General features: G+C 36.3%; 25 protein-coding genes across 30 annotated transcripts; 18 read left to right on the top strand and 7 right to left on the bottom strand.

The window, feature by feature from the left end:
• Positions 1-332: 332 nt before the first annotated feature.
• LOC18028668 (thioredoxin-like fold domain-containing protein MRL7, chloroplastic) lies at positions 333-2190 on the bottom strand. The gene is made up of 4 exons (XM_006412871.2): positions 1418-2190; positions 1096-1180; positions 858-969; positions 333-751 (listed from the first exon to the last, which is right to left on the bottom strand). Exons 1-4 carry the CDS (start codon positions 2110-2112, stop codon positions 648-650), a joined length of 996 nt encoding a protein of 331 aa, XP_006412934.1. The 5' UTR covers positions 2113-2190; the 3' UTR covers positions 333-647.
• Positions 2191-5828: 3638 nt separating this feature from the next.
• LOC18028669 (protein NPGR2) lies at positions 5829-9311 on the top strand. The gene is made up of 6 exons (XM_006412867.2): positions 5829-6058; positions 6558-6850; positions 6936-7206; positions 7283-8475; positions 8549-8702; positions 8783-9311. The coding sequence occupies exons 2-6, from the start codon at positions 6581-6583 to the stop codon at positions 9103-9105; spliced, it is 2211 nt and encodes a 736-aa protein (XP_006412930.1). The 5' UTR covers positions 5829-6058; positions 6558-6580; the 3' UTR covers positions 9106-9311.
• Positions 9312-9333: 22 nt separating this feature from the next.
• LOC18028710 (protein PHOSPHATE STARVATION RESPONSE 1) lies at positions 9334-12311 on the bottom strand. The gene is made up of 8 exons (XM_006412870.2): positions 12137-12311; positions 10977-11601; positions 10692-10890; positions 10513-10589; positions 10396-10438; positions 10238-10295; positions 10082-10151; positions 9334-9921 (listed from the first exon to the last, which is right to left on the bottom strand). Exons 2-8 carry the CDS (start codon positions 11541-11543, stop codon positions 9688-9690), a joined length of 1248 nt encoding a protein of 415 aa, XP_006412933.1. The 5' UTR covers positions 11544-11601; positions 12137-12311; the 3' UTR covers positions 9334-9687.
• A 666-nt stretch (positions 12312-12977) lies between these two features.
• Positions 12978-15489, bottom strand: LOC18028709 (ABC transporter B family member 23, mitochondrial). The gene is made up of 2 exons (XM_006412866.2): positions 13804-15489; positions 12978-13656 (listed from the first exon to the last, which is right to left on the bottom strand). The coding sequence occupies exons 1-2, from the start codon at positions 15403-15405 to the stop codon at positions 13180-13182; spliced, it is 2079 nt and encodes a 692-aa protein (XP_006412929.1). The 5' UTR covers positions 15406-15489; the 3' UTR covers positions 12978-13179.
• A 1334-nt stretch (positions 15490-16823) lies between these two features.
• On the top strand, positions 16824-18627 carry LOC18028708 (auxin-responsive protein IAA11). Its single transcript, XM_006412865.2, has 5 exons — positions 16824-17258; positions 17650-17918; positions 18013-18145; positions 18236-18297; positions 18392-18627. Exons 1-5 carry the CDS (start codon positions 16999-17001, stop codon positions 18406-18408), a joined length of 741 nt encoding a protein of 246 aa, XP_006412928.1. The 5' UTR covers positions 16824-16998; the 3' UTR covers positions 18409-18627.
• Positions 18628-18686: 59 nt separating this feature from the next.
• Positions 18687-22238, bottom strand: LOC18028707 (MDIS1-interacting receptor like kinase 1). Its single transcript, XM_006412864.2, has 2 exons — positions 19347-22238; positions 18687-19217 (listed from the first exon to the last, which is right to left on the bottom strand). Exons 1-2 carry the CDS (start codon positions 21976-21978, stop codon positions 18802-18804), a joined length of 3048 nt encoding a protein of 1015 aa, XP_006412927.2. The 5' UTR covers positions 21979-22238; the 3' UTR covers positions 18687-18801.
• Positions 22239-24906: 2668 nt separating this feature from the next.
• Positions 24907-26215, top strand: LOC18028706 (photosystem II reaction center PSB28 protein, chloroplastic). The gene is made up of 2 exons (XM_006412863.2): positions 24907-25113; positions 25632-26215. Exons 1-2 carry the CDS (start codon positions 25044-25046, stop codon positions 26111-26113), a joined length of 552 nt encoding a protein of 183 aa, XP_006412926.1. The 5' UTR covers positions 24907-25043; the 3' UTR covers positions 26114-26215.
• A 489-nt stretch (positions 26216-26704) lies between these two features.
• LOC18028705 (putative cysteine-rich receptor-like protein kinase 43) lies at positions 26705-29509 on the top strand. Its single transcript, XM_024149545.1, has 8 exons — positions 26705-27158; positions 27349-27664; positions 27745-27870; positions 27976-28106; positions 28196-28406; positions 28506-28752; positions 28848-28998; positions 29090-29509. The coding sequence occupies exons 1-8, from the start codon at positions 26736-26738 to the stop codon at positions 29315-29317; spliced, it is 1833 nt and encodes a 610-aa protein (XP_024005313.1). The 5' UTR covers positions 26705-26735; the 3' UTR covers positions 29318-29509.
• Positions 29510-30185: 676 nt separating this feature from the next.
• LOC18028704 lies at positions 30186-32114 on the top strand. Its single transcript, XM_006412861.2, has 3 exons — positions 30186-30641; positions 30931-31017; positions 31127-32114. The coding sequence occupies exons 1-3, from the start codon at positions 30363-30365 to the stop codon at positions 31919-31921; spliced, it is 1161 nt and encodes a 386-aa protein (XP_006412924.1). The 5' UTR covers positions 30186-30362; the 3' UTR covers positions 31922-32114.
• Positions 32115-33303: 1189 nt separating this feature from the next.
• Positions 33304-34824, top strand: LOC18028703 (ammonium transporter 1 member 4). Its single transcript, XM_006412860.2, has one exon. It carries the CDS (start codon positions 33304-33306, stop codon positions 34822-34824), a length of 1521 nt encoding a protein of 506 aa, XP_006412923.1.
• Positions 34825-38037: 3213 nt separating this feature from the next.
• LOC18028702 lies at positions 38038-38722 on the top strand. Its single transcript, XM_006412859.2, has 2 exons — positions 38038-38236; positions 38366-38722. Exons 1-2 carry the CDS (start codon positions 38151-38153, stop codon positions 38616-38618), a joined length of 339 nt encoding a protein of 112 aa, XP_006412922.1. The 5' UTR covers positions 38038-38150; the 3' UTR covers positions 38619-38722.
• A 1657-nt stretch (positions 38723-40379) lies between these two features.
• Positions 40380-43244, top strand: LOC18028701 (ketohexokinase). Of its 2 annotated transcripts, none has more exons than XM_006412858.2 (13): positions 40380-40520; positions 40620-40698; positions 40788-40877; positions 40973-41050; positions 41126-41200; positions 41314-41366; positions 41501-41651; positions 41831-41941; positions 42032-42158; positions 42261-42358; positions 42448-42586; positions 42690-42742; positions 43055-43244. In XM_006412858.2, exons 1-13 carry the CDS (start codon positions 40444-40446, stop codon positions 43136-43138), a joined length of 1215 nt encoding a protein of 404 aa, XP_006412921.1. In that variant the 5' UTR covers positions 40380-40443; the 3' UTR covers positions 43139-43244. The 2 variants fall into 2 exon arrangements, with proteins under 2 accessions (XP_006412921.1, XP_024004732.1); XM_024148964.1 differs by having other exon boundaries at positions 40395-40520; positions 40626-40698.
• Positions 43245-44996: 1752 nt separating this feature from the next.
• Positions 44997-55293, top strand: LOC18028700 (myosin-14). Of its 2 annotated transcripts, XM_006412857.2 has the most exons (39): positions 44997-45318; positions 45909-46034; positions 46122-46265; positions 46405-46550; positions 46648-46804; positions 46915-46973; positions 47088-47247; positions 47552-47701; positions 47787-47923; positions 48037-48183; positions 48298-48399; positions 48725-48782; positions 48875-48976; positions 49062-49099; positions 49188-49314; positions 49414-49584; positions 49664-49795; positions 49884-49993; positions 50074-50134; positions 50234-50411; positions 50513-50718; positions 50861-50980; positions 51282-51380; positions 51524-51736; positions 51883-52022; positions 52121-52220; positions 52292-52336; positions 52419-52502; positions 52595-52765; positions 52924-53076; positions 53164-53364; positions 53467-53595; positions 53686-53756; positions 53841-53940; positions 54039-54095; positions 54223-54279; positions 54385-54465; positions 54546-54628; positions 54735-55293. In XM_006412857.2, exons 1-39 carry the CDS (start codon positions 45316-45318, stop codon positions 54844-54846), a joined length of 4530 nt encoding a protein of 1509 aa, XP_006412920.1. In that variant the 5' UTR covers positions 44997-45315; the 3' UTR covers positions 54847-55293. The 2 variants fall into 2 exon arrangements, with proteins under 2 accessions (XP_006412920.1, XP_024005209.1); XM_024149441.1 differs by lacking the exon at positions 52292-52336.
• A 470-nt stretch (positions 55294-55763) lies between these two features.
• LOC18028699 (putative pentatricopeptide repeat-containing protein At1g28020) lies at positions 55764-56969 on the top strand. Its single transcript, XM_006412856.1, has 2 exons — positions 55764-56033; positions 56133-56969. Exons 1-2 carry the CDS (start codon positions 55764-55766, stop codon positions 56967-56969), a joined length of 1107 nt encoding a protein of 368 aa, XP_006412919.1.
• A 23613-nt stretch (positions 56970-80582) lies between these two features.
• LOC18028698 (probable indole-3-pyruvate monooxygenase YUCCA8) lies at positions 80583-82276 on the top strand. Its single transcript, XM_006412855.2, has 3 exons — positions 80583-81257; positions 81354-81725; positions 81860-82276. Exons 1-3 carry the CDS (start codon positions 80583-80585, stop codon positions 82094-82096), a joined length of 1284 nt encoding a protein of 427 aa, XP_006412918.1. The 3' UTR covers positions 82097-82276.
• Positions 82277-88035: 5759 nt separating this feature from the next.
• On the top strand, positions 88036-90042 carry LOC18028697 (glutaredoxin-C5, chloroplastic). The gene is made up of 5 exons (XM_006412854.2): positions 88036-88471; positions 88717-88790; positions 89275-89349; positions 89552-89578; positions 89735-90042. Exons 1-5 carry the CDS (start codon positions 88182-88184, stop codon positions 89809-89811), a joined length of 543 nt encoding a protein of 180 aa, XP_006412917.1. The 5' UTR covers positions 88036-88181; the 3' UTR covers positions 89812-90042.
• A 132-nt stretch (positions 90043-90174) lies between these two features.
• Positions 90175-91801, top strand: LOC18028696 (protein LOW PSII ACCUMULATION 1, chloroplastic). Of its 2 annotated transcripts, none has more exons than XR_002896758.1 (4): positions 90175-90489; positions 90730-91308; positions 91379-91446; positions 91550-91783. XR_002896758.1 is itself a non-coding variant. In XM_006412853.2 (4 exons), exons 1-4 carry the CDS (start codon positions 90254-90256, stop codon positions 91686-91688), a joined length of 1005 nt encoding a protein of 334 aa, XP_006412916.1. In that variant the 5' UTR covers positions 90175-90253; the 3' UTR covers positions 91689-91801. The 2 variants fall into 2 exon arrangements, 1 of the variants encoding a protein (XP_006412916.1); XM_006412853.2 differs by having other exon boundaries at positions 91396-91446; positions 91550-91801.
• Positions 91802-91933: 132 nt separating this feature from the next.
• LOC18028695 (photosystem I reaction center subunit IV A, chloroplastic) lies at positions 91934-93205 on the bottom strand. Its single transcript, XM_024148644.1, has 3 exons — positions 92837-93205; positions 92303-92368; positions 91934-92200 (listed from the first exon to the last, which is right to left on the bottom strand). The coding sequence occupies exons 1-3, from the start codon at positions 93092-93094 to the stop codon at positions 92093-92095; spliced, it is 432 nt and encodes a 143-aa protein (XP_024004412.1). The 5' UTR covers positions 93095-93205; the 3' UTR covers positions 91934-92092.
• Positions 93206-97133: 3928 nt separating this feature from the next.
• Positions 97134-101835, top strand: LOC18028694. The gene is made up of 7 exons (XM_006412850.2): positions 97134-97435; positions 97883-97977; positions 98439-98585; positions 98762-98841; positions 98941-100644; positions 100746-100899; positions 100986-101835. The coding sequence occupies exons 3-7, from the start codon at positions 98447-98449 to the stop codon at positions 101648-101650; spliced, it is 2742 nt and encodes a 913-aa protein (XP_006412913.1). The 5' UTR covers positions 97134-97435; positions 97883-97977; positions 98439-98446; the 3' UTR covers positions 101651-101835.
• On the bottom strand, positions 101800-103643 carry LOC18028693 (tetraspanin-20). The gene is made up of 6 exons (XM_006412849.2): positions 103174-103643; positions 102816-102915; positions 102647-102727; positions 102467-102571; positions 102174-102362; positions 101800-102079 (listed from the first exon to the last, which is right to left on the bottom strand). Exons 1-6 carry the CDS (start codon positions 103491-103493, stop codon positions 102038-102040), a joined length of 837 nt encoding a protein of 278 aa, XP_006412912.1. The 5' UTR covers positions 103494-103643; the 3' UTR covers positions 101800-102037.
• Positions 103644-105150: 1507 nt separating this feature from the next.
• Positions 105151-105570, top strand: LOC18028692. The gene has a single exon (XM_006412848.1). It carries the CDS (start codon positions 105151-105153, stop codon positions 105568-105570), a length of 420 nt encoding a protein of 139 aa, XP_006412911.1.
• Positions 105571-106163: 593 nt separating this feature from the next.
• Positions 106164-108384, top strand: LOC18028691 (GDSL esterase/lipase At4g28780). The gene is made up of 5 exons (XM_006412847.2): positions 106164-106456; positions 106547-106674; positions 107117-107356; positions 107448-107703; positions 107947-108384. Exons 1-5 carry the CDS (start codon positions 106210-106212, stop codon positions 108177-108179), a joined length of 1104 nt encoding a protein of 367 aa, XP_006412910.1. The 5' UTR covers positions 106164-106209; the 3' UTR covers positions 108180-108384.
• A 2253-nt stretch (positions 108385-110637) lies between these two features.
• On the top strand, positions 110638-113203 carry LOC18028690 (transcription factor bHLH119). Its single transcript, XM_006412846.2, has 8 exons — positions 110638-110864; positions 110966-111755; positions 111916-111990; positions 112108-112173; positions 112257-112322; positions 112559-112858; positions 112951-113029; positions 113116-113203. Coding segments are annotated over exons 1-8 (1383 nt in total). The 5' UTR covers positions 110638-110862; the 3' UTR covers positions 113121-113203.
• A 59-nt stretch (positions 113204-113262) lies between these two features.
• Positions 113263-115100, bottom strand: LOC18028689 (zinc finger HIT domain-containing protein 3). Of its 2 annotated transcripts, none has more exons than XM_024149841.1 (8): positions 114910-115100; positions 114776-114807; positions 114443-114484; positions 114176-114268; positions 113953-114045; positions 113730-113818; positions 113570-113620; positions 113263-113471 (listed from the first exon to the last, which is right to left on the bottom strand). In XM_024149841.1, the coding sequence occupies exons 1-8, from the start codon at positions 114990-114992 to the stop codon at positions 113433-113435; spliced, it is 522 nt and encodes a 173-aa protein (XP_024005609.1). In that variant the 5' UTR covers positions 114993-115100; the 3' UTR covers positions 113263-113432. The 2 variants fall into 2 exon arrangements, with proteins under 2 accessions (XP_024005609.1, XP_024005610.1); XM_024149842.1 differs by having other exon boundaries at positions 114176-114265.
• Positions 115009-116942, top strand: LOC18028688 (methyltransferase-like protein 5). Of its 2 annotated transcripts, XM_024149840.1 has the most exons (10): positions 115009-115127; positions 115219-115303; positions 115401-115457; positions 115783-115880; positions 115968-116037; positions 116125-116173; positions 116261-116349; positions 116424-116471; positions 116569-116628; positions 116733-116942. In XM_024149840.1, the coding sequence occupies exons 2-10, from the start codon at positions 115244-115246 to the stop codon at positions 116823-116825; spliced, it is 624 nt and encodes a 207-aa protein (XP_024005608.1). In that variant the 5' UTR covers positions 115009-115127; positions 115219-115243; the 3' UTR covers positions 116826-116942. The 2 variants fall into 2 exon arrangements, with proteins under 2 accessions (XP_024005608.1, XP_006412906.1); XM_006412843.2 differs by lacking the exon at positions 115009-115127 and having other exon boundaries at positions 115162-115303.
• Positions 116943-121139: the final 4197 nt, after the last annotated feature.

Genomic DNA, 121139 nt, shown 5'->3' with positions numbered 1-121139 from the left:
AAAAACCCTAAAGCCCTTTTTGAATCCCTGCTATTCTCCTTATCAAAGATCCTTTTGTCTTTATCCTAATGAAAAAATTAAAATATTGAACGCCGGTAATTAACTAATTATGAACACAATAACAATGGCATTAACGAATCCTATTGGGATAGTAAGGTTTAGATATGAGTAAATATTGGAATAGATAACTTCAAAGAATACGATCAACTTATGTGTATAAAAATTACATTGTACAATTCATCGTTTGTTAACAAGACAGCATACCCACAAACACTTGTTTCCGATTTACAAATAATTTCTTCCGTTTTGTCGTCTAGACGAAGTGGTAAGCGTTCATGAGAATTATCATCTTGAATATATAAAAAAAAATATGTCCACGGCTTTTGATGATTTAAGCACTCTATAAACAGAGATACCAAATTGGTAATACAATTCAACAAAACATGTTACTTCTATTCCAAAATCCATACTTCATCACCAGCTATTTCCATAAGCCCTCTTCCCTCTCGATTTCAAAACAACAAACATAACTCCTATTTGACCTCTTTTTTTTTTACTTCTTCTTCTTCTGAGCATAACAAATGTTACATCTCAACATCCTTTCCTACACACTGACCTTTGAGTTAACTACTCGTTCCCATTGCAAACTAACAATACGGGGTTACATTAGCCTTGTCGATCCACGAAGGTCTCTTTGCTTTATAGTAGAAATGCGCAATCATTTGAACCAATTCATCCGCCGTGCGATAATCTGCATCAAGTTCAACACTGTCAGATAGATGATGATTCATCGTTCAAATATATATTGCAAAATTATAAAACAAACAGCATTAATTTAGAGCATCGAATCATATCACCTTTCTCCCTGTATAAAATCCGGTTTCCCCGTAGAAAGAGAATCTGTGGGCATTCCTTAGCTTTAAGAGCATATGCCAAATCTGTCTCGATGTTCAGATCAATCTTAACCGCCTGACTCATCAAAAAAATGGTAAACTTTGTTAGCAACGAGACCAGAGTTCTTTGGACACAGAAAGTACCGTAACGTGCAAGTCATAGAGATAAAAATGCAAACTAAACAATGGGTTTCTGGCTAACCCGTGGAGGTAATCGATCTTTCGCATCCCAATAAACTTTGATTGCTTTCTCAAGCTCCTTCAATGTCTTCCAGTTATCACTAGCCCTGTAAACGCCAAGCAATTCTAATTGATCATTCCAACGCTACTAGATTTTGTGGTCACTCTACTGAGACTTTGAACAAACAACCAAAGTTCAGCTATGGGGACATGTTTTTGGTCTCCATAGAAGTTTGATGATCATGGACTCTGATTCTAAAGGCTAATTCCTCTGTTTGGATAGTTTTCTCATATGCACACAAGGTGTTTGTGAAAACTCGTCAGTGAAAAAACAGAGCTTTTACCTTTTGTATCGCTCGAAGACGAGGACGACGAGGGGGCTAGGATGAAAGGCAAAGCTTTCCCACTCCAAACAATTGATCTCTTTGACCCAATTGTCATCAATCTCTCCTTCCCAGTCGATCTCAGCACCGTCTTCTCCGACCACGTTTTTGATCGGATGTGTGTCGAAGTACTCGGAAGCTTTGATTCCCCACCCAACATCTGTATCTACTGGCCAATCTGGGTCTTCCTCTTCCACCACCATCTCTTCTTCTTCTTCAATTTCGTCTTCGTCGTCGTTTTCCCCGGCTCTGTCCTTGATGAAATTCGCCTTCTCCTTGTTCTCGAAAACCTCCGGATTCTGCTCCCGTATGGTGGAGAAAGTGCGCTCGAGGGAGCTTCTCACGAAATCCTCCACAGCTTCGGCTTCGCTCCTCCGCCCGCGCTTCGATTTCCGCCGGATCTTCGTTGGAAACTCGGCTTCGCCACTTCGCGTGGCTTCCTTCTTTTGGTTTTTGGGTTTTTCATCGGATTCAGGGTCGGGTACGGCACCAGACGAAACAGCAGCAAGGCATACCGGAGGTTTCAAGCTCCGGGAGGATATATTCGCCGGAAAAACCGATAGTGAAATGCGACACACATCGGAGGAGCTCGAATTTAAGCTGATGAGAGGCATCGAATATCTTGGCGCAACGCAAGCTACAGCTGGGAAACTCATTTCTCTCTGTTTTGGCAACAAAAATTTCAAACGAAAATTCGCAGGAGAAAATCTCGTGATTTGTGGGTTGTTGATCTACAAGGAGCACGAGACGACGCTCATGAAATGACGTCGTTTCGACTCTGTAATGTAGTGGATAATATGTAATTGTCCCAAATCTAAACCGAAGTAATACAAACCGGGATAATAAACTGTATACCGGAAACATTTTTAAAAAATGGCAACATACAATAAGACGTTTTTTGATCGTGTTAGATTTTCAATTTTATGAACAATAAGTATTTCTATAATTCATATGTCAATCACAAAATTATACAACTTAATTAAGGAAATAAGACCCGAAAATTAATGTAAAGTTTGCATTATATGCGTGACCGATCAAGGCTCAAACATGTAAACTTAACAATAACAGACATTTAGTGTCCGCATTCGAAAATGTATACTTAACAATAACATTATACACCAGTGTCTATATATATGTATATATATTAATTTGTGTGCAAGAAGAAACAGAGACGATTATTCTAAGAATAATCCGGTGACGATACGAAGGCGATATGGAGAAGATTGTTTTTGGAGTTGTTGTCTTGTGCTCGCTGGTTTTTGTCGTGGCTGTTCTTAAACTATCAGGTTACCTTTGGAAAAAATGGCGTAATTACCATAAGAGTGATGGATTAAAATGAGGTTCGTCGATTATCTTCTTTCCTTTTCATTTCTTGTTTCGAACAACTTCAAAGAGGATTACTAACTTTTGGTATCATGACAGTTTTGATGACGTAGTGACCGGTTAGTTAGTGAACGAGGGAGAGGTGCAACTGCTCAGAACCGTATAAACTAAAAGAACAGCTTCTTTTCTACAAATTTTAGTGTTCTTAACTAAAACATTGTTTGTTTAAGAGAAATAAAAAATGCTTGTTGTTTTTGAATATTTTGTTTCTTAACCCAAATCTCTTAAAATTGTTGTACGTCTTATATATAAAAGCCTGGCATGTTATTATTACAAATTCACGATATTAAAGATTGAATAGAAATATGAGCTTCTGGAAGTTAATTTTTTTTCTATTTCACGAAATCGCAAATTAAGGTAGCTTCCTTTTAAAAATATTTACTCAATCAGTCAATCTCTATCCTTATAATATCTTTATATATTAGCACCTAATATAATACGAATGATGTCATGTAAAAAAAAATATAATACGAATGATGTCACCATCAAGAAGAACATTTCCTGGCTTCAAGCCTCTGTGAATGATTCTTGGGGGTTATGGCCCATGTGAAGGTACTCAAGCCCTGCAGCTATACTTATAGCAATCTTGTGCCTTGCTGGCCACATTAGCTCTTTGGTTCCAGCGGACACGTCTGTCATAAACAAGGAAGCGGCATTCAGGTCTCGGCACGTGTGCTAACAAATGTAGAAGATTCCGGTAACGGATTTGGCCGACTGTGTTGATCTCTGATCTGATTTGCCTCATTTTCTTGTTCAGAAACTTGGAATCTTCGTCTGCAAGTTCAGTGGCGTCTTTAGCTGGTTGGATAACTTTCTTAACGGCGATGATCTTCTCATCGCTTCCGGGTAGTTCCGCTTTAAAAACCTCTCCACAACCTTCTCTTCCAATGATTTCCAGAGAAGCTAGTGCTTCCTTGTTCTCCAAGAACGCTAAATCTTTAGCTCTCTTGATCAATGGGCTGAATATGTAAGGACTTGATGGTTTATCTGATCCTCTTATTGCTCGAAGGTATATATATAGATATGTACAATCCTTGTGTCTTATCTCATTTCGGTTATATTTTATTTATGTTTTTCTTATATTTTGTTTGTATTTTGCTTAATTATATTTTTAATTATATTTTTCTTGTATTTTGCTTAATATTATTCTAATATCAAGAGATGTTAAGTAATGATTACGAGCAACACTAACACGAGAGAGTATATTGTTCCAATGTGTAACATACGGGACCAATAGCTATTGATGTGTAACATACGGGACCAATAGCTATTGTAAGACGAAGACTGTTGTTAGACCTTTAAGAAAAAAAAACAACACCAATACGAGAGAAATAAGTTGACTCCACAACAGCAAACTTTAATCGAAATCACTTTATAGAGAGCTATATAAAGCCACTAACTCGATGTCAGAATATTCAAGACCAGTGATCTGAGACATCGTTTTTGCATCGATATGCAATCTCACACCAACACATCCTAAATCAAGAAGCCAAGAAGAAAATTTGGACATCATTTGCTCATCCTATTTCAACACATCCTAAAAGGAAAAAGTGTGACTTACTATAATCTGGACATCATTTGCTCAGATTTCTTAAGACCAGACCCAATTTTTGAAATGTTTGTTCTCATCTCGGTTACCTACATTTGAAGCAAGAATCCTTGTGAACATTAATTAGCATATTAAAAGTATATCAAAGAAAGCCAGTGATGGAGGTAATCGCACAAACAAGAATCGTGTACTTTAAAAGAAAGTAAAAGAGCTGGCTAAACCTAGCTATATTGTGTTTCGTAACAAAATCCCCAGCAAGAAATCTACTGTACATACGAAGAAAAAGTTCGGGGCCAAAGAGATTAGACAATTTCTGAAACGTGCTTCTAGTCCTTATATGTATCATTATCCTAATCTGAAGTCTAGGAAAGTGAGAAATAAAATAGAATAATATAATTCCTTACACCACTTTTAATCTGCTCTGCCACCTTCATCTGCACTTCCACCTTCGGACTCAACTAACTGCCTAAGCAAATACACATAAGTCAAAAGCCACAAGGATATAAAATATCCAATAAGCAAGGAATGTTTCGAACAATACAAAGAAAGTGAGGAAGTTTCAGGCATCAATACAAGAAAGTGAGAAATAGTAGGATGGTTTCTTACATCACTTATAATCTGCTCTTCCACCTTCCGACTCAAGGCCTTTAACTGCGTTAGCATATATACTAAGTTACAAGCCACAAGGAATTACAATATCCAATTTTCTCCGGAAGATTTACGATATAGATATCCACTTATCCAAGGCTCGAGTTAAAGCTATTAGACGGTTTTGGTCTTACTCGTTGGCAAGTTTTAGGTATTTAACAATATGTAGGATTTATATAAATCCATGCACGCCTTATGAAAAAAAAAACCTTAAAGCCCTTTTTGAATCCTTGATATGCATGATTCTCCTTATAAAAACTCTTCACACATTACCTTCTTCAAATGACAAAAACGTACAAGATTCAAAATACATTTCAAAATTCGAACAAAAACTCTAATTATAATACGAGTACTGATGTGTGATTTTTTTTTTCCTTGTTGCCATTTCAAATTTTCTGTGCTCCAATGCTCCATCATTTATTCGTATTTAATATTTTGGTGACCACTAATAAATAGGTAAAAAAATGTTGAAATAGTTAATGAAAACCAAATACGTGGGACCCGTAGAAGACATTTTCAACACGCGGAAATTAGAAAAAATTAAAGATAGAAAAAAATGAAAAAGGGATAAAAATAAAAAGGTAATAAATGTCTTTGAGTTTCTGATTTTAACTAACACCTCTCTCATCTCGTGTTCCAAGCTTCGAAAATTCCATCTGCTGTTTTTATTCGCCTGCACTATTCTTCTTCACGCCGTCTCAATTTCACAATTATTATTATTATTTTTTAAATATAAATTTTTTAGTTTTTGGGTATTACTGAAGAAACACCAAACAAAGAGGCAAAAACTCACTCACATCAATGCAGAAAGCGACAAAGGAAAAGGCGGAGAGAAAGTAAAAGGGTAGAAAAAGAAGAAGAAGAAGAAGAAAGATCAGATTTTTTTTTTTTTTAATTTCGTGGATTGTTTGCTTTGCTTGATTGCTTCGAATCGGAATAAGTCTGAAGAATTTCGAGGCGACCATGGCTGACGGCTTCTTTATTTTCTCAGATTCCTCTTCTTCTTTCCCGGAAAATCAAAGGTGTGTTCTTTTTTCTTATCTCTCTCTCTTTCTCCTCATTTGTTTCTTGATCGTCCTTATTGATTCAAGTGGATATGCGGTTCGATCTAATTTAGGGTTTTTACTGTCAATGTTTATCCCAATTTCGTTCTAAAATTCCGAGCTTTTTGATACTGAACTGAGTTAGAACCCCTTAAAGTCCTCGATTTTCTCGTAAGATTCGCTTTTTCTTTTTCTAGGGGGTGAGTTTTAGTTTAATGCTGAAATTGTGACTGTCTTTCATCGAAAATCGTTCTTTACATTGTTCAAGGATTTTATTTTTTAGGAATTGGATCATTAACATTTCGAAATTCTCAAGATTTTGATCATAAAGTTGTGATTTTGTCAATGGCAGTAAATACTGATTCATCTCGCATTAACGTGAATGATTATTTCCTGTTTCTGTGTTACGTTTTATCTCGAGATCTCCTTGAAGATTCTAATATGTGTTCTAACTTATGGTTTTGGTGCAACTTTGAAGATCATCAAACCTTTTGAGAAGCTATGAAGAAAAGCGAGATTAGGCCCGGGAAGTTGCATTTACCTAGATTAAGACAAAGTTTACGGAAGATCAGAATGAAGTGTTTGTGTTCTGGTGAACAAATGAGACTGAGGGAGGAAGAAGACAAGCAATCCGAGAATGGAGTAGGCAGAGACTACAATGTAAGCTCAGCTTTATCAGCTGCGGAGAGCGAGAATGCCAAGAAACTAGATAATGGGAACATCGAGGAAGCCGAGTTGTCTCTGCGTGAGACAAGTTCACTAAACTACGAGGTTCGATCTCTCGATTCCTCCATTATCTTTTTGCTCAAATGAAGAAAAAGCCAGAGTCATTGTGTTGTTGTTGTTGTTGTTTCAGGAGGCGAGAGCACTCTTGGGAAGAATTGAGTATCAGAAAGGAAACATAGAGGCGGCATTGCGAGTCTTTGAAGGGATAGATATCAATGGGATCACGATAAAGATGAAAACCGCTCTAACCACTAGAGAAGAGAAAAAACATAGAAGACGGTCTAAAGTCGGACTTGGTGCTGCTCCTCCTCCTCCTCCAATGTCTAAACATGCTATTAGTCTCCTTTTCGAAGCCATTTTTCTCAAAGCGAAATCTCTCCAGCGTCTTGGAAGGTTCCAAGGTAGTAACAGCCTCTTCTTTTCTTTTCATCTCGTACTTCTTTTCTTGTTCTTGGCTAAACAGAATTCTTCTTGCAGAAGCTGCGCAGTCTTGCAGAGTTATTCTCGACATTGTCGAGGCTTCTTTGTCGGAAAACGTGAATGGTGATATCAAGTTGCAGGAGACGCTAATGAAAGCAGTCGAGCTGCTTCCTCAGCTGTGGAAACTCGCTGATTCGCCGCGTGAAGCTATCTTGTCGTATAGACGAGCGCTTCTCAATCACTGGCAACTCGATCCTGAAACCACGGCGAGAATACAGAAAGAGTACGCCGTATTTCTTCTCTACTCCGGGGAAGAAGCAGTGCCGCCAAACCTTCGTTCTCAGACGGAAGGCTCTTTCATTCCGAGGAGCAACGTGGAGGAGGCTATTCTTCTTCTGATGTTACTTCTCAGGAAAGTTAACGACAAGAGAATCTCGTGGGACGCGTCAATCTTGGACCATCTCTCGTTCGCTCTCACAATCGCAGGCGATCTTACCGCTCTTGCTAAGCAACTCGAAGAGCTTAGCCCCGAGATATTGGACCAGAGGGAGCTTTATCATACGTTGTCTCTGTGTTACCATGGTGCAGGGGAAGGTCTTGTCGCGCTCGGTTTACTTAGGAAGCTGTTTTCAGAACGGGAGGATCCAAACCGGACTTCCGGTTTGCTGATGGCTTCCAAGATATGTGGTGAGAGAACTGGTCTCGCTGAGGAAGGCTTAGATTACGCTCGGAGAGCGATTGGAAACTTGGGGAAGGAATGCGTTCAGCTAGACGGTGCGTCGCGTTTCGTTTTAGGCGTTACGCTCACGGAAAGCTCGAGAACAGCGGCTACAGAGACCGAGAGGTTAGCTAGGCAATCTGAGGGGATTCAGGTTCTTGAATCTGCGGATATGACTGACCCGAGAGTCCTGCACCGTCTTGCGTTAGAGAATGCAGAGCAGAGGAAGCTGGATTCGGCTTTGGCTTACGCTAAACGAGCTTTGAAACTTGGAGCTGAGTCGGATCTTGAAGTGTGGTTGCTTCTGGCTCGGGTTTTATCTGCGCAGAAGCGGTTTGCAGACGCGGAGACGATCGTGGACGCAGCACTTAACGAGACAGGGAAATGGGAACAGGGGAAGCTGTTGCGTTTGAAGGCAAAGCTTCGTTTGGCTAAAGGAGAAGTTAAGGATGCAATTCAGACTTACACGCAGCTTCTCGCGCTCCTTCAGGTTCAGAGCAAAAGCTTCAGTTCTGCAAAGAAGATGCCAAAGGTAACTTTTTTCGTATGTTCTGACTTTCCAATTGAGAAGAGTTAAAACCCTGAAACAGACTTGTTCATTACAGGGATGTGTAGAGGGACTGAGGAGTCTGGAGATTGGGACGTGGCATGATCTGGCTCATATCTACATAAACCTCTCGCAATGGCGTGACGCAGAGACATGTCTCTCGAGATCAAGACTCATCGCGCCTTACTCTCCTGATCGATACCACACTGAAGGTATTGCCCTTCTTCTTCTTCTTCTTTGTCTTCTTCCAAGTTAGATTTTGTCATGATAGCTTGTATATACTACTTGGTAGGTGTACTGAACAAGAGACAAGGCTTATTAGAAGAAGCCGTGGAGGCGTTTACAACCGCTCTAGACATCGATCCAATGCACGTCCCGAGCCTAATATCGATGGCTGAGATTCTACTTGAGCTCGGGAACCGATCAAGCATAGCAGTTGTGAGAAGCTTTCTCATGGAGGCTCTTAGGCTTGATAGGCTGAACCAGTCGGCTTGGTTCAATCTTGGGAAGATGTATAAAGCTGAAGGATCCGTCTCGTCGATGCATGAAGCCGTTGAGTGTTTTCAAGCCGCCGTTACACTGGAGGAAACAATGCCCGTGGAGCCATTCAGATGATTTTTCCCTCGAATCATTTTTTCTTTTTTTGTTTTGTTTTGGTCATGATTTTGATATATTCTTTTGTGTTTGATTTCGATAGATGAATATAAGATACAGTATAAAGATGTATGTGTGGTACCTCATTTGATGTGAAGTTTATAAACATTTGTAATACACAGTTACAGAAAAATTAAAATAGGTTTTGGTCAAGTAATTTTGTACGCAAGATAAAAAGATTCACAAGAGTTTTATGGGGAAAATAACTCTGGGTTTAATATTCTAAAAATATTAAAACATAGAATCTGGAGTCAACTAATGATGAGTTAAAGCATTTAGATTACATTCGAATGATGAAGATTCTCCCAAACTAAACTCTTTATTTTTTGTTGTTGTTGGTTTCTTCCTTGGGGATCTGTTGTTTTGTCTACACAGCATAGTTGAGAGAGTCTTCCATCAGAAAAATAGTTAAACAGTAGAGAGCGAGAAATCCTGAAGAACCTCAAGATAAGAGAGCTGCCTTTCTCTCTCTCTCTCTCACTGTTAAACTCTGGAACACCGAAATGATCCACCAAAACACTATTTCTTAGCAGAGAGATTCTTTCAATTATCGGTTTTGGGGCGTTTTGGCTGCGGAGATTCTGTCTCTTGGCCTTTCCTGGTTTTCTCTAGTGCGGGCTCCTCTGAATCAGCGGTTTTCTTGTCTACTTGTTCGGATTCGGGTGGAGAATCTGATGTGGAGGCTGTCCCTTTGCCGAGACCCGAGTTTTGTTTCTCGAACATCATTTGCAAGTACTTGCCTTGTTCTTCTATCCGGAGTTGCAGGTTTCTTTGTATCTGCAGGGACAAGGAAAGAAAAACATTTTCATCCAAACTCATAATCTTTAGAGTCACATTTCACCTTTTCACCATTTGCAGCTTCATGAATACAAAGCTCACTCACAGGCATAAAAAGCAAAGCTATAGGCAACGACATTATGCATAATATAAGATATACCTCGAGCTGCTCATGGAGTTGCTTCTGTACTTCCATCTGAAGTCGCAGAGCTTCGGTGATACCTATCCCACTGTAGTATAAATATGATCAGCAAATATTTGATAAGGCGAGTATCCGTTAAGACTTGTGATGTTACTAGACAAAAGAAAACCTTACCCTTTCAAGTCAAGAGATGTTATATGTTCGAGCGGTGTCAACTTCTTCTCTGGCGAACCTGTACACTCAAAAGAAATTGATTTCAAAACTGAATTGTATGGAATTTTCAGGAAAAAGTCATCAAGGAAATAAAGATACGAAAAGACTTCTGTATTTACCACATTCTGATGGTTCTGGCCTATATCTAGCCGTCCTATATTTCTGCAGATACCATCTTCTATTAGAAAACATAGAATGAAACAAATGGAGGGAGGAAAAGATTGAATAACAAGAACCTGCAAATGGCTTTTGACATGATATATAGTCAAGCCTTCAACTTTCATAATCTTGAGCACACCTTTTGGAGTAGCTCCTGCGTAAGATAAGAACAATATGAGTTAACCAAAAGAAAGAGTTATCATCTTTTCTATATGCCATCCAAAGTTTCTGGAAAAAGAAGAGGAACAATGCTCACTTTCACTGCCACCAAGACTATTGACAGCCTCAACAAAAGCCTCATGCAGCTCTGGCGTCCAACGCATACGTGCCTTGCCCGCTCCGTTATTACTGTTTGAAGATGTTGTGCTGACAGGTCTCAGTTCCACTGACACAGACGGAGAAGGTTGCTGCTGAACAACCTGGAGTTGCGGCTGAATTTGCAGAGATTTTTGGTCCTGAAACAGGTGTTCAATTTCGTTCTTTTTACAAAAACATGAGAATAGGGAATGAAAAGGGGAAAAAGTATAGACTTGGAAACAACCTTTGAATCTGAATTGGAGCTAGTGTCAAGCAAGATATCATTCCAGTTAGCAGATATCAAAGGATCTTCATCGGTGATCAAATGGTCAGCCCATTCTTGCCAATCATTTCGTTTATGAATGTCATCAAAAGCCGCACCAATGCCACCATCCTCAATCTGACTGTTGTTTTGAATGGCCTGATGGTTTACAGGGAAATCAAGAAACCCTCCAGGCAGTGAATCATGGCACCAAGAACCATCGTTGCTCGGTGCCTGAGAGACGAGATGCGGTGCATTAGTAGTGCTGTTTCCTGCATAGTGTTTCTCATGAGACACCATAGATGAGTAATGAAGATTGGTTGAGAAACCAGATGATGATGAAGAACATATATGTCCAACTGCTCCACCGTTGCTGGAGGAAAGCAGATGGTAGGTTTGTCCTTGTGGCCTCGACATTAACTGAGTGTTCTCTGATCTCACGAAAACATCTTCTGTTGCTGAAGGAATTGGTGTGGATGGTATTGAAGAAGTGCGAGCTAAATTACTGAGCTCCCTGGAGCCTGATCTCTGAACCGGACGAGCCTCCATTGTTGGTTCTTGAAGATTCTAGTGGGTGCACCCCAAGTCGAATCATCAAATCTCGCATCTGATAAAAGGGAAAAAACCAAAAAAAAAAGATTTATACGTGAGAAATTGCAAAAGAAGATGTTAAATAGTAAACACCAAACTCAAATACAAGTACATAGAAGCACACAACAACAGCATCAGTTCAAGGTGTTAAAGAAGTTTGTAAGCATAGGATTTATCGCTGTTTGATGTAATAATTTCGCAAATTTATTCATTTGGTTTCCAAACGAAATGTAGCGAGAAAATTTGAAAAAAAATCAGCAGAGAAGGAATCAATATGAGAAGACGAAGAAGCTGCTACTGTAACATAGAAAAATCTATTATAATTATAATAATAATAACACAAGCATCGAGAATCATCGACAAAGCAAAACACATTATCCAACCAAACATCAAATTCGCTGGAAAATAAAGACAAACACTAATCGAATCCGAATCGACCAACCATGGACGGTTTTCTATAGAAAGCAAAGATATCTGCAATTATGCTCGAACGATACGAATTCTCTTACCTGTAGATTAAAACGAAACGCGAAAGAATAGATAATTCTCACCTATCAATTCATGGAAGAAAGTCCGGACCTAGGAGACGACGAATCGAATCTTAGGTAATTAATTAATAAATGAAAAATTCCCCGCTTGAGGAAAATCGGAGAATCGGCTCGTTGTATGTTGTCCTCAAGAGAAAGTTGACGGTGATTTCTTCGCTCTTTGTAAATTTCGTCGTCCCAAAGGAGGTGGTGGTGGCTGTCTTAACAAGGGGATCAGCCGTCGTTTCTTCACACGCGGTGTAACAGCGCGTGAGATTACTCGCTTTGCAGGGACTTACATGAAATCCAACGTGGATGCTGTTTATTGGATAATTGAAATCATTAATTAGGCTTTGGTCTTTTTTCGGTTTTTTTTTTTTTCTGGTTTCTCTGATGTTTTTGTGGTCTTTCACTCCATTTTAAGGCTTACAAGGCCCTTTACTTTGATTTTGTTTGCTCATTATCATCATAATAAAATAGAAGGTTATAAATACTTAGGCCCAAAGTAGTTTCTATTGATATTTCAGCAAAAGAAAAGATATTTCCTTTGGGTATCCAATAAGAATAGAGATGTTCAAGATGTTATCATGAGTTAGGCTTTTTTATGTTCTTAATTAATCTCAATCCATTTCAAGACATGACTTTTATGTTTGAGCTCAATCCTTTTTTCCTATAGCATACACTATTTGGATTGGAATCCAGATATTACGCATCAATAGCAGTGTCACAATCTATTAGAATACAAATTTTAGTCAGTTAAACATAAAAAAAAATAGTAAAAATTTGATGGATTTGGAATAACTAGTGGGACTAAAAAAAAAAAATACAACTCAGAAACATTTTTAATCCAAACAATCTGAAACTGAAAATATTCAGATATTTTTGTTTCATACAAAAGAATTAAATTACAAACAAAGAAAAATGATATTCCCTATCACAAGGTTACATATATAATTTTATTTTTTGGTCAACAAGGCTACACAAAAAATTATATATGCAAATAACAATTTCCAAAATTAGTGTAGAAGACAGCCAAACAAACAAAAAAATTATAAGGCTCTTAAGATTTAACCTTCTAATTTACTGTTTTGTTGTATCCACAATTTGGCGTACCTCCCTGATTTCCTCAACAACACTTCGTGCGTCCCTTTTTCCACCACTTTCCCTTTCTCCATAACTATTATCTCATCGCATTGCATAGCAGTGGTCAGCCTGTGTGCAATGAAAACGCAAGTCCTGTCACTCGCTAGCGACCTGAGCGTTTTCATGATCTCTGCCTCGGTCTTACTGTCGAGCGCACTCGTTGCTTCGTCACACAACAGAATCGCAGGCGATTTCAGAAACGCACGAGCAAGTGCAACTCTTTGTTTCTCTCCACCGCTCAGCATCAACCCTCTTTCTCCAACCGGCGTCGAATATTTTTCCGGGAAATTCATGATCGTATCGTGTATCGATGCACGCCGAGCTGCATCGTACACTTCTTCCTCTGTTGCTGAAAGTTTTCCATAGTGAATGTTGTGAAATATTGTGTCATTGAAGAGCACCTGCCAATACCAGCTTATAAAACTTAGACAATAGCCATTTTTAGTTATAACCAAGAAGCATTTCATTTTCTTAAACGGTTCTCAAAACCGGTTTAGACAAATGACAAGAAAGGTTAACAGAAAACTTAGAGTGAAATGCTAACTTACAGTGTCTTGAGGGACAACTCCAATGGAGTTTCGAAGACTATCTAGTCTCACTTCTTTTATATCTTGACCATCAATCCTAACATTTCCGGAATCTGTGTCAAAGAATCTGAATATCATTCTAAGAATCGTTGATTTTCCACTTCCGCTACTACCAACAATCGCCACACTTTTCCCTGCCGGTACATCAAACGAAATCCCATCTAAAATCTTTCTCTCCGGCAAGTAACCAAAGTGTACATTCTCAAACCGAATGCTTCCGCCTTTCAGAACAAGAAGAGGAAGCTTTGCGTCTGTGTCTCTATCTCCGATGTCGGATTTCTCTTCAAGCAATTGGAACATTGACTTCAAGTCCACAAGGCTCTGCACAGTTTCTCGGTAAACACCACCGAGAAAGTAAAGAGGAAGAGACAATTGGAAGAGAAGACCATTCACCATAACCAAATCACCAACTGTCATCTGACCATTCATAATCCCTTGAGAACACAACACCATCGATGTTGACAAAGCGGTACTAAATATAACACTCTGTCCAAAATCAAGAAAGGCAAGGCTTTTCTGAGTCCTCAAAGCAGCATCTTCGTATGTTTCGAGTAGCTCATCGTATTTTCGAGCTTCGTGGTCTTCGTTGTTGAAATACTTAACAGTCTCGTAGTTTATGAGAGAGTCAATGGATCTTGCGCTAGCGTCGTTATCAGCTTTGTTCATAGCTTTTCTAAACCTGGTTCTCCACTGCGTCACAACCAATGTGAAAGCTATGTATGATCCAACAGAGACACAAGTAATCAATCCAAAAGCAGCTCCGTAATTGTACGCTAATATACCTGAGACCATAGATATCTCCAAGATTGTGGGAACTACATTGAAAACCATAGCTGAGAGGATCGTGTTTATCGCGCGGCTTCCACGATCGATGATTCTGTTCAAAGCTCCTGTTTCTCGATTTAGATGGTAACGAAGGTCGAGATCGTGTAAATGCGAGAGCACTTTTATTGAGACGGATCGTATCGTGCGGAGAGCTACTTTGGAGAAGACAGCAGTACGAAGCTCGTTAAACGCAGAAGATCCAGATCGAGCGATTCCGTATCCAATGAGAACAGAGGAAGGAGTAGCGAAAGCAGCAAGGAGATAAGGGTTTGTAGCAGCGATTGAAGAAGAAGATGATGATGACGAGAGTGAATCGATAGCTAATTTGAAGAGGAAAGGAACTTGAACATTCAAGAACTTAGCTCCCACGAGACAAGCTAATGCGGTGATGACTCTGAGACGGAGTTCTGGGTCGTCTCTCATCCATAGATAGCTGGAGATCGTGCGGAGGATCTTCTGCGACGACGTCGTGTTGGTTTTGTTTTGAGATTTAGAGGTGGTTTGGTCTGGATTTGGAGTTGACGTTGAAGTGGAGAAGAACAAGACGCGCGTGTTGACTCTGGAACCAATCGGAGACGGGGATGGATCTGAGAGGAAGGCATTGATACTGATCGATGTTCGAACTGAGTTACGTTTGATGAAATTGGAGAAACTGTGATGATGACGATGGTGATGATCAGAGCGAAGTCGGTAACAAAGTGAAGCGCGACAGAGGAGAAGCCGAGATCCCCTCGACATCGCTTCTTGTCCGAACGAATCACATACAATTTTTTCCGGCTTTATTTTTTTTTTGTTTTTTTTTTGGTCTCTCCGAAGTGTTGCTCGATCTCTTGCTGATTCCAGTTCCGTACCAGACTAGCTGAAGAAGAAGAAGATATCAACTCGGGAATAACCGGTTCCGGTTTAATTGCGGTTTTGATAATGAAATCTAGCTCGGTGACAACCGGATCTGGTTAACTCCTTCGATTGCCACGTTTCATCGAATCGGATACTTATTTTACGGTGGTGCACACCGTAGCGAATCGCATTCAGAATTGTGGGTCCTACATGGACAACGAACACTTATCAAAATTTCAACCCTCGCTTTGCATTAATTTAATTTGAACGGTTTATTTGGAAAGTAAAGAAGCAGCGGTCGGTTATGTCTTCCCTCCAGACGACAGGGTTTTTATCCGGACACCACTAAAAATGGACAACTAAACTCTCTTTAATTAAAATTCAATTTTAATTACGTGACTAAGATTAGATTGCCACTTGATTAAAATAATAAATTTTCTATTAATGATGATATCTTGCTTTAAACCGGAACTAATCCTCACCGTTCGATTTGGAAAGAATGGACCAAAGGACGTGGGCACGAGTTCCCCCTCTGTTCACGTAGGTCCCACGTAGCTCTGTAGTATCCTTTTTTATAGCCGTCCGATTGAATCCCATGAAGCTGACATGTGAGCCCCCACTTTTCTTATTTTTATTTTAGTTTTCGAGTTTGAGAATATGTTCACAAAAATATTTCAACTATTATTAATTGTGTTTTCTTCAGATTTTTTTAATCCCACGGATATACAACCGTTTTGATATCATTTTATGTTTTACATCTGCCCGATCTATATCCGATTTTGGAGTCAATACCAACTAAAAACATCTGAACGTTTAACATCATTATTTAATTTTTGTTGTAGCTTATAATATCAGTAATTGATATAATGTAATTGTGTTTTGTATTGCAATTATGAGAGTAATTATCAGTTATAGAACTGACTTACAGTAGTATTTTTCTATATAAATATTTAATGACAATGATTTATAGGTAAATGTGTCTTACATAATTGCAAAACTAAGCTATATATAAGAATAATTTTCCAAAATAAATAGTAGTAAAAATCATTCCATATATAATATTTTTTCCGGCTATCCTTTCATATTCTAAGCAATATCAATCGCTGCAGATACCATATGATTATTTTCTCATAGATGAATAAAAGAAAAGTAACTACAAATAAATATATTCACGGAATAAAAGTGAGAGATTTATCAAATTTTATTTTCTGCCAAACAAAAATTAATGTTTATTTTTTCTTTTGCATCAAAGTTGATATTTTTGGCGAGAAAGTTAGGGAAGTAAAAAGGGACAAATCCCACCCGTCGTGTCTTCTTGTTCATCCTTTGTTTCCCTTTTTCTCATTTCTTTCTTTCTCACTGTTTTTGGCTTACTTAAAGTCGCAAACTTTGCTTCAAATTCAACCCACCTCTCTTCTCCCTCCTCTGCAGATTCTCTTCCCTTAGAACCAAATCTCCCCCCCAAATTCTCAGTCTTCTGGGTTTCGGATTCAAATGGAAGGCGGTTCCGCGAGTGGCTCGGCTTCGACTTTGTCAAACGATGAAAATCTCGTTGTCTCTTGCGAGGATTCTTCTTCCCCGGCAGAGAATGAGCTCGAGCTCGGTCTTACGTTGAGCATCGGTCCAAAGGGTAATCGAGATTGCAGGGTTTCTTACGCTGATGATTCTTCATCTTCGTCATCTTCTTCCCTGAGCAGAGCTAGCGTAACTGCTGGGATCAAGAGAACAGCTGATTCCATGGCTGCAACTAGTGGGTGAGATTCTCCTCCATCGTAACCTTTTCCAATTCTAGAAAAGCCTTTACATTGATCATCGTTTATTTGGGGATTCTCTCCCAGTATCATGGTTATCATCAATAGAACCATAAAAAGGAAAAAAAAAATCAAGTTTTGATTTGGGGATTCTCTCCCAGTATCATGATTATCTGTTTTCCAGATAATCAGATAGAATGTTCTTTATTATCTGGAAATTAGGTAGATGATTTTGAATGTTATCTTTTTTATGGGAAAGTGGTTTTTCTTTTGGGATGAAGTGGTTGATTGATCCTGTAGAGTTATGCTCTTGCTATAATTTCACAGGCCCTCAAGTGTAGTTCTTTTGTGTGTTTACTCTATGTTGTGTTTTTGAAACCTTGCAAAATCGCAGGCAAGTTGTGGGATGGCCACCAATAAGGACTTACAGGATGAACAGTATGGCTAACCAAGCCAAGACATTGGCTATGGAAGATTCGAACACAGAGACTCGTCAAGAAGTAAACAAGAATATAACTGATGCGACAAAGATGAGAAATTCGATGTTTGTGAAGGTGACTATGGATGGCATTCCAATCGGAAGAAAAATCGATCTGAATGCTCATAAATGCTATGAATCGTTGTCCAGCACTCTGGAAGAAATGTTTTTGAAACCCAAAACAGGTGCGTTTTTCAAAACTTATGGAATGGTTTTTTCTTTTCATTTTCAAGGTTTTTCTTTGTCTGAGATTGGAATGATGATTCTTTTTGTAATCAGGTTCAAGCACACGAGAAACCGATGGTCACGTTGAAAAACAGCTCAAGATACTACCAGATGGGTCTTCTGGATTAGTACTTACATACGAAGACAAGGAAGGAGATTGGATGCTTGTCGGCGATGTTCCGTGGGGGTATGTCTATGCATATATGTAAATTCTTAAGCTTTCGATGCTGAGCCCGTCCAACTTTTGAATCCTGAACTGAGTTTTACTTGTGTCCAGGATGTTTATTGGTTCTGTGAAAAGGCTCCGGATAATGAAAACATCAGAAGCTACTGGTACAGGTACATTTACTGATTTGATCAAATCCTTATTTCTGTATCAAGATCTTTTCTTTTATGTCGTTGTGACCGTTTTTGTAAAATCCTTGTTTTACAGCTCAAATGTTCTTATGAAGCGAATAATAATCTACAAGAACCCTTTATATTTGAAGCAATAATAATACAGATCACAGATCAAAGGGAAGACAAAAACAGTGTAAGAAACCTTCTTCTTCTTCCTGCTTCTTCTCTTTACAGTTTTTGGCTCTGCCATTCTTTTAGTTAGTGGCATGTTCTCTTTGTAAATCACATTTGACAAGCTATAACAAAAGTTACAAAACTCTGTTTTGCACACAAATTGGTTCAGAGCAATGCACAAGTTAATTAAGATCTGTAAACAAAAAGGAAAGTTATTCTACATGGATAAATCAAATCAAAAGGATAAAAGATCTCTCTCTCTCTCTCTTCTACGTACAGAACACGAATCGAACAAATCAGTTTGGGGCCCTTTTTCTCTCTCATCTCGTCCTAAAGAAAGCCATTTACAGGTGAAGTACTAAAAACCGATGTCGGTTTCTCGGCCAAGCTACGGCTAGTATTTTCCTCATTACTATTGCTTTTCCTCCTCGGTTTAGCCTCACCAAGCATCGATATCACATCTCTCATTGAAGGTCTGTCTTTAGGGAGTTTCGTGGTGCAGAGAAGAGCAATCTGTAGAACTAAAAGCATCTCTTCTTGAACATATCTGCAGTTTCCGACGTTAGGATCTAATGCTTCTTCTAGTGATATGTTGTCTCTTATCTTGTTCCTCACCCACTCCACAATGTCTACGGATTCTCCAAACTCCGGCTCCAATGGTCTTCTTCCGGTTAAAAGCTCCAACAATACGACGCCGTAGCTGTATATATCTATCTTCTCGTCCACCTTCAATGTGTATCCGTACTCTGCAAATGATTAAACCAAATTGAAATTAAACTTGGTTAGATCAAACCGGATTGTAACCAAATTAAAGATTCGTACGTATTATTAAACCGGATCAATGCGAGATAACCGGTGCGGTATTGTAAGCTTACCGGGAGCTATGTAGCCGTAAGAACCGGCGACCATTGAAACGGTTTCTTTCTTTCTGGCCATCATCCTGGCGAGGCCGAAGTCGGCGATTCTGGCGTCAAGATTCGCGTCGAGCAAAATGTTATTCGATTTGATGTCTCTGTGGATCACCGGAGGATGACAATCATGGTGGAGGTAAGCGAGGCCGTGAGCGACACCAAGCGCGATGTTGTAACGCGAGACCCAATCGACGAGCAGCCTCCCGGCGGCGTTTTTCCCGTGAATCGCGTCGCCGAGGTTCCCGTTAAGCATGAATTCGTATACAATCATCATGTTTTTGTCGTTGTATAGGAACCCAAGGAGCCTCACGATGTTCCTGTGTCTCAATTTTCCCAGAAGGTTTACTTCGCCAACGAAATCTCCGGTGTTTCCATCCTCAATATCGGCGGCGGATCTCCAGAGCTTCTTCACGGCGAGAACAGTGTTCGATCGTGACATCTCCGCTTTGTACACGATTCCGGTGGCTCCCATTCCGATCATGTTCGATTCTTTGATGCAGGAAAGGATATCGGAGGCTGTGAACCCTAACCTATGAAACGCCATTAGTCTCCAAGGCCATTCACCTTTGCTCGCCGTCTCGTCGCTGCAGAATCCGTTGGAATACCATCTCTTGTACAGAGTTCTCGCAACGATGGCGAGAAACCCTAGGGCTAGAACCGATGCGATCCCAATCAACCATCCGGCGACGATTCGTTTCCCGTGGAAGCTCCTGTGCCCCGATGTTACCCCTTGGAACTTGCTACACGGCGGAAGAACGCCGCCGCAGAGACCGGAGTTCCCTCTCAGATCATCTGGATTTATGGTTCTGAGAAATCCGTTTATTGGGACTGGACCTGTGAGCTTGTTGTAAGAGACGTTGAGGAGTTCCAGTGCCGGAGACGTTCCGATGCTCTCTGGGAGTTCGCCGGTTAATGAATTGTTAGACAGATCGAGCACGGCCAATGCGGACATCGTCGTGATCTGCCTCGGGATTTCGCCGGTGAGGTGATTGTTTCTCAGGCTGAGGCTAACAAGCTTCTCGCATGAAGCAATGCTGGAGGGAATAGTGCCTGTGAGACTGTTTGAAGAGAGATCGAGATTCGATAGCGAAGGACAATCCTGGAATTGGTCCGGAACTTCGCCGGAGAGATCGTTCTCGGCGACCAAAAACGCCTGCAGATTATGAATCGAGAGGATCGTGGAAGGGAGTGACGAGCGAATCTGGTTTCTTGAGAAGTCAATGAAAGAAAGCGAAACCGAGTCGGAGAGATCTCCAGGAATCCCTCCGGTGAGACGATTACCAGCTAGTTCGAGCCTCTGAAGCTTCTCAAGCTTGCCGAAGCCGATGGGAATCGAACCGTTTAGCAGATTGTTCTGCATCCTGACGCGAACTAGCGACTGGCAAGTGGATATAGTCGCCGGAATCTGACCTGAGAAAGTGTTGTTGAACAAAATTAGCTTAGTTAGATTTCCCTTGCTGCACAGAGTAGAAGGAATCTCGCCGGAGAAGGAATTTGAAGAAACGTCAAGCCACTGTAACGGAGAGTTCTTCCCGAGATCGCTTGGCAACTCGCCGGAGAGCGTATTGTTCCAGAGCTCGAGGACTTGTAACTGCGCCAGATTGCTGATCATGGGAGGAACAGAGCCGGAGAGTCTGTTGCGCATCAGGTTCAGTAGCTCCAGGTTCTTTAGCTCCGCTATCTCCACTGGAATCTCGCCTGATAACGCGTTATCGGAGAGATCAAGAACCTTAAGCGTGGTGATGTTTCCGATCTCCGGCGGAATTTTTCCGGTGAAGTTGTTCTGGTAGACAAGAAGCGTCTCGAGTGACTTGAGCTTCCCGAGCTCAGAGGGAATCTGACCACTGAGCTTTCCGATGGCCAAATCAAGGTACTTGAGGCTGTTGATGTTCCCAAATTCCGGTGGAATCGGACCTGTGAATTCGTTGTACCCAAGAACGGCGCTTTCAAGTGAAGGGATCTCGCCGAGCACGCTTGGTAACTCGCCTGTCAGATTATTTCCGGATAATCCGAGAAATCTCAGCTTCTGCAGATTCTTGAATGAACTTGGAAGCGACCCTTGAAAGAAATTCCCTCGGAGATCAAGAACTTCTACAGAGACTAAGTTCCCGAGATCTTCAGTTAAATTTCCAGAGAGATTGTTTCCTGAAGCATTGAGATGAACGAGTCCAAGTGATTCATTGCCAAATAGAAAAAGATTGCCTGAGAATGAATTCTGGCTGATGTCTACGGATTTCAACGGAGGGAGTGACTTCGGAAGCATCGAGTCGAATCCGTTGCATGAGATGTTAAACGAGACAAGACTTCTTAGCTGTTTGATCGAATCAGAGATTTTGCCCGTGAGATTCATTCCCGACAGGTCCAGCTTCTCAACATTGCCGTGGGAGTTGCACCGAACACCGGTCCAGTTACAATGATCGCCGGCTTCTGAAAGCTTCCAATCTTTGAGAAAGTTGAGAGGATCGATAAGAGTTGATTTCACCGAGAGCAAAACAGAGAGCTCATTGCCATTGTCGATGGAAGCTGAAACAGAGGAGGTAGAACCAATGTAACAGTAACAGAGGAAGAGAACCACAATCTTCATCTTCATCTTCATCTTCTTCCTCTGTCTCAGCAACTTCCACTGAAGCTTGTCTTCTTAGTACATTACCATGAACAAGACTAGTGAACATGCAAGGAGGTGGAGGAGGAAGAAGAGTAGAATAAGAAGAAACTCGTTAAGTATATGCTTGCTCTGTGTATATATAACTATATCTAAATATATGTTATATATAGACACATTGATATATAATGAATCTTGGTTTTATATGGATCTAGGTATGTAAGAAAAAAAAAAACAAGATCTTGGAGTTATTTGACAAATTTCTTCAGACATTGAACATGTGAAGAGAGAATGTGTTTTTACAATTACAACTAATCCAAAAATGTGTTCGGTGTTTAAAAATAAAAACAAAGTCAACTATGATTTGCTGTATAGTAATTAGTAAGTTGTGAATGTGCCATAGCTAGATAGCTTAAGCTTAAGCTGGAAATTTATTTTATTTTTTGATAATATACATATATGCATAAAGAACTTAATATATATACAGACACTTGGTGTGTGCCATACTCCCCATAGATGGCTTATGCTTAACTTCATTCTAATTCAGCTTTTGTAGAATGTCTTTTATTTAACGCCTTTTTCTTTTTGGGTCTTTTAATGCTTACCTTCCAAGGAGAAAAGAAATCGAAAATGTTTGTAAGTATGGCATATATCCATTCTATCACATTACCTATATAGTCATATAGATATATGTAAATGTACATCAATACATATATTAAACACAGATTAATCCATATATAAATATTGTATACTGTATATATGTAGCCACCGAGGTGAACGTTCGAAGCATCAGAATGGGTGATATGCACATGTGATGAAGACGAATAGATGATCACATATAATCACATTACCTTTCTTTAATTTCAGATAGGTCCAAATAATTACATTAATAATTAATATCAGCAGTAATGAAGATGATCCCACGATCGATCTCACGTTTCTTCTTACCCCTTTTGAATTTGGTAAAGGTTCTTTCTACCTAGTGTAGTTGTTAAAAATAAATTTGAACCCACCTCATCGCCATTATGTGAAGGCGTACGTATTTCTTTTTTTTATTCAATCAAGAGTTACCATGATGCATAATATTATAATATATGCCACTGCAGAGAGAGTGCAGGCTTGTTACTGTTCCTTCGTTTGCATGATTGAGTAGATAAGAATCTTTCCATGTTACAGGTTATAATAAATAAAAAAAATATGGCAGCGTAAATATCTATATAATAATATAAGTAATAACCAGGTATAAAAAATCAAATTAAATAGAAGTTGGATTGATTATCAGTACTTAAACTTAAGCTACTGTGATTCATTTTTTCTTCGCCCCTTCTTTATAATCTTTGTTGAATATATATATAGACAAATGACTCTTTGAAATGTATATGACTACATTACAATTCACATGATGTAAATAAATATTGCCCCCAATGAAAATGCTAATTTCATCAACTTTCTAGGTAATGACTAAAAGTATGTATGGACACAGACACCCAAAGCCGATGCCAAATTGCCAATGCCTTTAGGTAAAGACAATAAAAAAGTAAAAATGAACACGGAATATAAAAAGTACTTCAAAAGATCGAGAAGAGAATTCTTTAAGAGTTCCCAAATAGATTGATTGTAGCATACGCTTTAACCAAAAAGAAAAAAAGTGTAGCATAGTCAAATTGTTTGTTATTAGTTTTACAATTTTGATATCAGCAACAAAAAGATGTTAAATAATCTGAATAACCGTAGTTCAACAGACCAATTAAAGAGGTTTAAAATATTAAACCAAAAACTCAAATATGTTAGAGACCAAACAAAAAAGTAAAATATATTTGCAGGGGGTCGGTCGAGGTACTTATAAATAAAGAACAAAAAAGGTCGAGGTAAAATAAAAAGCTACTCAATTTGATAAGGATAATATAAATTAGATAGATACAAAATTATTTTTGGGAAATGGCAGAGAAATGCACACGCATATTCATCAAATCAATTACTGTAATACTCCAAAATTACCCACTCCTCCTAGTGATTTCGTGTTTCCATCCTTCAAATGACAATAAACAGAAAGCGTTGCTTCTTTGTTTGTTTATCAGAAAATTGTTGCTTCACATGCACTCATGTGGGCCGGTCTTTTCTATGTTTTTTTTTTCTTTCTTATTATCTGAAATTTTAGAAAACATTCCGATCCGTAGTTAAATTCTTCATTTGATTATCCTTTCGTTGGATAGATAACTTAAATTCAACGATTATTCACTAACAGAGTATAAATTATAGGTTAGTATACTACATTTTTAGTTTTCAGTACTTACTCCCATATCAGACTTAGGTAGGAAAAACGAAAAAGGTCTACACAATAAACATTATAGCTAGTAATGAATTATCACCCAAAAATACAAATATTGGATGGTTATGGTTACATGAGATTCATAGATGATACAATATATAAATACCTACAATAGGTTTCACGGCTTAATGGGATGCATGTGGATCAGCACCTTAATCACTTACTTTAGTATTAATTTTGTATTATTAGAGAGAGAAACCCAATCCCACAAAGTACATAAAACTCTTTGCAAATGGTATTTTGTGGGGTTTTAAATGCTGAGGTTAAACAAATTTAAAATTAATCGCATAGCATATATAGTTATATACTAATTGATATAACAAGTATGCTTGCTGACGGTTTATCACATGGGCATGGGATTCGTTATGGCATCACAGACTTGAGTCCAGCTTTTCCTACCTACGATCTGCACGCATGTGCCACGTGTGTTTCATGTAGATCACTCTAGTCAATATGGGTGGACCTTCTGAGACAGCAAGAGACTCTCATAGTCGGAGACTCTCGAGTCATGGGTGGACCTTCTGAAATGGGTTCAATAATAAGTGGTATTTTCTGGCCCATATTTAAAAGCCCATTCTATTTGAGACGATGACGGTATCCAACGAAGGAACGGCTTTGGTGGTGACACGTCACGATCCTCCCGCCACCACACCAGAGCTTTTGCTTCATCTCCTTCCTCCTCTACTCTTCTGTGTCTCTAATCTCCTCTCGCACACAGTACAGCTCGAAAATGGCTTGTGTTCGTTCGATAGGGTCTTTAACTTCTGCCACTCATTCTACTCGAGATGTTTCACGCTCAGGTACTATTTTATCTATTTGCTCCTTTTCTCTCTTCCCGTTCGCGAAAACCCCTAAATTCTGGCATTTGAGACTTCAAATTCGTAGTGTGAATCTTCGTGTTGCATGTAGATTGATTATGGTTTTATAGGCCGGAATTTTCCTTAGAATGCTGATTCCGAAGCTGTAACGAGCAGTAATCTCTCGCTAAATCGATTTATGTGAAACGAATAAAATCTTGTTTCTTTACGAGCTCATGCTTTCTTTGATTCTGAAGCAAATCAAAAGTATTCATTTTTTTCTTCCTTGAGTATTTCTTCTTTCGTGGATGATGGGATTAGCAGAAAATGTGAAAATGTACCATTTTGAGTAGCAAAGGGTTTAGTAACTGGCTGTAATCTTGATAATTGGGGATTAGTGTTCATGTCTGGAAAGAGATTCAAATATAATGGAATGAAGACATCCGATTTTAACATAAATCGGTATCAATTAACTCGAAATGTGTGATTAAAAACCACAATTTGATCCCTTTTTTCCACAGGCATTGTCATATCTTCATGCTCTGTGCTTCCCATCAAGCAATCCTCATTCACTGGCTCTCCAATTTCCCTCACGCGGGTCCAACCATCATCCCAAACATCTCTAAAACCGCGAAAACTCATCCCAATCACGATGATGGTGAAGCCAACGCTCCAATTCATCCAAGGAACAGACGAGATGACGATCCCTGATGTCAAGCTGACTCGGTCTAGAGACGGAAGCAACGGAATGGCGCTCTTCTCTTTCGACCAGCCATCTGTTTTCGATTCGAGCGGTGAGGTCGGAGAGATAACGGGACTGTACATGATCGACGAGGAAGGTGTGATTCAGTCGACGGATGTGAACGCGAGATTCGTCAACGGGAAACCTGAAGGGATTGTGGCCAAGCACGTTATGCGGACTCCTAAAGAATGGGACAGGTTCATGAGGTTTATGGAGCGTTACTCTGACCAGAACGGCTTGCAGTTCGTTAAGAAGCAATGAGGTCGGACATTTTTTTCTATGAGCAAAAGAGTGTGTATGTTACCATTGATTCTCAACTCTTTTGGTTTATATAATCTTTTACTCTCATAGTTTTGGTCTTTACTCGAGTTTCAACTTACAATGCTGATACATATCATTAGAGTTCGTTTAATTACTTTTGGAATTTTTTTCATCAAATCTGATTTTAGTTTAGAGGAATCCATACTTTGACGAAGATATGAACAAAATCCCATTGTGAGATTGCTTGAACCGTGTTTGTGTCTGAATCATGGGTGTTCAATCCAATCAAACCAAAACCTTGTCAAGAAAACCCGAATTATACGCTTAACCGGAATAACAAAGACACAGAATTCGCTTTCATTTTGTTCATATCCGTGAAAAAGTAGGCTTAACATTGAGATTATTAAAAGTAGGCTTATTTAACATATTGTGTTAAGTAGTGAAATTGTATTAAAAATTGAACAGAAACCAAACTAAACCGGTTTACTATACTTTGAGTACCAAAGTGTTTAAACCGAGAACGGGATATCCACTTCTATATATAGGCAAGAGTCGTTGTTAGAGAGTTTTATTATGGAGAGAAGCAACAAAACATCGTTTCCTCTGATCATGAATCGTAGAAATGGCGTCGACGTTAATCTCTTCCTTGGCCGTTCTCTTGCCGTTAACGTTACTTACTCCGTCAATTTCCACGAAAGTCTCTCGAATCGACGTTCTCGGCTGGAGTTGCAACAACGGCACCGTCGCCGACGCCGAGGCTTACCGGAGATCTTACAATTTCAATCTCGACGAGATCAGAGACGATATGAGGAAGGTCAAGTTTGGGGTTCATGAGCACGGAGATCCTCCGCAGAAGATGTTCCTCTTGTCGCAGTGCGTTAGCGATCTCTCACCCGACGAATGCAATCTCTGTTGGTCACGCGCCACCGATCTCCTCTCTCAATGTTTTCCGTCCACCGGTGGTCGGTTTTTCCTCGACGGTTGTTTCGTTAGGGCTGATAATTACAGCTTCTATCGCGAGCCTATTGCTCATCAAGACTCCAAGGTTTTGTTCTTCTTCCTTCTTTTTCCTTTGAATTTTTTTCGTAAATTAGATGGCTAGGAGTTAAATTCAGCTCACATTTGGCTAATACAGAACCTCGACCTAGGATTTAGTGTGGATTTTGCTATAGAGATCCAATTTCGAGGAAAAACAATTAGATTAACCTAATGTGTCGACCATTTTGGGACTTTAGATATGTGCTAGTGACAAGGAGTCGTCTGCAGAATTTAAAGGATTAGTAAAGGAAGTGACCAAATCCATTGTTGAGACGGCTCCTTATAGTAAAGGTTTCTCGGTGGCTCAAAAGGGCGTCCACGGTTTAACGGTTTACGGATTGGGAATCTGCTGGAGAACGCTAGACGATGAGCTGTGCAAATTGTGCTTAGCAGATGGAGCTTTATCTGTCAATAGCTGCTCACCATCCAAAGAAGGCTTTGCCTTGAATGCAGGATGCTACTTGCGTTACTCTAACTATACCTTCTATCACGAACGTGGATTGCTTTCTATGAGTATGTCTTTGTGTCCTGAATCTTGTGGTTCTTTAAATTGTAATCATATAATAGCTTCTTCTTCTTTTTTTTCTTTGTAGGTTTAACGAAAGAACACATTGTGCATGTACTGGTTATTTCTATGGTGTGTGTCTTGGCTGTTGCAGCTGGATTTTGGTGTGGAAAATGCATCTTTTTGCGAGCTCTTCCGAAGAAGAAGCTTAAAGGTAAGATCCTTGTTTGGAACTAAGACTTCTGATATGTGGTCAGGCGCGGATATCTCATAGGAGCTAAGACTAAAAAATTTCACTTATTTGGACATCTAAGGATAGAGAAGGAGTCCAAGTCTATATGTAATAGCTCAAACTTGATGAGCTTTAAGTATTCAACTCTTCAAAGAGCAACCAACAACTTCAATGAGAGTTGCAAGCTTGGTGTTGGAGGATATGGTGAAGTCTTCAAGGTTCCTCTCTTCTCCCTATATCGATATCGTTCCCCACATTTGGCCACAATCTCGCTTGATTAAAAAAGCGTTTATTATCTTTTTGACAGGGAACTCTGTCTGACGGTAGGGAGATCGCTGTAAAACGGCTGCATATAACAGGAAAGAAGCCAAGGGAAGAGATCCATAATGAAATCGATGTAATTAGCAGATGCCAACATAAGAATTTGGTCCGGCTCTTAGGTTGCTGCTTCACTAACATGAATAGTTTCATTATCTATGAGTTTCTCGCGAATACAAGCCTCGATCACATCTTATTTAGTAAGACCGCTCCCCCGAATCTCTCATGTTTAACCAATGCTTATGTTCTTCCCTGTCTGCAAAATTTCTAAACTTTTTTTGCCTGACATGGAAGTGAAGACCCAGAGAAGAAGAAAGAGCTCGACTGGAAGAAGAGGCGGACAATAATCTTAGGAACAGCAGAAGGTTTGGAGTATCTTCACGAAACTTGCAGGATCATCCATAGAGACATCAAAGCAAGCAACATTCTGTTAGACTTAAAGTACAAACCCAAAATCTCAGATTTTGGATTAGCCAAGTTTTATCCAGAAGGTGGGAAAGACATCCCTTCTTCATCTCCTTCTCCTTCTTCCATTGCCGGCACGCTGTAAGTCCTTTCAAACACCGAGAGAAGTACAGGTCGTATTAGTAGTCTGATTTTAGGATTTGAAAATGGAATTCCATGGTTTTTTTTTTTGGCAGAGGATACATGGCTCCTGAGTACATTAGGAAGGGAAAACTAAGCAATAAACTCGACGCTTACAGCTTCGGAGTCCTTGTTTTAGAAATAACCAGTGGTTTTCGAAACAATAGCTTCCGATCTGATAACTCCCTTGAAACCTTAGTTACTCAAGTGAGTCATCCATCCTTGACGTCAATCTTTAACTCCTTAGTTCCACTGAGTTTCCTTCATTACCCATATCTCAAACGCTTTACTTGAACAGGTTTGGAAATGTTATACTTCAGACAAGATGGAGGAGATGATAGACAAAGATATGGAAGAAGAGACAGATAAGACAGAAGTGAAGAGAGTGATGCAGATCGGTTTGTTGTGCACACAAGAGTCTCCACAGCTTCGTCCAACGATGTCTAAGGTAATACAAATGGTTAATTCTAAAGACCTTGTATTGCCCACTCCTACTAAACCACCTTTCCTTGATGATTCCATGTAGAGATCTTATACTTGTATAAATCCTCACTCTCTTTCTTACCCTTAGTAACGCACTAACACATTACAAAAGAAAAACAACAAGTAGATCATTTTGTAGTAGCTATCATATTATATTATTTTCTTTTCTAACTTTTGTCCCAATATTAATCATTGTAGACAAATATGCCTATTTACGTAGATAATTTGAAACGCCGTTACTCATCTGTCGCTATTTGAGGGGAGAGCAAAGAGAGTAATGTTTACTGTTTTAAAAACTTCCTAAATTAACTTGCAAGTTAGTGTTTCTTTTTTAATGACAAATCACCAAAAAAAGCATTGGATCACTGACTGAACATATATATATATATATATATATATATATATATATATAGAATAGCGATATTTCTCTTCGAGGTTCATGATGGAAGAGAAATATATTCATTGAAAAACTAATTTAGTTCAGTTTCTGATTTATATACAGATGCTAAGGCATCAGAACAGTTGGATCCTATAAAAAGACTATAAGAAAAATCTGGTTAATCTAGCAATAATCTAAACGATTTAAAAATATAATCGAGTAAAAGGATTCACGTAAGACTTTACAAGTTTTATTCAATTTCAGAAAATATCATTCAGACCGTATGAATCATACGGATGCTATGAAAATATGTTCAGTTTTTTTTTTTTTTTTTTGGGACAACAAATATGTTCAGTTTAATAGAAACCGGTTTGGTTTTATTGGGATCGTATATAAGAATAGTTTATTGGATTTGGGCCTGGCCTAATTAAAAAACTATTTGACATTTTACCTCCTCAGACGCTTTTAAAAAATTTGCTTTCTTCTCCATATCCTAACCCTAATCCCTTTTTTTTCTTCATCTTTATCTGCTTTTTAATGATTCTCCGTGAAGCAAATTTTTCCGGGAAAATCTGAGATGGAAGGAAACGAATTTCCCTGATTAATTTATGTGTTCTCTCGCATGCAACAGCATTGTGATTTCTCTCTTCTGTTTTGAATTTCGACTGGATTTACCGTTTAATTGAACAAAAACCTTGTTCGAATTCCGATGACTTCGATGAATCATATAATTTGTCTTAGCTCAGACGAGGAGGATGATAAAATAGAAGACTACAGTGGTTGGTTAGAAGAAGTTCTGGAAAATTCCACTGAGAAACATAACAGCACAGCACATCGGAAATCAAATCCGTCGAATCCAGAGGAAGACGGCGACGACGATTGTGTGGTCTTAGATTGTGATCCTTACAAGACGACGGAGAAGAAGGAGACTAAATTAGACACTTGCGAAGCCGATGAGGAAATCCTTGTAGTAGGGGAAAAGGGTGAGGTAAAATTTCACACTTGATCTCTTTGACAATTCTTCCGAGTCATTACGAATCTACCCAATTCTGAAGTTGCATGCCCTAATTTTGAAATGATTCACCAAGTGTGATAGTGTCACGAGTAGATGAACTTTAACTTGGGAACTGGTTATAGGAATCTCTTCTCTTTCAGAGAGAAATCTGAGTCTTTCTATATAAAGTTTAGTTTATTCAGATTGAAGTTTCTTGAAAGTCTAAGTTTTGAAATCATCAAACTAGTTTCGCTCTGTTTCAAGGAAGTTATTTGTTTTATAGATAGCTTGTAGAGACTTCCCACATCCGCGACATGCCTGCGCTAAGTACCCATTCAAGTCCACATCACACGAGAAGTACTGTGACATGGTGAGAATCTTCAAGTTTTTTTCTTTTCTCTATTTGCTTACAAAGCTTAAAATTGATGATGCCTTTCTTGCTAATTTAACTGTTGGTTTTTGCTTCTTTCTCTCAACAGTGTCACTGTTATGTTTGTGATATCCGAGCTCCTTGTCCAAACTGGTGCATCGGTATCCCCAGCAATAGCATTGATCACTGTCATGCCAATGATAAAGAAGAGATATGGAAGAACTATCGTGCATGCCTCAGGACTGGAGTGATACCTCCTCGACTTGCTTCGACCATGGCCCAATTGCAACAGCTTTCACAGACTCAATCTATTCAATCACCCCAAAACTCTCTGTATTCCCCTGTAAACCAGTTTGGGATCCGGGCTTGCTCGGCATCTACTATGGTTGTGACTCGCCCAACCACATACATCAGACCCGGTTATGGAACCGAGCAATCAACAACCTTACCGCAATATCCCGGTTTACAACCTCGTGGTGCTCAGTTGTTCCAGAATCAGAGAGATGGTTACTCAAGTCCTCATGTAATCTCTTCCAATCGATTCACATGGGATCAAAGACCAAGTAGAGTCGCTAGTCTCCCGGAAATGGGTATACAGAACGTTCTTCAAGGCTCACGATATCCACGTTACGCTCCTCCTCACGCTGCTTTACAAGCCAATTCACCGCAGATGTTTAGTGGTTATATCTCAACTGTGCCAGAATCTCACAGCAAATCGTCCGGTAGAAAATCTAGCCGGACTAGGTATTATGCTAAGGTGCAGACAAGTGCAGTGCCGCCTGCGACTCGTAATCCTCCGGTGAACCAGCAGCAACAACAACAACAACAATCAGGAAGAAGTAACGCTAAAGTACTGTCGGAGATTGAAGATTGGCTCATGGACAATTCTACCCCGACCGGATAGAACTCTGGCTTAATTGTAGAATTAGTCTGTACAGAGTAGTATTAGCCAAAAGCTTTTGGTTTAGGAGGCTGAAACATTTCGATATCAGTCTATGTTTTTTTAACTGATTTTGAGCTTTTTTCTATTTCTAAGTTCAAATCCGTTTTTTTGTGGCCCAAATGGATGAAAAAAAAAAGTATTGTTCTGAATTGTATACTCGTAAATGATATAATATATAGTCTAATTTGACAGTTATTAGAAAGTGTGCAGTGACTTTAACTAACTTTTGTGATGGGCAGTTGATGTCCGGAGAGAAGAAGAGGGATAGAACGGCGAGAAGGAGAGAAAGAGAACCGGCGAGAGTTCCGGCCAGAGGAAGAGATAGAGACAAAGTTCCGGCGAGAGTGAAAGGGACAGAGAACCGGCGAGAGGGAGAGAGAGAGAGATCCGACGCGTCGAAGAGAGAGTTCAGGCGAGAAGGAGAGAGAGAGAAAGGATTAAATCATAATTACTCATAAGTTTCTACTCATAATTACTCATAGTCACTGGTCAGTATATTTTTGCAAATCTTGAGATAGTGTCATTGCATTTGACTATAACGACTCTAATATACTAAGTATCGTACAAGTTTAGTAACAAGAGCAGGAAAGATTCCGTTGTTTCTCTATTGTGTTAATTTGGTATGGTAATTTTTATTTTTGATTTTGGTTGTCAACTTCCCCATTAAAGAAACCAAAAAGTCACGGAACAGAGTAGGAGAAGAAGAAAAAAAACAGAGCTGCTGAATCAATAGCTCACATTTAATGCCATAAGAACTACAACTTTTGTAAAATAATTTTCTTTTTCTTGCATTCGTTTTATCAGACAAAATTAAACTACTATAGTTATATTTTATTCCACGTTTTTATGATTTATTTATAGTAAATAATCTTTGCTATATTTCTTTTCCATCCGTTCGAAGAAAGTAAATCAAAAGTAATTTCGGTCAAGATATTAGAAATAGAAAATATATACAGTCCACAGATTACAAAATGTATTTTTCGGAAACTTAAAAATAATTTAACTTTTGGAAACTAGGACGGTAGTTAAATGGGTAGTACGTATTTTGGTGAGAGCACTTGTGGGAAGAAAAGTCAAAAGTATCGATAATAGTGGGAAATTCCGTTACAGAATACTAAATTTGTAATAACACTGCAATTTTTGAAAAAAAATAATAATAAATTAAGATATAGAATCTGAAAGATTCAATATTCTCCTATAAGATTCAACATTTCTCTCAACAGAATCTCGTGAATCTCTCCACCTTCCCCTTCTATAAACGCCAGTCTCTGCTCTCTCTCTCTCTTTACCTTTCTTCATTTCAAAAATTTCCCAAGTCCTCTCTTCCTCGAGATTGCAGAGCAATGGCGTCGACTCTCTCTTGCTCTGCCTCTGATCTGGTTCCCTTACTATCAGGAGGAGCCAACGCCACCGCCGCAAAAGCCGCCGCGGAATTCATCTGCGGGAGATTCGACACGATCTCCGGGAAATTCACCGACGCAGCTTACGCGATCGACAACACCTACCTCCTCTTCTCCGCTTACCTCGTCTTCTCGATGCAGCTCGGTTTCGCGATGCTCTGCGCCGGATCCGTACGCGCCAAAAACACGATGAACATAATGCTAACAAATGTAATCGACGCCGCCGCCGGAGGTCTCTTCTATTACCTCTTCGGCTTCGCCTTCGCCTACGGATCGCCGTCCAATGGATTCATCGGAAAACATTTCTTCGGAATGAGCGATTTCCCTAAACCTTCCTTCGACTATCCTTACTTCCTCTATCAATGGACTTTCGCCATCGCCGCCGCCGGAATCACCAGCGGATCTATCGCCGAGAGGACTCAATTCGTCGCTTACTTGATCTATTCCTCTTTCCTCACCGGTCTCGTTTACCCAATCGTATCTCATTGGTTCTGGTCTTCCGATGGTTGGGCTTCTCCAGCTAGATCCGATAACCTTCTGTTTCAATCAGGTGTCATCGATTTCGCCGGATCCGGCGTCGTTCACATGGTCGGAGGTATAGCCGGTCTTTGGGGAGCGTTAATCGAAGGACCGAGAATCGGCCGGTTCGACCATGGAGGTAGACCGGTTACGCTCCGTGGTCACAGCGCAACGCTTGTCGTACTCGGTACGTTTCTCCTCTGGTTCGGTTGGTACGGGTTTAACCCCGGTTCGTTCGTCACTATTTTCAAATCGTACGGAGAATCACCGGGAAGCTCCTTTTACGGTCAATGGAGCGCCGTCGGAAGAACCGCCGTTACAACGACGTTGGCTGGTTGCACGGCGGCGTTAACGACTCTGTTTGGGAAAAGACTCATCGATGGGTATTGGAATGTAACCGATGTATGTAACGGTTTGCTCGGCGGGTTTGCGGCTATAACCAGCGGTTGCTCGGTGGTTGAACCGTGGGCAGCGGTTATCTGCGGGTTTGTAGCCGCGTGGGTTTTGATGGGATTTAACAAACTAGCTGATAAGGTTAGATTCGACGATCCTTTAGAAGCGGCTCAGCTTCACGGTGGATGTGGCGCGTGGGGGATTATTTTCACCGGATTGTTCGCTGATAAAACTTATGTATCGGAGATATACGGTGGAGATCCGAATAGACCGTACGGGCTGTTGATGGGAGGAGGAGGGAGGTTGCTTGCGGCGCACGTTGTACAGATTCTGGTGATTACTGGTTGGGTGAGTTTGACGATGGGGACGTTGTTTTTTGTGTTGCATAAGCTGAAACTGTTGAGGATACCGTCGGAGGATGAGATCGCCGGGATGGATCCGACGAGTCATGGTGGGTTGGCTTATAGGTATACGGAAGATGAGATCAAGAATGGGATTATGGTGAGGATGGGTGATGGTGAACATGATCAGGGACGAGTACGTGGTCTTTGAAGATTTATTTTGTTTTTGATTTTTTTTTCCTTGTTATTTTGATCTCTGTATATATTCTGTTATGTTTTGCTCTTTTGCATGGGAGTAAATGAATATATATGTTACTTCCTTATTTTATTTTTTTTTTCCTTAACTATAGTACTAAAATTCTTCTTTTCTCAATTCTCACCAATAAATTAGGGTAAAATGGTTAAGTGGTAAGCCCTCGAATATTTTGGGATTAACGCAAAAAATGACTTTTTGTTTCAAAAAATCATCTTCGATTGAAAAAGCCAGAAATATGAAAATACGCGGAAGAAGAAAATTATTAATGAAAAGCATGAGTTAATAATCTATGTTATACTAGAACTTCCAACTACCACCAACTAAAAGTTGTCAAGTTATTTCACATTTTAACTAAATTTATGGGCTACCACTAAAACAGCGGGCCTCTAAAACAACAATTGGGGCCCAGGTGGTTGCGCCCAGGACCGATTCTAGTTACACAATGGTACGGAGCTGGTTTGCCATGATGTTCATATATTCTTCTTGTTAATCATAATGTTTTTCTTTTATTATTATTTTAATTTTAAAATATAATGTTGTAGTTGGACTTGTGATAAACCGATACATTTCTTTAAAATATGTTTGGGTTTCAATATATTAATCATCATTTTAAAAATATTTAAATATGATATAACCAAAATAATATGTTGACATATAATTTGTATAGACTTGACTTGATTCGCGTGGTTCTAATCTTTCAAATTAAATGTCGCACCTCAATAAACTGGTTTTATTATAAATAAAAATTATGTATATTTAACACAACATCTTACACAAGTAGTATTTTAATATTAAAAAATAATTTAGACCTTTTTTTGTCAACTGATAATTTAGACCTTATTTTTTAACGTATTAAATACTAGATAGTATTGGACATTATTATTATTAAAATATAATAAGACACGTCCGGAATGAGACAGAAGTACAAAGGACAAGATTCATCATCCCATGCCAAAAAACTGACAATCAAAAAGCAAATTCAGAAACAAACACTCGCTCACACGGGAATTGGAAGAGAGAGATAAATGGCCAAAATATTAGTAATGTTATCAAATCAAATGTCGAAAGAGATCAGATAAGTAAATTACGTAAAGTTTTAAATTGCTACAAACTAGATCTGGACATAAATACTTATTACTTGTCTGGTACTCATTACTTATCCCATACTCGACTTAATAAAACAAGTACTTGTTGTTGTTAAGTTAAATAACAAATCAACAAATTTTATTACTTGCAAATACGAGTCAAGTATTAAGTTTTTATTTTTAATACTTGTCTTGTTACTTGTCTTATTAATTGATACTTGTTACTTATTAAAATAAATACTTGCTACTTGTTACTAAATACTTGTTACTTATTTAATTTTAATAACAAAATCTATAATAGATAATAAAATCTAAAAATTAAACCCAAAAACTATCAAAATTTTTTAAAAACTCTATTTGTTACAAATTATATGGTGGCCTTAAGATTCATAATCACATACACATAAGCTTTTGATATTAAAGTCCAAAAACCCAAATGTAATTTACCATTGTCGATATAGGATTTTTCTTAATATGCACTAAAGATTCAAATATCAAGTATTTCAAATTCAAGTATAAAATATTCAAAATTTTTACGAGTACTTGAAATAACAAATACTTGTTATAACCGGGTCAAATACAAATAATAAATCTAATTACTTGAATGAATCAAGTTAAGTAATAAGTACATGAAATTTAGCAAATACTTGTCCCGTGCTCAGCCCTACTACAAACCTCCTGCATCAATGACACATTTCATTAAAATCATCTGACTTTTGAGTATACTTATCTTTTACTCATGTGTTTTAGTTTTTATCCTTTTTATATTACGTACTAAAGATGTTTTTACCAAATAAAATGGTCCTCAAAACGTAATTTTAACAATATTGACAACTACATAATTTTATTTTCTTTTCTTACAGTTACTAAAACTCAAAGCAACCTTATACTATCATTATCGCAGATCCTTAAAAGAGTTTTTTGGGTATTTTTTCATTAAATTAAAAATAAAACAATTATTATGCCTGAAACCAGTTCTTATTTGGGATATTTTAGAATCGATTCTTATGTACAAGTGTCATATTTACATTGGCTAGCAAATTTTTCATCCCTTTCTCTTTCTTCCTTCTACCCCTTAACGATTTCTCTCTCTTTCTTTTTTCTTTTTTCATTTCCCAAATTTAAAAATAAAATATTAAATAAAAAACCCAGCGATAGTGACGCTCTTACATCCTAAATCTTCAGTGTTGTGAGAATCTTACATTCAACTATTGAAGTTTTTGTGTTTTCTTCGTATTTTAAGGTTTTTTGTTTGGTTTGTCCTTGAAACAGAAAGGATATAAGTTAGCTGTAATTTGTAGGGAAAAATTACACGAGGGGCCTGATCGCAAAGATATGGAAAGGAGACAAAAATCAAAAGTGGCTACAAAATAACTTAAGAGTATTTATGTCGGTATCTTCGAGAACCATTGATTCCCTTATCTAGTCAGATACTGCACTATCCACAACCAGTCATTTTTCGCCACGTGATGGTCAGATTCCTCAGTCAAACTTTGACCAGTGGAACCAAAATAACACATGCATGTCACTTAAAATATGATAAAATATACAAAGGTTTAATTTAGAGAAATACCCTAGGTTTAGATGCTCCTCTGTCGACAGCAAATTTTTTTTATATAGTTTTAATTCGTTTTATATCAGGAAACTAAAATACCATCTAAAACTATATATTGCAAGATTATCATACTGAATTATATATATACTAATAACAATAACAGCTAAATGATATAATTGATCAGTAGATCGTATCATTTTTATTGTGTATTTGATTTACATTGTAATTCTAGATTCATAGATGATATATGGCTACAAATTTAATTTGATCACAACAGAATAAGTGTATAACCACAAATAATTATTAAAATCTCTCGGTCATACAAAAGGAAAATTTAACACATGATAAAAGCAGATACTGTCTAAGTCTATCCTTTTATCCTCTGATATCATCGTCATCATCATCATTCATTATTGGGGTAATCTGTTTTTTTTTTTCGTTCTTTATTTTCTCTAGTTAGTAGAGATATTTTCCCTTTCTTACTGCACCCATCTCTTGACTGAATAAATACGTCAAAAGAAAGCCTTAACAACTACACACTCTCATACTTATCTCATCTTATGTTTTCTCATTTCTCTCCTCTCTATTTTGATATTTTGAAAATAAAAACACTAGATTGAAAGAGAAGGAGATAACAGTAAATGGCAGATCAAAATCCAAGAATCATCGTCGAGAAAAACCCGTCTCAAGCTCGTCTTGACGAACTAAACATCAAGTCATGGCCCAAGTAAGATCGATTCTCCTTTTAATTCTTGTTCTCTTTTATCCGGTTGTGTGAGATCGATTTGGCCAAAGTTGCTTATGAATCAAAATTGAAAATTTGTTTTATTTTTTTTGTTGTTCTTGTGGAATGAAGGTGGGGATGTTCACCAGGGAAATATCATTTGAAATATGAAGCAGAAGAGATATGTTACATTGTGAAGGGTAAAGTTAAGGTTTACCCTAAACAATCATCATCATCATCATCACCACTGGATGCAGAAGTAGAGTGGTGTGTAGAGTTTGGGGCAGGTGATATTGTCACTTTTCCAAAGGGACTCTCTTGTACTTGGGATGTTTCTCTCTCTGTTGACAAACACTATATATTTCTCCACCATTCTTCTTCTTAGGTTTTTTTTTCTTCTTCTTTTATATTCTTTATTTTTGATTTTCTATAATTCGTATAATGCTTTGTGTTGCTTTTGTCGTTTTTATCTAATAAGAAAATATCAATGCACTGCCAATGGCATAATTCAAACTTGGGTAAACCTCATATACACGGATAGTCCTGATATAAGTTTTAGGATATTGTCAAAAATTTATCATTCTATAAAACTAGGGCAAAGAAAAACTTAAGTTTGGAAGTTAAAATTATTTGTTTAAGCGTAATCATGTGTGTGATATTTTAAGTTGATTCAAGTGTTTGGAGTTTCTTGAAACGTAAACGTTGGATTCTCTTTAGTCAACAAGAGGTGATCTTCTTTATTTGTCCTTTTATGCCTCTACAATAATGATTTTTCATGTTAAGATCCGCTGACCAGTCAACGTTCCATACCTTTTTAGCTTTAGGCAAAGCATCTCATATTTTATCATATAAACTTTATTTTGACGGTACTCAATAGTTCTGCTACATTTTGTACTTGGTGAAACATACGTTTGAATTTGGTTAACGGAAAAGAAAGGAAAAATGTTTCACCTTATTTCTTTTCAGAATTTTGGTAGTTGTTTAATCAGCAAGATTCAGCATGGGAAAACAAAATTCGTAGAAAAGTTCTTGCTACATTTTGTACAGAAGTCAATGATAACCATCATTATGTCCATTTTATTTTAATATATTTGTCAATATTAATGTGTGATTACCATTAACTACGCAAGAATATTTAAAATCTTCAACAAAAAGAATAGTACTATTTAAAATCAAGATCACACATATCATATTTAGGTCAAATTTATTTGATTAATTATATTCTTTAATAAATGTGTTACCATTAAATTTGTTACCATAATTGGTTTAACATACTACCCACAAAAGAAACATATTTACGGACATCACCAAGGAAAGATGAATTAATGCGATCCTGTGAGATAGACTTTTGACTAAGAAATTGATTATCACCATAGAAAAAGAAAGAAACACTAATACCTTAACGAATAAACATGGATACGTAATCACACCGCCTAACTGTTTTTCTAATAGAAGGCAAAAAATAAAATAAATTCGATAAAATCGCTGGTGTTTAGGTAGTGGCGTTGGCTTGGTTTTTCTAAAAGAAGTTAAATTTTGCATTTTTAAACCGATTAACCTTGGAAAGATGATTTACAGTATGTTCCAAAATGATATTATTCATGGCCAAAATCATACTATTAATGGTTGGTTCCAAGCCAAAAACTTTTAAAACCTTGGTTATAATTAAAAAAAAAAACCTAAATAGTTGGTGTGGGCTAGAGATATTGACTCGGTTCCTCTGCCAAAAATATTAGAACTTTACACTTCTAAGTTCGATCCATTAGAGAGAATGATTTACATCCACAAAAGCGTATTACCAAATGCTGATTTCCGGACTTAGAAAAACAATGGGCCAAAAGTGTGGAATTTGAGAAAAACCTTCTAACTTTTTGTGTATGTGTGTGTAAAAAACTAAAAAATAGCTTTCAAATTAAATTTCAGAAAATAAAATATGCAGCCTAGCCAGACGATTGTTTTTGGGTTTGGCCCAATAGTAGAGACTACAATTGAATCCTGACTGTAGAGTCAACCTACTTACTTGAAAGGTTATGGACCTCTGGTACACACTTAATGGAATTGTAAACCGAATTTCAGCTGGTTCTCGGTTCAATCGATGAAACCGATATTAGCTTCTGACACTCTCTACACACAGAAATGGTGGCACACCTCACTCTTTCTCTCTCTCTCTCCTCTCTCAGTATAATAAATTACAAAGAAAGGCCGAAGAAATGCTCTGCTTCACTCACGTCGCACCTCTTCCTCTATTCTCCAGCATCTCTCTTCCTGCCTCCCTTCACTTCAAGAGGTCGCTTTCTCAGTTTTTTCCCGAGCATCAATTTCTTAACTTCTGCTCCTTACCGAATTTCTGATACCAGATTATATCCTCTCTTTCTGTATGGCTCAGTTTCAGGACTAGGATGTCTTCTTCTTCTTCCTCCATCGATTCAGCTCCTCCTCCTCATCCGCCGGATAATGGCATCGTTGTGAGTATTTGAGCCTCCTCCATTGTTTTGGAGTTTGACTTGAATCGCGCTTTATTAGGAGATTGCCGTGTTCGTGTGATTTTTGGCAGCTTGGTTGTGGTGGGATCGCTGTGGATTTCTTGGCGACGGTGGATTCTTATCCTCAACCCGACGACAAGATCCGAAGCACTAGCCTCAAGGTAGCCATTCCCCCATCCACCACATACGGTCTTCAATTTTGATTGTGATTTTGTGTTTTAGGTTCAAGGTTGATGATGTGTTTTGCAATTTTCAGGTGCAAGGAGGGGGAAATGCTGGAAACGCGTTGACCTGCGCAGCTCGTCTGGGCTTGACTTCGAGGCTGATTAGTAAGGTAATGATTCGTATGTTTGGCATGAACAAGATTCAACAATCGAGTATGTCATTAGTATTGATTAACTGTAATTAGGTAGCAAATGACTCCCAAGGAAAAGAAATATTAGAGGAGCTGGAATCTGATGGTGTTGATACTTCCTTTCTTGTGGTAATGTTGAACCACTTGATCATCCACAGTATTTAGGATCTTGTGATTTTTGTCTTTATTTTTCTTTTCTTGCGAATGATTGATGTTTTTCATCTAATCTGATCTCATTCCAGGTCTCTAAAGAGGGCAATACACCTTTTACCTACATCATTGTTGATAAACAAACGTGAGCGTTTTGCCCTGTTGTTGTTTGTGAATTTGCGGACATGTTTCAGATTGTAAAGAAGTGCTGTTTGACCTTTTTTTTTGGTTTATTGGTTTTCCATGTTGTTTGATTCCTTTTGTGTCATATCTGTCCAGGAAAACGCGTACTTGTATTCATACGCCTGGAGAGCCACCCATGGTACCGACTGACCTTTCTGAATCTAGCATGTTATCAGCTCTAGACAGAGCAAGCATCGCATACTTTGATGTAAGATTACACGAAACCGCATTGGTGATTGCAAAAGAGGTAAGCATGCATCTCTTTACCTTTCTAATGTGGTTTCTAGGCATAGCTGTGCTTCAACTCATGCCTTTATTTGTTTCTTGATTTTCTCCCAAGTACAACAAAACAAGGGTGAGCTGTATGTATGCCACACAACCTACATGTTTATTTCCTCCTGTGCTTGTTGCGTTTATCCAGAGCAGGCAGCTCGGAAGAAGATACCTATTTTGGTTGATGCAGAGAAGAAAAGAGAAGGATTAGACGATCTCTTGCAGCTCGCCGATTACGTTGTCTGCACAGCAAAGTTCCCTCAGGTAAGTTAGTTTTCGTTTCTAATCTTTTTCTTTTCAACATCTTTCCTCAGCTTTTGAGGCTGAAAATTCGGCGTCTCTCACGTCTCACAGGCATGGACAGAAGCGTCTTCAACTCCAGGTGCACTTGTTTCCATGTTGTTGAGATTGCCAAAACTGAAGTTTGTGATCGTGACCTTAGGTGAAGAAGGATGCGTAATGCTTCAAAGAGCTTCAAAAGGTAAAACACCCGAGAATTCATGTCATTCACTAAAGATCAAAACTATTTCCATCATCCTTTCACCGGGTTACCAACATCCTTAGTCTCTGTCTACTTCAACAGAAGATTCAGAATCCAAAGAGACAGACATCGAGAAATTGTTGGAGACACTAAAGCATAAAACAGGCTCAACCGCCACATTTCCAACATGCGTTTCATCGGTAACAAACGTCCAAAATAACTTACTTGTCACTCACTCACTCATATGAAGACACTAGACACTCCAACTTTTCCACATATTTTCTTGCAGGAGACAACAAAACTGAAGGCTAGCGGGATAGGAACGGTGAGCGGAAGATTGTTTCTCGGAACAGCAGAGCAAATTCCTCCAGAAGATCTCGTTGACACCACCGGTGCAGGGGACGCATTCATAGGAGCGGTTCTATATGGTAAAAGATTGTAAAGATTCTATATAAACTCCCTGAGAAATCAGATTCCAACATATTCTTAAACATTTATTGACTTATCTTTACTTGTTTCCTCGATCTGTAGCCATATGTGCCCGCATGCCCCCAGAGAAAATGTTACCGTTCGCTGCTCAAGTGGTAAGTCTCCCAAAACCAAAAACATATTCCACAGAAGCTCTGTTTGTTTTCACCAATGCATATGAACCGTCAACCATACACATGTTTTCGCCAATATAGATCATGTGAATCTTCCGGATAACCGAACTTCCTAATCCGAATACGAAACCCAACAACACGTGAATTTACTGGTTGTTGTCGTGTGAGACTCTTATAAATGGCCATTGTTTCTAGCTTCATTGAACCATCGTCATCAGTCCAACAAAAGGCTCTTTTCCATAACATTTCCAGACCAAAATTATTGTAATCTGTAACCATGTTATTGTATCGCAGGCTGCATGCAAATGCCGAGCTTTGGGAGCTCGAACCGGTCTTCCTCGCCGTACTGATCCGCGACTTGCACCCTTTCTGGTTTGACAAATCTAATGTCAACTCTACTCTTCTTCCGAGTCACTGACTTGATCGGCCACTTTCATATGTTAAAACTTTCTACGTATAAAATATATTAAGGCTTGGTGTCAAATACTAATATCAGATTTTATCCCAAAAAAAAAACTTATATCAGTTTAGTTTGACTTGAGATGATAAAAGAAAGACATATACTCCACTAGGAAGGAAGAAGTGGCGTTATTCTAAACTAGTAAATTGCTAACCAATGTGAACGTGTCAACCTTGTTGATCGCGTCCGTAAAGGCGTCTAATATATCGAACGGCTAAGATCGCACCGGAAGCTAATTGAGAAGATAATCTCAGCCATTGACTGCTCCAATTCCAAAGGGTGAATCGCTACGCTCACGTGCTATCATTTTCGTGCGTCCTTCACTGCTCTCTCCACTTGTCGATGTTAATTAAAACACACTAAAAGACAAGATCAAAATCTGATTTGTCGATTCCACGCGCCTCTCTGATTGGCTACTACCATGGACCCATTGCCGTGTCCTTAACAAGCTTAATGACGGCGTGATGATCGGCCGTGTGTGTGAACCGTAAAATAAGCAAATGTTTTACGTCAAAAAAGAACTAACACTAGTCTACCTGACCACCAAATTGCCACGTGGCGTTCCCTTAATGTGTTTCTTAAATTCATCCATCACCTGATTCTAGACCGTTCTCTTCTTCTTCATCACCCACAGTCAAAAAAATTTCCAAGTCTTGGAACTTGGAAGTGAAATCTTCCTTAATGGAATCAAGCCCATCCCTTAGTTTTTTTTTAACTCCAATTAGTGAAAACAAAGATTAGTATCAATTCCTTAAATTTCCTCCTTGGCATGTTGGCAAGTGACGACAACTCTACCAAGTACCAACTACAAATTCCCAATTCCCAAGACCGAGTCGATTTTGACAACAAGGCCGGAGAGATGAACTTAATAGTGAGAGATGAACTTAATAGTGAGAGCTTCAACAATTTTGTTAGAGTTAATTAGTTTTTCTTTGGCAAAAAATTTAGAAAGTAGAGTATTTAGATCTTTAATGAAAAAAATAAAAAGTATTTCAATGACAAAGATGTAAAGTAAGATTTCATTTTTGTGATTTTTCCCATATATATAGGATTATACTGTCCTATTAGGTAAGTTCAATTAAGATATTTCTAATAGAAATATGTTTCACTTATCTTTAAGTACCAATTTTTTTATAACTTCTTTATTTAAGGTTTTTCTGACTGTGCTTAAAATACTTTTTTCTAATCAATTACATGCATTATGTGAATTTGGATTTGGTGACACACTGACAACATTAACATAAACTAAAGTTATTTTGTTGTTATCAATTATATTTACAAAATATTTGTAATGATGATAAATCAGTAGAAAAAACTATAAAAGCGTATTTTATCTATTGGCAACAAGTTGTTTTTTTTTCCTCTAAATAAGATTACATTATTATTATTCTTTGGGCAAATTTCATTGTGATTTGATTTTTGGTCAACACAAGATCAAAGATTAGTAATTACATTGTCTTATATTAGCTTTTCCATTACAAAAACCAGAAAGCTAGTTGTTGACATATTATTTCTGTAGAATTAGAAAAAAGAATGGAAGAAGAGAGAGTGTGGACCAATAATTTATTAGCTTAAGTCATTAAGGGTAGGTACCTTAGGAATTGAATGGTAAATTAACGCTTACTTACCTTAATTACAGAGTAAAAGCTACGACGACTAATCACTATTGCTCACAGAAATTGGAAAAGAAAGATAGAAGAAAATCTATAGAAAATAAACAACTATGTATATATAGAGGGAAAAAACAACGAAAGCGTCTCTATAGAAAAAAAAAAAAAAAAACAGACCAGAAGAGGGGCTTAGGATTTCTCCTCGAGCAGATTTGAAATTTTTTAATTTTTCTTTGCTTGAAGAATTCCAAGCTTCTTATACTCCCATTTGATTCAATCGCATTTCTGGGAATTTTTGTTTATTGTTCTTAGAATTATTTCTGGGTTTTCAAGTTGCAGAGTTCGTCTGCTCCTTGCGTAAGTTACGTACAGACATTTACCGTCGTTTGAATTTGTGAACGATCATCTGTTATCGGCGGATTCTCATGCGTTTAGATCCAAAAGCAAGCAAAAATTGTTTCTGATCTGATAAATCTCCGGTGGAAATGGTATTTCACTTATTGTTTCTGTCATTTTCTGGGTTTATTTGCGTTCACATTCCAGAGAGGGTTTTAAGTTTCGGAGTATCCTATCTCTATTGCGATTGTGTTCTTCTTATAATTGAATTATTCTGCTTGTTTTGATAAGTAGCTATATTGTTGACTGATCCGTGGGTGGACTAAAATTTTGGAGATTTTTCTATGATCTGTTTCTTCGAATTGGATTTATTAGAACGCCTAAATTAGTTTCATGCACAGTTTGATCCTTGGGGGATGTAGAGTTCTAGCTAAAATCCGAAAAATCGGATGAGAAGACTTTTGATTGATTCACGATTGACTTGATGTCGCAAGACTGATTTACTAGAATGGTTGAGCTGGACCTCACGTTAGAGACTAGAGTATGTAATGCTCCTCGAGTTCTCTTTCAAAGAGTGATTTTTCCTGTCGTAACTTTAACCTTGAACAGTTTCTAGCCTCTTGCTGTAGTAGATATGGACCAAATGGTGTGTCACTAGTTTGGAGGGAATATGCTCAGAGTACATATTAGGAGTTCAAATACATTTGTGAAGATAGAGTTATCTGAAATGTTGGTTTTGCAGGCTTGTACTACTGTTAATGTGGGCTCTTTAGTTTGGATCGAAGATCCAGAGGAGGCATGGATAGACGGTGAAGTTATCGAGGTTAAAGGAAATGATATTAAGGTCCAGTGTACCTCAGGGAAGACGGTATGTTTAACCAATTTGAATCATTAATTTTATACAGGGATTAAGTTTATTTAAAGCGACTTTGCTTATCTTATTGGAAATTCTCAGGTGGCTGTTAAAGTTTCAAATGCCTACCCAAAAGATGTCGAAGCTCCTGCTTCTGGAGTGGATGATATGACAAGGCTAGCATATTTACATGAACCAGGAGTCCTCCAAAATATGAAATCAAGATTTGATATCAACGAAATATATGTGAGTATCTCATTGAATTTCATTACAAACGAGTTTTCTACATATACATTTAAAATTTACTTTGTTGGCTGAAGCTTCTTGAACGTCAATATTTCTTCCACTTTGTTAGGCATATGCGCTGATATATGTTTTCTTCCAGACTTACACAGGGAATATTCTAATTGCTGTAAACCCTTTTAGAAGACTACCACATCTATATAACAACCATATGATGCAACAATATAAAGGTGCAGCCTTTGGAGAACTGAGCCCCCACCCTTTTGCAGTTGCTGATGCAGCTTACAGGTGCCTGACATGTAACTTTGGAGTCTTTCTTTTTTCTCCTTTTGCCACTGGTTGTTTCCTGTTTGACGTTCCTTGGCTTGTTTTCCATTGGCGGCAGACAAATGATAAATCAGGGGATTAGTCAATCAATCTTGGTAAGTGGTGAAAGTGGAGCAGGGAAGACTGAGACTACTAAATTGCTCATGCAATATCTGGCAGACATGGGAGGTCGAGCTGTTTCTGAAGGAAGGACAGTCGAAAAGAAAGTTTTGGAGGTTATCCATGGCCTATCTTTTATATAGACCTTCTGGATATTTTCAGTCAGTTTTTGTTGATGTTGCAACGAAAATCATTCTTAAATATGTTTATGTTTCTTTTTATGTAGTCCAACCCTGTTCTAGAAGCATTTGGAAATGCAAAGACCGTTAGGAACAACAATTCAAGGTGAAAATAGTATAAACAAATACATATTGTGTGTGTACACACTTTTCCATTTCTTCTTGTGTAGGATATCCTTTCACCTACTGAATCATGTTCATGCTCATTATAATGTTGCAGTCGATTTGGTAAATTCGTGGAGATTCAGTTCGATCAAAGGGGCAGGATATCAGGAGCTGCTATCAGGACTTATTTGTTAGAGAGGTCGCGGGTTTGCCAGGTCTCAGATCCTGAGAGGAATTATCACTGTTTTTACATGCTCTGTGCTGCACCACCTGAGGTACATATGGCCCCTCTCTCCTTTTAAAATGCTTCCCAGAACTTCTGAGTGCTCTTCTTGCTGGAGTCGTGAGAACCTGATCTCGTATTTGAAATAGCTTTGTATTAGACTTTGCTCTTTACTGGTAACTATGTTAATATATTCAATAGTATATAAGTTTTTTTAACCTTAATTGCTTGTATATGTTTGGTTAACGTTTATTGAAAGTCAGTTGGAAGTATCATTTAAATGGCGGAGTCTTCCATTAAGGATGTGTCATCGAAATTCTTGCCTTCATGTTTTCTCCCTTTTATTTCTTAATAAGGACATAAAAAAATGGAAATTGGCGGATCCAAGAACATTTCATTACCTGAATCAATCTCAATGCATTGAGTTGGAGAGAATGGATGATTCGAAGGAGTATCATGAAACTAGAAAGGCAATGGATGTTGTTGGGATAAATTCAGAGGAGCAGGTAAGTTTTCTTTTTTTTGCTGTCATTTTTTAGTTGAAATTACGGTGTGACATATGAGTGTCTTTTGATACAAATCTGATGTCAGGAAGCAATATTTCGAGTTGTGGCTGCTATTCTTCATCTAGGCAACGTGGAATTTGGAAAAGGAAAAGAAGCAGACTCGTCAGCCCCAAAAGATGAGAAGTCCTACTACCATCTGAAGACTGCGGCTGAGCTTTTCATGTGAGTAACTAATTGATTATCTATGATTTTGAAAGTTGAAAAGCGCCCTTCCTGAAACTGGTTCATTTAATATGGAATAAAGAAGTCATACCTGACTCCATGGATTTCAACAGGTGCGATGAGCAGGCTCTCGAAGATTCTCTTTGTAAACGTGTGATTGTGACACGTGATGAAAACATTACGAAATGTCTGGATCCAGAATCTGCGGCCCTAAGCAGAGATGCATTGGCAAAAACTGTGTACTCAAGATTGTTTGATTGGTATGTCTACTATTAATACATTCAAATTTTTGGTAGTGCTTCTCTTTCTTTGCAGACATGCAAACTTAGTTTTAATTTTCTTAATTTTCTTAATTTTCTCTATTGCTCTTTCAGGATTGTGAACAAGATCAATGATTCAATTGGACAAGATCCTGATTCAAAATATTTGATTGGAGTGCTGGATATATATGGATTTGAGAGTTTCAAGACAAACAGGTGCTTAAGCGGTATGCCTTATGTTTAATAAGGGAAAGGAACCACTTTAGAGAAATACTATGGAACTTCACATGATAGTTCTGTTATTTAGTTTGTCTATGGATTTCTAGTTTTAGTAAGCAATGGAAAGGGTAGTAAATATATCTCAACTCCTAGAAGTTTTCGGATATCAAGTGAAAGGGACAACCAAAGCTTTTAATAATTACCTAACGAGGGACCTTTCCAACTTTTTAGCTGACATATATTTTAAAAGGAAGTTAAAATATCAAATGGATTTTGCTTGTGTTTTCCTTAAAAAATGCTTTGTATTGCATGCGCTCTGCAGTTTTGAGCAATTCTGCATCAACTTGACGAATGAGAAACTTCAGCAACATTTCAATCAGGTTTGTCTTAGGTTTGTTCTTCTTCAGATAGCTGCCAGTGTTCAGCCTGATTAATCCCTTATAATTATCCATGTTTTTTTTTTCTCGGGCAGCACGTCTTCAAAATGGAACAAGATGAATATAATAAAGAAGAAATTGATTGGAGCTACATTGAATTCGTAGATAATCAAGATATTTTGGACCTTATTGAAAAGGTTGCTAGTTTCTCTATGTTTGATCTGTACCTCTTACTGCGTATTATTTGTTAAACACTATTCGTAATTGTTTTTCATGTCTCAGAAACCTGGCGGTATCATTGCTCTCCTGGATGAGGCTTGGTATGGCTCTAAGAACTTGAATTAATATTGGTCAGCGTGTGTTTTCTCTTCCTTCCTTCATTTCAAAATTTCCTTCATGTATCTTCAGCATGTTCCCAAGATCAACACATGAAACATTTGCTCAAAAGATGTATCAAACGTTCAAAGATCACAAGCACTTTAGTAAGCCAAAATTAGCTCGTACTGACTTCACAATTTGCCACTATGCTGGTGATGTGAGTATAGATTTGGTTCAACGTTCTGAATATATAATGCAGTATTGTCCCTAAAAACTAGTTGTTCATACCCTAATTTGTACTCAATCATACTTTCAGGTCACTTATCAGACCGAACAGTTCCTGGAAAAGAACAAAGATTATGTTGTTGCCGAGCACCAGGCTCTGCTAAATGCTTCGAGGTGCACCTTTGTTGCACGTCTCTTCCCTCTTCTTGCAGAAGATGCTAACAAAAAGTCAAAGTTCTCTTCGATTGGTTCACGATTTAAGGTGCAGTAAATGAGGTAGTTTTACGCAAATTGTCTGCTTAGTCTCATGACTACTGAAGCTACTTTCTTACTCAATGCAGCAACAATTGGTGACATTGCTTGAAACGCTGAGTACTACTGAGCCTCACTATATTCGTTGCGTGAAGCCCAATAATCTTCTGAAGCCTTTGATCTTTGAGAACCAAAATGTTTTGCAACAGCTACGTTGTGGGGTGGGATTTCCATATTTTTGTTTTTCTAACAAATGTGCTTGTTATAGTTGCATGCAAGTTTTAAATTCTGAATAAACATATCTTTCAGGGTGTGATGGAGGCAATCAGGATTAGCTGTGCTGGATTTCCTACTAGAAAACAATTTGAAGAATTCCTAGACAGATTTAGTTTACTTGCTCCTGAAGTTTTGGATAAGAGGTTTCCCTCTCTTTAATTTAGTGTTTGGAAACTTACCTAGACGTTGAAAACATTTTAACTTTTGGTTGGCCTCTTTCTAGTTCTGATGATGTAGCTGCCTGTAAGAAACTTCTTGAGAAGGTTGAACTCCAAGGATACCAGGTACATTCTGAAGAGCCATGTTTTGAATACTTTGGAATCTGGCCGACCTTTGAAACTCTGATGAAAAGCACCTGATTGATCTTTTTTTTTTTTTTCCAGATTGGTAAGACGAAGGTTTTCCTTAGGGCTGGACAGATGGCTGACTTGGATGCTCGGAGGAATGAGGTCTTAGGCAGAGCAGCCAGCACCATCCAGAGGAAATTCCGCTCCTACTTGTCCCGCAAAACTTTTGTGATGCTCCGCAAGGTTGCAATAAACATGCAGGCTGTGTGCAGAGGTACTTTAAAGTTGAAAAGAATAATATTCGACCTTTAGTACTCAGGCAATTAGAAATGTTACTTATTATTCAGTCTCTGTTTTGGTTTCTGCAATTTATAGGTCAACTTTCTCGACATATCTTCGAGGGATTGCGCAGAGAAGCTGCTGTTTTGGAGATCCAGAGAGACATACGGATGCACCTTGCTAGGAAGTCTTACAATGGATTATATTTTGCATCTGTTTCCATTCAATCAGGAATACGTGGTATGGCTTCCCGTGACGAGTTACGGTTCCAAAGGCAGAACAAGGCGGCAATTATGATTCAGGTGTTGTACACGTTCCTGTTGAAAAATGGTGAAAGACAACATGTTTTTTTCTTTCTTGTTTGGTTAATCTACTAGATGTCTCAAGCTTTTCATCTTTCTCCCAAATTTCTTGTTTTGAATTTGTTCTCGTTTTATATAACAGAGCCATTGCCGCAAGTTCCTGGCCCAGTTGCATTACCAGAGGCTAAAGAAAGCAGCAATTACAACACAAAGTGCATGGAGAGCAAGGTTAGCCCGTAAAGAACTGCGGAAGCTTAAGACGGTGAGCTCTCTTTTCACTTCTGTGTGTATCCTCTTTTTTTGTATCAGTTCTCATTCTAAGCGTAGTATATGGCACTTGCAAACTTCAGATAATGGATTCAAATGAGCTAATATAGTGAGAATGTATGCGCTTAGGAAATGGATTAGGTGGGGTTTTATAATTGAGCTAGCTCTTTTGTTGCGATTGCTAGCAGCTTGAAATTACCCTTGCTAATTGAGGGTCTTCGAAATTTAGGCAGAACATGTTGGCCTTTCGCAAAATATGAGTAGTTGTACCAATGATGCCTTCATATTTCCTGCAGGCTGCAAAGGAAACGGGAGCCCTTCAAGCTGCCAAGAATAAGCTTGAGAAACAATTGGAAGAACTCACATGGAGACTGCAGCTAGAGAAACGAATGAGGGTAAGTTAATAGATAACACTTTATCTCTTTTGGTTTGCATCTTATCCTTCAAATATTTTCATTCCAAAAGCTTTTCCCTGGAATAACTAAATTCGGATATTTAACATATCCGTCATCTATGTTCTGTGGATTTGACGATTTAGATGGACATGGAAGAAAGTAAAACACAAGAAAATGCAAAACTGCGATTATCATTGGAGGAAATGCAACTTCAATTCAAGGAAACCAAAGCCTTGCTCTTACAGGAAAAGGAAGCTGCTAAAAAGACAGCAGAAATCGTTCCTGTGTTGCAGGAGGTTCCTGTAGTTGACACAGAGCTAGTGGAGAAGCTAACTAGTGAAAACGAAAAGCTCAAGGTAGGAAATCAGCTCTGTTCTTTTTTTTTCCTTTTTTTTTCCGTCTATCAAGGATATCAAAGCTGTGATATATTTGAAGGAGGGTTTCATATTTCCTTTACTTCTCATTTGGTTTCATATTTCCTTTATTTCTCATTTGGTTTCAGTCCCTGGTAAGTTCATTGGACCAGAAGATTGATGAAACAGAGAAAAAATTCGAGGAGACAAGCAAAATAAGTGAGGCGAGGCTGAAGCAGGCTTTAGAGGCAGAAACTACAATTGTTAATTTGAAAAAAGCTGTGCACGAGTACCCACTATACATCTCTGAGTCTCTTAATGAATTTACCAAAGATCCCATTGGCATTCAATATTAAGCACATTTTTTGTTCACATGTTCATTTGCAGACTTCAAGAAAAGATCTTGGATGTGGAATCTGAAAACCAAATATTGAGGCAGAAATCCCTCTTACACACATCAGGAAATCTCCCTCCGACTCCGGTTAAGGTATATCTCAGAAAAAATATACTTGGATTACTACGCAATCATGAATTAAAGTAATGCTCTCCTACTTGCAGAACTCACAAAATGGTTACTTTTCTAGTAAAGAAAGTCTGGTCAATGTAAGTCGTGTCTTGCTTTTCTATCCCTTTCCCCTGAACTATGTTCCATCTGTTTGTATGTCGTTAAATGACATCTGTGCAGGGATCTGAGACTGAAACACCAACAAGAGCCCAAGAACAAGAATCTGATGCAAAGAATCGGAGATTGCAAATAGAACGTCAACATGTATGTTGTTTAGTTTAATTACTACATTCTGTATTTCTGATCTGTCGGATGTGCCTTTTTTTATTAAAGAAAGATGTTTGTTCTTGCTATAGGAGAATGTTGATGCTCTTATCAACTGCGTAATAAAGAATATTGGATTCAACCAGGGGAAGCCTGTAGCGGCATTTACGATATACAAATGCCTTCTTCATTGGAAATCCTTTGAAGCGGAAAGGACCAATGTGTTTGATCGTCTTGTTCAAATGATTGGTTCTGCTATCAAGGTACTGAATTGCATGTCAAGTCTTTATAATTAAGACAATCTCACCAGATGGGATACTGTGCCCCTTTTTTGTCATTAATTTTCTGGAACAGGATAATCTGGTTTTGCTTATATATACATCTAATAATCACACTTGCTTGTGACGATCTTTACTATCAGGATGATGATGACAATGAGCATTTGGCATATTGGTTGTCAAATACTTCAACCTTGTTGTTCATGATCCAACAAAGTTTGAAACCTTCTGGAACCGGTGCCACTCCACAGCGAAAACCACCTGTTTCGACGTCCTTGTTTGGAAGAATGGCCATGGTATATATACCTTTCTTTGTATATGTTAATGAAGTTTTGTTCCAAAATCAATAAAATTTTCTAAAGCATTATCTTCTAATATACCAGGGTTTCCGTTCAGCCCCTTCCTCTGCCGAGACTTCTGCAGCAGCGGCAGCTGCAGCTGCTGCAGTGATTCGCCCGGTTGAGGCCAAGGATCCAGCTTTGCTTTTCAAACAACAGCTTACAGCTTACGTGGAAAAGATATTTGGAATGATTCGGGATAATCTGAAAAACGAGTTGCAACCTTTGCTTTCCCTTTGCATCCAGGTCGGCCAAGAAAAATGTTCATTATTCTCTTTTTACCTTTGACACTGTTTGTCTTCTTTTTCTATTTATGTGGTAAATGCTGATATGAACGGACCTCTTTAGGCACCGCGAACATCAACGGGACGTTCGCTACGATCTGCAAAGTCAATGGGCAAGGATTCTCCTTTAGACCACTGGAAGGGAATTAATGACGGCTTATACGCACTTCTAAACACACTCAAGGAGAACTTTGTATGGGAAATCCATGAAACCCTCTCTTCTCCAGTCACGTTTTGTTTCTCTTTAATGTCTAGAAATTCTTATATCTTTTTCCACTTTCAGGTTCCTCCGGTTCTTATCCAAAAGATATTTAGTCAGACATTCTCATTCATCAATGTCCAATTATTTAACAGGTGAAAGATTGGTTTATTGTCTATTATCAACTAGGCATGTCCATGTAAAGGCATTTTTCTAACAGGGTTCATTTTTGTCTGCAGCCTTCTTTTGCGACGAGAATGTTGTACATTTAGCAACGGAGAATATGTAAAATCTGGTTTAGCATTGTTAGAGGAATGGTGCGCCGAAACAAAAGAAGAAGTATTCCCCAGCGAATGCCCCTTTCTATTTTTGTGAGTGATAGATTGATTTATGCATAGCACAATTTAGCTCATCATACCTTTGCTCTTGAATCGCAGTATGCTGGCTTATCCTGGGATGAACTTAAGCATATCAGGCAAGCTGTTGGATTCTTGGTATGTTCTTATAAAATTTTCTGCCTATAAGAGATTTGTCTATTCTATTTTCCACATTTCTTATATCTCGTGATAAGAGGTTTGTGCAGTTCTCATGATTGTCCCTTTAATTGGCATTTACCAACAGGTCATCCATCAGAAGTACAGAATCTCGTACGATGACATCGCACATGATCTATGCCCTGTGAGTCCCTCCATCGGCCTGACCCTTTTGCTCGATAATAGACGGATATTGTTCAGATACATAAGAACTTGTTTATGAATTTGAATGTTGTGGTCAATTTTGCAGATCCTTAGTGTCCAGCAACTTTACAGAATATGTACACTGTACTGGGATGACAGCTACAACACAAGAAGTGTATCCCAAGATGTAAGCTTTTCTGCAGAAACACCTCCCTTTCTCTTTCTCTTTCTCTCGTTCTTCTGAGTCCTACTAATGTGTATGAACAGGTGATTTCAAGCATGAGAGTGCTTATGACAGAGGATTCCAACAACGCAGACAGCAGCGCCTTCTTGTTAGATGAAGATTCTAGGTAACAAAATAATCCTAAATCCAAACTCTTTATCTCTGGCTATGCAGAAGTTTAAATTTAGCTACTTAAAATCAAACGAGTACTTCATTTTTCTTCTCCTGCTCAGCATTCCCTTCACGACCGAGGATCTATCGAGTTCAATGCAAGATAAGGACTTTGCAGAAATGAAACCTGCCGAAGAGCTTGAAGAAAACCCAGCTTTCAGTTTCTTGCTTTGATGGTGAAGATACCAAAAGAAGCTGTAGGTGTTCTGTCCCTTCGAGAACACACCGGTGAAAGCAGAGGGAAGAAGAACAAATGTCGCCGGAGATTTCAAGATTCATTTTTCATTGGCTAGACATTGATTGATTCTCATTTCGTTGGTCCCAGGGGAGTTCCTTAAGGTCTATGCTCGGGCTGGGAGAAATAGAGAAGAGACATGGAACTCTTTGTTTTGTTCTTCTTGTGCAGTTTCTCCTTTGTTTCCCTTCTTTTTGGACCAACTTTAGTTTTAATTTTTTTACCAAACAAAAAAAACTTTTATTTTTAATTTTTGGTGGTTTTAATTAATCTGGTGAAATGCGCCAGTTGTTATAGAAAAGATATAACAGACACAACTCATGTTTTTGGTTTGTACAAAAGGAAAAAATGGGTAAAAGATTAGTTTTGGTATATATCGATGTTTTTTTATATATATACCCTATATCCATGCATTTTTCATTGTTTTTTTTTTCAGTGATATTACAGTTTCACAAACTTGAACGCTACCAGATTTGAATCTATTTGATAATTTTTACTTGTATAGAGATGATGATGAATATAAAATTAGATTAGTAGAATAAATTCCCATTTCAACCTTCTCACATTATCTTTCATTTCTTTTTTTTTTTCAATTTTGTTAAAGAAAAATGGTTATCTAATATATTGCTTTCAAATATAATAATTTTTAATGATTAATTATTCTTTTTACCAATTTGAGTCCACAACTTGCCCCGTAAGCAAAAACAAACAACAACAAAATCCTTGCTACACAAGCATAATATCTTCTTTATATGTACGGACGAATCATCGATTATAGAGAAAGAAAAAAAAAGTTAATCAACGTAAAAACACAACCAATCAACACCTTTACTCTCTCTGGAAAAAAAAAAATACGATGAGGCATACGATGAGACTTCTTGCCCAACAAGCAAGGCGGATTCCGGCTTCGAACATCGCTTCACGCGTTCGCCATTCCGGAACCCTAATATCTCCTCACCATAACAACCCTTTGCTGCTTCGTATCGCTACGGCTTTAGATCAGAAGACACCTGTCGTTCAAGTGCTTGATCAATGGCGAGAACAAGGCAATCAAGTTAAGCCTTCAGACCTCAGATGCATCATCAAGAAGCTCCAAGATTCCCAACTATTTCCCCATGCCCTCCAGGTTTCTAATCTAACACAATCCTCACTGATCAAAAACCCTTTCTTTATACATATATACACAGATCATATTATCTTTCTCTGTTTTCTTGCTGGTTTTTAGATATCAGAATGGATGAGTTCACATCAGGTTTACACTCTGTTCCCGGAAGATATCGCATCTCGGATTCAGTTGATAGAGATAGTTTTGGGTCTGAAAGAAGCAGAGAAGTTCTTCGAAAAAAGCATCCCTGAGACCATGAAGGACTACACTGTCTACACAACTCTATTAACCTTGTACACAAGATCCGAGACCACTCTGCAAAAAGCAGAGTCCGTGTTCGAGAAGATGAGAGAGCTCGGTTTCCTCTTGAAACCTGCCCCATACAACCTACTGCTATCTATCTACAGCCCAATGAGAAACCAAGAAAAGGTGAATCAGCTTCTAAACGAAATGGAAGAGAACAATGTCGAGCCAAATGATCTCACAGCAAACTACGCGCTCTTGGTATACGCAGCTGTATCAGACATCAAAGCGATGGAGAAGTTTCTAAGCAGCAACGAAGGAATCAAACTAGAGTGGAGAACGTGCATAGACATGGCAAAGGCTTACCTGAAATCTGGTTCAACGGAGAAGGCTTTAGCTATGCTGCATAGAACAGAGCTGTTGGTTGATTCAGTGTCAAGAAACCGGGCTTACGAGGCTCTCATGACCGTGTATGGTGATGTGGGAGAGAAAGAAGATGTGTATAGGATTTGGGAGCTTCACAAGAATGCTGGTCAGAGTAATGAAGGTTATAGAGCTGTGGTAAGCTCGCTCTTGACTATAGGAGACATGGAAGGTGCAGAAGTGATATATAGAGAGTGGGAGCTTGGAGGTCTTCCGTTTGATCCTCGTATACCTAATACTCTCATCTCTGGATATCATGAAAAGGGTATGGAGAGAAGACAAAGAAACTAATCAGCTTCTTGGATTCATAATCCATAATAGAGCTCTATAACAATTAGTTTAGCTTCTTTCAAGAAAGAAATAATTCATTTCTTTTATCCTTCATAGTAATCCTTTTTTTCACATCATATGTTGTCAAAGAATTGAGCCATGGAACCTTCAAAGAATGGAGAGTGCCTTCCATTTTTTTTTTCTTCAACACATACACAATTGTTTCAAACGTGGAGAAATTTGATCCGGACTTGGCTGAAAATACACACATTATGGATTCATAGCATATTTATTCCCAAGAAAGATCAAAACGTTTGCCAAGAGACATGGATATAGCAAGAGAGCTTCATAAACGAAGTTTAAAACGCCCAAAACGCTTTATTCTTGGAGTCAGAATATCAGAAACAATCAGCGACTCTGTTTTGTCATCCTCAGTGTATAGCCTTGGTGTTATGTGGTTTAACAAATACACTGAGTGAGTTTGCTGACTAAACTAATTTGGAGACTAATTAAGGGAAATTCATTCATGTAGGGCAGTAGGGCTGATTTAATTAAATAGTTAAGCTAACAAAATAAGGTTTGTGAACCGGATCTTCGCTTGGACAAAATAACATTACTGTAACGGTGCAGTAACTTATCTACCACGCAAAAAGCAATGGAACGAGACAAATCCCAGAGTTATCTCCCAGGGTTTCTCACCGCATCCCATTTATTTCGAGAGTAAACACCAAAGGAGAAAAACGAAGTCTCTTTCTTTTTTTTTGGATAAAATGTGAATATATTACCAAAAGGAACACGCGTTTAATTACAATGTTTTAATGCTTTAGACAAAACCAGCAGCTTTAGGCCCAAAAAAAAATAAAAGCCATAAAAACTAGAATGGGAACAATATTACAAGATGCAGATGATCAAGCGTGGGTGAACCATTGAGAGAAGCTTCTCGCAGCCTCGTTTTTATTATTGTTATTGTTTTTGTTATTGTGGGTGAAACCATTGAGAGAGAAGTCTCTTTCGTTTTTGTTATTGTGTTTGTACATCAAAACAACAACAACATTTTGTGAAAAAACAAAGGAATTGTAGCTAAAATAAGTTGAATTTATTATTTTTAAGCCAACTCGCTAAAATAATATGTAAATTTTTTTAACAAAATGACTTTTAAATATAGGAAAATGCTTACGGGTATTATTTGGAACATATAAAATTCTACACGGTATTTTAAATAACCAGTTTACGGGTATATATACTTCTTAAATCCTACTATAATGTACCCGCTTATCAAATTCTTTAAAAACAAATATTTAACCGCTTGAACGACTTGGACTTTGTGACTTTGTGTCTTCTAAACCATTCCTTCTTTGACTCTGGAACCGCACATAAAAAGAAAGAAAAAAAATCTAGTGATTTTATCTTTTAAAGAACTGCTTAGATTTGTTATAGTAATTAGTTATGTCCCATCCTAAATACAAGAAAATGTAAATAGAAAACAAATATAATGATATACAAAATATTTTTTGTTTAAAAAATATCGACTTACCTTATCATCATCACTACAGCAATTGTCATTCTTTGATTTCTTTCGTAATATGATGCTAATCCACCACGATACCAAACCTAACAAGACGATGATGAATGCGACGACACTCCATACGATAATTCCTGTGCTTTTGGAACTCATTTTGCTCTTCACAACTTACGACAACAGTTATTTTTTTTTTTCTTTTAAATTTTAAGTGTCTTCTTCTTTTCTCATACAATTACATGATTTATACGAAATTACAAAAAAAAATATTAATACTATAAAAGACCGCATGGAATCATCAAAAATCATATGAGTAAAGAAAGCTCTTGCATGCCTCTATTACAATGAATTAGAAGACGTGAAAGCATGGGATTCTTTTTGTTAAAAAAAAAGAAAGGAAAAATGTCTGGGCTTGATTTGGATCTATTCAAGTTTTTTTCCATATCATACAAATTCAGATTTTAATATTTTATAACCCTATATCAGGAACAAATTTTTACTGGCAACGAAATTTAAATATATTACTATTTTTTTGTAAAAAAAGTATATCATTGTTGATGATTTTTTAAAATGAATTGTATATATATATAAATATATATATGCATACATGTAATATGCCTCTAAGAACTTCTTTTGGTAGCGCTACATCTAGAAGTTTGACAAAAGGTTAAAATTTCATTATATATATATATATATATAGCTATAAAACTACATAGAGAAAGAAATGACCACTGTTTTGAATTCTTTAATTTAATCACTGTGTAGAGAAGAATGAATATAGTGATACCAAATTACAATTTCTTTTTTGCGCAAAGCAAATTACAATTTCAACGTTAGTCACCTTGATTAGTTAATTAATAAGATACATTAGTCTTAAATAGATACACATATATACGTACTTTCTTATGTGTAATAAAATTTGCATCCCGCAACTTGGAACTTGGAAGCTCAAAGTAGTCTCTCTTTTGAGAGGGGAAAAAAGAATTTGTATCCCAAAAAAAATTTACGTTACAGACTTACAGTTGTAATTAAATACTCCAATTTTGTCAGACGACAAAACCCCCACAATGAATAAAAGGATAACTAATTTATAACAAACAAATGAAGTTATTCAAAAGGAGTCCACTTGGATCTTACCAGGACCATATTGAGTTTTCTAACCACAGGGACCATATTAAAAGCCTTTGTAATATTTTGTTTTTTCTTTTCTCGCAATATGGTTATGGTATGTATGGTTAACACCATCTCCCTCGTGGTCGTGGTACATTTCAAGTTTACATTTTTGTTTTTTCGTCCTATATGGGTAATCAATGTTCATCGCTAAAATGGACCAATCTTCTCCCAATAAATATTAGTTGACTTTTAAAGTTGTGAGGATTTTTTAATGAGATCGTTAAAAATTCTGAAAGTATGTCGGTTTCTTTTAATAGAAAAGTGAAACAACTAACGAATGTATTAAGAGACTTATAAAATATTAGTTGACTTTAAGCGTCTGTTGTTTAGTTTATCATCTGACACTATGAATATGTAAAGTACATATTATTAAAACATGAATTAAAATTTTCTCAAAGTCAAAGCTACAACGTTCTGGGGGTTAAGAAATAAAATAAGTGGACTCTAAGAAAATACTACAATTATGAGTCGGGCTATTTCTATCATCGTCACTATAAGTTTTTGTTCCTTCTTCTTTTTTTGTTCCTTACTTTTCAGCGTTAAATCTTGTTTTTTTTGAAATTATATGCTAGTTTAAAAAATATGTTCCCAACATGGATCATGATCCACAAGTCATATACCCAAGTGCATTTTTAGTGATATCTTTTGCGAATGTTGTTTAGAAAATGATTTATTACAAATGATTAACATAATCTAGTATATATATAGTTATATATAATTTAGGAGTCCTCCCTAGTTGCTACAAATTTAAAGTAGATATCTTGTATTATGATAATGTAGAGCCGAATTCTTACCGAGAGTGTGGTCTTTCCTTCAGGCCAAAGTAGATAGAGAGATACTTAATTAGATCGAGATTAGCTTCATAATACTAGTGAGACGTCGGTGCGTTGAACTTGAAAGAGACCTTATCCATATTAAAAAAATCAGTCGACATAAGTAAGAGGACTTTCTAGTTGGCTGACAAGTAAGCATCTAGTTAGAGAAGAGAGATACATGGATAAAGGGAAAATAGGTGAATTTATTTTTTGTCTCCATTCATGCGTCACAAAGCAAACATGTTCTGACGCTACAAGAAAACAATCGTTTTCCAACGGTCCATTACGACGGTTATTAAATCGTCGCAAATTTACAACGATTTTGCGACGATCTTATGTCTAATTTAAAAACCGTCGTAAAACCATCGTATAAAAAAATCGTCGTAAACTCGACCTACAATTTACGACGAATTACGACGATTATACATCGATAACGAGAGATTTGCTAGTAAATGTAAAATCGTCGTAAATTCGTCGCAAAATTACGACGAATATACGACGACTACATTTCGATGTACATATTACGACGATTGTACGTCGAAAAAGGAGTTAGGTGAAAAACATTTAAAACATGTTTACTTAACAATTGTAGATGAAAAAATTTATCGCAAAATCGTCGTAAACTCGTCGTAATATTATTGTTGAATGTAAAACCGTCGTAAAAAGTCGTCGTAAAAGCGTTGTAAAGCCCGAAATTTTCCTATAAATAGATCTTCATTCCTTCATTCAATCACAACACATCATCATTCCAACATAAGAGTATCTTCATCTTGGAGACCCATTGTAGGTCTCTTAAATTTTAGTATAGTGTTGTAAATCCTTATATATTGGGTTGTCCATTGCTGAAAACTCGAATTAAGAGTTATATTACTTTGAATCAAAGAAGTAATAATATTATAAGGTTAATTTACTTCATTCACGTGGCTAGACGTGACACAAGAGACCACCTCCTTTATAGTCTAATCAATAAAAAGAGATAGTATTTTGAGTTTATTTTCAAGATATCTATATACGAGCTAAGAAGTTGGATGTATATGCGTAAAGATTCAGATGGGGCGTTGACAGAAGAGTTCAAGAACGGGTTAGAAATATTTATGTATCAAGCTACAAATATGGAGAGAACGAAAGATAGTGGGAAAATGTTTTGTCCTTGTTTGAAATGCAAGAATACGAGGTATACACTAACCAAAACCGTGTGGACGCATTTATTAAATAGAGGGTTTATGCCGCAATATTTTGTTTGGTATCTACATGGAGAAGGATATGGCAGTAATACTCATGGGAATGCTGGTAGTAGTAGTAATTATCAAAGTCATGTTGATATTGATGAATCGAATTATGGTCATCAGCCTAATCAGTATCAATATGACCAAAGTGTAGATCATGATAGGATGCACGAAATGGTGACTGATGCATTTCATGAAACGCATACGGGTAATGCTGTTGAGGAACCTAATGTAGATGCCAAACGATTTTATGATTTATTAGACAATGCTAATCAGCCAATCTACGAAGGATGTAGAGAAGGCTTGTCTAAATTATCGTTGGCAGCTAGGATGATGTCAATTAAAACAGATCATAACCTGGCTGAGGTTTGCATGAATGATTAGGCTGATCTTCTGAAGGAGTATCTACCGGAGGATAACTTGGCAGCGGGAACATACTACAAAATTCAGAAGTTGATTTTTAGTCTTGGTCTACCTTCTGAGATGATAGATGTATGTGTTGACAATTGTATGATTTTTTGGAAAGACGATGATCAGCTGGAGGAATGTCGATTTTGCCATAAACCAAGATACAGGCCTCAAACTGGTGGGCGTAAAAGGATATCGTACCAACGTATGTGGTATCTCCCTATAACTGATAGGTTAAAACGGCTTTATCAATCTGAAAGAACAGCTGCATCAATGAGATGGCATGCGGAACATACACAAGTAGATGGAGAAGTTGTTCATCCATCAGATGCAAAGGCATGGAAACACTTCAATATGGTATACCCAGATTTTGCTAAGTTCAAACGGAATGTCTATCTTGGTCTGTGCACTGATGGTTTTAGTCCATTTGGTATGTCTGGTAGACAATATTCATTATGGCCAGTAATCCTAACTCCTTATAACCTTCCTCCAGATTTGTGCATGCAAATGGAATTTCTTTTCCTAAGTATTTTGGTTCCAGGTCCAAATCATCCGAAGCAAGCTCTCGATGTATTTCTTCAGCCACTCATACATGAGTTGAATCAGTTATGGTATACTGGCGTTCATACATATGACTGTTCTACGAGGAAAAATTTTACTATGCGGGCTGTGCTTATGTGGACAATAAGCGATTTCCCCGCTTACAGTATGCTATCAGGATGGACTACACATGGGAGGCTATCTTGTCCTTATTGTCTTCATCGAACTGATGCGTTTCAGCTAAAACATGGTAGAAAAACTTGTTGGTTTGATTGTCACCGGAGGTTTTTACCGGATAATCATCCATATCGGAGGAACAAGAGGTTATTTTTGAAGAACAAAAGTGTACGTATCCCTCCACCCGTTAATTTAACAGGAGCTGATATACAGGCGCAAATAGATCATTGGAGGGCAGAAGAAACAGTAAATTGTGGGGGAAACTGGCACACTCCTGCAAATATGCCTGAAGGTTATGGAGTTCATCATAATTGGCACAGAAAAGTATCTTCTGGCAACTACCTTATTGGAAAGGTCATCTGCTCAGACACAATCTTGATGTCATGCACATTGAAAAAAACTTTTTTGATAACATCATGCATACAGTTATGAACGTAGCGAGAAAAACAAAAGACAATGGTAAATCAAGATTGGACTTGCCTGATTTATGCAACAGAAGTGAGTTGCATCTACTGAGAAACGGTAAAGCACCAGTTCCTGTATTTTGGTTGAATGCAGATCAAAAGCCAGCATTGTTCAGATGGGTTTCTTCTGACGTTAAATTTCCTGATGGGTATGTCTCTAATCTTTCCAAATCTGTTGAGAAGGGGGTAAAGTTTGCTGGGATGAAAAGCCATGACTGTCATGTCTTTATGCAACGATTATTTCCATTTGCATTTGCTGAACTCTTGCCCAAAAACGTCCATGAAGCTATTGGAGGCATTGGTGCTTTTTTCGGGATCTTAGTACACGAACATTATCAGTTGATGTAATATCACAACTGGCATTGAATATTCCAATCTTGTTGTGCAATTTGGAAAAGATCTTCCCACCATCATTTTTTGATGTTATGGAACATCTTCCTGTTCATCTCCCATACGAAGCAGAGCTCGGTGGACCCGTTCAGTAGAGGTGGATGTATCCGTTCGAGCGTTTCATGAAGCATCTTAAAGGTAAAGCCAAAAACCTAGCTAAAGTGGAAGGCTCAATTGTGGCGGGAAGCTTAACGCAAGAGACTTCACACTTCACTTCATACTATTTTGCACCGAAAGTACGAACACGCAAAAAAGCTACTCGTCGATATGATGATGGAGGAGTTGGCCATACTTATGCCGTTGAAGGTGTACCTGACATATTCTCGCCGATCGGACGTCTTAGTGGAAAACTAAAAGATGTTTGGTGGTCCAATGAAAAAGATTATCGCAGTGCACATACGTATATCCTGTTAAATTGTGAAAAGTTGTCATCGTATGAAAGGTACCTTTTTAATTAATAATATCTTTATATGAGTTGTGAGTATTAATAACTATTTGTTGTTTTTCTCAGCACATTTGTTGATGAGGTTAAAGAATGCATATCTGGGGTTTCTGAAACTGAAATCAATGATCGTAAAGATCAACACTATGCCCAGTGGTTAAAAGGGCAAGTACGTATAAAATTTTAATTAAAAGAGTACTACTTTAATTTGCTATATATCGAAATCAAGAAATCAAAGCGGAATTTTTTTCTTATTAGGTGGACCCGAATGATCCGGATGAATTTCCAACATGGTTCCATGAGTTACTACTAGGTCCAATGGCAATAATAACTACAGCCTCAATGTATTTCACTCGGGGCTATGTTTTTCACATATACCGTCACGGTGCAAAGCGGGCGACAACAAACTATGGATTTTGTGTGAGGGGTGAAATCGATTTTTATGGAGTTGTGCAAGAAATAATTGAAGTAGAGTATCCTGGATTGTTAAGGCTGAAAACTGTTCTCTTCAAATGTGATTGGTTTGATCTAACTGTTGGACGAGGGGTACGTCTAAACAAGTTTGGAGTTGTTGACGTGAACAAATCACGACGGTACAACAGGTTTGAGCCATTTATATTAGCTTCTCAAGCAGAACAGGTAACGTTTCTGCCATACCCTCGAGTTCGATCAACAGGAATTTCATGGTTAGTTATAGTTAAAGTGGCTCCGAGGGGCAAGATTGTAGGGGTTGAGGATGTTCCACTTCAACAGGACACTTGCGTAGATCTGTCTGAACCAGATGTTGATGAGGAGATTTTCTTAATAAACCCTCGGAACAGGCAACTTGAAGATCTTCCCGATGAAACAGAAGAAGAAGGTGATGATGAGTTTGCTGAAACCGATGATGACGATTTAGCGGAAGAAGACGGTGATGGTGATGAAGTAATAGAGGAAGATGAATCTGATTGAGTTTCATGCATTGTATTTAGTGAATGTTTGTTATTATGTAATTTGTAACTTTGTTTGTTTGAATTTTTTAAAAACTATAAAATTCGATTTTACGACGGTTTTACGACGGTTTTTCTAAACCCTAAACCCTAAGTCTAGGTTTTTAGCCCTGAATGAATAGGGTTTCAACATTACCACGTCTTTACGACGAACCATCGTTAAATCATCGTAAAGTTACGACGGTTTTACGACGAATACACTATTTCGTCGTAAAAGCGTCGTAATGTTGAAATCCAAGAATTTGAATCTTTTATATCTTATTGGTGTAAGGTATTTCACAATTGTTTTTGATTGGTTATCTTATTTTATATGAAATGCTGTCAATCTGATCAAAATCAAAAATTTGAAAAAAAACATACATATTTACAAGTTCATGCATGTTTTCGAAAATGTTAAGTGAAAGTTTATATATTAGATTACGGAATTTCATTTTTTACTATCTCATGTCATAAATCCATCATACATGCAAAGTTGTAAACCTTTTATTATATGTTAGGATACAATAACCTTTTCATTGTTATTTATGCGATACCCCATTTATAAGATTTAGGGTTTACTCACTTTTTTAAAAAGCATTGTAAAACCGTCGTAATATTATCGTAAATTTACGACGGTTTTACGACGATTATACCCAAAACCGTCGTAAAACCGTCGTACCGTTTGCACCGGATAGGCTCTTGATCCGAGGTACGAGGTTATAAATGTTTAGACGTTACGACGATTTTACGACGGTTTTGGGTTTAATCGTCGTAAAACCGTCGTAAATTTACGATAATATTACGACGATTTACTCGGATCCGGAGCGTATCCGGTGCGGGGATCCTCCAGAGATGCCCCAAATCATCGTAAAACCGTCGTAAAGTTACGACGATTTTACGACGATCACAAAATCTATATAAGGGACGCGAGTTTTTCCCTTTCGTCGCCCATTCCTCTCTTCCCCCTCTCTCTCTCTAAAAAACTAAATCTCTCCCTCACTCCCAACTCTCACGACCAATTAATTGTAAGTTTTTTTAAAAAAATAATTTCAATACATATTATTTTAGATTTAGGTTCAGAATTTAGATTTAGGTTCGGAATTTAAATTTAGGATTCGGAATTTAAATAGGCCCGGATTTTGTAAATTTTAATAAATATTTGAAAAATTAGTAACAAATTTTTTAAAATTTTGTAGATTCTGTCTCGATGGCTCCTCGGGCAGCTCGTCGATTCTGACGGTATGGCCCCGGCTACCTCGGCGATCGGATCAGCCATCCCGGAGTCCACGGGAACACAACGGACGGTTTCCCAACCGGTCGTTGTTCCGCAGCCGGCACCGCCTCCACCACCACCAGCCGAACCAGCGGCTCCCGCACAGGCCGAGCCTGAGGCTGATCCGATCCCGCCTGTACCGTATGCCTAGTTTACGGTACAGGATCTTCTGGCGCAACCCGGTCGTGGGACCATGAACAAACTCGACCCGGATCGAGTCCCCGGCACCTTTTGGTACGTTATTTTTGCCTATAATATTTTTAAATTAATTAATATTTATTCTTATATATTTGATATTAATTAACTTTTGCTCTTTCCATTAGACTAGGTTTACGACCGACAATGCAGTCGGTCGTAACGTTGCGGATATCATCAAGGGGTTTTTCGTACAACCCCATACCAGCTGGAAGAAGCTGGATCAGGCCACACTTGACACTTGGTTCAAGTGTTTTACGGTAAGTAATTTACCATTTCCTTTAATTTTAATTTTAAATTTTAACTTTTTACAATAATTACTAATTTTTTTTTTTTCCTAGCAAAACTGGCATTGGGAAACATCCGCACACGGACGTGTGGAGACGGCCTTCAAGGAGAATGTTAAATTCCGCCTCAACAACACCGTTTCCGACTGGAAAGGGAAGTGGGAGGTCGACGGCGACAAGGCCCAGCCGGCGCCTATGTCCAATACCGTCTGGCGGGGCCTTGTCCAGTACTGGTTGGATCCGCACAACCAGACTACGGCCGCCAAGTGTTCCGGATCTGGGTAAGTCGTAGTTAATTTCAATAATATTTACATTATTTTTTTCTTATAATAGATTATAATCAAAATATTTTTCAGGAACGCTACTGATGATGCGGGAAATCGGAAGAATGTCCCGCACACTTTCGGCCAGATTCCTTTTGCCGGAAGACGACTTATGATGGTAAGTAAATTAAAAACATTAATTTTTTTGTTTTCAAATAATTAACTCTTATTTCTTGATACTAATTAATTTTTTCATTTTGATTTTTTATGTCGAAGATAACGGAGGAGAAATTGCTCCGATAGACGCATAAAAAGCGTAACGACGAATTCACGGATCCTCGGGCGGAGGAGATCTACAACGCCGCCTGTGCGGCGATCGAGGAGCGACAGACGCAGCTGACTCAGCAGGCGCGTCTAACGTCTCCTGGAGGTAGTTCGGTCCAAACGACCCCGGCGCTGACGGTGGCGGAGATGGACCAGATCTTCGAACAAGTAATTTTAATTACTATTTTTAAATAATGTAACTTTAGTTTTAAATTATATTTCTAACCATAATTTTTTTAAATATTTGTAGGTTGCCCCAAAGAAAAAGGGGCGCGTATTAGGGATGGGGTCCATCCGTGATACCCCGAAAGCTACGGCGACTGGTCACGTCCGGGTCCCGAATCCGGTTATCCGCCAGGAGATCGATCAGATGCGGACTCGGTACGAGACGAGGATTGACCAGCTCTACGGTCTATTCGAGATCATGGGAGCCGACAACCCGGTACTCATGGCGCAGTTGGACAAGCTGCGGGCTGATGGGGTTGTCGGATTGTCTGCCGCCGGGTCATCCTCTAGGACGCAACCGCCGGTGCAGACGGACGAGGAGATGTTCCGATCTCTCGGGGTTGAGCCTCCTAGAGCCGGAGATCAGGCGCCGGCGGAAGCATCAAACCGAAGACCCGGCAAGGAACACGTCCAGGACGATGGGGAGGAGGCCGGTGACGGGATCGACGGGATCAATTTAGATTTAGATTTAGATCTGTAGGGTTTTTTGTAAATTACAATTAATTTTAATTTCAAATTTTCATAAATTTTAAATTGTATATTATTTTTTTTATTTAAATTTTAATTCGAATTTTTTTTTTAATTTTCAATTATATTAAACGTCGTATAATCGTCGTAATAGATTTATTCAAACCGTCGTACATTCGTCGTAAATATTACGACGAATTTACGACTACAATGTACGACGACAAATACGACGATTATACGTCCGAGAGTTACGACGATTTTACGACGAAATGAAGAAATACTTTATGATTAATTTACGACGATTCATGCGTCGTACATTTTACGACGATTTTACGTCGACCATTAACGACCACTTAACGACGGTCTAGGCGAAGACCAAGTCGACGCAATTCGATGTAAACTCGTCGTAAACTGTACGACGCATTTACGACGATTTTGTTTCCCTCGTCGTATATTATACGACGATTTTACGACGATTTGTCTATTACGACGATGACTTTATGACGATTTCGAAATCGTCGGTAGTCCGTCATAATGGCCCTATTACGACGAATTAACGACCATTTCGGCCGTTGTAAAATGATGTTTTTCTTGTGTAATATGAGAACTTTTATTCATCGATTAATAAAAGCCTATCTCATATCGTAAGTCGGATCTCTGTAGCCAACCAAACGATAAAAAGCTGTTTTGGAATGCACTATTATAGCGTTTGAGAATTATTATCTATTATTTGAATAACACATTGCTAACAGGAAAAGAAACGTAACAAATTTGAGTTTAATTTCTAGTTATGGAATGTCCAATTGTTATCTTCCACATGTCCAACTTCTAGTTATTGGCGTAATCAAATGGACTTTAACTGACCTTCAGTACAAACAGATTAGAAAGATTGATATTATATTTTTAATTTTTTAGTCATGGACGGTCTCTACTCTACTAATGATCTTACGTAACTCTTGTAAGTTACTAGTAAACATTAAGTTTTGGAAATATTTATATAATAAGCATATGCAGTGTCACGTGATAAAAAAAAAACTACCGTTATGCGCGGGACGTATAGTATACGAAGAATGTGCATGTGGCACATTAGTTTTGATTAAAGCCACTAATAATTAATTATTTTTTCCTACGTAGAAAACTGATGAAATGAGGATTATTGAAGTAAACAACTGTCCTTAGAGCTTCTCAAGGGCTGATCAAAAGGTGAAAGGACGTGGCTCTTCATGAATGTTCATGCATTATCCATTTTGGACGTCGACAGATTTTTGACATTCCGAACTTAATCTCGATTCTGTAACCAAATAAATAATTATCATGTCCATACACTCTTGTTAGTGTTACGTATGTTCTCGGACGATTATAAAACCAATGCATAATGTATAAGAATATTCCTTTCTTATTCATTATTTCTAGCGCCGGAATAAGATCTTGATAGAAATTTCCTTGTGAAATGATAATAGAAACTGAATTTTTTTAGTTTCCCAATTTTCGAAGAACATACAAAATTTGTTAATAATCAGTGTATATATTATATAGCTATGAGCTCTTCATTAGGAATATTGGATGAATATCGGCGGCTGGTCCAACTAACTAAGACTAAATCATATAAAATTATTCTACCTGCCTTGAGCTCTATGATATACTGTATATTCGTACTGGTTTCAATATAAATTCATTGTAATTGTCAAAAAAACAAATTATTCTAACCATGTCATATCCATGTACAATAAAATTTCTTAATTTTGGGTAGAAACTAAAGATGTTATCTACATAGCACCATAAAATTATACTAACAGATTAACCCAGCTAATTTAAGAAAATCTTTAGATTAGAAAAAACGATAGTTTTGATAAATAGTTTCTGCAAATGGAATCGCAATAATACGTAACGATTATAAATATTTTTCATTTGTTTTAACATGTTTTATGTGTAGTTTTGTAAGGTTCAACTAATTTTGAGCATGCAAAAAAATATATATTAAAAGATTAAACACGTTTTCAGAAGTAGAAAACTGGACCATATTTTTTTTACAAAATAGCAAAAATGATTTTTTGAATTCACATATATTTGTTTTTTGGGTGAAAAAACCTGCTTCACCGTAAATCGCTAAGTTATACGTAAAAAAATAAAACAAGTAGTTGCATTAACGCATGTGGGCGCTTTCTTATAATTTTGCTTCTGATGTGTAAATTACTTAAGAAGATGGTCAAAATTCAAAACTCTTGAGTATTATTCTACGGAATGGTAACTAATTGAATAAACATCTCTTTTAAAAATAAAAAATGATTAGTTGGTTACTTGGTTACCATAACGTGGGAATTAAAGAAGAGGTTGATACACATTCGGCCACACTAGTTTTATATTACACAAAATGTATATGTGTACAGCATGCATGTACCATGCAAGAAAGAAAACTCTTCCATGTACCTAAAGTTAATCACCATCCACCACGTTTCATTAAGTCTAACCACATGTTTCCATTAACTTTTTTTTGCTAAAAGTATATAAAAAAAATCTTTTTAAGTATACTGAAAGTACTACGCTATTATCTTCCTTGGTTTGATAGAAAATAATACTGGTTTAACGACATTTTAAACATATTTTTTTTGGCAGAGGCATTGTATGAAAATATATCACTCATGAACAAAATGTCGTGCGGTACCGGTAATTATTTACTAACATTGAAGTATAGAGAACAAAAAAACAGAAACTCTTATATATTCACGGCTTTTTACATTTAAATCTAACATTATGAAAATCATATGAAACCGATCCAATCAAAATGTTGCATTGTCGTTTTTCTGCTGTAAATAATGAAAAAAAAAACCATTTATATACAGATTTAAACGAATAATATTTTTTAAAAACGACTGACAGTGCGTACTAAAGAACTAAAGAACTAAAGATTACTGTTTTGCATTTTCTTCATTAATACATTTTTCAAAAATAATATAGTCTATGCAACAATAGTAAGACGATACATTTGAAACATCTGTTCTACTTGTATCCATCATTTGAAAAATACAAAAACAAATGAAGCAATAACTTGTCCAGCGTTCGGTTTAACTAATTGCCGGTTCACAGCTAAATATAATAAAAACCGGGACCACAAATCCTTGGGTTTGGAGTTTATTTTATGTCTCTTCATTCGAAGTTGGGCGGTACCTAGTTTCAAGTTTTTTTTCATCACATTTGTTTTCATCAAAAACAGTAATCATACCATTAAAATATTGGAGGCTGTTGATTGGTATATTAAACCCAAACTCTAATATAATATGGTCCATTGGGTTGCCACATGAAAAACCTTCGGTTGCGCCAGGTGCAATGGCCATGTCACGGTATCAACATAAATAATATTATAACAAGGTTAAATCTTAGTTAATTACATATTGATTACATAAGGTTAGTCGTTCTTAATGATAGTTTTAGATATTCGAATGAAATATTTGTTTTCAGATTATACTGTACTGGGAGAGTTTTTTAGTTAACTAGAAGGTTGTGGTTGTGGATCAAACTCCGTTTAACTCTTAAATTAGAGACAAAATCATATTATCTGGTTCTGTTTTAAATATTAATTTCTCTCTAAATTTCACTCAATTCTATAATTTCTAAACTCATATGTAATCAAAATAAATCATTCATCTTAAAAATTGTCAAATTTGAAATAGAAAAGAAAATGCAATATTTGTTTTTATATGACATTTGTTCTTTAACCAAAAGAAATTATGAAACATTTATGTACGATTTTGTGGTGATAATCTTCTTGGTAACAAATCGTCGACGTAGGCAAGAATCTTTTTCATTTGTTTTGGTTATAAAAAAGAGTCTAATAATTGGTGTGACAAATAGTTTCGTATAATTATTACGATTTTCTTAATTAGTTTACTGAATTTTCATATTCTGTAGCATGAGACCACTTCGAGGATAATTATACTAGTGTGCCGCACACTATATCTTGAATCCTCTACCAAATAACTCGATATATGTAATGCATGCCAATATATCGTATGTGGACTCCCATGCAACAAGTTTGTAGATCTGTAGATTTTCGGTAGGTTTTGTTTAGCAACGTTACAAATCATAACGTGATATTTTATTAATCCATTTTCATTTATCTTTTTTGTTATTTCACCTCAATAAACTTAATTATGGAATTCTACAAAATCAAATTACATTAAAAAATAGAGAAATATAATCTTAGAAGTTAGAACTGATTGTTTTAAATTTAGTTGTTTTCGGACCGGCAATTGCTATAAAATTTAAGTTGTTTCTTTGTTTCTTCAACTAAATTTTTTATTATTATTTGAGAAAAACACTTAAAAAAAAACTTTTATGTTATGTGTTATTAACAACTTTGTCATGCTAATGTGTCAATCTCAAAGAGCTTCTCAAAGATTTTTTAAAATTAGACTTAATTTACTAGATTAATTACATCATATGTCATTAATATTAATTTGGTTAAAGTTTAGTTTATATCAAATATATATATTTAATACTCAAACATTTAATTTGTAAAGATATTATCTCTCTCTCTCTTTCTATTTTTTATCAACATATTTATAAAAATTTAATATAAAATATTACTTATGTTACTAAACATTATTTTTTATCTCATCTTTCTTTAATCTTGATTTTGTTAAAAAATAATTAGATTATCTATTTAATAATAATAAAATCTAAAGTTTTTCGTACATATTATAATTCACATTTTTATATCAAAGCAAAATATATTAGTCTGATGTTAGACCGGTTAGATAGAACATATTAATCTAATTTAGTATATTTAGTATGTAATTTTATTCATATAAAAATACTACTAAAAATTAATTATAAAATCAATAATTATCTAGCATTTATGCAATTACATCATAAAATTAATATAACTTTGATCATTATTTATAATTCTATAATCATCATATATATATTTGCAATTATAAATATCAGCTAATATTTTTATATCTGTATTTATATATATATATTATATTTGTATATTTAAACAAAAAAATTATAGTTAATATTTACCCCGCACATGGTTGGGATAATCAATTAGTATATGTTAATTCACGATTGCAAGTGAAAAAAAAAATATCGATTTAACTTTCAGATTCATCATACAATCGAATTCATCAGGGGTTTACATGTTCTGCCTCATATGATGATATATATGAACACCTCTCAAGTTCAAGAGATTTTTCTGATTAAATGTCCATATGTTCAAATCGTCCATATGTTTTTCTGATAGCTGATGTTGGTCATTATAGCAGTTAATTAGATCACAGGAGGCTTATCTGACAAAGATATATAATCTTTAACTAAATATAAAAACTTTCAGACCAATTAAGCTGTCAAATGTTTCAAAACGATCACCTCTTGAGATTTGCTCCTTCTATTTGACACATAATATATATTGAATAGAAACAATAAAATCCGGAAACGTTGTTATACTGTTGTTGTCTTGACAAAAACAAAATCCCTTATTTGAGAGGTTTTGGTGCCTATAATATTTATTAAGATTTCCTGTCTTGAAACTTTCAACATAAATATAGAATTATGTAAAAAAACTTATATGTTTAATTACAATCTAAAGAAAAATCCAAAACAAAACGACCATATATTCGATATTGAAGTTTATGAGGTTTCGTTCCATTATTAACACCACTAATTGTATAGTGTGTATATATTAGCATTTTAGGTGTAGTGATATAGTCAGATCCGAGTAATGTATGGGAGGAGTTAGTTCACAAAATCTTGGAAAATCTAGGGAGTTCTAATTTGCTAATCATTTCTTTATTAATATTATAATTTGGCTCCTATAGATTTTTCCAGATCTATTATACCTTTCTGGCCTCTATGATTGTTTCATATTCTTTCGAAGGTTATTGGTTTTTCATTTGACATGTTATTCTTATTTCTTCTTTTGATTACTAAGTATCTTGTATCAATCCAAAACAGAAAAAAAAATTATTTTCATCCTATAATAAAATTTTCGTCATACGCATGACTTAATTATCATTTCTCTATTTTAGTCCCAGTCTAAGAAATTCATATTTGTGCTTACATAGACAAACAATATTTTCGTTACAGAAATATAAATATGTCTTTTTTGCATGATGTTAAAACTGAATATATTATTTAGATATTTAAGTTTTATATACTTGTTTATGAAGGAGAATAAAGAAACGAATAAAGAATTCAGCTTTGATTTCCCTGTATTATTTAATTAATTAGAATATAGTACTTTTCTTTTTATATAGTTTTATATTTTTTACTTTATCTTGATATCTTTGTGTGGTCAAAAATAAAAATTTAGGTTTAAAAACATATACAAGCATATTATCATTTATCTTTTATTATTTACTATTTTATTAATTTCGCTTTGCAGCTATTTTATACTCATAGTGTATTATTTTTAACTTAATAACTACTCATTGTATTTAGTAGTCATATATATACAGTACACCTCTGTAGTCTGGCAAAAACACATTGTAGATAAATTAAATACTTTTGTAGAGAAAATATAAAGACTGATATATTTATTCACTTACTCCTTTTTAGTTGCCATAATAAAGAAAATGTATCGTTTCTTTTACTGTGCACTATTATAATGACATATGATATATATATATATATATAGTTTTGAAAAGAAAAGTACCCTAAAATAGCATAAATTTAGCTAATCTATAGAAGGATCAATTATCCAAACGGAGCCACTCACTTAAACAAAAAATATACTCCCTCTGTCATAAATAGATGATGTTTTAAGATTTAGTATTGTTTCACAAAAGATGATGTTTTAGAAGTATTTAATGTTATTTTATTTGTAAATTAAAAAATACTTAATTTACATTGGTTGTAAGAATATCAAATTTAAATAGTATTGAAAAGTGTGAATAAAAGTTATATATTTATTGAAAATAGCAAAATAGTTTTAAAAAAAACAAAAAGTAATTAATAAAATATGTATTTATTACTTCTTAATAAGTGTGAAAATATTAAAACATCATCTATTTAGGAACAGAGGGAGTATATATCTAGAGGCTTACATAAGTAGAAATTATTTTCTGTTTTCATATTTCGAAAATATGATCTCATTAAGTCATTATATGTATCAAATTTTCATTTTGAAAAAAGTTATATATATATATATGTATTATAGACGTGTTAAAACTTAAAAATTTATACTAAAAACAATAAACTCTAAGAGATACCACATTATTTTATCATTTTTTAATTTCTTATTACTCATAATCATCACTTCACTGTTGTCATTAAAACTTGCTGAAAATAAAACAAACAAACAACGCGATTGTGCAAAATCTTGTGATTATAGAAACTCATGAAATAGCAAAACGTTCCGTACCCCCTCTCAAAGCAAGAACAAAACGTTCTGTAATTTACATATGGCCAATCAAAATCGTCGGACATATTTTCCCGAATATGATTCTAAGGTACTTAACCCGGCATAGTTTGAAACAAGATAGTTGCTAGTAAAGCAAACGTATATAAATAAATAATTACTTATAGATCAAAAAGAATTACATGAATAATAAACAAAAGAGTCCTTTTATCATTGCAAAATCAATTGTTAAATCAGAAAAAGCTGTTCTAATCTCGGGAATGGCCCCCCTTTACAATCATGCTCTGAGCGTAATCCTTTCCTTTTTTGCGTTGATAATAAATTACACATTGTTTACAAAAGAATACACGAATATTTTATAAACAGTACAAATATTATTTTACTTTAATATTGTTCACCGGAAGCAGTTTGGAAAGATAAAATACAGATTGACACATTAAAACTCGACCCAACAGACTACAAAATTACAATGATTAAAAATAATTAAGATTATGATTCTCTATTTTCCAATCAACTATGATAGATAATATATGGCTAACTGATTTCTACAAGATGGCGGAGAACTCGAGTAGTAATATGATTATAAAGTTTTGATATAATATTTGTTGTGAAAAAGAAATATCGATGTTTTTTTTTGAAAATAAAGATGTTGTTAAATAACTATCTAATATCTTGCACAAAAAAAAAGACAACTTCACAAACCAAAAGAAGAGTAAATACTTTTTTATGAGTATTATTGAATAAATTTATATATACTAACCGAAAATGTTAACCATAAAATAGTACTTCCTTTATTTTATAGTAAGTGTCGTTTTAGATTTCTTTTTTTTTTTAAAAAAGTATCATTCTGCATTTTCAATGTAAATTGTTACTATTATTTCATGTTTTACCCTTTATTTAAAGATAATAGTTTTTATAATTAAATATTATAAAAGTATATTAATTAAAAATATATTTGTATATTTTATTAATTTCTTAATCTGTGTGAAATATGTCAGAATGATACTTATTATGAAACGAAACGAGTAATACTTTGAGATAGAGGTGTGCACCAACATTTGTAGGAAACGATGAGCAATGTATATACGTATATAATGGTTAGTTTTTTTGATTAATTAATTAAGTAAACTAAAAACTTTCTGCGGCGAATGAGCTGCAAATTTCACTTTACGCCTAATTGTGATGAAACGATTCGTTTTTCGTATCCCAATGATTTCATCTTTCTCCCTTTCTCCCTTACGCGTGACTAACCATTTAATTGATCGTTTACATTTTTTTTTACTTTAACACTTTGATATGATTATAATTAACCGTTAAATCTTAATACTATTAGTTTTATACCGAAGCGTTAAAGGTTTAAACGATAATTGATTCCTCAGAAGGATGAGTTGAAAATACACATTAAAACAAACGGAACAGAGTAGAAAGTAGAAGGTAAATAGGTTACATACACGCAACTGTATCGAGATGGAAAAAAAAGAAACATGTATAAATTAACATTACTATACGGATTACTTTCATTATCTGAATTCATAAAATTACAAAATCAACATTTACATTTGTAAAACATTTGACCAAAAATAGTCTAAGCTTAAATTTTAGCAATTTCTTATCATACACGTGAGAAAAAAAAACACTTGAGTTCATATTTAACTTAAATATTTACTAGTTCATCATAATATCGGATATTTGAATTCACATATATATAGTCTCTTCTTTTTCTATTTAGCATGTTTTCTACTTTATAATCTCTAAATTAAATTCAAATGAACATAATATTGGATAAAATGACATATAAAAAGGGAAAAAAAATGTAGCTGGCATACATGAAATAACGCGAAGTGATTACAAAAATCCAAAGATAAAAACCAATAATAAGTATACAAAAAGTCCGTACATTCGTGAGAGAATTGATCGACCACTTTCATTCTCTATATCACATAAGTAACTAAGGCTTTATGAATGTATGGTTAAGATCGAATACACATTAATAGTGTAACTATTTTAATAATTTTAATAAAGAGTTTGGTACGTTTCGTTTATCGTGATTAGAAACAAAAAAGTTATAAACTATAAGTGGTCGTGACTCATGCACGATGATAATACATTGATTCATACCTAATTATAAGCTTTTTTAGTAACCCATATCCCAATATATTCCCTTTAAAAAAAGTTGAAGTGCTATTCGAATTTTAGTCCTTCGGACCAAGGACGTAAGATGAGATAACAAGAATGAGTGAATCTGTTCTCCAAACGAGTTGTAAAATTCGCTCCAACAACGATAAAATAGCAATATTTTAACCGGTTGAAGCTAAAACATTTAAATGGGTGAATACATTTTTTAAGTATCCTTTGTTAACATATATTCATTATATATATATTTTTTTTTGTTTTTACGCGTATACACATACACATATCTATTGGCGAATGTATGTAAATATAAATATGCCAAACTCAAAGCTTCCAAAATGTTATGACATGAAAAGAAGAGAAATCTCCATGGAAACCAAGGTTCCATGCACATGGCTTTACATCTCTAATTTTAGGTTTCTTCTTCCCACAATCCTTCTAGTGGGTTTTGGTGGGATCCTCTATTTTTCTAATATAATTAAAGATCTTTTCTTTTGGCAAACTCAAAAACTTAAATATTAGCCACCAATATGAGTGGCTTTTTATGTTTATTTTGAAAAATGCACTTTACAATTGTGATTACAAGTACCAATGAAGAGAAAAAAAGATCTCATTGAAGCAGTTAGTCACCATCACTTTGCTAGCATAGCTTAGCTAGTTACAAAAGCTAAAATCGTGTTATTCCTACTTTATTAAAGCTATTAAAGCCTTCCTTAATCATATGCCGCCTAGGCTTGGGCATTCAGATATTCGGTTCAGTTTCGGTTCGGAACCAATCGGTTCTGGATATTTGAGTAGAGGAAGTTAGGATTCATCGGGTATTTTTATAAATTTCAGTTCGGATTCGGTACCTTTATTTCGGTTCGGTTCGGATAATCGGATCCGGATCTTTTGTCTCACATTTTTAATTCGACTCACACTTTTTTAATAACAAAAATTCAAAAATATATATATCAGAACTTAAAAATATACCCAAAAGTCCCAAAAATAAAGAAAATATATCTGTAAAACCAATATATACCAAATATCAAAAATATAAAAAAAAAACTAATATTTAGAAGGATATATAATTATACTTTGGATAATTCGGGTACCCAATCGGTTCTCGGTTCGGTAATAGTTCGGTTCCGGTTCTTCGAATATAAGAGTTTAATTTCCATCGGATTTTTTTAAAAATTTCGGTTCGAATTCGGTACCTCCATTTCGATTCGGTTCTAGTTCGGATATTCGGATCCGGATTTTTTTGCCAGGCCTAATGCCACCTATCACATATTATATTTTGATGGATTCAATTGCCTAATTTATTTTTTGTTAGTATAAAAAAATCATATAAAAGTTTCGAGATGGTGACATTTCATGAGATTAGGAACACGAGGTAACAAAATATTTTTTAATACTTGTAATTTTTGAATATACATAAACGACGAGACGACTATGAAATTTATCCACTCATTTTTAATCAATACATCTCGGTCAAACTAGTAAAACAGCAGCCCAGTAACTAACACTTTTACAAATTTAAGAAGGCAGAACATTCAATTGACGAAAACTTGGTGGCTCAGTTTAACAAACAGAATGATCTAGGTTATCACTGTTGATTGTACCTAATTTAAATATAAAAAAAAAATCGGTGAGAATGGTTCGTTACGTTTTCTTGTTAAATTTTTTTGATAATTTCTTCAAGTTATTTAAAACTTTCACACATTTTCATAAATTTTTACAGTATTTATAAATATAAATGCTAACTTTTTATTTATAATGGTTCTTCTATTTCAAAATATAAAAAAAAATTAACAATAATTAACCTTATTGCTGTCTTAAATTTTGCCAAAGCTCATTCTATGACGAACTCTATAGTTGACATACGACTTTATTATACCATATTATAAATCTGACATCCAACAATCTTTAAAAATAGAAAAAGCGTTAAAACAGAAAAAGGATCGAAGTCTGTTTACTATAAAATTTTAAATATTTAAGAAATTGAATTTGTTATAAAAAGAAAATGGAGTGAGTTAATTTGAACAACTTAAATTTCCAAAAGAGGTTTTATCTCAATTCTCTGATATGTATATATTATAAAGCAGAAAACACATGAATATGTTGTGACAAATCGCATTTTCCGTACCTATATGATTACGTATTGCAAAAATATCAGTATTATGGATGTCTTCAAATACATCTTTATTTTTTCGGATTTTCATATTTTATAAGAAGAAATAAAAAACGAAAAATGTGGTGAATGGGACCAAGAAAATAATAATAGTGGAGAAGCTTAATTAATGGAAGGGAATGGGTCTGATGTGGTTTTATTCATTTGGTTCCACACACTACACAGCTTGGCTCCTCATCCTCTCCACGTGGCTAAACCATTCCACGTCATCTTCTTCTTCCTCTTTCGGGTCCCACGAGAATCAGTTCCATCGAAGAAAATGCGTCGCCATCGTTGCTCCCTAATTCCATCACTTCCATTTAGAAAGACTTGTAGTATTTTACTAATATTTTCCTTAATTAACAGATGTAATTAAGTAAAACACAAAAATGGTCGGTATAAATCGTATTTCCCAATACCAAAATAATTACTTCTTCCTCAAGCATTACCACTGTTTATTACAAGTGCTCAACCGTCACACACCATTTTACCTCCTTTTTTATACACATCCTAATCAATACTACAACTCTAAGCAATCATACTCACAAATGGTCTGTTATTATTAATTTTTTCTTACAAAAAAAATATCAGAAGCTCACGATTATTTAATAAAATAAATATTAAAATAAATATCGTCTCGTGGAAATATATTCAACGCCACATGGGATCTTCACTCTATATAAAGCATCATAACCTCCAAACACTATCTTCATTCCAATTTCAAAACCATTTCCAATAACCTCCATTGATTCTCTCTCTCTCTGTCCAAAGTCCAAACCTTTAACTTCTCTCTGTCTCTGTCTCTCACTAAACTCGACAAGGGAACTTATAAAAGAAAATGGAGAACATGTTTCGTTTGATGGATCACGATCAGGACGTAACAACAAACCGGTGCATTTGGGTCAACGGACCGGTCATCGTAGGAGCAGGACCGTCGGGATTAGCGACGGCGGCTTGTCTCCGGGAACAAAACGTTCCTTTCGTCGTCCTTGAGAGAGCAGATTGTATTGCTTCTCTGTGGCAAAAACGTACTTACGATCGTCTCAAGCTTCACCTTCCCAAGCAGTTCTGCCAATTACCGAAAATGCCCTTCCCGGAGAGTTTCCCTGAGTACCCCTCGAAGCGTGAGTTTATCGATTACCTCGAGTCTTACGCTTCCCGTTTCGAGATCAACCCAAAGTTCAACGAGTGTGTGCAAACCGCCCGGTTCGACGAGACCAGCGGGTTGTGGCGAGTCAAGACCGTGTCGAACGCTGAGTCGACTCGTTCCGAGGTCGAGTATATTTGCCGGTGGCTTGTGGTGGCTACCGGAGAAAATGCGGAGAGAGTGATGCCGGAGATCGAAGGGCTTTCTGAGTTTTCCGGTGAGGTGATTCACGCTTGCGATTATAAGTCCGGCGAGAAATTCGCCGGGAAAAAAGTGCTAGTCGTTGGTTGTGGAAACTCCGGCATGGAAGTCTCTCTTGACTTAGCTAATCATTTCGCTAAGCCTTCCATGGTCGTTAGAAGCTCCGTAAGTCGTTAAAAATCCAAACTTTCCGATCAAAAATCCGATCTTTATTAGGATGATATAAAATCTGATCCAAAATTTACGATCTTTTTTCATCAGGTTCATGTGATGCCAAGAGAAGTAATGGGGAAATCGACGTTTGAGCTTGCGATGAATATGCTAAAGTGGCTTCCTTTATGGCTCGTAGACAAGATATTGCTGGTTTTTTGTTGGTTCGTGCTTGGAAACATCGAGAAATACGGTTTGAAACGACCCGAGATGGGTCCGATGGAGCTAAAGAGCGCGAAAGGCAAAACGCCGGTGCTTGACATCGGAGCTCTGGAGAAGATCCGATCAGGAAAGATCGATGTGGTTCCAGGGATCAAAAGATTTAACGGAAACCGAGTCGAACTTATTAATGGAGAACAACTCGACGTCGACTCAGTTGTGCTTGCCACTGGTTATCGCAGCAACGTCCCATATTGGCTACAGGTGAGAAAACAAAACCAAAACCAAAACAAAAATTTGAAATTTTGCTAACCGGGTTTGGTTTAATCAAACCGGATCGGTCTTTTTGTTGTTCAAATGTACTGACTTTGGTTTTTTGTGTTCTTGTTTTGTTATAGGAGAGTGAGTTCTTTGCAAAGAATGGTTTCCCGAAAACAGCGGTTGGAAGCAGCGGTTGGAAAGGAAGGACTGGATTGTATGCGGTTGGGTTTACGAGGAGAGGGCTCTCAGGTGCGTCAATGGACGCGGTTAAGATCGCACAAGACATAGGCTCTGTTTGGAAACTAGAAACTACACAGCCAACAAAACGCTTGACGGCTTCTTCTCATCGACGATGTATCTCTCAACAGTTCTAATTTTAGGAGAAAGATTAGAGTTTTAGGACAGAGATAGATCACAGATAGAGAAAAGCAAAGAAGAATGAGCCCTCTCCTGAAGAAGACCCAAAGTGAATCAAAAGGGTGTTGTGTGTGTTTGTTTTTTTGTGTTACCTCCTCCACTTGTTGTTTTGGGTGTTTTGTGTAAACAGAGGATGATGTGGCCTTTTGTTTTCCATTTTTTTTTTACTTTCTTTACTTTTAAGAGTTAACCTTTTTGGGGGGGTTCTTTGATTTTTTTGTACAAGGTTTTTTTTTTCCTAATTTTGCATAGTTAACATCTATATTGTATACAAATTTCATAATATTGTTCTCTTCAAGCTCTCTTTCTTTTCACCCATCTGATACGTTTTTTCAGGCCATGTGTAACTTAGTATTGAACAAACCTCCTTTTGATAAGAGTTTGAACAAACCTCCGTTTTAGAAACACCAACCAATCTCGTCTAAGTTCTAACATATGACCATGGCTTTTGCAGATTGGTTCGCAAGTTTTTAGAAGTTTAACTTTCTTTGTTTAATTATTGTAGAGGATAGAAAAATAATGTCTATATTAATCTGTGCTGAATTTTATTCTTGTAAATATGATATATATATAATTGATTGTCAAACAAAAGTCGATATTAATATAATTATTTAGTAAAATTATTCTAAGAAAATACTCCATAAACATCTTTATTTAACATTAAGAATTAATCTTTATTACTACTTTTAACTTGAGGATTATCCAATCCAAGGGTCGTGTCCATCACTTGGGACTTTCAATTTGAGACTGCCATCCATAGTGCATTAATCCACGAAACCCGTTTTTTCTTCTAAAATCAGAAAACTAACCCATTTTGTGGTTTATGACCAATCCACAAGATTTCATCCATGGTTGACACCCCTAGAACCATTTAATATGGATGGACCAAAATTTATTACAAGTTAAGAATGATCACGATTGATCGTTTTGTTTTTTCTCACATGATTTATAATTTGTTTTTGTTTTTGTTTTTTCAATATATATACAAAAGTGCACAACTAATTCACGTCAAATTTGAAGACCCGAAATTGCCAGTAATTGTTACATGACATTTTCATAAATCCTAAATACTTGAATCTTAACTACATGACCTTTCAAGGAAATATATTAAGAGGGTTAGACAAAAGTGTGTTTATTAATTTCGATCTTTAGAAACTATAATGCTAGTGGAAAAAATTAGTTATCGTATATCATTTTATGAAAAGTTTAGTTTTATGTTCAGATTTTAAATATTTAGTTACAGTTTGGCAAAAACAAAATAAAAAAGAATAATTACAATAACCTTTTTGTTTGACTAAACTCACGGGTATGATCTTAAGATTGATATGATTGGGAGCATGGGGTTTCCTGCTTCATGTATCAGCTCCTAGTTTACAATATATGCTTCATGTTATATCATCACTTACTTCACACGACCTAACATCTTTAATGTCCTTTTATGATATTCAAGCAATCTCTATATATGACAACAATCATATACTCACAGAACTTACAGAAAGAATAAGAACTTCCTGACTAAGATTTTCTAAAGGTTAAATAAAATTTAAAATAATTATCAACTACGTACATTAGATAGCTACGTGTTTATGTTGGTTGGAAACTTGGAGTTAATTAATTAGGTTACTAAACCTAATTAACAGACCGTATAATTAAACCTCACTTTACATTCGGTTCGAGCCATTAATGCAATTATTAGTATCGTGGTTCATGCATCGATTTTCCGCCTGGTACGGAAAGAAAATAAGTACATTCTTTTAGTTTTGGGTAATTTAAGTTTTTTTCGATGGAAGTTTGGACTCTTTAGACTCATCTAAAAGAGTCTTTAAGACTTTAACAAATACTGAATATAACTAAGATTACATGATATTTGGAACATGATCATGTAATATGTTATAGTATCGGGTACCCCATATAGATATTAAATATGAAATACAATTTTGAATGAAAGTGTTAGGACTTAGGAGGAATAGACTAATACTTAATATATATATATATATGTAAAATAAACTTTTTAGGAAGAATTTTTTTTAAAGAATTACTATTCCAAATCACATACTCGTGGTGCTGTGATATACTTTTGTTTTTTGTTTAATATTTTTATTATTTTCTAAAAATGGTAGTTTAGAGTTTTCTCTTCAAATACATTATATTTTAATATCAAAGAATCCATTTGGTCAAAATCCGAAAGCACGGAATTTCCGTAATCTGAAAAAACATTTCAATTTATATGTAGTGGAATTGCTTGGGAAAAAAACAAAAGAGAGAAGTGAGTAAACTGTGTGATGACATTAAAACCCACATGTGTTGGGTCCAACGAAGAGATTTAGATCCATTAATAAAACAGATCTTACAATGTCACATCAAATGTAGATCGGCCTATGTCCAACGTCAAAGGATAAAGCCATCAGTTCAAAACCAATTTCGACCACAGCATTTGTAACATTTATTATTACAACTGATATGTAGTTTATAATAATTCTTATTTCAAAACTTTTATATATATATGTATACATATATTCTTGCTGGTATGTTATCCTCTTTTATAGAAAACGAAAGGGAGTTATTATCATATTATGTAGCGTTTCTATTTAAAATCCTCTCGATTTCTCTAGTGTATTTAAAAAAGTAAAATTATGATGGATGAAATGAATGATCACAATGTGCAAAATCGATAAACGTTGAACCATATAGGTACGAAAAGTCAAATATATTGTTACGTTGAAGTCTGTAGATGAACTTTTCATACTACAAAATTTATTGGTAAATTTATTTGAATTTCAAAAAAGACTCCTATAAAAATTATTGATACATTTTTACATAGGTACTGAAATCATGTACACATTAGGATGTCTTCTAGTAGACGTACCATTCATATTTATTGACGATATATCAATTAAACAAAAACAAAAACCTAGCTCCATAAATAGTAAATTTAAAGTTCCACCAAAGTACTTGAATTAGTTACGTCTATAATATCTTGGAAGTAGAATATTCTGATGATTATGACTATATACATTATCATATATATATATATATATATATGTATATGTAATGCATGACGTGATTGTGAAGTCTATTTCAAAGGCCATGGATAAGTGATCGTCTAGCCTCATGTACCCTCACCTCATGTTACCTATTTAGAAACTACAAAGAGATGTTGATTTCGAGTGGCCATATCTCTTTTTGCTTTATTTACTTTTGCCATACTTGTCACTTGTCACCTCACATTCACCATATTTGATTATATATACGATATTGTGGTTATGAAACCTATAGCTAGCTAGGGATCGATCACATAGGTAGATATGCGTCGATTTAAATTCACAGTGTTATTTACTTTTCTGTCGAAATTGCGTAATAAGATTTTTTTTTGTCTTTGGTTTAAAGTTGTGAATCATACCAATTTGACATATTTCGACCAAATTCTTAAAGTCTTCAAATACATTTTGTTCTAAGCTGACTATCGAATTAACCCCAAAAATCCAAACCTGATAACATCTTATCCAAAAATATTTATAATTATCATTGAGGTTTATTGTTTTGGTAGATTACCGTCTGGATTTTTGTTTTTAAACTAATTCTGAAATGGTTTTGTAAAAGCTGGATACAATCAAACTTGGCTTTAATTAGATCTTTGTTGACATTCATACTTTTGATTAGAATATGCAAGGTAGATATATATGGGTCAAAATGAGTTGATATTTGATTTGAAGATATCAATGACAAAGAGTAAAAGAGTAACACATGGGAATGGTCATAAATTCTCCAATGGAGAAATCACTCATGTTCAAGGGCCCATATTGTCCATCATACAAATTACCGAAGTCTGCAAAAACTAGGGTTTGTTCCTTTCACATGCCTATGTCTGTTAGATGAACTACCTCTTGCGAAAAAAGAAAAATATTCCTTGAGACTAAACACAAGATAGAAGAAACCAAAATAAACACTTCATATCTACTATACGCAATGCTTGAAAGTTTGAAAGAGTAACTCATTTTTACAAGTCCAACGATTAACGTATTTATATGTATATCGAAAGAAATATTTAGATAAATACGAGTAGAAACTACTTCTCGAACAAGAAACTATTAAACAAGTCCAATAAATATTTTTATATATAAGTTTACGTCCCTCAAATTGTAGTTCTTTACTTTGAACTGGCACGTAAAGAGTAATGATTCAAACGAACTGGATTTAATCATTGTGATGGGTAAACTTTCGAATGGAACATTATTGCACCCATGTCTCTATATGGCTTTTCTACGTACCACACACACACACACATACACACACATGTATATTTTGTGGGCATTTTAGTTCGGCTCTAGATTCATTCCGCTCCTTTTGAATTTTGGATATCCATAAAATCAGGTTAGAGAAGTGATAGTTATTGGTACATTATACTAAAAATGATTTGGGTTTGAATATTCAAATTGAACCTAAACTTTTATATGTTTTTGTCAACACCTAAAACTATATAAGAAGTCTTAAACTATTATTATATGTAATATTTCTTATATATTTTCGTGATAGTTCCTTTATAATATTTAGAAAGTTGATGTCATATTTTATTCTTGATTGGAAATTTGTGTAGAAGAATTAAGATTTTATAGAATGACTGAAATACCTAGAACTAAAACTTAAATACCTGACTCTAATTTGAGTATTAAGATATTCATTCGTTAGAATACATATTGGAAACATATATCTGAATTTTCTAAAGTATTTGATTTGTGACATGGATGCATGGACACGGACAACACAAGGAACTTGAACAAGTGAGAGTACTTGCCAATTCTTTTAGTCAAATTTATATTGCACTTGTTTATAATTAAAGTGGTATATATATAATATTAAATAAACCATGTACATATCAAATATGTGCTCATATATACTATATAATATATATGTATGATGTATGTCAATAGAACAAAGATTTGGGCTATAAATGAATGAAGAAAATGTTGGTGGGATATTGACAAAACAATGAAATAATTCGAACCCATGACGTTACAACTAGTCTAAAGTCCCCACATGATCTTATATCAAGGTAGGTCCATAGATGAGTTGTTATTGCCTCGTAGTGTATTTGCTATTGACTCGTAGTGTATTTTGATTTTGCTATTGCCTCTTAAAGTAAAACGACAAAACTTTTGGATTTGGTATCTATCGGGTATTCGAATTTTACTAAAACGCTGGACTAATTTTTGAAGTGACCAAACTTTTTGGTAATTTAAGAAGTCTTTTTTCGAAAAATCACCACGAATATATCAAACGAATTCGATGGATGTGTACATGTGGTTATAGCGAGTTCACGCTCTTTGAGGCTTTGATCATATATACACCACCACACTTGAATTAAAACGATAAAAACTTGCCAAACAAATTTCGTAAAGATTCAAAATCCCAATGTAAAATCAGTAATAATTCGTTGAAAGAAAAAGAATAATATATTTCCTTCGATTTGCAGCCAAGCCAAAGCATTATAGGCTCAGTGTAAATTAGACAATATAGAACAATGGTCAAATAGCTACATGCACGTTCAATATATTTTTATTTTTCTTAAACGTTCATCAAAATGTTTGATTAAAAAAAACTCCAATTTTTTCATATCTTTTAAAGATTAAACACCCAATAATTAAAAACATTAAACATATAACATTCTTATATGACACACACAGTCACACACACACAAAAAGAAGCGGTCAACAATTTTTCTATAGCTCGCAAGTAAGATTAGTTTGGAACTTCTATAAAGCCCATGAAGCCCATTAATTTATAGAAACAATACTTTAAACAAAGCTTTGTATAGAAGAAACGCACATTTATAATAGTGAAAGGCCCATTAAGTATGAGAACCCGCAGAATAAAATTCAGATTTATTTTCTTGGTCACGAAATTTCAGCTTCTTTTTTTTTTTTTTTTTTTTTATAACCAAAAAAATAAAAGGAAAAGAGGACAAGTCACGAGACAACAAGTACCACGCAAAGAAGCTCCAAGCATCTGTCGACTTTTTGAGAATCCAAGACTCGGAAAATCGCCATGGCAGTCACAGCATTCAACACATTGAAACTCGCATCGTCGTCTCTAGATCCGATTCCTTCAATCTCTTCTTCTTCTTCTTATTCGTTCACTCTGATAAGCGGCGGCGTCAGAAACTCCGTCGGATCTCCTTTCAAGAGATGTCTAAAGCAGACATGTTCTGTTCGAGCCATGTCTTCTTCTTCTTCCTCGTCTGCTTCGTCTTCTTCCTTCGGATCGAGAATGGAGGAGAGCGTGAAGAAAACGGTGACTGACAACACCGTCGTTGTTTACTCCAAAACTTGGTGCTCGTAGGTTTCATTTCTTATTTTTTTCTTCATTTTCTTGGATTTTCAAATAATCTAAATTAGGATTTATTTTCAATCTTGCTTGATTGGAGAATGGCTTTGTTCATATCCATATAAAGTTTTCTTAAAGAAACAAAATTTGCTGTTCGTCAGACCTTACTGTGTCTTCTGGCCTTTCTCAACACAAATTATGACTCTTTTGATTGATTTCTAAACATATATCTTTTGGGTTTTGTTGTGTATTGAAGATACTGTTCTGAAGTGAAGACATTGTTCAAGAGACTGGGGGTTCAGCCACTGGTGATTGAATTGGATGAACTTGGTATGTCTACATTTCTATTTTTTTTTCATACATTAGTCAGCTTAGCTTTGATTTATCGATTTGAGACTTTAGAGTATGATAATATTAACCTTATACTTTATGTCATGGCTGTAGATAGACAATGAAAGAGTGCTTGTTAGCTGTTTAATAGCATCCATCCGTATTGCGTTTAACCTTTGCATGTGGTCCAGATGCACAATACTAATCTAGTTTATGCTGTGATCATGTAGACTCGTTGAATGAATCGGGTTCCAATTGATTCATATTCTTTTTCCATTAACTTCTATATGTGGACTTCGGTTTAGAAATTTACACTTTGGGGATTCTTGTCTGCCTTTGGTATTTGTGATAATCTGCTTTTGTTTCTTGTTGAATTACTAGTCTATACTTGGATCTTTCTAGTAAATGTTTGAAAACAGTTGAAGATGCAATTGTCAAAATAGTTGGTGATTCAGGATTCTTTCGATCTCTGGCTCATTTTCAGGTCCACAAGGGCCACAACTGCAGAAGGTACTGGAAAGACTTACTGGGCAACACACTGTTCCTAATATTTTCGTCGGTAAGTAGTTTAATCCTTTTGCATCGATCATATCTTCATTGAATCGAATACATTGCTTAAATACTCAGGAGTATATACAAACATTTTTTCCTTATATCTTGCTTCGAAAGATGAAATCTTTAAATGCACCAAAGAAGTGAACAATATGGTTTCGGTTTAAGACAGGACATAACAGTATCTAATCTTTTGTCTTAATGACCAGGAGGCAAGCACATTGGTGGCTGCACAGGTACTTTCTCTCTCTCATTCGCCCGCCTGTCTGTTTCTGTGTAGATTTTACATAGTCAAGGAGAAAACTTTCTCCTATCTTTAAGCGGATCACCACCAGTGTTTTGGATCTTTCTCACTTCAGTTCTCTGTATATCTTCGTCTTGTTTTACTACAGATACAGTGAAGCTGAACAGGAAAGGAGAACTGGAACTGATGTTAGCTGAAGCCAACGGTAAAACCGGTCAGACTTGAGGAGCTGATGAAACTGGTTTGGAGATTTTGCATATAGAGCTTGGAAGAGTTTTAACTCCTTTTTCTCTCTTTTGTATGTACATTGAACCTCGTATTCTTGGCTCAACACATTGAACCTTCACTTAAATAAAATAATAAAACTAAATAAATATCAAAACATCATTTAGTAATTCAGTAGTTGTTGATCTCTCTTTGATTTTCACCCTTTGAATTCACCAGTTTTTAGAGTAATCCAAAACTTACAAAAAACAGATCTTGTAAATTTCAAAATTGACCTATTGGATGTTCCAGAAGATCCCAAAAAGAGATGTTGAATCTGAGAAGCGTGGCGAGTTTATGATCACAGGCTGATAGAGAGGTTAAAAAAAAAAAAACATGATCCAAAATGAAAGGAGAAGTCATCTTATGAACAGAGGAAGTTTCAGGGAATCTACAGAGACCAATGGCTACTCTGGTCTCGTCCCAGGCTTACATCTACCATTTTCATTTGAGTAAACGAGCTCTTATACAGACAAAAGAACCATACTTTCCTCCTAGATTTTCCCGTCATAATCACATAGAAAGACGTGAGTTTTCTCCTAGATTTTGGTCTTCGACGATAACTGGAAAGCAGCAACTTTTGTCTTTCAGCACCGTGTGTTTTGCTGCAGACGAGCCCTCTTCCTCATCCGAAATCAGGTAAACTGTTTCTTTAAATTTGGGCTTCGTCTTTAGATTTGATGAATTATGGGTTTTAGATTCTCAGTTGTTGTTGAATGAAATTTATGCTCTATGAGATGATGAAAGGTTGAAACTTTGAAAGACGATTGCATAAAACCCAGTAATAGCGCTCTTTCCCGGGAAAAGTTAGCAAATTTCTCAGAATTTCAGAGAACATTTGAGAAACCTTAAAGAAATTCTTTTGCTTTATGCTTCCAGTGCTGATGCCAGAATCCGAAGTGAGGTTCTGTCTCCATTCAGATCAGTCCGAATGTTCTTCTACCTCGCCTTCATAGCAAGCGCTTCACTAGGAGGACTAATAGCCACTTCCAGGCTCATCGGTGCCTTAGCGAATCCGGCAAGATCAGGCGAAGTTCTTGAGATCATACAGGGTTTAGGAATCGACATTGGTGCAGCTTCTCTCTTTGCGTTCCTCTACTTCCGCGAAAACAAGACCAAGAACGCTCAAATGGCCAGGCTCTCGAGGGAAGAGAATCTTGCGAAACTCAAAATGAGGGTCGAAGAGAACAACAAGGTTATCTCGGTGGGTGATCTGAGAGGGATTGCTAGGCTTGTGATCTGCGCTGGTCCTGCGGATTATATCGAAGAAGCGTTCAAGAGAAGCAGAGAGTTTACACAAGGGCTTGTTGAGAGAGGTGTAGTTGTGGTGGCTTATGCTACGGATGGGAATTCTCCGGTTTTGGAGCTCGATGAGACTGACACTGATGATGAAGAAATGAGCCAGAGAAGGAGGAGATTGTGGCGTGTGGCTCCAGTTATTGTCTCGGATTGGGAAAGGTAAGAATCTTTCGATATAAAGAGTGAAACATGACTTGAAAGAGTCGAATTTGTAGGTGTTCTTGATTAGTTACTTTTCTTGATCAGGTGGTTAGATGAGCAGAAGAAGCTTGCTGGTGTTTCTTCAGACTCTCCAGTGTAAGTAGTTCTTTGCATTTAATTTGAAACCGGTTTAGAGTGAAACTTGAATGAGTTCTTGAGCTGAATATGAGTGTTTTCGCGTGATTGTTGTTGATTGTAGGTATTTATCTCTACGTTTGGACGGGCGTGTAAGAGGAAGTGGAGTGGGTTATCCTCCATGGCAAGCCTTTGTTGCACAGCTTCCTCCGGTTAAGGGAATCTGGACCGGTCTTCTTGACGGTATGGATGGTAGAGTGTAGATACTTTCGAAATTAGGGACGTAATTAAAAGTTTTTTTTTAGTCTTCTATAAGAAAACGGAAATGTAAAGTTATGGAAAGAATTTGACTTCAAAATTATTAATTTCACTGTTGCGACCTAATCGAGCCCGTGTATCTAGCTGACCTAACTGAGTACTTACCGGTTTGAAAATGTTTATGAAGCGGTATGGTTAAGAGTTAAACCTGAGCAGAGAGAAATTTAACCAGATTTTTCCAACAACGCAGTTTGTAAAAAATTTAGGATGCCGACTCAAGATTCAGATGAGGAGAAATAATGGTAAAACTTTTCGGTACATACGGTTCGGGTCAAGTTACAAACAGATAGACCGGTATAAACAGTAAACCAAAATACACAATTCTTTTAGGTCTCTCGTTTACACCTCCTTAAGCTTTAACTTCTTCAATCTCGTCCAATGCATAGTTGTTGGTCGATATGTTGGCGTAGTTCACTTTCGCGAACCGGACCACTACCGGGTACCTGGTCTTTGGGTCCTGCACATTTGTAACCCGGGTAAGAAAATTGTATAAACCCGCATGTTGTAAGATGTATATGTGTGACCGTTAGATCGTTGATTGGAGACTAAATGCGTTTACCTGATCAACGGCCACAACTGATCCAACGTTCTTGAACCAGTAGGATTCTTTCCTTAGAATCTTGACCTACAAACCCCAACAGTTTACATAAATATGAAATATAACCCGTAACTTCCAAACAAATACAAATACCCAAAAATTTACAAAAGATCATCTATATCTGATTAGTAGTAACAAAATAATAATCAAATGATGGAATTTGTTAGAAATGACATCGAAAATAGGACTAATCCACTCATTGCATAGTGATTTTGAATTTGGAAACCCATAAAGTTTCATAGAAAGATTCCACTAAGAAAATGTGGTGATTTTTTATTTTTTGGTCACTAGAATTTCAGTTTTGCATAAGCATAATTGTGTAATTGGCAAAGCTTCGGAAATCGCATAATCATTTTATCATTTCACCATTTTACGGATTACCGTTTACCAATGGATATCAATGTAATTCAAATAAAATCTTCACACAAATCCATCGATCGATATGTAAATTTTGTCGTATGTTAGTATATAACAAGATGGTTTAAATTAGCTGACCTTGGACCCTCTCTTAGGGCCAATCGGAGGTGGCTTGGGTTTGGTGGCAGCAGCTCCAGCCGGAGAAACGGCAGCTGCCGGAGCACCTTCCGATGAAGATTCTGCCGGAGCCGCCTCTTCGGATGCTCTGACTACGAGCCTAGAACCAGCGCTTCTCATCGGCAAGAAAGACACGGAGTTCCTGGACGATGAAGCGCCGGCGGCCGCCGTGACATTGGCCGTCAAAACAAACACCGAAGATGCTGACGTCATCGCCATCTTTTGGTTTTTTTTCTTCTTCTCGTTGTTCTTCCGACACGAAAGAGTGGTTCTTGTTTTGTTTTGTTGATTGTAATAATGTTCGAACGGCTAAGAAAAGGGAAGTGTTTGAGATGTTTTGGGTTAAACGAATCGTTTCCCTCCACTTGAGATCTGCCACGTGTACATTACATATCGGTTCTTAAGGATAATGTGATGACGTGGCACTTTCCTTTCATAATTCCCTTGTAAATGGATTATTATATGAGGATAAAATGTAAAATATATCTCAGAGTTTCCTCACAGCGAGTAAAAAATGAAATAATTTAATCAATAACCATTCTTATTGCAAATCAATTAACCAGAAAACCATATTTTAGATGACACATATATCATGATTGAACTCACTAACGAAATCAATAAATTCAAGACTACATTCAAAGACGATGAGATTAATCTTTGTACATGAAGTGATGGTTGGTTCTTTGATGATTAATACTACATTCAATTGCTTATGCTTATTTCAACATCACATTGACACCCTCTACAATATTTCATCGATAATCATAGCTCTTGTTTTTATTTTGATATTGTTTCTAAATTTTTATTTTCTTTCGCAGATGTATTAATGCGAAGTCCTTTTGCCAACACTGAATCCAACCATCACTAGCTTGTTCTTTGATTATGCTTACTCAAGAGGGTCAAGGCAAATCTGACAGGTTCTAGCTACAAAGTTGCTCCCTACCATGCCACTCATGCTCAGCATTTGTTGGATACTCTCCATTTAACATTTTAACTCGGCATCAACAGTCATGTCAAAACGTTCCTAAAGCTCCAAAAGCACCAAACTAGCTAGTGTGTATACTTTATATTGTTGTATTACAATATACAATACATATACCAACTTGATTAAACTTAACTATTCTCTTAAGTCGTAACCCGGTTAATTTGATTAGATAGTCCACATTGTTAATTTATTGCATTCATAATTATATACGCTAACTTATAGGACCACTACATAATGATATACGAGACAGAACTGCCAAAAGAAAAAGAAAACTTAAGCAAAAAAAAAACTATCAAAAGAAAAACTTACAAACGCACACAAATATCGTGTCATAAAATAAAAAAATATGAACACATGCATGTTTATGAATTGTATTAGTCTTATATTATAAGGTTTAGTTGGTCTTCTAATGAGTGCAATGGTCTCACATGAAGTGGAACACTTATTGGCTACATAACTGTACATCTTCTTGTCTTACTTGTCCTCCATATATAAACTAATGATATAGTCCCATCAAATGGCCATGTTGTTTTCTTTCTTCTCTGATTCTTTCAAGATTTTTGTGTTTTAGTGATTTTAGATTTTTCTGTAGTTTATTTTATAAGCTAGATAGTATCTGACTGATGTATATAAGTTAATGATAGTCCCTTCTTTTTTTTTTTTGAAAAGTAGCTAATGATAATCTTAGAATATAGATACGTTGTTGTCTTCTGAATTCAACGGTGAATGAATATGTACATTCAACTAAATAGTACATTACACTCATTCAGTCACTCAGAGATAAATCCAACTGGCCTGTCCCCAACCTATGTGTTTGGTGATTGGTAATTTTTTCATGGGACAAACAAACACCATGTAACCAAACTAACAAATGATTAAACATAAATATGGTTTTAGTGTGATTCAAAATTCTACGAACCTGATGATAATTTAAAGGTTTAGTTCTATACCGTTATCATGAAGCCGAACCGGAGGGGAGATGATAATGTAAGTGTAAACTAAACCACGTGGACTGCTATGGCTTGTCTTTGCTAAGGGTCCCTTCACTGTAAACTCACTATATTCAAAGGTTTACAAGGGCCTCAAAGTTATCATAAGATATTAACTTACACTAGTACTACATAAATCTTCAGGAAAAGACATTTGCATTTCATTCTTGTTTTCATAACCATCTTAGCCGAAGTCTTATTTATTTTATAACAACCAAAAATGTAAATTTTGTTTTAATGTCGTAATTTAAAATAGAAACTGTTTTCTTGTCCAATTTTAAATATAGTGTCGTAAGTTGTGATTCACAAGTTGGCAAAAAAGACTAATAAAAATATATGAAACGTTAATCCGAATATATTTGGTGGATTTTACAGATTAAAAAATATGTCATTAGGCGATTTTTTTTTCTATATAGTTTTTTTTGTTCTATTATATATATAGTTATTAAAGCCATAATGTTTATGGCAACACGTTTTTATTGCTCTTTTTAATATAGTTTGACATTATTATTATTAATTGAAATTAAAGATACATACATTGGCTGGTCCATTTCAGATTTTCTTTTATTTGGTCCAGCTTTTTATTTAAACATGTAGAACCAATCAAACGATAGTAGTCGAGTCGTAATGATCTTTATCGTTTCTTGTTAATCAGGCTCATCCTCTCCTTTGTCACTGTATACATAGTTTACATAGATTACGCATGTTTTACATATTATCTATTTCGATCTTAAGTTCTCATTGGTTATATATAGAAAAACATAAAGAGCCTGTTAGAGTTAGATGTTAAACAGTAATACAGTATATAGGGTACGAAACAATAAATTGTATGATTGGAAGACCGATATTAAATCATCGCCAATAGTAATTTGACAACAGAGAAATGGATCATCATTCCATTACCCATACATGAAAAGGACAAGTTATGTTCAAATGGTTCTGTTAGGATCTAATAAAGTTTTTACTTATCAGTGGGGAAATTCCAATAGAACAGTGCGTCGTCTATTGTTGCAAATGTATGTAAATTAATATGCCCATAAATATGGACGAAAAATCACAAAAATGGTTTTCTTAATTACATTATAAAGACGATTGTGATGTTAAAATTTTATTTTATCACCAAGTATTTCTATCATTTAAACATCCACAATGACCAACTTTAATTAAAATCGCTATAGAATACTTTAGATCTTGATTTATCCCCTGGTATTTGTTTGGTTTGGTCTACAACGCTTTTGTTTTTTCTGTGATTCATATTCGAGTTTTAAGTAAAATACAATAATGTAATATAAGCTGATATTCAAAACATATGGGTTTAATCTGTTTTTTACTTGATTTGTACTTTTAGATACATGAAAAATTATAAACTAAAGTTTAGTTTGATTTTAAATTCATATTATGTTATATTCATTTCAGCTGAGGTTATCCCAAGATTCTGGACACTAGTTATATAGTAGATGATAAAAATATTGACTGGTTTAGTTTGAATGATGTATTTATATCAGCCAATCCTTACGAAATTTAGAGCAATAAAAAATAAAAATATGTGTATATATAAATTACCAATAACAAAAGTAAAATACAATGTATAGTAATTGTGAAAGTAGCACAGCAAAGGATTTGGTTGTTGAGCCATACCAAACGTTCATCAAAGCATTCATTGTGAATGTGAAGATGGGGACGAACGATCCATCCATTCAACCAAAAATAGAAACATATTATATCATCATTTGATGTTGCTTCCCTAATTATTAAAGGTTTAATCACATTCTCTCTTCAATCTTATTTTCTTCTCAAGAACATGTATATACTTTTGATGTTCCAAAGTCCAAACGTATTTGCCATCTTCCAGATGTTATGGAATATTTTGTAAATATGACTAGCTTTCACCATTTTATATAAAAAATACAGTCACTTAACTTTAGTTGGTAAGACAATAAATTTACCAGATCTGAAAAATTAACCTAAACAAAAAATTGTTGACTATATTAACTAAATTCGTTTTCAGCTTTATCAATAAGGGAACTCCATTAATAATACCCAAAAGTATTTGACTATATTGCTTGCTTACATTGATCACCAAAACTACATCAATAAATTTGATTTTTACAAAACTACATCAATAAATTTGATTTCCCGATGTAGCATTTTATCTTGAGATACAACAAAATTTTGATGAATTGTTATTTATTTCCTTATCTGAGTTCAATATTGTTGAATGATATATAATACTGTATAATAAAACCAAAAGACATAAGAGAAGATATTGAGAAAAAATAAAATAAAAAAATTGGGAAGCAAAGAAGAGAACACAAAAGAGGAAGAGAGTACAGAGCAGCATTTTCTTCCTTCCTCTCTTCTTCTTTCTCTCTCTCTCTCTCTTCATATGTTTTGTCTGTACGTGAGATTCCGTAATTAACTCTATTTTACTAAAATACCTCTCGCGTCCGACTCCATTTCCCACTCGGTGAGCGCGTGGAGATACCCAGAGTGAGAGAGATAGGCAGATTTGGCTACTTCATCTCCGGCGGCATCTTCTCCGGCGGAGTTTCCGATGTATATCTAGCTACCTCCTAACAGTTACAGGTCTCTCTCTCTCTCTCTCTCTCTCTCTCTCTCTCTCTCTCTCTTCCCCCGAGAGTAAAGCAAGAAATGTCTGAACCATTAGCTCTGATCTCACTTTCCGATGTTTTCTTTTTTGCTTTTCCTATTTTCTCGTTTCGATTTCTTGTTTGCTTTTCTGTGTTCTTACTAGAAATAGATTCTGATCCTTACCTTCTATCTCTCTCTCTCTGCACCGATTAGCTTCTTTTTAAAAAATTTAGCTTTTTGTCTTGCAGCGAAAATTACAGTTTTTTTTCCAATTCTGATTGAATAAGCTAATTTGGCTGGATTGATTTACTCTTCTGTTTGTCGATTTGTTTGTTATCTTTTAATAAAAGTTGTAGCATTTATTACTGATGATGACAAATTTGAGTTTGTAGATACTAGAGCGTTATATCACTACTAATTGCTAGAATCTGATAAATGCAGATCTATTGTGCCTGAGGATTTGCTTGTATTGTTCCTTCTATCATCATTCTCGGAATTTGAGGATCCGAGAACCCATTTCCTTCTTATTTTAAAAGGTAAGCCAATTGTTGAGTTGTAATTTTAGTTTGTTCAGAGTGTAAAAGTGTCTGTCTTTGATTGTGATAGGTCATATGTGAAAATTGGTCATTGGTTCTTCTTTCCTTATGTTCAGACACTATCAAGTGTCCCTGTGATTACAGAATCTTATTCTCTTTTTCTTTTCTTACCAAATTCTTGTTTTGTTATGCTTGGCCTATTCTTCTTCGTTTCTAAAAATTCTCTCTTCTTCTACATTCTTCCCTTCCTTAGATCTTTTAAGTTTAAAGTTTGTATCTTATGTCTCTCTCTCTCTCTCTTGGATTCCTAAAATATTGATTCCAACTCCAACAGTCTATTTCATGTCACTTAGATTGCAGTCTTGCATTTTCTCCTCAGACGACCATTATTGTCTTTCATGGTAATCTGCTTCCAGGCCAAGTGCAACCTTAGAAAATAACTAATGGCTGTGAAACTGCAGGGGCCAAAATGAATGAGATCCGAGGCAGAAAGGTTCAAAAGGTCGAAAGTCCAATTCCAGGATGCTTGGGGAGGATGGTTAACCTATTTGATCTAGGAACAGCTGTTAATGGGAACAAGTTGCTTACAGATAAACCACATCGTGATGGTAATGACTGTTTCCCTTTGTGACTGGTTTGTTCACAAGTCAAAAGTTATTTTTTTTTAACTCAAGGAAGCAACTCTGTGTTATTATCGCAAATGTATTTTATTAAAAAATTTCTGACATTTAGTAAGATGTTCCTGCACCATGTATGTTATTGACACGAGGTAGTTTGTTGGCAGGATCTTCTCTGTCAAGGAGTCGATCTGATGTGACTCGAATGCCAAGCCCCTCCTATAAAGGCCATTCAGAAGCTGAATTGGTAAATTTTAGTTCTATAATCAAGATATTATTATGCATGCCAGGAACAGAGATTTTTTCAGATCGTTGTCCTTATTTGCACCACTTGATGTTTGCTCAGATTATGTCTGATTTGAGGAGAAGTGCTTCTAGCAACGTAAGTGGTACACCGATGAAGAAACTCATTGCTCGAGAGATGTCAAAAGAAGTCGAACCTAAACAGAGCCCAACTAATGTGGTTGCTAAGCTGATGGGTTTGGAAACACTTCCTCAGCTGCATTTAGAATCCCCTACACAGCGAGGCAAATCCAGAAGCAATTCATACTCTTCGCTGAATCATCCGGTGACTTCGAGGGATAATGAGGTCCGGAATTATCAGGAGCTTAGCAGAGAATTTAAAGATGTGTATGAAACGTGGCAGTCGCCTCAGAAGGTGAGTCGTTCAAGGGATAGCTCGCCTAGAAAAGGAAGATATGATGACAGTATCACTGAGAAACTTGTTCGCCAAAAGCTCGCGGAAGCCAAACGCCTTGTAACAGATGATAGTCTTCACCAATCCAAAGAGTTCCAAGATGCACTTGAAGTTTTAAGCTCCAACAAGGATTTGTTTGTTAAACTTCTCGAGGAATCAAATGCTTTCTCTCAGCATCTTTCCGACTTGCAGCCTGTTCCTCCTCATTCAGAGGCTAAGCGCATCACAGTATTGAGACCTTCAAAGGCTGTTGAAACTGAAAAATTTGTGGTCCAAGGGAGGAAGAACAAGCAGGTTAAGAAATTGGCTTCATCAAGCCAAGAAAGTGGATGGGGAAACCGTGATCTTGGTTACTCGTCATCTTATGTCAACCGGGGAACCGAGGAACACCACGTGCAGCCAACCCGAATTGTCGTGTTGAAGCCTAGTCTAGGGAAGTCTCTAGATATAAAAGCTGTTTCATCATCCCCATCCTCTCCGAGGGGTCTTCCCAATGGGGGCTATTTTGATGAGCCTGGAGATGTTGAGTCTAATGAAGTGGCAAAAGAAGTTACGCGTCAAGTGCGCGAAAATTTGATGGGCCACCACAGGAATGAGACTCAATGTTCTTCTGTCTTATCCAATGGCTACATTGGTGATGATAGTTCGTTTAACAAGTCTGATAACGAAGATCCAGTGGGAAACCTTAGCGAGTCTGAGATCATGTCACCAGCTTCTAGACATTCATGGGACTGTCCTAATAGGTTTGAAAGTCCTTTCTCTCCTTCCTCTTTCAGCCGAGCCTCATTTTCTCCAGAGTCATCTGTCTGCAGAGAGGCAAAGAAGCGACTTTCCGAAAGATGGGCGTTGATGTCAGTAACCGGAAGCACTCAGCCGCATAAACACAGACCAAGATCTTCAAGCACCTTAGGGGAAATGCTTGCACTCTCAGAGACCAAAGTGACAACCGGACCTTACGAGACCAATGAGAGAGCACTAGAGACAAGGGTGTCAACATCATGCATAACCAGTCATATGGATCAAGTGGAAAGGGCTAGTGATTCTCTGAATATCCTTGCGAGGTCAAAATCAGTCTCTGACGTTAGGCTCAATGGAGAAACATCTGTTTCGGGGACTTCCAAAGCACAAGCTCCACAAGAGCTGACTGAGATGGGAAGCCTGAAATCTTCATGGAAAGTCTCGAACTTGTTCTCATTTAAGAATAAGAAAGCAAGCAAGGAGAAGAGAGATGCATCTCAGTACAGTAGTATGTCTCAGTTAGCAATGCCTTCTTCTGTTACTCTTCCCGGGAAAACCAGCGAAAATAGTCTCCCTCCTGATGGATCACAACAGCAAAGTATAATCCCAGGCGAGGTATCCCATCAATTCTCTAACCTTTTTCAATGTAGTCAAGGAGCCGTTGATGATTCTGAACATTCTTGCTTACATCAGTAGCTATTTTCATTTGTTTGCAGGAGGAACTGACTACACCGAAGCCCCTAGCGGCTGGGAATACAAGTGAAAACCAGGACCAGCCAAGTCCAATTTCGGTTCTCTTTCCGCCATTTGAAGAGGAATCTATCAGCACTCCAGAATGTTCTGGGTCAACTAAGCTATGGACAACTCAAGGTTAGTCCTTCGGTTGCTTGGTTTTGCAGAGAGTTAACTTACTCAGCTTTCCTCTTACATTATTCCACATGTTTCATTCTCAACAGGAGAGGAAATGTCTCTTAAATCTAATCTCATCGACAAGTCACCACCAATCGGGTCAATCGCTCGGATCCTCTCATGGGATGATGAGTCATGCACAGACAACACATCTAAACCCGTAGTGGGAGTCCATGAGGATGAAGACTGGTATGCATTAATAGAAACGCTCTTGACATCTGCTGGTTTCAGCAGGGGTTGCACCGTCTCTCATGACCAGCTCATGACGCGGTGGCACTTGCCAAACAGTCCCTTAGACCCTTCACTCAGAGACAAATACACCAACGTAGATAACAACAACATCAAGGAGTTTATTCACGAAGGAAAACGCAGACAACACAGGTCAACACGTAAGCTCATTTTCGACCGCATCAACTCCATCATTTCAGAAACAACGACTACACGCATGGGCAATGATTCTCAGCCTTTCGACCTGGTGGAGCATGTGTGGGCTCAGGTAAAGGACTGGGTTTCGGATGAGCCTGGAAAGCGTGACTATGTAGAGGACATAGACGCAAACAGTTTGGCTGCAGAGAGTCTAGTGAAAGACGAGATTGTTGGGAGGACATGGAATCATGGCTTGCAAGTTGAGATAGACGACTTTGGGATTGAAATTGAAAGGACATTGTTGCAAGAGCTCGTAGAGGATGCCGTTATCGATCTTACACGATGAGTTGAGACAAGAACGATAGAGCAAGTACTACATTCAATAAAAATGTAATATAGTGCAAGTTTCTTTTTGTCTATGGGAAGATTTGTGTCTCGATTTTTTTTTTGTTTTGTAACGATTGAGAGAGGGAACAAAATGCTATGTAACCATTATTGAATCAGAGCAATAAGAAGTTATTCCCATTTTAACACACATCTCGTAATGGTTTGTACAAATAAAAAATGAAAGCAGTGTTGCTAAGATCTAAGCCGAGTTTCAACAAACAAGATCAAACGATTACATAGTGGTGTAATATTTATGCACACTCGAAAGTTACAAAGACAGCGAGAGAGAAAAAAATGGGGAGAGAGGAAGTTGATGATTCCAAACACAAGACCACAGTCTTTTGAGTTAAACTGATGGACTCTGACTCTGACCGTTGATTGATCCGTACTGTAGAAGACAACCAGTTATAAAAAAAAAAAATCAGTCACAAGCTTAAATCTTTGGTACTCCTTTCAATCGATCAAGAAACTTAGCTTTTTACCTTCTCTCTGATTCGGGACCTCCAATTGTCAATATTGCTTGATCCAGAAGATGTTTGGTTTGCCTGCGGACCAAGAAGATTCTCACGTGCTCTACTCATCGGGTTCTCATAATCATCCTCATCGTCAAACTCTGATTGTCGCGGTGAAACCATAGCTCTCAGAACCATAGCCATTAGCAATGACAGTAACTGAAACACAAAACTCGTGTATGAAGACAAACATAAAATAGTCTAAAAGAGGGAATCACAGAAAAGCTCAAATGTCGAAAAGGCAAGAACTGAGTTAGTTTTACCTGGACCGCCACCACAACAATGCCGACCCATTTGCAAATATCGATGTTTGCTTCAATGAAAGCTCGAAGGCTAGTGAGTTCTCCAGTTGGATCATACGGAAGATCCTAAAGAGACACGAGTTTAGACCGTTAACATCAACACAAAAGATACAAGCTTCAAATGTAAGAAAACCACCTCACCTTTTCCCAGTGACGGTCAATCGCTATGAATCCCACGAGAGCCGCTTCAAGTATGATGAGAAGAGTTTTGAGAATAGAATACTAAGACCTATCAAGGATTAAACTTCCCCATAGAATGTTATCAACAGAGGCAAATGAGTAAGAGTCTGTATTGTCTATATAAGGATACGAAACACAAGCAGCAGCCATTGATAGCTTCAGCTGCTATGAAACCGATGATAGTGACAATGCAGACCAAAATCCCAATCGCCATGAACGAGTAGATGAACCTGCATTAAATTAAAATCGCAACCAAACCAGTTCATTGGTCAATTCCATTAAGCATCAAAGTAAAGCTTAGCTCAATCCCAATGTAAAACCAAAATCATCGTCAAGCATTTAAAGCATTGTCCTTTCTCCTATCACAAACTGATCTAAAACAACCCATTTGAGAAAGCTTGTGGGTCCAAACAGAGGTGAGTATAAACAAGATTAGTCAACAAGGGCGAGAATAAATCGAAAGCCCTAAAAATGGAAACTTTTAGTACCATGGAGCAGGAAGATCTAGGGAACGGAGGTTGAAACCCGAATCTCCACCAGAGCAATCGATACCCGATACGAATTTGATGGGATTCTTCAAGGAACCACAGAGACTGGTGATCTCAGCTCCAGTACTAGAAAAGGAATAAGAATCCGGCGATGAAGCTGCCGGAGGCTGCGGCGGAGGAGGTTCGACGGGTACGTGGCGGTTGTATTGATCGAGCATCCAAACCGAGTAGATTATGATTGATACACCGATAAAAGCTTGAAGGAAATTGAGGATCTTGAGAACGGAAGCGAACGAGACATGACAGCAATTGTGTCTCATTTTTTCTAACACGATTTCTATCGATATCTGAGAAAATATGAAAAAGCAGAACGAAAATTCTGATAATATCTGATCAGCGATCGCGAGGAGACATATACAATTCTGGTGATTACGGGAATATAATGATTTCTGGCAAAAAAAAATATATTAAAAGAAGCTGTTTTGACGGATAAGGAGAGAATCCGAAGCTTTGTTAATGGTCGTATTGTCTGTTTGTTAGAAACTTAAAAGGTGTCGCCCTTGTAATAATCAACTAGTAGATTGTAATAATCAATCCTCATTATTGTTTCTGTTTTTTCTTTGACATCTCTAATGTTAATTACAGTATAATTAAATGAGGCTAAACCCCATAATAGGATACACTCCTACAAAATATCCCACAAACAAATAAATACAAATCCACCAAGAAATACCCTAGAGGTTCCACCTAGATTTAAGTGAGAAGTAAAAGTATGGGGTTGATGTCAAACATAAGGCCGAGTTATGAGGCCGAGCAAATTAAATGGGCTATAGTAACCCAGCCTATTGTTTATTGGGCTATGTAGTTAAGCTCATTATGAGGGGATTTCCTTCTTCAGAAGTTCAACTTCTCCTCACACCAGTACACCACATGGGGACTGTTAGAGAGATCTGCAAGTGATGCAAAAGGTACAATCAATACTTCAATAGCTTGTGATGATTGTATAACGGTGATGATGATGATAGGAGTTAAATATGCATGTGAATGTAGATGACCGAAAAAGATAGGCAACCACTTATAACCAACCTACAACCTTTTAGTCTTTCCTCTTTCTCTCTCTCTCTCTCTTTTTATTTATTAATTTTGGCGTACACAAATGTTGATGCATGCAACACTAAATTCAGAAATATGTCATTTTGTCATGTGCTGTTGTTTTTTTCTTCTTATTTTATTTTATTTGTTACGTTATATATCTAAGTAGAGGTAGTTTAAGATGACACTGATACTTGTACAAAAAAAAGTCTACATTCATAGCCACATGCACGTATTAATCATCAGAGGATCATGACACATTTTGAAAATTTTGGACTCTACTGGAATAATTTTTGTATTTCTTTTGCCGTTATGCTTGTCAACCTGTCCAAACTGAATATAAAATAAAAGACGTAAAAATCTTCTTCTTTTTGACATTTTTCTTAAATATCATGTTCAAAAGAAATGCTATTTTCTTTATTTTTTATAGATATCATGTTCAAAAGAAATGATACAATAGAATTCCAGAAATTGATATACTTTTGTAAAGAAATAAATACTGAACTTTTTTCTTCTTAATTTACGTGAAATGTCCAAACAAAATAATATTTTGAAACAAAAGGAATATCATTTTCTTCTTTTATAAATTAAATTCATGAAGTTATAAACTTTCGGATTTTCATTTTGTCAGGTTTGAAAGTGGAATTTTATAAAATCTCAATTGATGTTTAACTTCAATGTAGAGAATAATGTGTAATTAATTCACAACTCCATGTTGGGATAATATTAAATCTGGAATCATTCCCTTGAGTAAATGAAAATAAATGATTTCGCACACCTGATATGAGAAAATCCCATATATATGTGTGTGTATGTTACATTACATCCATAAGAAAATCAACATAATCGAAAACGCATAAATAGAAAAGAAAAACGAAAAGAAAAATGGCAAGGTCATTGTGTTCGTCTACTTTGAAAAATATATGTGAAGAAAACAGAAGATCTCTGTGGAAGATAAGGATGATCTTAAAAGAGAAAAGTGAAGGCTGGTTGGAATTTGATAATAACAACGATGTTGAGAAATACATAGTGAAAGAGTTGAGCGAGAAGGTTAATGTAGTGAAAAAAGACCCCATAAAAATCAAGATCGACGATTACGATACGGGGAGCCAGCAAGAGGTAATCTTGGGGTACTATGATTCATCTGATAAATATTATATTGGAGAAATACGCAGGATGACAGAGCTTAATGTTGGAGATGAAGTTGGGATATTTTATGATCCTATTGCAAAGAACTTGTGTTTCTCTGTGTTGAAACAAGCAAAACCCATTGTTCAAAAGAAAAAACAAGCAAAACCCCGATGATCACATCTGGTTTAAACAATGAGGCTTCATTATTTAAAATTTTAAGATATTTTTTTTATGAGAAATAATGTATATGTTAAAAAATAAAGTATATGTATAGATAGCATTATTTTTTACATTTATGAGAAATAATGTATATGTTAAAAATAAAGTATATGTACAGATAGCATTATTTATACATTAAATGACTGGATATATTAGGTTTTACACATCATGTTATGTATAATACTTAATTGTGGTCGGATGCTTTTGATGCCAGCTAATTTTTATTTTTGTAATTTTGGACCAACCTATGTTTTTTGGTTTGATTGGACATCATTCTGGTTACGTCTTAGTCTCTCTTCAAACGGAAGTATTGGATTTGAACTCAGATCCAAACATCAGTAAAACAATACTACTATTCTTACCGATTGAGTTAATTACATTTCAAATATTACATGTTCTCTCATAATTAGAACAGTTTTGTTTTCTTCTAAGTAGATCAACCGACAACAACATAACATTTATCACACACACCAAAAAAAAGTGAACCATTAATACACTTTTCCCCTGTAGTATATAACTATAACTATATATTATAAACGAAGAGACTTGCCATAGAGCGGGAGACTAATCTTCTTCTTCTTTTCGCTTTACATAATGTCCACCATTCTCCTAACATCGATTTGTTTGTCCGCCGCGTTTTGGGGAACGCTAATTCTTATGCCGCAAGAAACAAACGCGGCTCGAGCGTTCTACGTGTTTGGAGACTCACTTGTGGACAGTGGTAATAACAATTATTTAGTCACCACCGCTCGTGCCGATTCTCCGCCGTACGGAATCGATTATCCGACCGGCCGTCCAACGGGTCGTTTCTCCAACGGCTTGAACCTCCCTGACATCATCAGTACGACGCCGTTTTTAATTTACTTTTGTTTCATTGATTTAGACTTAAGAGAGGTATACGTATTAAGTGATATTTTGCTTGGGGATTTAGGTGAACAAATTGGATCTGAGCCTACATTACCAATTCTTAGCCCTGAGCTCACTGGAGAGAAGTTATTGATCGGAGCTAATTTTGCCTCTGCCGGCATCGGAATTCTCAACGATACCGGTGTTCAATTTGTAAGTCATTTTGTCACCTTTTTCTGTCGAAAAACATTCTATTTTCATAATGTATTGTTTTTGTGGTACGTACTCGCTGATTATTTTTCCTTTTAATTCTCATTATTTATTAAAGATTAAAGACAATATAAAGATTAATTTAGAGAATGAGAATCGAATAAATTAAGTAGTTCATATTTAACTGAAAAAAATAGTCTACGGTTCTACTTATGTTTAATAGCAAAGAAGGGACAATTTTCTTCAAGCAATTTCATCATGTGATTCATTAATCCGATTTAAGTCTTTTTTTATCTTTATTAAACTCGAAATAAGTTTTCAATTTTCAGACTATATTCTTCGAGTTGAAATACAGACTTTGTGTTTAGTTCCACTTAAAAAAAGAAATAAAAAATGTTGGGACCCAAATCTAATAATTTGCTTTTTGGTGTTGTGAATAATGCAGTTGAACATACTAAGGATCGGTAGGCAATTCGAGCTGTTCCAAGAGTATCAAGAGAGAGTGAGTGAGATTATTGGTTCAGACAAAACACAAGAGCTTGTAAATGGAGCTCTTGTTCTCATGACTCTCGGCGGCAACGATTTCGTCAACAACTACTTCTTGCCCTTCTCCGCTAGAGGCCGCCAATCATCTCTCGGCGAATTTAGCAAGCTTCTCATCTCCGAATACAAGAAAATCCTTGCAGTACATATACTAATTTCTTAGATTACAAGTTAGGTTTAGGGCTTTATTGGTATAAACTCATTATGCTTATCGCTCTTATTTGGTGATACAGAGGCTGTATGAGTTGGGAGCAAGGAGGGTGATGGTTACGGGAACAGGACCGTTGGGTTGCGTACCAGCTCAGCTCGCCTCATCGGGAAGCGCAGACGGAGAATGTGCACCAGAGGCGCAACAAGCTGCAGCGATCTTTAATCCTCTTTTAGATCAAATGCTTCAAGAGCTTAACCGTGAGTTTGGTTCTGATGTTTTCATTGGGGCCAATGCCTTTAATATGAATGCAGATTTCATCAACAATCCCCAAAGATTTGGTGAGTACTCCTTCAATTATATGGTTTTGAATTTAAACTGGTAAAATGTGGAATGATAGAACAACCTAATGACTACACGCAATATTTGCAACTTATCACAGAATATTATGGAATTGCGATTTGTATTCAGTTACGTGATTCTGCAAGTGTATATGTATAGACATCGTCTTTTCATCACTTTTATTTTCCTTGTTGCATATATGTCATTAACCATTTTCAGACCTAATTTGAAAAATTACATAGGTTTCGTGACGTCGAAGGTTGCATGTTGCGGACAAGGAGCATATAACGGGCAAGGCGTTTGCACCCCGTTATCGAGTCTATGTCCTGACCGCAACGCCTATGCGTTTTGGGACCCTTTCCACCCGACCGAGAAAGCCACAAGGCTCATCGTTCAACAGATCATGACTGGTTCGGTTGAGTACATGAACCCCATGAACCTTAGCACTATCATGGCTTTAGACTCCAGAATATAATTAAGGAAGCAATTTTAAAATATATATATATGCGTGACATAAGATGTCTAATATATGCAAAGTGAAATTTCCATTATCTTTATGAAATTTTGACTGTTATTTTTTCTCAAAATCGGCTTAAAATACTACTCAATTATATTGATGTTGATAACTTAGAGTTTTTCATATATAATGAAAGATTGTGAGCCTGTGACACGATGCTTTTGTCAAACGATGGCTAGTGTTGTTTTTGTAGTCGAATCCCTTCTCTTCCTCAAAACTAAGGTTTTCTTGGTTTCTTTCTAAAAGGGCGAAGTCTCTGTTTCAGCTCTGCTATATCTGTTCTGTTTAAACTTTGTGGTTAATTTCCTAGATATTTTTACTAGGGCTTTAATAAGACTTTGCTTAACTTCAGATCTGCAATAATAGCGCCAACACCAAAACGCAACCTTAATGATCAACCTGGCTCTTTATATGAAAAGGCGTTGCCTATGACTGGTTCTATCTTCTATGTATCGACGATGAGGAAATAGGGACTCTGGTGATATATGATTGTGTGGATAAAAGATGCATACTTCGAGACATGTTGGTGTGCTTGTTATCCATGCTAAACCGTAACAAAAACAAGTTGAATGATTTGATAGGATATGCAAGTAGACCTGGAAATGTGTGTTTGTTCAACGATCAATGTGTGTTCTTTATCCCGACATAAACTTCCAAGTGGGAACCTCTTTAGAATAAGGGCAAAATTGGCATCATACATACCTTAATTTGTCACACTCTTAAGTTTAATTTGTCACACTCTTAAGTATATTTATTGACTTTTTCTTAGCTAGGTGGTCAAGTGTCCCAAGAAGAAATCGAAAAGTCGCTGCAGATAGAGCTGACATTTGCATGTTCAATGTATGTTGTTTCCTTAGGTTGATACAAAAAAACTCACTGTATTGTCTTCTGGATGTTTTTGTTTATGTCCATATACATGGAGCAATCAAAGAGACTACAAGAGATGTACAGAGACAAATTAGACAAGTTGAAGAGTGATGACGTCATTGGGAATACAGAAAACTTCACAGGACGCACAGAGATACACTTGTTCACTTCTAAACCATAAAATTCGGAGAGAAAATAGACAAGCGGAGAAGAAAAAAATGAATTCCTTCTAATCCACCAAAGTTCAATAATTTCCAATATGTTTTTTAGACTTCTCATAATTTTTTTTTATTCTTTTTCATAAATTAACCTTTCAATCAAATTTTCTCGCAAAACATCGGAGAAAGAGCCATGCATGCATATGAATACTACCATAGTAGCATGTGATAGTATTTTTCTTTTTTGTTTTATGACTAATATGTTTGGATTAAGGTTTATACATCCCCAAACTTGATCCGGAATTTAAAATATAATATGATTCTGTCCTGATGAGTGTCATTTCGATTTTGTGATTTTTAGATTTCATTCTTAGTATTTTTCTAGTTGGACCAACAACGATTGATATGATGGTATTACAACAACACAATTTACTCTATCCAACCGGTCTAGTTATGGCAATCTATGAACGTTGGCGAGAGTGAAATTCATCTCTTTCTAAAACATTCAACCAAATTTTTTCTTAAAGCATTCAAACTTATGAAATTTAAAATAAATAGTAAAAGAAAATTTCAATGCTTACTTATTTTAGGAGAAACAAAAACTATATAATATCATCAAAATATGTGTTCTGAATTTTTTTTTCAAAAGTGTATATATATATATATATATATATAAATGTGTGTGTGTTTTTGAAAAAAATAGATAACAGATAAAAATGTGAAACAAAAGAAAATAAAAAGATGCGGCGTATAGCATATATCTAAATGTTTTGTTATATCGGAATGTTAATCGATATTGAAGCGTGAATTGCGTAAGAACTAAGAAAAGGGTTTGTAGAAGAATCTCCTGATTCCTCCAGAGATTCTTTTTGGATCAAGTTTTTATGAAAAAGATCATAAAGAGATGAAATATAGTGAGACAAAAGAGTCAACGTGGAGAGTGATGACGCCATCGGAAATACCGAAAAACGTCATAGCAGTATAGCACGTAGACAGAGGATCACTTTAGAGGGTGGGAGAGAAAGACAGAGCATAATAAAGACAAGAGGATTCCGCAAATTAAAAGAATCAGACAAACAAAGATGAAAACGAAAGAATTCAGTACGTAGTAACTAGTAAGGAAAGAAATAAACAGATATTCAAATTCAACGAATGTGACCCATCCAGTATATGCCAAAACACCACTATAAAAAGTTTCAGTGGTATTTTTAAATTTTCTGGGTGATTTCTTGGAGCTTTCTTATTAGACTAAGCGAGAGAAACAGCGGCTACGAAAACTGTTTTTTTGTCCTTTTTCTTGTCAAGTTATCGTAGCAAAATCACAATTTTATATCTTCTGATATAAGAGGGTGTATGCAGGAGGGATTCGCAGATCCTCTAGACGTAGAGAAGCCAGGGCTTTGAACCCAAATATATACAAAATAACTCACAAATTTCCAATATCTGTTTCTAGGGTTTCTCTTAGAAAATTTGTATCTTTTTGTCTCAAAGACATGAATCATTGTTAGTTCCCGAAACCCACCATGATTACATCCCAGATTCTTCTTCTACTACTACTACTACTTCCTCCTTGAACCTCCTTAGAAAGAAAAATATAAAAATAAAAAAAATCCATCATGTAAGTTCCGTTTTAGATTGTTTTTTTTTTGTTTTGTTTTTTCTCTCATCAATATATATCTAAACTTTTAGGGTCTGTGCATGTTTTTGTATGGAAATTAGGGGTGAAGATGATATCGTGGAGCTCTTATGGAAGAGTGGCCAAGTCGTTCAAAGCAGCCAGTCACAGAGACCCATCTCCGTTCCTCCTCCCATTCTCCGCGGCAGCGGAAGCGGTGGCGGTGGCGGTGTAGAAGGAAATGCTCCCCTTCCGCTTCCGCCTCCGCCTCACACTCCCCTGCTTGACCAACCGGAACCGTCTCATCATCAGAGTCTATTAATCCAAGAAGACGAAATGGTTTCTTGGCTTTACCATACTCACCGCGAGGATGGTTTCTACTCCGATCTAATCTATCCCGGCGTCGCCTCCATTCCGGCTACTCAGCCGCTAAGTTCCGCCTCTTTTGCACCACCACCACCAGTCGATCTGCCTAGCAGTCAGATTCTTGACACGAGAAGAGTGGCCAACTTTACCAACTTGTCGAGGTTTAGAGGGAACATATTTTCCGGCGGTAGAGTTGAAGCAGCTGGACCGTTGGTTCCTCTTCCGGTGGTGAGCCTGTCGACGCAGGTGGGATCGAGCTTGACTCCGTCGTCTTCGGCGACTGAATCCTGTCTAACACCAGCGACGCAAGGCAGCGAGAATCGATCGACGGCCATCATTGGCGGAGTCTCGCGCACTTTTGTAGTTCCCGGTCTTGAAAAGGTGGTTGCGACTGAGATCGCTGGAACATCATCTTCCGGGGTCTCCAAGGTCGAAGCAGAGCCGATTCAGGTACAGCCAGCGACGGAGACGAGAACTGCCGATGACAGGAAGGGAAAGGAGAGACAAGAAACCGCTGACGATATCGAGGTGAGTCAATATTTACACTTAATCTTAATGAGTTTTAACCTGCGCTCCCCAATCCACATGTTGGCGCATGTTAGTCACTTGACACGTGCGGCTTTGCAGTCAAATGGTTTTTTTTTTTCCTTTTTCTTTTTTGTTTTGTTCTGTTTCTGTTGGAGGACAGGATACTAAAGAAGCTCCTGGTTCAACGTCTAGGAAGAGGTCACGAGCTGCAGAAATGCATAATCTCTCCGAAAGGGTCTTTAAACTTTCCTTTCTGATCGAGTTTTCAACAATGGAGCCTCTCCATTAAAAGTGTAGCATTCTATTTTTATTTCATCTCCATTAAAAAGTTTAACATTCTTTTTTGTAATAGAAACGGAGAGGGAGGATCAACGAGAGGATGAAGGCTCTGCAAGAACTCGTTCCTCGCAGCAACAAGGTCTTTTTTACAGTCTTGTATAGCTTGTCATTCAAGTTAACGTTGACTCCTTTTAAAAGTTGTTCTGCTTCTAATCTCATCAGTCTGATAAAGCTTCCATGCTGGAAGATGCTATCGAGTACGTGAAATCGCTACAGATGCAACTACATGTATGTCCTCTAAAACATAATACATTCTTTTTTTTCCCCTGGTCTTATTAACCAGTGTTTCAACATGTTCTTGGAAGGGTTATAAAAGTTTGGTGGAAGAAATATTTAATAGCTGATTGCTCTGTTCTCAAGTCCTACTCTTGTTTTCATGCAAGTCATGAATTTTGCTTCCCAAGTTTACAGCATTGTGAAGAAGAGTCTGCAGATCATTCCCCTGAATCAATATTGTTATGCAGATGATGTCACAAAATATGCAACAATTCATGCCCCACATGGCCATGGGGATGATGGGTATGAACCGGCCTCCGTTCATACATTTCCCTGGCATAGCTTCTCATATGGCTGGTCCGGGTCCATCATATCCAGCACCGCCCTATCCTTTTCCAAACAATCCAGCCTTTGACCCATCTAGACTCCATTTACCAAGTCAGCAGCCTGACCCAGCGCCGAACCAGCCTCGGCTTCCAGGTTACTTGAATCCTTATAGCCAGTTTGTTGGTCTCCCTCAGATGCAACAACCTCCTCCTCCGTTGCAGGTAGTATCCATTGTGCTTATTCCTCTGTTCCTACAATAGTGATGCTCACACAGGATCCTCTTTTTTTTTTTTTTTTTTTAATGTTCTTATAGAATCAAACAACATCACAGCTGAGTTTTAGCCTCCCGAGCAGTGTCAAGGAACCTGAGGATCAGGAGAACCAACCGACAGGTTAGTAAGAACATCAGGGAATGGCCACTAGTTTTTCTTGTGAGATGAGTATAAAGTTTCAAGATTCCTACATTGTGTTGTTGCAGATTGATGTGTGGAGTTAATAAGGATCTGTTCTCCAAGCAAAACGCAATTTTGAAGGTAACCAAGGAGCTACGATGTTAGTTACTGGTCTTTTTATGGTTAAAGTAGGTCGTATGTCCCTTTTCCTGTTTCTGTATATGTAAGAACCTGGAATCTCGGGGTTAATATATACATGTTCTAATGTGGGCCAAAGAATATATGTATGTATGTGTTTACAAAACGACTTGTTTTTTCACAGCCAATGAACATTTCTCTCGTGCAAATGGAACTTTAACGAAAATACTAATCAAGAATAACTTCAGGAACTTCTGCTCGGATATCATTGCGCATCTTTACTCTTGGAAATGTTTGATAGAATCTGAAAATAACAAGGTGTGAAACTTAGCACAGGCTCTTTTGTTGGTCATCGATATTGCAAGTTCTTGAAAAGAAAGATAAATGCTTCAAAAACTGTACCTTTTCCGTGAACACGCGGAAAGCTTCTACTCCCATAGCTTGATCGAGTTCCTGATAAAACCACCAAATAGTTTCGTCAAATCTTGTTGAAGGAGATAAATAATAGTAAAAAAAGGTTGAATCTTTGATGAAACCATGACGGATGCAGAACAGAGCGTACCGATAAAGGGTTGGACGAACTATCAATATTGCAGATGAGTTTCTGAAGGGCTTCATCCTTTAGCGCTTCTCGGATTTCACTAGAAGAAGCTGCAAAAAATTTCCAGACTTAGAAATGGCCAATGAAGCTACAGATTCGTTCAACAGTTTGCTATCCGACTAACTAAGACAAGGTATCAAAAATCGCCAATTATCTATATGATAATCTATTTTAAGAACATTACCGATTGCCTCGAGCTGTGTCTTCTCTACAACATACTTTTCTTCCTCTACATTTATCGGTCTTGCCACCATAACTTCCTTTGCTGGAGTTGCAGCTACAAAACGCAGGTAATAACTCAAACCATGTTCAAAAGTTTGTTGTCTGATGCTAGCATCTCTGGCTACTTTAAAGGTTCAGAAAACCAGCCAATGAATCTAAATGCGACTTGGTTGGAAGAAACATACCACTAGCCTCGAGCTGTGTCTTTCCTGCAACATCACTTGATTCCTCAACATGTACCGGTCTATCCACCAGAACTTCCTTTCCTGGAGAAGCTGCTACAAAACGAAATCATGACTCAAAACCAAGATTCACACTAAACAACTAACCAAAGCGAGAAAGTAGAAGGAAATCGATACCGTATGCTATTATTAATCGAATAAACATATCACAGATATACAAAACCAAACTAAGAAGAAAGACTAAATGAAGATGACTAAATGCACACTAACCTGGCTTTTCCTCGGTTGAAGAAGGCTTAGCACATGGAGTCTCTGCATCATTGGTCAAATTACATAGTTTAAAAACCACGTCAACATAAACCCAAAGTCAATCAAGAAACTTCAGCTAAAAACTCATTGAAGCAGAACAGATACACAAACAGAATTAATCTCTTGAGGTACAATCATCAAGCTAAAATAGGAAAATTAGAGAGACTCATCGAATTCTCGATTACAAAGTCCAACACTTTAGGTCTCAGTTCGAAGTTAGAACTATAATCAATGAGGGAGCTAAATCTGATTTCAAAGTTTACCAACTCAGGAAAAAAAATAAAAATAACTTGCCTTTGTGCTTCTTGAAACAACCCAAGGAGCAGCTGCAGGACACATAACGAACCAATGACTTAATGAAAAAAAGAGGCAGCAAGATCATGATGAAGAAGATGAAGAAGAAGAAAAAGAAGAAGAAGAAGACTTACTAAGGAACAAGACAAGACGGGCACTTGTATTTGGATACAACTTTCACGCAGATTTCGCATGTTGGAGCAGCTCGAGGACACATCTCTCTGTATCTCTTTCTCAGCGAGCGACGCGATTCCGGGAAGAGAAACCTCAGGAGGGAGGCAATCGTTGTTACCTCTTGAAAGAGAGAGACAGCGAGAGAGACGGAAAGCCCACTAGGCCATATATTTCGAATGTCGGCCCATAATGCTTCTTTTATTCTTTTTTCTCTTTGCCATTTTTTATTTGTCTCTCTCAGAGGCATTTTAATAGCTTTGTGAATTCAGTCAGAATTCAGAAGCGCCGGAGAAGATGAAGCTGAAGCAATTAGAAGGCTTGTTGGGTGATCTTGAGCAGTTCAGCAACCCTAAAGTATGCGAAAAATTAGTTCTTTGAATGATAAGATTGTGTTTATGGTCAATTAGTTGCTGATTTCGTCAAACAAACTGTTTTGATTTTTGTGGCGCAGGTGGAATTGGAGCAATACCCAACTGGTCCTCACATTGCTTCTCGCATGCTTTTCACTGTATCATCCTTCTCTCTTTGCTCCAAAGTGTATTTATTTTGCTGTTCACACCTATATTTTCTGGGTTATGCGATTAGTTTCATGCTTCCTGTGAATTGGGTCTTTCGTAATCACCTCACTATGCGTTTTGGTCGACTCTATACTTACTTGAGTGTAGAGAGATAGATTCATAGCAGGCTAGTAATGATTTCAATGTGTGGATGTCATATTTCTGTAGCCTGAGTTGTGATTTGGCTTGGATTTGTGTTCTGTTCTTGAAGCCTGAAGTATGTGTGTGTGTGTGTGTGTGTGTGTGTGTGTTGAATTGAATCTTTCCCTTGTTTAGGCAGAGAATTCATATGGAGACATATCTGGTAAGGTTGTTGCGGATTTTGGTTGTGGATGTGGTACTTTAAGTGCTGCTGCTGCTCTTCTAGATGCAGCGTGGGTATATCGTCATCTTTTATACTTCACTCTTCTCTCATCTTTGTTCTTTCTCTAAGGTTTAATCTCTGTGTTGCTTCAAAACAGTTGTGTGATTGGATTCGATATCGACCCTCAATCTCTTGAAACAGCAGCACTAAATGCAGAGGAACTTGAGGTTTTTTCTTTTTTTCTTTTGAATATCTACTTCTTGTGAATGAGTCTTCTTTTTGGTTGTATCACTAATTGGTTAAGTTTCACGCAGGTGGAGATTGATTTCGTTCAGTGTGACATTACAAAATTAGAGCTAAAAGGTAAAACCTTTTTTCATTTTTATTTCATTCAACAAAGAAAAGAATCTACCGGTAACATTTTTGCTTAATCCACGAATTGTTTTTTAGGCCAGATTGTGGATACCGTTGTAATGAATCCTCCCTTTGGTACACGAAAGAAAGGAGCTGACATGGAGTTTCTCTCTGCGGCGATGAAGGTAAAAAGCAGAAATTCATAATCTCTTTCGACTGTTTTCTGATTTTCAACTTAATATGACATTTTGTTACACAGGTAGCATCTCAAGCTGTTTATTCCTTGCATAAGACATCGACGAGAGAAGTAAGCAAAGCCTTTCTTCTTCTTTACAGTACTACTTACTATTCATGCTTTGACTATATGTTTTGCTTAGTAACAACCTTTAACTACATTCTTGCAGCATATTAAAAGAGCGGCGTTGCGTGATTTCAATGCGAAAAGTGCTGAAGTTCTGTGTGAGGTAAAAAGAGGTTTCAGAGATTTGGAAATTATCATTTTAGAAACTTCTGATCTGAATGTGTCTGAAAACATTCTAACTCTCATTCATATTTGTTCCTCTTGCAGCTCAGGTATGACTTGCCGAAACTCTACAAGTTCCACAAGCGAAAAGAAGTCGATATTGCTGTTGATCTCTGGCGTTTTGATAAACAGGAATAGACCGCCACATCTTGTAATCAAATATTTTTAGCATTGAGTTGAGAACTTAAAGATTGAATATCATATATGGATATGAAGTCAAGTTTTTATAATTTAACCTCATCTTCATGAACAAAATATACAGCTTTTCATTGAAAATAGGTTTCAGCTTGTCTAAGCAGTGAATTTAGTGATCTCAGATGATCCGTCCATATGTAAAATGAACCACATTTTCAATAATTGACTCGAGAACCTTTAAGTTTCGAATTAATAGTCTAATAGATTACTATGTACTACTCCAACTTTCATTTTCAATTATTAATTGCCTTTGCTATTTCTTCTCTCCAGACCCATCAAGATAAAACTGGCTCTGATTGGTGACTTTATACCGTTGTGAGACAACATGTATGTAAAAGTAACCAATCATTGTCTCGGTAAATAACTAGTACCTACCACTATCTTTTTTACTGTTTTCTTTTTCTATATATTATCATCTTATACTGCTATATCATACTGTTTTATGTTATCAATCCGATCCAGTCACAACTTTTCTGAATAAGAATGAAAATCTGTTCCTAAACTTTATATTATTGAGTGACTAAAATTATTGAAATTCCAAAACATTAATTAATAGCAAGAACAGCATGGATGCCAACTTAATTAATTAATACATAATCAACCAATGGATTATAGATGTACTATGTTAAAGATTGTTAATACATAAAGTAATCATTAAGAAAGGAAAGAAGAAAAAGTTGGAAAGGTAGTAGAATATTAGTTTATTTGTGATGAATTAATAATATATGTATGGTTAATGGTGAAGGAAGCTTCATCGAACAGATATGAGATACTCCTTAAATTATTCGCTTAGAGCTACTAAAGATTCAGCAACAACGATTATCTTGATTTAATTATATCTTCTCCCACGTGGGACGAACATTTCATACCCTTATCGACTGCATAATCATTTATATATACATACGCAAAATTAACTAAACCTCTTTTTTTGTAGTTACACTAATCTATCGGTAAATGCTTATATTAATCTGCGGAATCAAATATAACTCTTAGATGGATGTTACATTAGCCAAAAACAAACAACAAGCTTTTTTATCTCGGAAAAGAAAAATGTGCATTCTTTTTGGGGAGAGAGAACCTAAAACAAATTTGAAAGATCCTAAAAAGAGGCAAAACCAAAAGAAAGTCGTAAGCATAACTCGAGCTAGCTTCAAACTCTGAGATAGCTCTTCAACTTTGATAAGCAAAAAACAATTGTTGTACTACAAGCAACACTAGAAAAAAAAAAAACCTAGTCCTATATGCTACCTATAGAACCAAATGTCAATTATTGTAAAATTGATTTTGAAATAGTTTTTTTGTTGAATCTTGTCGTTGTAAGAATGAGTGATTCTTTATAATTATATGCAAATGGATAGTCCTTTTAGAGGTTCTATAATTATATACACATATACACTCACGTATGTCGTATATATATACGTGCAATCTAACAACTTTCTGTATAAAATGAAGCTCCCTCATGTATTGAACGTATATTATACAACGGAAGAAGCTCACTTTTTCAATTCGACCGCACAATCCAACCATCAAGCATCAACTATTAAATGCGGATAAAGAATTCGAACAGTATCATACATTAGAGTTCGAAGACTTATAGATGTCCAATGATTTAGGCATAACATTAATAAATAAAAAATAAAAAAATTAGGCATAACCTTAAAAATAAACCAACATGTCCATAGCCCATATCCAAGGATAGATCATGCAAGACAACTAGGGATGTCGTTTTAGCAACAAATGTTTATTTAATTTTGTGTTCTGATATATTTTGGAAGAGAGGGAAGAAAGACCCAACCCAATTTGCAAATTGCAATATTAATGTTTTTTGTTTTTTGTAAAAATATAATAATGTCTCTTTCGATAGGCGTAGTTATTAGGAGATCTTAGAGAAGACGACTTCAATATATTTTTCTTATTGTCATAGAACTTCGATATATTTGCATATTTAATGTTTCCAAGTAAAACTACATTTTTTTTTTACTTTAATTAGTAACGCGAATAATAAAATTGTAAGAAACATGAATGTTGTAAATATTCAAGATATAACTGGACTAAACCAATAATTTTGAGAATGTTGTATACGTTGCGTTCTGTATGAAAGATAAAATGTACTATTCCTAAAAAAACATGATTTATTTACCGGTTAGCACCAATTATCAATTTTGACATAGATACAACTTGCTAACAAGTGTATGGTCAACTGGTGATCGTTAAGAATTTTAAAACTGGTTCGAGTTTATAAGAAATCAATGTAGTTATTAAACTATACATTAAGGAGATGATCATGTAACCAAATGATATCATTATATATAGTAGTATATAATATATAATATAATCTGAAGTGAGTTTGGTAGACAACTAGATATAGATTATGACCTTGGAAACTGCGATATCAGCGTCCTGAATCCTGAAGCCCTTGCATGTGGAGAGATGCTCTTTTAGTCAAACACTTCTCTCTCATTTTTTTTCCTTTTTTCTTCTTAAGTTTATAAAAAAAAAAAAAAAAAAAAAAAAAAAAAAAAATCAAAAACTGTTTACCTCCATAAGTTAAATAAGTACGATTGAAAAAAATGTGTTAAATAAGTACGATATGTGTTATAGAAACATAGCTATAAGACCTTTAAATGTGAACATTTGACTCTTATTATGGTGCCTAATCTACAGCATTAACTCAACAAAAATTGAACTTGTCAAATATATACATGATATGTATGCTTCATTTCAATTCGCTGCAGTTAGAACCAAATATGAATCAACGTATGCTTAATTTCCAATGAATTTTAATTTCATATATTTGAGACAGTGCAATTGGGCATTAAAAAGGACAAAACATTGGTGGAGGTAAAACAGAACTCCGGCGTAGTTAAGTTGTCAAATTATGCACGTCCACATTACATTCTGCAAAATCATAACTAAAACCAGGATAAACAATAGTTCAAAAAAAAGAAGAAGAAAAGAATACATCACATGTATAGAAAAATCTTCAGACTATTTTATTATATATAGTTGTTGAAATTGAAAGGCCAGTTGGGTTTGGTACGTTGTGCATGTGTGTTTGTGTGACCAGGATCCCCTTTTTTATTGGATTAAATTAATCTCCAAAACTTAAGCCAAATTACTAGAGTATATTTAACTATTTTTAATTAATTAAGAGTATATAATTAGTACTATTTATTTTGCGGTATCGTTTTTGTTTCATAAATAGTGTTGATTATGTTTCTAATGTCACTTTGTAAACTCAGTTCCTTATTTATCATTTATTAAAAGTTAATAATCTTTGAGTTTAAATCAGTAATATATTGCATATATAAATTTAGAAATAAATATCTATATGTATGTATGTTTTGAAAACATTTAATCAATAATATATGTCAAATGTTTAATTATATGTATGTATAGAAAAAAAATCACTCTGGCATATGTCAAAATGATACTAGCTACTCAAATATTGAAGGAGTATTTCATGAAAATATCTGAACATTGGATAATTATTTGTGACACAAGATAATTATTTTTAATCTCAAGCGTCCATGATCCATATGTGATATGTCCCTAGCTCCAGTACACATACAATACAACAAATATTTGTTTTATTAATGACAGTTGCGGGAAGCCTGAATACATAAAAGTCTGGGTTTTTAAATAACAATTTGAGAAATAGTTTCTCATAGGATTTTATTTTGACTTCAAAATTGGCAAATGACATACTGGTGTAAAAAAGGGATAATGGCAAATGACATATTATTGCACCCTGATTTATTTTAAAAATTTGTGTCGGTGTGCAAGTTTTAATATTACAGACAACCGAAATTGTGAAATTGATTCGATCGTTTAGCAAAATGCATTTTTTTGGAAGCTATCTTCGAAAAATTCTAAGACGAAACGTATTTAGTAGTTACTGCAAAACCATTTTGCAAATTTATGATATTAATAAGGTCATTTAGTGTTATTACCCCCCCCCCCCCCCCCAAAATAAAATAAAAAAAACTGTTTTGATGCAACATAAAGAAAATGAAGACAGTAATCTAGTGCATTCAAAAGATCAGTTAAAACGAAGGCTTCTCAGTTCTCACCGCTAGAGCAAGCTCACATTTGTTCATCAAATAAGAGTAACTAAAGATTTTAGTTAGTGATGGTTTGACGTCGATCAGACTGACAAATTAAAATAAAAATACTGTGTAGTCACTGTAGTGTGAGTCTCACATTACTGATGCATGCTCTACAATTATGCTTCAAATATACTCCTCATCTTAATTA

The sequence above is a fragment of the Eutrema salsugineum genome, unplaced genomic scaffold, assembly GCF_000478725.1.
Source record: "Eutrema salsugineum unplaced genomic scaffold, Eutsalg1_0 scaffold_1, whole genome shotgun sequence".
Classification (NCBI taxonomy): Eukaryota; Viridiplantae; Streptophyta; class Magnoliopsida; order Brassicales; family Brassicaceae; genus Eutrema; species Eutrema salsugineum.
Note: the sequence above shows the minus strand (reverse complement) of the source record. Positions and strands in the feature narration are given on the sequence as shown.

Bases quoted from the DNA above. Each gene is read 5' to 3' on its own strand.
- LOC18028668 (XM_006412871.2), bottom strand. From the start codon at position 2,112: ATGAGTTTCCCAGCTGTAGCTTGCGTTGCGCCAAGATATTCGATGCCT. The intron at 1,181-1,417 runs GTAAAAGCTCTG...TGGCGTTTACAG, and splicing joins GTCTTCGAGCGATACAAAAG to GGCTAGTGATAACTGGAAGA. The intron at 752-857 runs GTGATATGATTC...AACTTGATGCAG, and splicing joins GATTTTATACAGGGAGAAAG to ATTATCGCACGGCGGATGAA.
- LOC18028669 (XM_006412867.2), top strand. From the start codon at position 6,581: ATGAAGAAAAGCGAGATTAGGCCCGGGAAGTTGCATTTACCTAGATTA. The intron at 6,851-6,935 runs GTTCGATCTCTC...TTGTTGTTTCAG, and splicing joins CAAGTTCACTAAACTACGAG to GAGGCGAGAGCACTCTTGGG. The intron at 7,207-7,282 runs GTAGTAACAGCC...TTCTTCTTGCAG, and splicing joins GCGTCTTGGAAGGTTCCAAG to AAGCTGCGCAGTCTTGCAGA.
- LOC18028710 (XM_006412870.2), bottom strand. From the start codon at position 11,543: ATGGAGGCTCGTCCGGTTCAGAGATCAGGCTCCAGGGAGCTCAGTAAT. The intron at 10,152-10,237 runs GTAAGGTTTTCT...TTTATACTACAG, and splicing joins ACATCTCTTGACTTGAAAGG to TGGGATAGGTATCACCGAAG. The intron at 9,922-10,081 runs GTATATCTTATA...TTGTCCCTGCAG, and splicing joins AACTCCATGAGCAGCTCGAG to ATACAAAGAAACCTGCAACT.
- LOC18028709 (XM_006412866.2), bottom strand. From the start codon at position 15,405: ATGTCGAGGGGATCTCGGCTTCTCCTCTGTCGCGCTTCACTTTGTTAC. The intron at 13,657-13,803 runs GTAAGTTAGCAT...TGGTATTGGCAG, and splicing joins GAGTTGTCCCTCAAGACACT to GTGCTCTTCAATGACACAAT.
- LOC18028708 (XM_006412865.2), top strand. From the start codon at position 16,999: ATGGAAGGCGGTTCCGCGAGTGGCTCGGCTTCGACTTTGTCAAACGAT. The intron at 17,259-17,649 runs GTGAGATTCTCC...GCAAAATCGCAG, and splicing joins TCCATGGCTGCAACTAGTGG to GCAAGTTGTGGGATGGCCAC. The intron at 18,146-18,235 runs GTATGTCTATGC...ACTTGTGTCCAG, and splicing joins GTCGGCGATGTTCCGTGGGG to GATGTTTATTGGTTCTGTGA.
- LOC18028707 (XM_006412864.2), bottom strand. From the start codon at position 21,978: ATGAAGATGAAGATGAAGATTGTGGTTCTCTTCCTCTGTTACTGTTAC. The intron at 19,218-19,346 runs GTAAGCTTACAA...AATCATTTGCAG, and splicing joins TTACGGCTACATAGCTCCCG to AGTACGGATACACATTGAAG.
- LOC18028706 (XM_006412863.2), top strand. From the start codon at position 25,044: ATGGCTTGTGTTCGTTCGATAGGGTCTTTAACTTCTGCCACTCATTCT. The intron at 25,114-25,631 runs GTACTATTTTAT...TTTTTTCCACAG, and splicing joins TCGAGATGTTTCACGCTCAG to GCATTGTCATATCTTCATGC.
- LOC18028705 (XM_024149545.1), top strand. From the start codon at position 26,736: ATGGCGTCGACGTTAATCTCTTCCTTGGCCGTTCTCTTGCCGTTAACG. The intron at 28,107-28,195 runs GTTCCTCTCTTC...TCTTTTTGACAG, and splicing joins GATATGGTGAAGTCTTCAAG to GGAACTCTGTCTGACGGTAG. The intron at 28,999-29,089 runs GTGAGTCATCCA...TTACTTGAACAG, and splicing joins TTGAAACCTTAGTTACTCAA to GTTTGGAAATGTTATACTTC.
- LOC18028704 (XM_006412861.2), top strand. From the start codon at position 30,363: ATGACTTCGATGAATCATATAATTTGTCTTAGCTCAGACGAGGAGGAT. The intron at 30,642-30,930 runs GTAAAATTTCAC...TTTGTTTTATAG, and splicing joins TAGTAGGGGAAAAGGGTGAG to ATAGCTTGTAGAGACTTCCC. The intron at 31,018-31,126 runs GTGAGAATCTTC...TTCTCTCAACAG, and splicing joins ACGAGAAGTACTGTGACATG to TGTCACTGTTATGTTTGTGA.
- LOC18028703 (XM_006412860.2), top strand. From the start codon at position 33,304: ATGGCGTCGACTCTCTCTTGCTCTGCCTCTGATCTGGTTCCCTTACTA.
- LOC18028702 (XM_006412859.2), top strand. From the start codon at position 38,151: ATGGCAGATCAAAATCCAAGAATCATCGTCGAGAAAAACCCGTCTCAA. The intron at 38,237-38,365 runs GTAAGATCGATT...TGTGGAATGAAG, and splicing joins AACATCAAGTCATGGCCCAA to GTGGGGATGTTCACCAGGGA.
- LOC18028701 (XM_006412858.2), top strand. From the start codon at position 40,444: ATGCTCTGCTTCACTCACGTCGCACCTCTTCCTCTATTCTCCAGCATC. The intron at 41,367-41,500 runs GTGAGCGTTTTG...ATATCTGTCCAG, and splicing joins ATCATTGTTGATAAACAAAC to GAAAACGCGTACTTGTATTC. The intron at 42,587-42,689 runs GTAAAAGATTGT...CTCGATCTGTAG, and splicing joins CATAGGAGCGGTTCTATATG to CCATATGTGCCCGCATGCCC.
- LOC18028700 (XM_006412857.2), top strand. The intron at 47,924-48,036 runs GTGAGTAACTAA...GGATTTCAACAG, and splicing joins ACTGCGGCTGAGCTTTTCAT to GTGCGATGAGCAGGCTCTCG. The intron at 52,503-52,594 runs GTATGTTGTTTA...TTCTTGCTATAG, and splicing joins TGCAAATAGAACGTCAACAT to GAGAATGTTGATGCTCTTAT.
- LOC18028699 (XM_006412856.1), top strand. From the start codon at position 55,764: ATGAGGCATACGATGAGACTTCTTGCCCAACAAGCAAGGCGGATTCCG. The intron at 56,034-56,132 runs GTTTCTAATCTA...GCTGGTTTTTAG, and splicing joins TATTTCCCCATGCCCTCCAG to ATATCAGAATGGATGAGTTC.
- LOC18028698 (XM_006412855.2), top strand. From the start codon at position 80,583: ATGGAGAACATGTTTCGTTTGATGGATCACGATCAGGACGTAACAACA. The intron at 81,258-81,353 runs GTAAGTCGTTAA...TTTTTTCATCAG, and splicing joins CCATGGTCGTTAGAAGCTCC to GTTCATGTGATGCCAAGAGA. The intron at 81,726-81,859 runs GTGAGAAAACAA...GTTTTGTTATAG, and splicing joins ACGTCCCATATTGGCTACAG to GAGAGTGAGTTCTTTGCAAA.
- LOC18028697 (XM_006412854.2), top strand. From the start codon at position 88,182: ATGGCAGTCACAGCATTCAACACATTGAAACTCGCATCGTCGTCTCTA. The intron at 88,472-88,716 runs GTAGGTTTCATT...TGTGTATTGAAG, and splicing joins TACTCCAAAACTTGGTGCTC to ATACTGTTCTGAAGTGAAGA. The intron at 89,350-89,551 runs GTAAGTAGTTTA...CTTAATGACCAG, and splicing joins TGTTCCTAATATTTTCGTCG to GAGGCAAGCACATTGGTGGC.
- LOC18028696 (XM_006412853.2), top strand. From the start codon at position 90,254: ATGGCTACTCTGGTCTCGTCCCAGGCTTACATCTACCATTTTCATTTG. The intron at 90,490-90,729 runs GTAAACTGTTTC...TTATGCTTCCAG, and splicing joins TCTTCCTCATCCGAAATCAG to TGCTGATGCCAGAATCCGAA. The intron at 91,309-91,395 runs GTAAGAATCTTT...TTTCTTGATCAG, and splicing joins ATTGTCTCGGATTGGGAAAG to GTGGTTAGATGAGCAGAAGA.
- LOC18028695 (XM_024148644.1), bottom strand. From the start codon at position 93,094: ATGGCGATGACGTCAGCATCTTCGGTGTTTGTTTTGACGGCCAATGTC. The intron at 92,369-92,836 runs GTCAGCTAATTT...TGGGGTTTGTAG, and splicing joins GCCCTAAGAGAGGGTCCAAG to GTCAAGATTCTAAGGAAAGA. The intron at 92,201-92,302 runs GTAAACGCATTT...ACAAATGTGCAG, and splicing joins CAGTTGTGGCCGTTGATCAG to GACCCAAAGACCAGGTACCC.
- LOC18028694 (XM_006412850.2), top strand. From the start codon at position 98,447: ATGAATGAGATCCGAGGCAGAAAGGTTCAAAAGGTCGAAAGTCCAATT. The intron at 98,586-98,761 runs GTAATGACTGTT...GTTTGTTGGCAG, and splicing joins AGATAAACCACATCGTGATG to GATCTTCTCTGTCAAGGAGT. The intron at 100,645-100,745 runs GTATCCCATCAA...ATTTGTTTGCAG, and splicing joins AAAGTATAATCCCAGGCGAG to GAGGAACTGACTACACCGAA.
- LOC18028693 (XM_006412849.2), bottom strand. From the start codon at position 103,493: ATGAGACACAATTGCTGTCATGTCTCGTTCGCTTCCGTTCTCAAGATC. The intron at 102,363-102,466 runs GTAAAACTAACT...TTTGTGTTTCAG, and splicing joins TTGTTGTGGTGGCGGTCCAG to TTACTGTCATTGCTAATGGC. The intron at 102,080-102,173 runs GTAAAAAGCTAA...TGTCTTCTACAG, and splicing joins GGTCCCGAATCAGAGAGAAG to TACGGATCAATCAACGGTCA.
- LOC18028692 (XM_006412848.1), top strand. From the start codon at position 105,151: ATGGCAAGGTCATTGTGTTCGTCTACTTTGAAAAATATATGTGAAGAA.
- LOC18028691 (XM_006412847.2), top strand. From the start codon at position 106,210: ATGTCCACCATTCTCCTAACATCGATTTGTTTGTCCGCCGCGTTTTGG. The intron at 106,457-106,546 runs GTACGACGCCGT...TTGGGGATTTAG, and splicing joins GAACCTCCCTGACATCATCA to GTGAACAAATTGGATCTGAG. The intron at 107,357-107,447 runs GTACATATACTA...TTGGTGATACAG, and splicing joins AATACAAGAAAATCCTTGCA to AGGCTGTATGAGTTGGGAGC.
- LOC18028690 (XM_006412846.2), top strand. The intron at 112,323-112,558 runs GTATGTCCTCTA...ATTGTTATGCAG, and splicing joins CGCTACAGATGCAACTACAT to ATGATGTCACAAAATATGCA. The intron at 112,859-112,950 runs GTAGTATCCATT...ATGTTCTTATAG, and splicing joins AACCTCCTCCTCCGTTGCAG to AATCAAACAACATCACAGCT.
- LOC18028689 (XM_024149841.1), bottom strand. From the start codon at position 114,992: ATGTGTCCTCGAGCTGCTCCAACATGCGAAATCTGCGTGAAAGTTGTA. The intron at 113,621-113,729 runs GTACGCTCTGTT...TGGTTTTATCAG, and splicing joins GTTCGTCCAACCCTTTATCG to GAACTCGATCAAGCTATGGG. The intron at 113,472-113,569 runs GTACAGTTTTTG...TGTTATTTTCAG, and splicing joins TCCGCGTGTTCACGGAAAAG to ATTCTATCAAACATTTCCAA.
- LOC18028688 (XM_024149840.1), top strand. From the start codon at position 115,244: ATGAAGCTGAAGCAATTAGAAGGCTTGTTGGGTGATCTTGAGCAGTTC. The intron at 116,174-116,260 runs GTAAAACCTTTT...ATTGTTTTTTAG, and splicing joins TACAAAATTAGAGCTAAAAG to GCCAGATTGTGGATACCGTT. The intron at 116,350-116,423 runs GTAAAAAGCAGA...TTTGTTACACAG, and splicing joins TTCTCTCTGCGGCGATGAAG to GTAGCATCTCAAGCTGTTTA.